At 45.4% G+C, this 144,179-nt stretch overlaps 1 protein-coding gene across 1 annotated transcript; it reads right to left on the bottom strand.

Annotated features, from left to right (window-relative positions):
• Positions 1–1,913: 1,913 nt before the first annotated feature.
• Positions 1,914–120,060, bottom strand: DPH7 (diphthamide biosynthesis 7). Its single transcript, XM_078642114.1, has 11 exons — positions 119,931–120,060; positions 84,738–84,902; positions 78,796–78,938; positions 74,328–74,415; positions 60,353–60,444; positions 42,034–42,200; positions 39,634–39,706; positions 31,242–31,307; positions 29,879–30,051; positions 2,907–4,699; positions 1,914–2,861 (listed from the first exon to the last, which is right to left on the bottom strand). Exons 2-10 carry the CDS (start codon positions 84,876–84,878, stop codon positions 4,242–4,244), a joined length of 1,401 nt encoding a protein of 466 aa, XP_078498240.1. The 5' UTR covers positions 84,879–84,902; positions 119,931–120,060; the 3' UTR covers positions 1,914–2,861; positions 2,907–4,241.
• Between the last annotated feature and the right edge of the window lie 24,119 nt (positions 120,061–144,179).

Genomic DNA, 144,179 nt, shown 5'->3' on the forward strand with positions numbered 1-144,179 from the left:
TGTGTCCATAAGGAAGTCTTCTTCTACTGGATCAGTCTGCAGATCTACCCCATGAAAGGTGGCTGCCCTATGAATGAGTAGCGTAAACCCTATAGTGTCATCTGGAGGAGATGGCCTAGAAGGGTATGCGTCATCTCGTGGACTGATCTGGGGCATCTGGCGCGTTATAATCTTCCCAGGGATCATCTGATGGACCAGGAATATCATCTGGGTCATCTATCCCCATCATCTTCTGCTGGTGCAGGGCTGTGTGTGGTGGATGGTGAGTGTGGAGGGGAAATATCTAAATCTGGTAGTACTAGCAATGGTGAAGGTATTCTTATAGGGCAAGTTTGAGCATGTTTAAGAGGAACTGGAGGTGTTTTGGGAGGGTCCAGCTTCCTTTTCTCAGGTACTGCAATGACATGTCCAGTTTTTGGATTGATAAGAAGAGTCTTTTGTTTTGGATCTGGCCTGAAAACCTCTTCTGTGGAAGTATCTTTCCTCGGCACCGACTTGTCTTGTTGCTTAGAAGGTTTAGCAGTGTCTATTACAGTCTTTGGGGTAGATTTTGGTTTTGGTGCCGAAGACTTGTGGTCAGAATCCTTCTTGGTGTCGTGTCTTTTGTTCGGATCGGATGTTTTCAGATCCGGAATTTTTGGTTCCGAAGCATGTTTCGGGTCGACAAGTGGACTTTGGGTCAACTTTTTTCGGTACCGGGTTTGGCTTTGGTTCGATATTTCTTGGTACTGAGCTTGTTTTCGGCTCGACTGATTTTGGTACCGAGGGTTGCTTTGGTGCCGGAGTTAGTTTCGGTTTAAGAACTTTTTGTTTGCCGGGACCGAGAGGCTGACTCAAGCTGGAGTCGCCTAGAGGCTTTTTGGTATTCTTCGTTGCTGAGCTGAAAGACGGGGCGTCTGAAGTTTTTGGTCTGTGTGCACCGGACCCTGAGGCGGGGGTGGAACCAAAGCCTGGCCCAATATGGGGGTGTGAACTGAGTCGACATTTGTACTCACGACCTGTTGACCATCTGGTAGAAGATCGTCATTGTCTGATTGTCCTTCGGCTCCGGAAGCTGAATCCTCTGTTTCGGGGACTACATCGCCCTTCTGTTGATCGATTGAAGCTTCATCTATGACAAGATCTGGTGGCGATGATGAGGACTGCGCCATGACTGCGCTCGACAGTCTCCGATAGTCTTCTTGGACCGGAACGAAGCACAGGCCTGGCAATCTCAGCTCTCGTGCTCTGGGGACAAGCACAGATTGCACACTTCATGTAGGTCAGTGTGGGGAAATTTGTGTCCACACTGAGGGCACTTCTTGAAGGGTGTTCTTTCCATGAGCCAAAGGCCCAGTTGGGCAGTTGGGCCCAACGGCCCCTACGAGCGCCGGAATCTAGAAGAGCAAAGTTTTTCGATGCGAGTAACAGGGAAATCGCGATCAAAGACGATACCAACGGTATGATGGAGGACTGGAAGTCGAAAGGAAAATCGGTAACCTGACGGAACGATAAGCACATCCGAGCCCGATGTCGGAAAAAACAATCTGAAGATGGAGTTAATGCCCATGCGCACTATGCTCCAAGGGAGGAGTCATCTACCAAACAAAGACTCTTCCAAGACAACAACAACGTGTAATCATTCAGGCCCACCACTAGATGGTAGTCTATGCACTAGTGTGTGATCTGCAGCCCATATGCCTCGAATATATATATCCTTTCACGACTAAGAAACCTCACTGTTAAAAGCACACTGTATTAAATGTAATCTACTGCATAGATATTAATACCAATAACAACTGCATTAACCACTAACATTGGGTTCCCGAATGGCGTCTTGCCCACCATTAGATTCTTAAACACCTTGTCAGGGTTAGAGTAAGCACTATATAAATGCAATGCAATTACACAACAATACAAAGTGGCAAAGACCGTTTCATGTTCAAATAGATTTATTGCTAGTAAAATATAACTTTTGGGATTTTCATGTAAACCAGTAAGCCTGTCAAGCTAAATATTTTTGTTAATCTACATATCCAACATTTTCCACTACAGAAATATAGTTATTGCTCACATTTTCCCTAAGTAATTTGGAAATGTAAAACCAGCACTGCTTTGCATCCTATTCTTTGCTACATTTGTAAAACAAAAAAACAGCACACCTAAAATTCATGTTTAGCCGTTTTGTGTTATATTAATTCATAGCTTTTAAATTGGCACAGAGTTTTTGGTGGAGGGTCACCTGAGACTTAAGACTTTTTCTGAAACATCTCTAATATCACTCAACCTTCCATCCATCATCAATAGCATATATATACCATATGATCAGAGAATAGCTTGGTGTCCTTTGTTGGTTTAAGGTAAAATTGTGGCATTTAAAAAAAAAACACACAAAAAAACTGTGGTAATCCAGCAAGATCACTGGGTTATATTTTGCATCAGGCTCAAAAACAATTAATATCCAATAGTGAAAACACTATGTGGCTTTTAAATTGGCATTTTACACCTACTCCGTATTAACTTAAAATGAGCAGTTTTCTTTTTAATTAGGAAGTTGGGTAAGGGTGCAAAAGTAATACAATTTGGCATGGAATTCAGAGCCGATGCACCAAACAGTCTTGGTATTTTGGCATAAATTAATGAAGAGTGGCTTTGACCATCTACTTTTTTTATAATCTGATGGCTTTGCAGTCGACTGCCTGATTCGTTATGCATGTTAATAGCTCTTGAAACAATTATTTTGCCACGTAACACAGTTAGTATTATACACCACTATGTTTCAAACAGAACAGAGATTTACCCTCCAATCTGCGTGGATCTGGGGTGTAAGCTTATACCCCAGATCCACGCAGGCGAACGGATAGATTGTAGAATGCACATTTCTTTTTTTTGTCCTCATTTGTGCGATCTTGTTGTGTAGAATGCACATTTCGATCTGACCTCGGAGAGGCGGACAGACTTTTTACAGGAAGATCTAATACAAGAGGATCTCCTGGAAGCCATGAACTTTTGGTCGAAGGTTTAAACAAAGTCAATTGAGAGCGGCTGGGAGTGTTTTTATCCGGTAGCAAGGAGAAGTTCAAAGATGGTGTAACAAATGTGGAGGTGCAATTACATTAGTGGGCGCCCTTTACAAAAGTCACAGTGTTGGATTAACGATTATTCACATGATTTTTAATGAGTCCATACAAGAGTGTAAATGGAGACTTTTTTGATTGTCACAAAGAGTAAATGATGGAGGAGTAAATTCCCGTAATTGAGTACTGAAGTAGGTGGCCGTTTATTCCTTTTTTTTTTTTTTAAACGACCGAAACGCGTCAATGCAAATTATTTCTAAGGAATCCAACAGGGAGGAACCTCAAGGATAAGTGCAGGGCTTATACCAGGTTTCCCCTCTAGTCGAACATTGTAGGATCCATTTAGACAACAGAATCCACATCTGTGTCTGCAGGGTTTCCTCTTATTAATCTATTTTTATGTTTGCTTGTTTGTTTCATGATATAAACTGTACACTTCTGCACTGAATATAATTGCATTAATATTATTGTATGCCTAATATGTTTTTTTAACTATTGTCCTATAAGGGTCTGAATTGGTGCTACATTTATTGTATTGAGAATTGTTTCTTGCTCATTTTAAATATTGACAATTGTAATTTTAATAAAACTATACATTTGTAAGCGCTATATCTGAATCCGAGGGGTTTATTTTTAGTGGGAGTCCCTTTCAGAATTATCAATGCTCCTATGTTATGATGAAAAATTGAATGTGAGATGTTTATCTGACGGGCGTATGAGTATGTTTGGGTAATGCTCTAGGGGAGTCTTTATGTTTTTTCACCATAATTTAAAATAGACATGCAGAGTGGCCAGCAGCTTTTGCTCCATTGGCTGCACAATAGTGCACATGAAGCTGGGCTTTCACTTGGCATTAGAAACCCACATGTTCCTGTAAATGGCAAAAGTAACAAAGTAACCCAATATGAAGGTCTTTTATTTGCAAAGAGGTTGGCAGTTTATTGTAACCTTCACGCATACTTCCAAAGGAAGCCCAAATAGCAGGATGATGATAAACAGACCACAATGGTACAAGAGAAAAATCCATTAATAGCCTGTATAAAGACCTATACTCTAAGATTTAACATAGCTTCTCTACAGTGCACATTTAACAAACACACAGACAGTAACCCTGTTTTTACCAAACCTCGACGTCTATGAAAGGTTCTTCTGTTAAAAAACAAACAATAACATTTACTAAGAATTTTAAGAAATATTTGCAGTAGACGACTCTGTTGTACTGGATTCCCATTTCCAGACATGTAAAACGTGGTCATAGAATGAGCAGGTTGCAAGTATGTTCTGCTCTTTTTGACTTGTCATGCATCCAGCCGGGTCACACTGGGAGGCATCCTCCATGCTGGCAATCTTATTTGCTCCAAAGTCAGCCTCTGGGACATAGACACCATCCTCATCCTCGACAATCAAGTCAAAGCTGCCGGTGGGGGATTCGTAGGAAATCTTCAGGTTCTGAACTTGCACCTCTAGTTTCCGATCACTACCTGCTATGGCATGACTCTCTGAGATACAGTAGTCAAGTGATGCAGTCTCTGGGTTAGAGGCAGGGAAATCTGCCAGAGAGATTTTAGACCAATCTGCTCCATATGCCAAGGAGTTGTGTAGGACATAAGATGACAAAATGGGACATTCATCGGCCACTTTAGCTGCAAGAAAGAATAAACGAAGAAGGGAAACGTTATCAAATGTTCTGTTGGAGTGGCCCAAGATTCAGACATACATCTGCTGCTCAACTGAAGTCCAGCTATATTTTACAATTTAATTGGTACAAAACTGTTCTCAATCCAGTATCATGCTAAGAAGAAAAAACTGACTATGTCAGACAGACAATCTTTATCCAATCAGTAAATCATAATCATAAAAAGCACAGCAATAACAACAGAGCTTAAATATTTAAAAGGCATATAAAAGATAAAGATACGCAATCATTTGGCAACGTAGGTAAGTCCAAAGACAAATTAAACAAGCATTGGAAATGCAATAGGTCTCGCAGCATTAGAGTTAGTGCTTTTAGAATTGTTTATGGGTTTTTTGTTGTAAATCTTTAGCATTTTTATTTCTTGTAGCCAATGCTAAAGAATTACAAATCAAAAAAGCCATAAACAATTGTAAAAGCTTTAACTAAAAATCCTCTGAGACCTATTGCACTGTGTGAGGGTGAGGTGTTGAGGGTGAGTGAGGGTGAGGGTGAGTGAGGGTGAGGGTGAGTGAGGGGTTGAGGGTGAGTGAGGGGTTGAGGGTGAGTGAGGGGTTGAGGGTGAGTGAGAGTGAGAGTGAGTGAGGGTGAGGGTGAGTGAGGGTGAGGTGTTGAGGGTGGGTGAGGGGTTGAGGGTGAGTGATGATGAGTGAGGGTGAGTGAGGGGTTGAGGGTGAGTGAGGGTGAGTGAGAGTGAGAGTGAGTGAGGGTGAGGGTGAGTGAGGGTGAGGTGTTGAGGGTGGGTGAGGGGTTGAGGGTGAGTGAGGGTGAGTGAGGGTGAGTGAGGGTGAGTGAGGGTGAGTGAGGGTGAGTGAGGGTGAGTGAGGGTGAGTGATGATGAGTGAGGGTGAGTGAGGGGTTGAGGGTGAGTGAGGGTGAGTGAGGGTGAGTGAGGGTGAGTGAGGGTGAGGTGTTGAGGGTGGGTGAGGGGTTGAGGGTGAGTGAGGGGTTGAGGGTGAGTGAGGGTGAGTGAGGGTGAGGTGTTGAGGGTGAGGTGTTGAGGGTGAGGTGTTGAGGGTGAGGTGTTGAGGGTGAGGTGTTGAGGGTGAGGTGTTGAGGGTGAGGTGTTGAGGGTGAGGTGTTGAGGGTGAGGTGTTGAGGGTGAGGTGTTGAGGGTGAGGTGTTGAGGGTGAGGTGTTGAGGGTGAGGTGTTGAGGGTGAGGTGTTGAGGGTGAGGTGTTGAGGGTGAGGTGTTGAGGGTGAGGTGTTGAGGGTGAGGTGTTGAGGGTGAGGTGTTGAGGGTGAGGTGTTGAGGGTGAGGTGTTGAGGGTGAGGTGTTGAGGGTGAGGTGTTGAGGGTGAGGTGTTGAGGGTGAGGTGTTGAGGGTGAGGTGTTGAGGGTGAGGTGTTGAGGGTGAGGTGTTGAGGGTGAGGTGTTGAGGGTGAGGTGTTGAGGGTGAGGTGTTGAGGGTGAGGTGTTGAGGGTGAGGTGTTGAGGGTGAGGTGTTGAGGGTGAGGTGTTGAGGGTGAGGTGTTGAGGGTGAGGTGTTGAGGGTGAGGTGTTGAGGGTGAGGTGTTGAGGGTGAGGTGTTGAGGGTGAGGTGTTGAGGGTGAGGTGTTGAGGGTGAGGTGTTGAGGGTGAGGTGTTGAGGGTGAGGTGTTGAGGGTGAGGTGTTGAGGGTGAGGTGTTGAGGGTGAGGTGTTGAGGGTGAGGTGTTGAGGGTGAGGTGTTGAGGGTGAGGTGTTGAGGGTGAGGTGTTGAGGGTGAGGTGTTGAGGGTGAGGTGTTGAGGTGAGGTGTTGAGGGTGAGGTGTTGAGGGTGAGGTGTTGAGGGTGAGGTGTTGAGGGTGAGGTGTTGAGGGTGAGGTGTTGAGGGTGAGGTGTTGAGGGTGAGGTGTTGAGGGTGAGGTGTTGAGGGTGAGGTGTTGAGGGTGAGGTGTTGAGGGTGAGGTGTTGAGGGTGAGGTGTTGAGGGTGAGGTGTTGAGGGTGAGGTGTTGAGGGTGAGGTGTTGAGGGTGAGGTGTTGAGGGTGAGGTGTTGAGGGTGAGGTGTTGAGGGTGAGGTGTTGAGGGTGAGGTGTTGAGGGTGAGGTGTTGAGGGTGAGGTGTTGAGGGTGAGGTGTTGAGGGTGAGGTGTTGAGGGTGAGGTGTTGAGGGTGAGGTGTTGAGGGTGAGGTGTTGAGGGTGAGGTGTTGAGGGTGAGGTGTTGAGGGTGAGGTGTTGAGGGTGAGGTGTTGAGGGTGAGGTGTTGAGGGTGAGGTGTTGAGGGTGAGGTGTTGAGGGTGAGGTGTTGAGGGTGAGGTGTTGAGGGTGAGGTGTTGAGGGTGAGGTGTTGAGGGTGAGGTGTTGAGGGTGAGGTGTTGAGGGTGAGGTGTTGAGGGTGAGGTGTTGAGGGTGAGGTGTTGAGGGTGAGGTGTTGAGGGTGAGGTGTTGAGGGTGAGGTGTTGAGGGTGAGGTGTTGAGGGTGAGGTGTTGAGGGTGAGGTGTTGAGGGTGAGGTGTTGAGGGTGAGGTGTTGAGGGTGAGGTGTTGAGGGTGAGGTGTTGAGGGTGAGGTGTTGAGGGTGAGGTGTTGAGGGTGAGGTGTTGAGGGTGAGGTGTTGAGGGTGAGGTGTTGAGGGTGAGGTGTTGAGGGTGAGGTGTTGAGGGTGAGGTGTTGAGGGTGAGGTGTTGAGGGTGAGGTGTTGAGGGTGAGGTGTTGAGGGTGAGGTGTTGAGGGTGAGGTGTTGAGGGTGAGGTGTTGAGGGTGAGGTGTTGAGGGTGAGGTGTTGAGGGTGAGGTGTTGAGGGTGAGGTGTTGAGGGTGAGGTGTTGAGGGTGAGGTGTTGAGGGTGAGGTGTTGAGGGTGAGGTGTTGAGGGTGAGGTGTTGAGGGTGAGGTGTTGAGGGTGAGGTGTTGAGGGTGAGGTGTTGAGGGTGAGGTGTTGAGGGTGAGGTGTTGAGGGTGAGGTGTTGAGGGTGAGGTGTTGAGGGTGAGGTGTTGAGGGTGAGGTGTTGAGGGTGAGGTGTTGAGGGTGAGGTGTTGAGGGTGAGGTGTTGAGGGTGAGGTGTTGAGGGTGAGGTGTTGAGGGTGAGGTGTTGAGGGTGAGGTGTTGAGGGTGAGGTGTTGAGGGTGAGGTGTTGAGGGTGAGGTGTTGAGGGTGAGGTGTTGAGGGTGAGGTGTTGAGGGTGAGGTGTTGAGGGTGAGGTGTTGAGGGTGAGGTGTTGAGGGTGAGGTGTTGAGGGTGAGGTGTTGAGGGTGAGGTGTTGAGGGTGAGGTGTTGAGGGTGAGGTGTTGAGGGTGAGGTGTTGAGGGTGAGGTGTTGAGGGTGAGGTGTTGAGGGTGAGGTGTTGAGGGTGAGGTGTTGAGGGTGAGGTGTTGAGGGTGAGGTGTTGAGGGTGAGGTGTTGAGGGTGAGGTGTTGAGGGTGAGGTGTTGAGGGTGAGGTGTTGAGGGTGAGGTGTTGAGGGTGAGGTGTTGAGGGTGAGGTGTTGAGGGTGAGGTGTTGAGGGTGAGGTGTTGAGGGTGAGGTGTTGAGGGTGAGGTGTTGAGGGTGAGGTGTTGAGGGTGAGGTGTTGAGGGTGAGGTGTTGAGGGTGAGGGGTTGAGGGTGAGTGAGTGTGAGTGAGTGAGGGTGAGGTGTTGAGGGTGAGTGAGTGAGGTTGAGGGGTTGAGAGTGAGTGAGGGTGAGGTGTTGAGGGTGAGGAGTTGAGGGTGAGGGGGTGAGGGGTTGAGGGTGAGGGGTTGAGGGTGAGGGCGAGTGAGGGTGAGGGGGTGAGGGGTTGAGGGGGTGAGGGTGAGTGAGGGTGAGGCTGAGGTGTAGAGTGTGAGTGAGAGTAAGAGTGAGGGTGATTGAGGGTTTCAGTGTTAGTGAGGGTGAGGGGTTGAGGGTGAGTGAGGGTGAGGGTGAGTGAGGGTGAGGGGTTGAGGGTGAGTGAGGGTGAGGGGTTGAGGGTGAGTGAGGGTGAGTGAGGGTGAGGGGTTGAGGGTGAGTGAGGGTGAGGGGTTGAGGGTGAGTGAGGGTGAGTGAGGGTGAGGGGTTGAGGGTGAGTGAGGGTGAGTGAGGGTGAGGGTGATTGAGGGTGAGTGAGGGTGAGGGTGGGTGAGGGTGAGTGAGGGTGAGGGTGAGTGAGTGGTGAGTGAGTGAGGGTGAGGGAGTGAGGGTGAGTGAGGGTGAGTGAGGGTGAGTGAGGGAGGGTGAGGGGTTGAGGGGGAGGGGTCGAGGGGAGGGGTCGAGGGGGAGTGAGGGTGAGGGGTTGAGGGTGAGTGAGGGTGAGGGGTAGAGGGTGAGTGAGGGTGAGGGGTTGAGGGTGAGTGAGGGTGAGGGTGGGTGAGGGTGGGTGAGGGTGAGTGAGGGTGAGGGGTTGAGGGTGAGTGAGGGTGAGTGAGGGTGAGGGGTTGAGGGTGAGTGAGGGTGAGGGTGAGTGAGGGTGAGGGGTTGAGGGTGAGTGAGGGTGAGGGGTTGAGGGTGGGTGAGGGTGAGTGAGGGTGAGGGGTTGAGGGTGAGTGAGGGTGAGTGAGGGTGAGGGGTTGAGGGTGAGTGAGGGTGAGGGTGAGTGAGGGTGAGGGTGAGTGAGGGTGAGTGAGGGTGAGGGGGTGAGGGTGAGTGAGGGTGAGTGAGGGAGGGTGAGGGGTTGAGGGGAGGGGTCGAGGGTGAGTGAGGGTGAGGGGTGAGGGGTTGAGGGTGAGGGGTTGAGGGTGAGTGAGGGTGAGGGGTTGAGGGTGAGTGAGGGTGAGGGGTTGAGGGTGAGTGAGGGTGAGGGGTTGAGGGTGAGTGAGGGGTTGAGGGTGAGTGAGGGTGAGGTGTTGAGGGTGAGTGAGGGTGAGGGTGAGTGAGGGTGAGGGGTTGAGGGTGAGTGAGGGTGAGGGTGAGTGAGGGTGAGGGGTTGAGGATGAGGGGTTGAGGATGAGGGGTTGAGGATGAGGGGTTGAGGATGAGGGGTGAGGGTGAGGGGTTGAGGGTGAGGGGTTGAGGGTGAGTGAGGGGTTGAGGGTCGCTGCATCCCATCTTCCGTATTGGGGAACAAAGGAACGATCCGAGCAAGCTCCCTGTCGGGTCATTCTTAAACGCCCCTTTGAAAGCACGTCAGCGGCAGTGTTGAGCGCCAGAAGGATTCGCTTCAGGGAAGAAGAGCTGGCCGCTTTGTTTCGGCGACTGCAATCCAGGAATGTGAAGTCAGGCGAACTTGAAAAATAAAAGTCTGGAAAAATGAAATCTTTCTGCCCTAATTTCCCCCCAAAAGAGCCTCCATTCGCCTTGGTCAGGTTTTACGTTGCACATCTGATAGAAATGCTGGATCGCCGTTTACAGGGGCACGTCCTGCCTCTCCGCAGAAAGTACGTTTCTATTTCCAGGAAGAAATGCGTTACTTACCTGTAACAGCAGTTATCCAGTATTGGTGTCTTTCATAGATTCACATGCCTGAATCATTCCCCGTCGTCGAGACGGGAGCCTCCGGTAAATAAAAAAGTAATGTCCTATAGACATACATAGAGAAAATAGGCCCAAGGGTCTCCCCTTAGTGGCCTTTCCTTGTCCTTATGTAAAAAGGACCAAACTCTTACAGTCAGCCAATCAGCTCCGACCTCCCTCTAGGACCTCCCTGGGAGGAGCCCCAGTCCCTCAGATTTTCGTACGCACCCAACTAGGTTGGCGTAATATTGTTAGAGAGGGATGTGAGACCTTCCAGGGGAGGCGGGAGGGTTGCATGTGAATCTATGAAAGACACCAATACTGGATAACTGCTGTTACAGGTAAGTAACGCATTTCTTATCCAGTATTTGGGTGCCTTTCATAGATTCACATGCCTGAATCAGAATAGCTAGCAATCAGATATGCACCTGCGTGATGGAAACGCTCTGTAGTCACAGTAGACAATGCATGTGTCGTCATACAACATGTGGACAGCATAACAGTAACATCACAATAGCAAGGAACGTGCATACCTGGATGGCGGGATGTAGGAAGGCTCACATCACTGAAAGAGATGGCGAAGCACTGCCTGGCCCACTGCCGCATCCTTCTGAAGTTCGATATCCAGGCAGTAATGTCTGGAGAAAGTGTGCGGTGACTTCCAAGTCGCCGCTCTGCAAATGTCCAAGATTGGCACCCCAGCGAACAATGCTGCGGACGTGGACATTGCCCTGGTGGAGTGAGCAGTAACATGTTCAGTTAAAGGCCGTCCGGCCTTGTCGTGGCAGAATGCAATCGCTGAGGATATCCACCTGGAGATGCTTTGCTTCGTGAGAGGCAGGCCCACTCTTGGTCTGCTGTATGCCACAAACAGCTGTGAAGATTTCCTGAGAGCCTTAGTTTTGTCCAGGTAGAATTTTAGGCACCTCTGAAGGTCCAGAGAATGCAGCGCTCTTTCCGCTGCTGTGGACGGATTTGCAAAGAAGGACCTCAGAACAATTGGCTCGTTGAGATGAAAGTCCGAAGGGACTTTAGGTATGAATTTAGGGTTTGGTCTCAGCACTACCCTGTCTTGTCTGAATTGCAGATATGGTTCTTGAATGGACAAAGCTTGCAGCTCGCTAACTCTCCTGGCTGATGTTAGAGCGAGCAAGAGTGCTGTTTTCCAGGAGATGTGTTTGATGGATGCTCGATGAATGGGTTCAAACGGACTTTTCATGAGTTGGTTGAGTACCAGATTCAGTTGCCATGTCGGAGGGACTTTCCGAGGCCTCGGAAAGGATCTGTAGAGTCCCTTCAGGAATTGTTTGACTAGTCTACTGGACCACAGAGAAGGTCCTGTGAAAGTCCTAGTGAATCTAGAGATAGCTGCGAGGTGAACCTTTATGGATGCATGTGCCAGGCCTGACTGTGCTAAATGCAGCAGGTACGGTAGTATTTGTTCAGGGGTGACTGAGAGTGGTCTTAGATCCCGATCCACACACCACATGCAGAACCGTTTCCACTTGAGAGAGTAGGCTTTGTTTGTACTATCCGCTCTCGCTTTCGACAAGATATCCCTGCAGTCCTGCGGGATATTTAGTCCACTGAACTCCCTGTGCTCAGGAGCCAGGCCGACAACTTGAGTGATTGGAGGTTCGGGTGTTGCACCTGACCGTTGGACATTGTTAAGAGGTTCGGGTGCTGCCTCAAACGGATCGGTGACCTGATGGAAAGTCGAAGTAGATCCGAGAACCAGTGTTGTCTCGGCCAGAACGGGGCAATCAGGATTAGGGTACATGGTTCCGCCTTCATCTTCCTGAGGAGCCTCGGGATCATTGGAAACGGAGGAAAGGCGTACGCAAACGCGCTGGACCATCCGATGGAGAATGCATTCCCCAGAGACCCTTGTTGGGGATGCCAGCTTGCGTAGTGCGGACATTTGGCGTTGTCTTTGGTGGCAAACAGGTCGATGTTCGGGACTCCCCATTGAGAGAAGACGTGCTCCAGGGCGTTGTCGCTCAGCTCCCACTCGTGGGAGAGGGATCTTTGCCTGCTCAGGGCATCCGCGATAGTATTGTCTTTTCCGGGGACATAGTCCGCCTTGAGTTGGATCCCGTGTAACACTAGCCAGTTCCAGATTTTCTGCGATTCGCGTGATAGAGAGAGCGAACGCGTTCCCCCCTGTTTGTTGAGGTAGTGCATCGTCGTGGCGTTGTCCGTTTTGACGAGCACTGGGGAGTTCTGGATGCGTGGCAGGAATGCCTGTAGAGCAAGATAGACCGCCCTCAGCTCCAAGAGATTTATGTGGAGCAGTTTTTCCTGAGGGTCCCACTTGCCGCTGATTCGAAGATCTTGTAGAACGGCGCCCCATCCTTCCAAGGAGGCGTCCGTGGTGACCACCAGAGGTGTCGCCGGAAGGAGAAACGGTAATCCTACATTCAGATTTTTTCGATTCCTCCACCAAGCTAGGCTTGTGGACATTTTTGGTGTGATTTGCACAATGTCCTCGAAAGAGCCAGTGCTTTGGGTCCATTGGGTTGCGAGAGCTTCCTGCAATGGGCGCATCCTGAGACGGCAGTGAGGGATAAGGAGGATGCACGAAGACATCATTCCCATGAGGGATGTGTAAGTGCGCACTTTGATGTATGGTTTTGTCGCCACAGCCGTGGCCAGAGATAGTATCTTGTCCGCCCTCTCTTTCGAGGGAAAGGCCTTCACGCACTTCGTGTCCAGGACAGCCCCTAGGAAGGTGATCCTTGTCGTAGGGGTGGTGCAGGATTTTATGAGATTGATGGTTAATCCTAGCCTCTGAAAAAGATTGGTGCAGGCGCAGGAGGACGCTGCCGCGTCCTCGGCTGAGGGTGCTTTCACCAGCCAGTCGTCTAGGTAAGGGAAGACTTGGTGACCCAATTGACGCAGATATGCCGCCACCGGAGCTAGGCACTTCGTGAAGATCCGCGGCGCGGACTTGAGGCCAAATGGTAGGACTCTGAACTGATAATGTCGGCCCGCCACCTCGAACCGCAGGAACTTTCTGTGACGCTTGAGGATGGGGACGTGGTAGTAGGCATCCTGGAGATCTAAGGATGTCATGAAATCTCCTTGTTCGAGAGTGCCCAGGATTTCTTGAATCGTCACCATTCTGAACGATTGGCTCCGTAGGAAGGCATTGAGTGCCCGAAGGTCTAGAATGGGCCTCCACTTGTCCTCTTTCTGTTTTACAAGAAAGAAGTGTGAATAAAACCCCTTCCCCTTCTGGGATGCTGGAACTCGTTCGATTGCTCTTTTTTGTAGCATTATAGCGAGTTCTAGGGTAAGGAGCCGTAGATGTTTGTGCGTCCGCCTTTTGGGAGGTGTGTTGGGAGGTCGGGACGTGAACTCGAGAGAGTGTCCGAATCTTATAATTTGGAGAACCCATCGGTCCGTGGTGATGTGTTGCCAATTGTCGAGGAAATGGGTCAGCTTTCCTCCAATTTGAAAGGATGTAGAGGGTGGTGGGACTGGCTGGAGTAATCGGTCACTGGCGTCCGCCAGTGCCCCTTTTGGAATTCCTGCCCCTGAAGGTAGATCGTCCGTATGAAGATTGACGGGCTTGTTGTTGTTTATGTTGGTACTGATTTTTGTTGGCAGAGGAATACGAGGACCGGTTCTGGTAGGAACCGCGATAAGAGGACTGACCTCTGGATCGGTTCCCTCGAAAGGACTGGTTCCGGGACTGTAACGTGCCTAGCGCCCTTGCAGTGTCGGTGTCCTTCTTGATAGTTTGCAGTGCCTCGTCGATCTTGTCCCCAAAGAGATGCTGGCCGTCGAAGGGCATGTCCAGCACCTTCAATTGCACTTCCTGGCGGAACGACGTCGCCTTCAGCCATCCTTGACGGCGTAGCACAGCCGCTCCGGCTAGTTGACGGAAGCCAGTCATGGCTGCATCTATCGCGCAGTCAATTATTTCCGCCGCCGAAGATTGACCTTCCGACAGGAGAGCCTTGACTTCCCCCTTTACGGCATCAGGCAGTTCCTTCAGGTATGGGGCTATGTCCTCCCAGAGTTGGCGATTGTAGCGCCCCAACAAGGCAATGGAGTTTGCGATCTTGATGTTCATGGCCGACGTGGACGTGAATCTCTTCCCTATCGTGTCCAGCTTCCTGCCTTCCTTGTCCGGAGGAGCGGACAGTGGGGAGGAAGGGTTGCGGGAGTGTTTCTGGGCCGCCTGCGTGACCACCGAGTCAGGTTTTGGGTGCCCGTTGAGGCAAGCCGCCGCCTTAAGTGGGGCTTTATATTTTTTGTCCAGGCGCGGAACAACCGCAGGCACGGAAGCGGGTGTCAGCATCAATTTCTTGCCCTGTTCCCACAAGAACTCTATGATTGGAATAGATTTGGTTGCCTTTTGTGTCTGCTCTTTGAAGTCATGCAGGAAGCAGTCCGTTTCCGTTGATTCCACTACCATATGGAATCTCTTCGCTGCCCGTTCCACAAGTTTGTGGAAGCCTGCTATGTCCACAGGTGGCGAATCCGCCTGTCGCGGTTCAGGTGAAGCCGGGGATGGCGCTACATACTCGTCATCTCCATATTCGTTATCTCCATCCTGGTCCGAGTGGACCGAGTGGACTTCCTGGACTTCTCCTTCCTCCAATTCTTCCTCCTCGTCGTCGTCGTCCGAGGAGTCCATCACCTGAGGCTGGGTCTCACGGTGGGGTTGGGGTTGAGTTTGAGACCGTTTTGGGGCAGACGCTGGTGTATGGTCTACCGGTGTCTGATGACCACTGTCCGCATCCGGGAATCTTTGCTTGTAGTCTTGCACAAGGAACCGCAGGTCATTGACCAGAGTTGCCGGCAGGCATATCATGGGGGTGACCTCCGTGCGGACACTAGTGTGGATGGAGTGTTCCTGAAAAGTTAGGTCCTCCTGCTCCTCATCTGTGCTTTGGCACTTGACGTTGAGGTCCGAGATGGAGGTAGCTGGACCCAAGTGGTCATCCTCTTCGGACTCCTCACTTTGGAAGATGTCGTGAGGTGGTTGCATCTCCACTTTGCTCGGAGACGTGGTTTCCGGGGTAATTTGCGTTTTTCTAGACTTGCTAGACGCAGCATGCGTTCCTGTCGACGTCGAGTGCGTCGTCGACGGCGGTGGCATGAGGGTCGGCATCTCTACTAGGTCGGATTTTTTCCATGGTTCCGATGCCATCTCCGACGACGAGTCTTCTTTCGTCGTCGACGACGACCCCTTCGTCGACGGTAACTTCGTCGACGACGACGGTTCCTTCGTCGACGGTTCCTTCGTCGACGGTTCCTTCGTCGACGGTTCCTTCGTCGACGGTTCCTTCGTCGACGACGACTGTTCCTTCGTCGACGGTCCCTTCGTCGACGGTGTCTTCGTCGACGGTGTCGGCGTCGACGGTGTCTTCGTCGACGGTGTCTTCGTCGACGGTGTCGTCGTCGACTGCGTGGACGACTGTACCTTGGTCGTCGACGACTTCGATGACGATGTTGTCGTCGTCGGTACCTTCGTCGACGGCGAGCCCGCCGTCGACGGTGTCTTTGTCTGTGAGTTCTTCGACGACGGTGGGCTCGTCAGTGACGATGCCGTCGTCGATGGTGTGGTTCTCGTCGTCGACAGGGTCTTCGTCGTCGACGACGATTGCAGTAATATAATAGAGGAAACAGGTCTACCTGATGATGTTGAGGAAGTAGTCGTCGTCGACGCTGAAGGCGATGACGCTGATGTCGTCGACACAGTGGTTGTGACAGAGGTTGTTTTGTGGGTCTGTCTGGTAGACGATGGAGCAGGTCTTTTGAAGGTGTGATCAGCCTGAACAGACACTGAAGATGACGTAGATCTCGCCTCTGAAGACTTTTTTGTCTTCTTAGGAGGAGTGTCTGAGGGGCCCGGGGAAGATACCCTAGGCCTCTTTTTAGAGACTTCTGAGCTTTTGGAAACACTGCTCTCAGAAGATTCAAGATTGTCTCTAACCTTCAGCCTGTCCAGCCAGATGAGAAGGCGTCCTTCCCTGTCTCTCACAGTCTTTTTAGGGAAAGACCTACAGATCCTGCAGTTGTCCGAGACATGATCTGGGTAAAGGCAGTACAAGCATAACTCATGCTTATCATCCACATGGATCCTCTTCTTCCCACAGGAAGAGCAGGCCCTGAACAGGGCTTTCTTCTGTGATTCCGACATGGAAGAAGTTTGTGGAAAGTAGCCACTTACTGCAAACAGTGTAGTGAAGAATCCTTGAAGGGTTGAGAGCGAGGAATCACTTTTGAAGAAAGTTTAGATGAGTATAAGTAATCTTGAGCAGAGCTCAAGCTGGAGACTCCCTAGCACAACGTGCGGTAGAAAATCTGAGGGACTGGGGCTCCTCCCAGGGAGGTCCTAGAGGGAGGTCGGAGCTGATTGGCTGACTGTAAGAGTTTGGTCCTTTTTACATAAGGACAAGGAAAGGCCACTAAGGGGAGACCCTTGGGCCTATTTTCTCTATGTATGTCTATAGGACATTACTTTTTTATTTACCGGAGGCTCCCGTCTCGACGACGGGGAATGATTCAGGCATGTGAATCTATGAAAGACACCCAAATACTGGATAAATAAGTGAGCGGCGCCAGACAGTGATGTCATCCAAGAAGTGCAACAGAGAAGCCACCACCACTGGATGCAGGACGCGTGCCTCGTAAAAGAAGCAACCTAACCCAAATCTGAGAGATCTAATACCGCATTAAACAAGCATTAGAAATGCAATAGGTCTCGGATTTTTTTGAGTTAGAGGTAATGGCATTGTAAATGGCAATGTTTTATCCATGTGTTCACCCTGCACACTCATACACTGCAGTCACTGTCACTCCGCAGTCAATATCACTCTGCAGTCACTCTGCACTGACAGTCACTCTGGCACTCACAGTCACTCTGGCACTCACAGTCACTCTGGCACTCACAGTCACTCTGGCACTCACAGTCACTCTCGCACTCACAGTCACTCGCACTCACTATCACTCTGCACTCACAGTCACTCTCGCATTCTCTGCACTCACTGTCACTCTCGCACTCACTGTCACTCTCGCACTCACGCTGCACTCACTCTGCACAGTCACTCTCGCATGCACTCTGCACTCACTCTGCACTCAGTCACTCTCGCACTCACTCTGCACTCACTGTCACTCTCGCACTCACTTTGCACTCACTGTCACTCTCGCACTCACTCTGCACTCACTGTCACTCTCGCATTCACTCTGCACTCACTGTAGAACAGTAATGGGGGGGTCATGGTTCCAACCAAATTAAGAAGAAAGATGTGACGGGGAATGGGGGAAAGGAGGCTAATAATTACATCATCGTTCTATTTTACAACACATCTATTTAAAAATTACAGCTATTTACTATACCGACAGAATGAGACATTCATTTGCTCACAATGTACAGCGCAGGTAAAGTAGCAGAGAGAAGCCAACTTTCTGCAGTTTTTTTTTTCTTCTTTCACGCAGAGATGGAGTGATTTCCCTCGAATCACAGGATTTTGAGCATCTCTGCTGAGACTCGAACCCGTTTCCCCAGCTTCGAGGTCAACGGGTCTGGCCGTTAGGCCACATCCTCCCAATTCACACCCCCAGTCACAGATCTAGGGTTAATCGGATATCCATCATTTGTGTTTTTTGCTCACCACGCTACTCCTAGTTTGGACCTAGCCATATTCAAATCAGTCTTGACCCTGCTCCCTATGGGAACAGCCCATGCCGAACTGCCAGGCCAGGTCCTCCCTGGACCGAAAACAAGCTGAAAACTTGAAAGCTATGGTGTTGTAACCAGGGAGCTCCAGACAATACACTATTGGATTACTTCCTGTATGCGGATTGAATTATTCACTAAACAAACAATAACCTGCCCCTCCTATTAATTAGTTGAGACGCCCGGACACTTAAAATAACACCAGCCCGCCGACCTTGCCTCGTACGTCCTCAGCTGGAGCCAGCGCTGCAGCCTCAGGCTTCCGAACACGGCACCCGCCACAAGTGCGCAACAGCTCCCTCAGGCGGCGTCAACGACACAAGAACGCCCGCGCGCACTGCGGAGGGATCCGGTGGAGAGCCGCTCACTACGAGTTGTGGGAGACATAAATAGTTCCGACCCGTGTGGACAACTTTCTTCTAATACAGGCTATTTTGTTGTACGTGTTGCAAAAAAACAGAAAAATATTACTTCATCTTAAACATAATCTCCGCTACTAACAAGAGCTTAGAGCCGTATTCGTTAAAACAAAAGGTTACGCGTAAGATTACACCGAGGGGTCGCATCTTCCTCAAATGAGGGTCTGAGATTTTTTAGGCGGATCAGTCTGTAAGTTTTGACAGATGTCGCCTTGACAAAAATAATAATTATAAGGGATTACAAGCACGAGCACGGAATCGAAACCGGCCGACGCGGGAATAGAAACCAGTGGTGCGCGCGCACCAGAGGAGCGGGGGCAAGGGAGCGCGATGACAAGCCGAGACGAGGTAGGAGATTTGTGTGTGTAAGGGGGGGTTCTGTGTGTGTATGCGCGGCGGGGGGGGCCTGTATGTGTGTATGCGCGGCGGGGGGGCTGTATGTGTGTGTGTGTGTGTGTGTGTGTGTGTGTGTGTGCGTGTGAGTCTGCTTCCAAGGAGCCATGGGAGACAGGAGGCGCGCGACCTGGTCCCAGTTCCAAGGTTGCGCGTGCACCGCAATTGTCTGTCTCCCTTGACTCCTTGAAACCGAGAATGATTACAATAGAGTCTCGGAACGACAGATTGCTTCGCAATCTGTTCGCAGTTCCGAGACCTAAAAACAATGGCAAGTAAAAAAAACAAGCCATAATTGCTGCAAAATACATGTCGGGCGCAACACTATGCTAAGCACAGATTTTTAGCTTAGGTGTGTTTAAGCAACGCACTTAATTACTTTGGCCATGGCCCTCTGTGAGACCACCACCCCTGTGTTTTCATCTCACTTAAAGCCCTGCTGGGGAAACACTTTGAACCTAGCCTGCCTCAGCTTTTAGCGTGTGCTCTGTGGCTGTTTTTCATAAACAATTTCATGTGTCACATCTTTATTGGCGTGTTAATTAAAAAGCATTGCAATTATAGAATAAAAGCAAAAGGGCACTGGCAGTTCAACAGAGCTTTCAGACATATGTATAACCATAGAAGGACATTAAAACGTTTGAGATGAAAAGTGACCATCATCTGCAAGGCTATTTTAGTGCAACTGAGAATGAAAGTGGAATTCGGCACCAGTTTTCAAAGCACCAAACCTTATGGAGATTGCATGCGCCGTGCGACATTCCCAAGAATAAGCATCAGCAGTCCGAAGTAGTAAAACATAAGAGTTCGCTGCACACAGATTCCTACCTTGAGTCGCAACAGCTCCGGCTCAACTAACAATGTAGAGGGGACACTTTGCCAATCAGCGCAGCTCTTCTCATCGGGCCGACCCACAGCGGGAGGCAGACTTGTGCAAACTAGGCACCGTCGAGCCCCTATTTCTCTTGTGAATCACACGTACATGCAAAGCACGCAAAAACTTCTTTGAAGGAACATGGTAGCGACCTATCGACTTTGTCAGTGACTAATTCAAGTTGTTCCGCTGTCTGGCACTTCAGAGCCATTTGGATAGGGCAAGTAGCATAGCGACGGACTTTAACAAAACGGAGGGAAGAGAGGGGAGGGGGGAGGAGAAATGCGACACGGCGGGAAGGGGAGGGGGCGGAGCGGGTCAAACAAACAAACAAGCCGGAGGGAAGAGAGGGGAGGGGGGAGGAGAAATGCGACACGGCGGGAAGGGGAGGGGGCGGAGCGGGTAAACAAAGACGGACGTGCACGCGCTTTTAAGCTCAATGCGCATGCGCATTGAGCTTAAAAGTCACGGGCACTGCAAGGAATCGCCACGATTCCTTGCAGTGTGGATAAAGAGTAGATAAGTCGCAATACTCTCGCCTTGCTCGATGCGCATGCGCATCGACAGGCGAGACCTAAAAACGACAGAGCCAAGTTAAAAAAGAATGTCTTACAAATTATTCTAAGAAACGGCTCACAGCTTTACATACAGGAGTGGAGAGCCAAAAGACCTTAAGAAGAACAACGCTGGTTAACATTTTACAAAGCCCTTGCCATTAAGCAAAAGATAACAAAAGGGTTTACTTAAATCCTTGTAAAATGTGCAAAAAAGACAAAATGCAGGATTGTTTGAGGGGAAGATTGATTAGACAAATTAGAATCGCTGCAGGGTCATATTGGCCCACAGGAAAGCTTAAACAGCTTCAAACAGAACCAGAGAGAAATCTGATGAGCAGAGATCATTCCTATGGATTAATAACATGATTCAAATGGGGCTCCGGGCCTGGTGTTTGAATAATTGCATATTCTTCTATAGAGATCTTCTTTAACTCCACCTCCTCTCTAGATAATGTAGCATGGGTTATACATTTGTCTGGCCTTCTGAGCAAGATGGCTACTTTTTTAATGTACTGTAGCCAAGGTACCAAAAGACCATAGTCGCATGCTAGGCAGTTTTCAATCATCGAGTGGTTCAATGGAGCCTGGTGATGACTCCTTACAGACAACCCTAATAGAAAGGGTGCTTATTTAAGAGGGGTTGGCCTAACGGCTAAGGCGCTCGACCTCGGGCCTGGGGATCTGGGTTCGAGTCTCGGTAACGACGCCAAAAAAACCTGTGATTCTGGGCAAATCACTTAATCTCCCCGTGCCTAAAATGAAAAGTGTGTCCTCATGTAACGTAACTGGTGCTATGTAAAGCGCTCTGATAACTGATTCGGTTCGGTTCTAGTTTGCGCTATATAAAACTCTGCAAAAAAAAAAAAAAAAAACTCTGTCCTCCACTAAACCCATCCCTAATTTCTCATGTAGGAATAAATGTGGGATGTTGGGTGGAAACACCAAGAGCCACCTTCAAAAACGAATTTCTTCTACCTCCAGATTCTGGGTGGGCTGTTCGCTCCAAATGGCCGCCCTGTAAATCAGAACTGAAATACATTTGCTATTATATTTTTCTAAAAGAGGGAGGATCAGTTTGTTTCCGATCTTCCAGGCAAAACTAAATAAATTATGTACAGCCTGATTAAACTGAATGCACCTGGTGGAAAGGCACTGTGCCTATCTTTTGGAGAAGTCAAAGTTAATACTCAAATATGGGAAATGCGCCACCTTACCCACATTCTTGCCTTTGATAGAAATAGCTCTGACTTTACTTTTGGTTCTAAAGTAAGTTTTACTGAAGTTAGTTTCCATATCTAAATTATCCAGGAACACCTCAAGAGAGTCGATCAACACTTTAATGCAGTTGGGTGTTCTAGTCCTTAACATAGCTTTGTTGGCATACATCAAATCAGGGACAGGTCTAGATTTCACCATCGGCATGTCCTTACAATATGCAAACAAAAAGCATTGAGCTTGTTAATATACAATAGAAATAGTACTAGGCCAAAAACACAACCCTGACAAAGCCCCCTCTCTAGATTACGATTACGCACTTGTCCACGACTACCCGTAGGCATCTAGGCGCTTTTACGAATACCGCAGAGGAACCCTTCCTGGCCTTTTCCTGTGAGGAGCCCACTCCTGGGCACCCCCAAGGTGAAGTCAGGCATCCTTAGCGTTGTTGAGGCAGTTGTAGAGATTAAGCAAGCTATTGCCCAGAAGTGCAGAGTGGGACTCATGATTAGAATAGGCACCGAGGCGAGAATTATCAGGTCCGAGGAAATCGAGCCTGAGACCCGCCGAGGCGGGAATTGAACCCTGGTCCCGACCAGACTACTGCATCAGGGTCTGCCGCTCTAACCATTGAGACACACTTCTCTCTAGTGCAAATGAGTCAGAACATTCACGCCCTGGGAAATATTTCATTGAAGCTGTGAGGTTTTTCTGCAGAAAATCGATTAAGGCCATGTCTGTTCTGATGCCGGATAAAATACCCCAGAGCTTTGATCGGTTCCCTCAGAATACTGTTGTGGTCTACCAAACTCTGAGTCCTTTGTACGTTGAGCCAGCCAACTACTTTAACCACAGAATCCAACAGAGAGATAAGTCTAGAACAGCGTGGTTCTTGCTTATTACCTTTTTTAAAATACCAGTAAGATTAAATCTGTATGCCAGGATGGTGTAATTATGGAGTTAAAAGCTGAGTTACCGGCATGGGTGATAACAAGGGCCCACAACTCCTGATTACTTTGCAGTGGCCCATAGGGACCTCATCTGGGCATGGGGAGTTGCCCAAAGGGCTCTCGAAGATCGCAGTAGTTACCTTTTGTAGTTCAAACTCAATGGAAATGGAATAAATATGTGTTGGTATGTCGCTATCCAGTACTAAGTGACCATCCAGATGGTAGATTGACTTGAAACGATGAACCTGCTCAGCGGCCTTAAAGTGAATGACAGGGCAGACATCCACCCCAGTGTTTAGTGACTGCGAGTTAGGAAAATGCTACTTACCAGTATGCATCTGTTCTTGGCATGTAGAGCTAGAGATTCGTACACTTTTGCAATACATCGCCACCTGGTGTTGGGCTCGGATGATTGCAGGTTGTTGTCTTCTTGGAAGAAGTCTTTGTAGTCACGAGATAGGTGACTCCTCCCTTGGACAATTCTGCGCATGGTCATCGACTCCATCCTCAGATTGTTTTTCGCTATGATGGGAAATGATGGAGTTAGTAGAAGTAAAGAGAAAGGATGTCCATGCGTGTGCATCTAAATAAGATGAGAACTGGAACGGATACAAGTCCCGGGGAGGCGGGAGGGCATGTACGAATCTGCAGCTCTACATGCCAAGAACAGATGCATACTGGTAAGTAGCATTTTCCGTTCGAGGCATACGAGCTGCAGATCGTACACTTTTGCATCGATTGTGCAGCAGTGTCTCTCCTAGCGGTGGTCGCTTGTATCCGCTGCAGTATTTTGAAACAGTGTTCTAAGGACAGCTTGGCCCACTGCAGCTTGCTGCATGGCTTGCACATCAACACAACAGTGTTTAGTGAAGGTGTGTAGTGTAGACCATGTTGCTGCCTTGCATATGTCCTCTAGTGGTATATTTCCTAAGAAAGCCATAGAGGCTCCTAGTTTGCGAGTGGAGTGTGCTCTATGAGGAACTGTAAGTGTACGTTTAGCTTTTTGATAGCTTATTTGTATACACTTTACAATCCACCTGGCGATTCCCCCCTTAGAGATGGGGTTGCCTTTGTGTGAGGGAGAGAAAGATACAAATAATTGTTTTGTCTTTCTAAAGGATTTGGTCCTATCTGTGTAGTATAACAGGGCTCTTCTAACATCTAAGGTGTGTAAAGCCCTTTCTGCCACAGAATCTGGGCTTTGGAAAAACACAGGTAACTCTGCTGCTTGGTTAAGATGAAAAGGAGTAATAACCTTTGGCAGAAATTTCGGATTAGGCCTAAGAACCACTTTATTAGGATGTATTTCAAAAAATGGTTCTTGTATTGTGAATGCTTGTATTTCACTAACTCTTCTGAGAGAGGTGATGGCAACAAGGAAAGCAGTTTTCGGAATTGCAATTCACACTTGTGTAAAGGCTTGAAAGGGGGTCCCATAAGTCTTGTAAGGATAATGTTTAGGTTCCATACCGGAGCAGGTGGTAACCTAGGTGGGATTATTCGTTTTAATCCTTCCATGAATGCTTTTATTGCAGGTACTCTGAAGAGAGATAGATGTTGCCTATTCTGTAAATAGGCTGCAATTGGTGCCAGTTGCAGGCATATGGAAGAATAAGCCAAATTGGACCTTTGTAGATGTAAAAGGTAACAAATTATATTTTGGATGGAAGCATCCAGTGGATCAATGTTATTATTGTTACAATATATTGCAAATCTTTTCCACTTAGCGGCATAACACGCTCTGGTAGTGGGTCTTCTAGCTTCTTTAATTATGTTCATACAGTCTGGTGGCAGGTTTAAGTAACCAAACTCTAAGACTTCAGGTTCCAGATCGCCAAATTCAGTTGGCTTGGTTCTGGGTGTCTTATTTATCCATGGTTCTGTGTTAACAGGGAGGGCGTGAGCTTTAACTTTTGATGTGGAGCCAGTGAGAGTTCTAGTAGTGTGGTGAACCATGACTGGCGTGCCCATGTGGGAGCTACTAGTATTAGCTTGAGAGACTGTTGTCTGAGCTTGCGCACTACTAGTGGCATGAGTGGGAGAGGCGGAAAAGCGTACGCAAATCTGCCTGACCAATTCATCCATATCGCATTCCCTTCCAACCGTGGGTGTGGAAACCTGGCGGCGAAGGTTGGGCATTTTGCGTTTTCATGGTTGGCAAACATCTATCTGTGGATGCCCCCACATTATGAAGAATGGTTGAAGCACTTGTGGATGTATTTCCCATTCGTGAATCTGTTGTGATTGTCGACTCAACAGATCTGCTATCTGATTGTGAATTCCTGGAAGGTGTTCTACTGTCAGGTGTATGTTTTGAGGAATGGCCCATCTCCAAATGTTCTGCGCGAGCTGGGACAGTTGTAGAGAGTGTGTCCCCCCCCTGTTTTTGTATATAGTACATGGCTGTCATATTGTCCGTACGGATTAAGACAGCTTTGTTTTGTACTTGCACTTGAAACGTTTTGAGTGCTAGGAACATTGGTAGCAGCTGTAGATGGTTGATATGGAACATTTTTTGTTGGTTGTTCCATTGGCCTTGTGTGGTATATTGTAAGAGATGGGCTCCCCATCCTGTAGGGATGCGTCTGTTGTGAGCACTATCTATGGAACAGGATCTAGGAACGGCCGTCCTCTTGTCAAGTTTTTGGTGCTCCACCATTGCAGAGAGCGATATGTACGGACATCTACCAACACCAGATCTGTGAGCTGACCTTGAGCCTGATTCCACTGTCGTGCTAGACATTCCTGTAACGGACGCATTTGCAGTCTTGCATGTGGAACTATGAAGATGCAAGATGCCATCATGCCTATCAGTCTCATGAACACTTTGGCTTGGAGAGACTGCTGGTGTTGAAAAATGGAGACTAAGTTCTGAATGCTCTGTATCCTGGCTGGACTGGGATACGCTAGAGCTGTAGATGTGTTTATGGTAGCTCCTAGATACTGATGAACGTGCGAAGGCTCTAGGTGAGACTTGGTGTAGTTTATGGTAAACCCTAAGTTGTGCAGTTTTCGAATTGTTTGCTTTGTGTGTTGGACACATTGACTGAATGATTTTGCTTTTATGAGCCAATCGTCTAGGTAAGGGAAGACATGTATCTGTTGTCTTCTGAGATGTGCTGCTACTACTGCTAAGCACTTTGTGAACACTTGTGGTGCTGTTGTGACCCTGAATGGAAGGACTTTGAATTGATAGTGTTGTCCTTGTATGACAAACCTTAAATACTTCCTGTGAGCAGGATATATGGGAATGTGAAAGTAGGCGTCCTTTAGGTCTAGTGTTGAAAGAAAATCACCTTGTTGTAGTAGTGGGAGTACTTGTTGTAAAGTGATCATGTGAAAATGATCTGATTGTCTGTAATGGTTGAGGGGCTTGAGGTCGAGAATTGGCCGTAGTGTCCCGTCCTTCTTGGGGATTAGAAAGTACAGGGAGTAAACTCCTGTTCCCTGTTCTTCTAAAGGAACTAATTGAATAGCATCCTTTTGTAGAAGTGCTAGAACTTCCTGTTGAAGCAGAGTCATATGGTCTGTAGACATTGGACGCTGCCTGGGTGGTATGTTTGGGGGGTTTGCTGTGAGTTCTAGGCAGTAGCCATGTTGGATAATTTGTCTCACCCACCTGTCTGTTGTGATGGAATTCCAGACAGGTAGGAACTATGATAATCTGCCCCCCACAGGAGTGGAATGCTGTAGGGGAGGCAGAGGGAAGTCACTGTTTGGGAGTGGAGGAGAAGCGGTTGTTACCTTTACCTCTACCTCTACCTCTTCCCTTATTATTATTGCCTCTGTATCCTCCTCTAAAGTAGCCTTTGTTGGAGGAGGTTTGTGTGTGTTTTGAAAGATGATGTCGTATCTGCGCCGGTTTGCTTAGTACCTCCTCTATAAAAGGAGCGGCGAAAAGAACTTCTAGTTTGTGCAGATTGTAATGCACCCATAGACTTAGCTGTGTCTGTCTTTTTTCATTTTTTCCAGTGTAGTGTCTACTTCCGGCCCAACCAATTGGTTTTGATTGAAGGGCTGGTTCAAGATGGTAGTCTGAACCTCCGTTTTAAACCCTGAAATGCGTAACCACGCGTGTCGTCTGAGTATAACACTAGTATTGACTGCTCTGGATGCTGTATCAGCTACGTCTAGTGCACATTTAATTGAGGCATTAGATATTAATTTGCCTTCTTGTATGAGCTCTGTTGCCTGATCTTTGTATTGATCTGGGAGGTGCTCTAGCAGTTTTTCTAATTGGTCGTAGTGAGCCCTGTCATATCGTGAGAGCAGGGCTTGTGTATTTGCTATGCGCCATACATTTGTAGCCTGCGCAGCAATCAGTTTCCCTGACGCATCAATAACTTTGGACTCCTTGTCAGGTGGGGGCGTGTCACCAGAAGTCTGGGAATTAGCCCTTTTCCGTGCATTGGACACTACTAAAGAGTCTAGTGGCAGATGCCCCTTAATGTAGACTGGATCAGATGGTGCTGGTCTATATTTCTTTTCTATTCTTAGATTTAACACTCTACAACGTACCGGGTCTTTAAATATTTCTGGAGCATGTTTAATGACTCCTTTGATCATGGGTAGTATTTGCGTAGACCTTTGTGACTGCTCAAATGTATCAAGTAAAAAATCCTCATCAATAGCATCAGAGTGCATTGAAACCCCGTGGTAAAGGGCAGCTCTATTTAAGAGATGATTAAACCCAATACTATCTTCTGGAGGGGAAGGTTTTGTTGGGTAGGATGGAGGATCAGGAATGTCGGGCCCATTGTGCGGTGGGAAGTCATATAAATTATCCTCTCTAGGATATGTATCTGCATTGATATCTTCATCTACAGGGTATGCATTTGGCTCTGGTATGTCATTCCCTCCACCTAGATCATACTCCTACAAGTGTGATGTGATGATGCAGGAGATTGAACAGGAGAAACTGCAGGTGAAAAGTAAGGAGGGATAGGAGAGGTGAAGGAGAGGAAGGGTGCATTGGAGAAGTTGCACAATCTTTCTTTTTGGCAGGGACCACAGGTAGAAGTGGTGTGTCTGCTGGTCTCTTCTTGTAAGGAATAGCTTCCACATGTCCAGTTTTTTGGTTGTTATGGACTCTCTTTTGTTTAAGATCTGGTCTAAACAGTTCTTCTTTCTCTGCAACTTTCTTCGGCGTCAATTTTTTCGGTGCCGATAGGGGTTGTTTTGTGTTTTTTGCTGTAGGAGGCGTTACAGAGTCCCGTGGCAAATTCTTTGGTGCCGAAGGTGGTTTTGGCTTGGTAGGCTTTTTAGAGGGTTTAGGTGTCTCTGAATCAGGCCTTGGAGTCTTTGGTACCGAGGTTGGAGTTTTTGGAATAGAGACAGGTCTTGTTGGCCTTGAGGCTTCGGACGCTGGCTTTCCATCCTTATTTTTGGAACCGGAAGGTTTTGGATCCGGAGCTTTTTGCGGATCCGGTACAGTTTTCGGCTTCGGCACCGGTGCATCTTTTGGTTTGGGTGCCGAAGGATCTTTGTCTTTGGGCACCGAAGGGCGTTTTGGCTTCGGTGTCGAAGAATCCTTCGGTGTCGAAGGATGTATATGTTTCGGTGCTGAAGGAAGAGGTGGAATTGGCACGTGTGGTTTTGTCGGTGCCGAGGCACTGGAAGGCGTAGTTGTTTTCCTCAGAGCCAAGCCCGAAGGCGGGGCGTTTGAGGGAATATTTCGGTCTCTACTGGGCCCCATTGGTGGAGTGCTGACCGTTGCCTTTGGCTTGGGTAGTGTCTGTTGTGCAGAGTACTCACGGGTTGACGATATGGGATCGAGTCATCTGAGTCCTCCGCCTCTGATATGATCTGGAGATCAGGCGAGTCTTCCTCGGCGGCGAGTGGAGCCTCGTCTTCGGAGATGTCCGCGCCCTCGGAGATGTCTTCTTCGACGATCTCCTCCTCGAAGATGGCCTCTGGTGCTGGGGCCGTTCTCCTCATTTCGTGTCGACGGGCCCTCCGATCCCGAATGGTCTTTTTCGATCGGAAGGATGCACAAGCTGTGCAGGTCGACTCGTCGTGTTCCGGCGATAGACAGAGGTTGCAGACCACGTGATGGTCGCTATGAGGGAATTTTGCTCGACATACCGGGCATCTCTTGAATGGAGTTCTGTCCAAGAGGCGCAGGCCGTACGGCGCCGATAGGCCCAACGGCCCGCTTCAACGCACCGGAATTTAGCTGGTGATGTCGAAAAGTCTATTCGATGTCGAAAATGTTTGTATAAAGTTTTTACGCTTCGAAGTTGCTGAAAAAGTTTTTTCTAGCCAGAGCGGAAAACTTTCATCCGAACCCAGTGGCGGAAAAAAACAACCTGAGGATGGAGTCGATGACCATGCGCAGTATTATCCAAGGGAGGAGTCACCTATCTCGTGACTACAAAGACTTCTTCCAAGAAGACAACAACCTGCAATCATCCGAGCCCAACACCAGGTGGCGATCTATTGCAAAAGTGTACGATCTGCAGCTCATATGCCTCGAACACAATTTTCCAAAATAAGCTTGTGTCTCTATGAGAACACAAACTAATTAACTTCTCCTAGGCTTCCCCTTTTAGTCTTAGCCTCCTGTCCCTTATGCCAATTTTATAAGTAGCTCTGCAACACCAGATACTCTCTTGGCCCCTGGGGGTGCTATTTAAAGCTGACCTCAGGCATCTATAAGCCATCCTGCAGTCCTTATTGAACCAGCTGGGTTGATAAGGGTTAGAATTTCTCAAGGGGCAAACAAGACTTTCTTAAAAATAAGGCAAATGTCGATAAAGCATTGATGATTGAGTGGTCGTATTTAATGTCATATGCTAAGCATTTATTTATTAAAACAATAGTGGCTCGATAATGTTGTTAAAAGGTTGTTATATCTACTGTCTTGGAGAGTAGCCGGAGTCCCAGGTGGCTCAGTGCCAAGCTACTATGGCCAGCATTGATACTTCTCTTAGAATTAATTGGTGAATTCAGCCTTATGACATTTGGATTATGGTCACTAAATCCACCGGCCATTGCACCCACAGACTGAACACAGGATGAGAGTGTACTGGTGAGAAAGATATAATCAATTGTAGTCCCACGATCCGATCCAGTTTGTTGGTGTTGGATTTCTAGTGTGTTAAAAATGTTCAGCTAAATGCCACAAATTATAATTGTTCGAGTACCTGTGTAATTTAACACCCCTGGTACCCAAGGGTGATTAGGAAGGAACCCCTGCTGAATAATCAAGAACTGTTGATCAAGAGCCAATTTTTGCACTGAAATCCCCCTGATAAGTAAATAAGAACAATTCAAACAGTCTAAAGTCTTTTCTCTAAGTACCCCAACAACACAGGAACACTACACTGCTTATTGTGAGAATATATATGTGTTGTTAAAGTTTAATTAAAAAAAGTTTATCTAGAGCAAACAAGCCAGAAAACCTGAATTCCTGAGTGTGGAGGGGGTGTTACAGTGACTTTACACTATAGAGATAAAAATGTTCTTGAGCTAGCTGCATGGTAATAAAGAACTACGGATTATCTCACAGGGTAGGTGATAGAAGCGGTCAACAAAACACTGCATTACAATTCTCTAGAGCTAAAAAGTATTGCGTTGTTCTCTAGAGCTAAAGTATCGCTTGGCCTTCAAGAGCTAAAGCATTGGTGATCCCTCCAAAGCTAAAGTAGCTGTGTGGCCTCCAAACCAAAAACACAAATAATAAATCAGGTTGTACTTACCCATGCTTGACTTGCAATCCAAGATATGGAAACCATTGTGCATACAAGCTGCCAGCAGTAGGTGAGCATGTGTGGGGTGCCACTTAAGCCTCCAGACTCCACCCTCGACATGGGTGTCACCCAAGGGACATTTCATTTGCCTTGTATCCCACAGGAGAACGTGCTCATCATAGCTAAAACATAAGCCAGGTTAAGTATTGCACACTTGAACACAAACTTCTGTTACACAGCCCTGATTAGACCATACATCCCATAACAACATTGTACTGCAATAATTTAAGGACCAATTTATAGCACACAGATAATATTGTGAACATATTTAAGTAGAACAGGAGAACGGATAGTTTGTCTTGGTACAAACTATAGCACTGCAGTGTTACTATGTGTCAATTACATAATTATCCTGCAGAGGCTATAAACATGTAGTTCTAACTAATCATGTAATCAAACAGCAATAGAGTGACCCAGTTTCCCATGTCACAGATTGCTCAGCTGTAATTCGGATGCCATGTTCGGATCTGTTCTCTTTCTTGATTTAAAGCAGTTCCGTAATCCACATCCCCTATCATTCGCCAGCATGATTTTTTAATGCACCTGTCCACTTCTCTCACTGATGGGTTAGTGTGCAAAGGATCATTAGGACACTGCCTCCTTCTTGAACTACCATGTGAGTGAGTGGTGGTCATTACCCGTCACTATCTTTCAAATGTCATGCGGACAGACATTAACCAATAGGACTTCCACCTCTTCCTATTCAGACATAAGGTGATAAAAATATATATTTTTTAAAAACTGGTGTGAAAACCACCTATATATGAGAAGATAGAAGTTGTTTTTTCAACTAACAACTGTTGGTTAAAAAACAGATACCACACCTTTATTTGTGTATCATATTCAATATAGCTAAATGCTTTAGGCAGAGCATGTTGAAGCCTTTTCTATTAAAACTGACATTTCCAGTAGCTAGCGGATAGGGAGTATCAATGTACGTGGAGGTAGCCTATAGCACGGAGCAGCAACAAGATCTGCCAGAAAATCACTAAAACAGGTAACACTTAGACTTTAACCACACAACACTCTTGCAGAATACTACATGGCTCCAGGAGCCATGAAGGTCCTATCCAAGCTAAAAATACAGAGGGTATGGAGATGCACTGGTAAGATACAGCTGCTCCATTCCCTTCCTGGCTAAGACTTTTTTTAAATATGGAAAACTGCAAAACAGACAAGGCTTTCGACCCCAACAAAAATGAAGCAGAAGGTTCGTACACAAGCATGAATGGATGCACACTACCTCTACGGGCCTTCTCCATGACAGATGACCCATTACAATATGGCTTAATTATACATAAACAATGTTTACCTCCCAGTTGCCAGTATATTCTCCATGTGAGGGTTGCTCTGGATGCTGCACACTCCCATTGTGTGTCTAAACAGGAAACACAACACAAAGTAACAATATTTGAAGACCAGCAGGCCACAGAAGAATGTAAAGACGGAAAAAATAATTATTTAGTGTCAAGTGCGATCTGTTGTGGATTCACATGCCTTTATCAGACTAAGAATCCCAATCTTTCTTTCGGTTTATCGATTAACACATAATAGTGCACACATGTATAAGACTTTCCTTTTCAAGCTTCACATCCTAGATAAAACACTACTATCTTTAACATTATTTTCAGATCAAGTTCTGCACACTACATTCCAATAACTGGAGTGTCAGTATAATTTACTTGGATTTTGAATCTCCTTGAAATTTTTGAGAGGTATATCCTTACATATAACGGGGATGATATAAACTGTGGTGTTATTGCTATGTTTGTTTCCCAGAACATCAGTTGCATTATGACAATATAAGGAGGTGGTGATACATTTCTCTGGCCTAGAACATTTACCATTCTTGGTAGATGGGACAGGTTTACAGGTGATTATTAGAAGACCACAACTAGTGGAGCGGTCCTTTCAACAGAGTTTGTGTCTTTGTCTCACTGTAGGGTTGTCCTTTTGAAGACCCGGATAAAATATGATACATAAAAGGGTGGAAACGTCGACCCTAAAGCATGTACATGTATTTTTATTGGCTTCTGCTTGGACCTGTTCTCCAAACTTGAGTCGGTTTTGTATAAAACACAGTGCAGACTTTTCTCCATGTTCATTATCTCTTTTTTGTTAACACTTATTGTGCACCTGATCTCACTTTTGATACGATTCACTGTGCTGTTCACTGGAACACCTTGATCATTAGGTTCATTTACATTATTGTGTTACGGGTATATGTGTAATTGCATTGAGTCATGTAATGGAAAATTACCTCCATATTTTTGATGACGTTTGCCTTACGGAATGCTAGCGTGGCTTCCTTGATGGAATCAGTATTTGTTTTATATGTTTAGTTATACAGCATATTAGCACAGAGCTTCTTGATGCTAAAGTAACACTGAACAGGTAAATATGAAAGGGCGAAGGGCAGAACAGACATAGCTATTATAATAGTGGGTACTTTCTCGTATAAGAATTCATGGACAACAGTGCTTTATAAGGCAGTCTGGAGAGGATAGGTAACCAATGTAAGGATCTGGGTTCAGGCATAATATGTGCTATTATTGTGGTGCCAATCACAATGCAATGCAAACGTTTGGTGTAATATATGCTCTTTTGGCAGATCCAATGACAATGCGATCCAAACATGTTGAATGACAGAAGCTGAACAGGACTGAAAGGTTTTCTGGTAAACTCGGCAACAGAGCTGGCAATAGCTTTCAAAATTCAGCTAAGAAAACATAGGGTGTTCAACCAAAGGTTGAGTTCACCAAAAAGGACAAAGTTACGCTCATCAATTGCATGCATTGGGATCTCCTCTATAAAAGAGAAGAGTTTTGCAAGAGCGAGATTAGGTGGTCTATAGGTAAGAATAGCATTGACAGTCAATGGGCCTTCAGTGAGACAAAAAGTGTCTCGATTTCATTATTAAACTGTGTCTGAATCATTTGAACCGGTATAGGCTGATGAGTGATGACAGCTTCTCAGCCCCTCACTCTGTCAGTCCTATCCTTCTCGTAGTTTTAAAGATATCAGGTACTAGGGCAACAAGTCAGGAAGCACTATTGTCGGTCATAAACAATAAATATCACAGAGGAAGAACAGGCCCGCAATTTTAAATCTATGTTCTATTGCAGACATAACTTGCACAAAATGGCATCAAGATAGTATTCATTTACTCCTGTACATAGAGCAAAGTACTCTCTACGAAGGATCAGTGTGATAAAGATTTTAGTTGTTGAGAGCGTGAATAGTGTGGGTTGAGAGTAAGGGAAGCAGCCGGTTGAGAGAATACCTCTTCGTAAACTCACCCGAGTTTGAGGAAGGTGCTGAGGTAATCTGGTCAGCACAGGTGGTGGTATGACAGCACGGACAAGCTTGCCAGTGGCCTCCCTGGTGCGGGGACAGAGTGCTGATGGGATTAAGTAGCATCCGGCCAGCTTGCATATTACCAAAGAAAAGGGAACCTTGACAGAAAACCAAGACGGCCACTAGACAATGCCACGACCTGGTCTTTTACCAAGATGACAGATGTATAATAGTATTAGTGAGTGTAGGTTCAGGCAGGATAAAATCACAAAATTACACAAGTGCCTGGATACCTTAAAATATAGTTGAAGTATGGCACCGGTTATTAGATACAAGAATCCGCCTTTCTGGAGATTGGGGAGGGTCTTATGAATCCATGAAAGATATCAATGCTGGAGCTCTACATCTAGAGATACATTAATTTCTTTTCCAGCACTAGTTTTTCCATAAAAGCACATTCATTCTTTGCTCACAAAGGAGCTATCCGTGGTAGGTGGAGTAGTGCCACAAATAAAACAATTTTTCACATTCAGTTGATTTGCAAAGCATAACTGTCAAAACGTGGTATTTCCTGATTCAAAACACAGAAGTGCGATTTGTGAACAAGTAGTTATATGATGGCTAGTGAGGGATCAAGTGCTATTTCAGTGCCAGCTGAAAATCAAAATGATTCTTAAACTTTGAAGTTATGAGGACTGTTCATCTCAGAACTTCATGAAGTCATGGAATGGATTTTCTAATATTGGGGGCATTCAGAGAGAGTGGGCTAAAGGAAGAGAAAACAATAAAAGACCTGTCAACAGTAACCCTATTTTGTGGTACCTAGCAAAGGCAGGGAATGTTCTTTTTTTGCAGTTGCTAAAAAAGTTGTTTCACAGGAGTTTCCTGTACTTGAAATAGGTTTTAAAGTACTGATGTATCCAGCTTTTATTCATGGAATATTACTCTGCCTCTTGAGATTTTCAGTCGTTTTATTTTCGACTTAAAGCTCCATCAGAAATCATTGTATTTGTTAAGTTGGGTGTTTTATCCATAAACAGATGGCACAATTACATTTTAGAATTCTCAAAAACATAATTGTTTGATGTTTTCTTTTCCCAGGATCGATATGCGCATGGCTTATTATGCCCCGACTGGGTACATCTATTTAAGGGAGACCAGAGGTGTCAGACATCTTTCCTTTACTGATCTAGCCATGATTGGGGTGCTCCTCTCCAAGCCCTTGTGGTCAACGAAATAACTTCTGATCCATAATAGGAATAGGCTGTTATGTGTAGAGCATATAGTACCTTTGCTGGCACAGCTTAAGAGCGCTTTACCTAAAGGCGGAAAAAGGCTAAATAAGGCCTTTTTAGGAGTAAGGAAGAGCAATATCCTTGTGGAATAGCATTCAGCCAGACAACAAGTTGCCTAGTGTTCATCTGAGATTACCAGGTGTGGGAACACCAGACCTGGTTTTAGCGGGTGTTAATTTGCACATAGTAAAACCACCGGGTACCTTGGGGCTAAGGTACATTGTAAAAAAAAAGAAGAAAAAATAAATAAAATCAAGCTCATATTATCAGTTTTTAATAAGGATGCCTAACTCTCCACCTGCTTCCATGACTGTATGCTTGCAATCAGTTAATGGATTAACATACACTGCCTAAAGTTCAAGTCAGGTAAAACTGAGGTGGTACTGTTTGGTAACCTCTCTCCAGCTTGGGCCCATTGCTGGTGGCTGGAAGAACTAGGCCTTCTTCCCTTCCCAAGTGTCCAAGGCCAAGAACCTAGGAGTTCAAATTGACAAGCTGAACTTTGAAAGCCAGGTTAATGCCACTGTCTCCTCCTGCTCCTATGCACTTAGGGTGATCCAAAAAATTATCCCTTTTATTCCAGCCAACACAAAAAAACCATCATCACTACCTTAGTCTTATAAATAAAATAAAAAAGACTACTGTAATGGCTTATATATGAACATGCACGAAAACCATCTGAACAGGAGTCTGATGGTGCAAACCGCAACTGCCAGGCTTCTCCTGGGAATTCCCATATGCCAATATCTTTCTCAGGAAATCCATAAGTTAAGCTGGCTTCCAGTAAGAAGTTGTATCAAGTTCAAAGCCCTCTGCATCACCCACAAGGCTTTGCACAATACTGGGCCGGAGTTTCTGAGGCACATCTTTGAGAGGTACAAACCTAGCAGACGTCTGAGTTCCTTAGGAGCCAAGACATTGGTGGTCCCTAGCTTTCAAAATGAAAAAATGAACTGGGAAGGAAGAAGCTTCATCACGGGAACAACAAAGCTCTGAAACCTCCTTACCCCCATATCAGGGCCTTGCCCACCCTGGTATCCTTTAGAATGGAGCTTAAAACAAGGCTTTTAAAATATGCGGGTCCTTTTCAATTGTGTTCAAGTGCAGTTAGCGCCAAGACACCTCAGGGTATACTGGCGCTCTATAAATCTTTTTAACATAACTATCTCCCTTGTGACTGGAGTGGAGTCCGTTGATGGGATGTCTTATCCTTTCAAGAAGGATGTATTCGTTTAGGATGTAGCAGCATACGACTTTCCAAGTAAAAGTGTCATACAGCAGGACAAGTTAATATTTAGAACATGAGACAGTAAACCGAATGGGTGGTATAACCAGAACCAGTGTGGTTGTAAATTGTACTTTTTGTTGTTGAGTGACCGAAAGAACAGGAAGGACATACAAACAATGCAAAGTATGTACAATTTGAGGAATATATATAACATTGACAGATTTATATTGTTAGTTTACTATGTGGGATAATTAATGTCACCTACAGGATACTGGATCACAAGCTCCTCCGATAAGGGCTCTGGCAATTCAAGAGGGTAAGAGAGGATTACAAGGTACCTATCCTCTTCCATGCCCTTAGTCTCAAAGCTGTAGAAGAGTGGACCCTTTACATTCAGGCCAAAGAAGAGGATTCCTAAAAGACAGTGAAGTTCTGAATGCTGGATTATAGAGCCTCTCAATGTTGAATGAGGATAACGAGGAGTCATCAGGAGACTCCATTGGCGATAACTCAGAGCTTTTTATGTCCAGTGCGAAAATCCTGTACGGGGCACAGGAAGAAAGGCTTCCCCTCACCATTCGTAGCAACAAATAAAAAAAACAAGGCAAATGGGTCTATCTTGCCAAGAACAGCATACCTAGCTCTGAGTCAAACATATTCCCTGTCCAACAGCCTCATAAATTACATTTCTTAAACGATCTAGGAATCCTTTAGTCAGTGAGCGAGGCAGTTAGTCTGGAACGCAGACCAAGCACACATGGTCGCCGTTTTTTTTCAAGATCTTTACAGCACATATAGGACTGGTTTCTGAGAGAGGTGGTTTGGTTGAAGAACCGGGAGAGGAGAGATAATACTTTACAGAAAACAATAAGAAGCAATCCTTTACAGAAAACAATAAGAAGCACTACTGGTGCACAATTAAACAACCATTAAAAATGCAATAGGTCTCGCCTTTTATTAAGTTAAAGCCATGTGCTTTGCTATACAATACCATTAGCAAAGCAAATGGCTTTAACTTAATCAAAGGCGAGACCAATTGCATTTTCAATGCTTGTTAGAACTGCCGGTGATAAAACCCTGACCCTGCTGCCTCCATCACGTCCATGGCAGGCAGGGGATAGGCAGGGCAGAAGGGGACAGGAACGAGCATACAGGGGCTATCAGTGGGCAGACAGGGGCAGTCACGAGCCAGCAGAGGACAAATGAACGGACAATCAGAGGACAGGCAGGTGAGGTAGCTGACGCGACCGGAGACCAGGCAGAGTACGAGCCATGGGGGTGAGGAACAGTCAAGGGAGGCAAAAGAGAGTTGGGGGAACCTAATCCCTATTAGGTTCCATGCTTTGAAACCCTGGAGATCACGTACCTGGGAGAGTGTGTTACTATGCCATAATGTTAATGTTAGTGAGATTTCTAAAGTGCACGAATAAACTGTGGTGTCTTGGCGCTGAACTGGAACGCAAACCCTGAGGAGAGTTGGATGGGGATGAGGATTAGTTTAAAAATAACCAAGTTTCCAAATCTTTTCTGAAGGAGAGGAGAGAGTTGGCCTCTCTCATATGTGGAGAGTGTATTCTATAACGTGGCCGCACAGTAGGCAATACTACGGCCTCCCCAACTCGCAGTTCGGATCCTTAGTACCAACATTAATGTGGCATTAGTAGATCTTAGCTGTCTGCCTGGGTGGTATCATGAGAAGAGGTTTTTCAAAAGGTACCTGTCCTATCCTATTCATTGCTTTATAGGCAAGGCAGAGTACCTTAAACCTAATACTTTGCGCCGCAGGCAACCAATGGAGCTTCTGGATCTCCCTCTTAAATTGATTGGTACTTGGGTATGTTCAGTAAAAGCCTGGCTGCAGCATTCTGCACCATCTGAAGTTTTTTCAGATGTTTCTGTAGCCCAAGGTATAGGCCATTACAATAATCTAATTTTGACAGCACCAAGGTTGTTACAACTGTTTTCCTGAGATCATTGGGAATGTAAGGCATTACCTTCTTAAGTTTCCTTAAGAGACAGAAGAGGCTGAGACTGTAGCGTTAGTTTGTTGGGAGTAGGGGAGTTTGCTGTCATATTAGTAAGGTTCCCCCTCCACCCCAAGAAGGATGTAGCGGTTCTCCATATTTGAGCTATTGTATATGTTTGTGGAAATATTATGCTGTGAAATCACGAATACACAACTGGTGATTATACAGCCATATTTGAATCCAATACCTCTATCACAATGCCAGTGCCAGCAGCAAGAAGCACCCAATGCTCTTCAATACACTGATGGTGACAAAGAGTACAATCTTCTCTTCCCCTCATTATATGGAGGGTTAATTTTATGGAAATTTACAAAATGCCAGTGGGCTAAACACGTATCATGAAACAAAGCAAGATTAGACACTTAGTACACCTATGGAAGAAAGCAAGTTTAGTTTGCTCATAAGTTCCAATATTTGTTGAGGAGATGACATTTCATGTCTCTTTTGAAACCAGGGAAGGAGGGGTTGCATAGTAGGTCCGGGGGGGGGGTTCCAAATGCATGTGTGGTGGAGCTTCTCAGAGGTCTAGTTCTTCCTGCTTTTGAGAGTTTGTGGTCTAAATAGTCAGGGGAATGTGAGTGGAGTGCTTTGTGGGTGATGCAGGCAGTCTTGAGAGTGGCAAAGTTTCCCATTGTTGTACTTCTGCCGCAAAGCTTTCCAGGAGGGGGGCTAAATTCAAGGAGTGAATACCTAGATATTTAAAATGCCAAGCTGACAGTTAGTAGCATTGGTTGATCAAACATAATGTTGCCTCTTCAGTCTGATTTTGTAGTTAAACTGTTTAAAACAATTACAAAACGTAGGCGTAATCTGCTTAACATAATTTGTTCTAGGATCCCACAATCAAAAGAATAAGGAAGAGACCTCTAGCTTTCTCGTTAAAGCAGAGACTGAGCACCTTTGTTTCTATGAGAACACAACACCCCACATGCTCTGTGAAACTGTAGAATTAAAACTGAAAACTAAAAGTTCCTAGAGCTGGCACGACGATGCATAGCCAATCACTGGGATAGCCCGACCTCTCAGACTATATTTAAATGACTGGCTGGCTTCCTGGAATAGGGAGGCTACTGAGAAGTGCCGGCTCCAGACGGTTCGCACTGATCTCGCAGAACTAGACCTTGAGCGTTGGGGTGCCATATTGGACAAGTTGGGTGATCACAAAACATTCCTGGGAGACGAGTCTGACTACCACACCGAATGGGGAAGACGCAGCCCCCACTGCGATCAGTAGTGGGACTGAGCTAGACAAGCCAATAAGCTCACACTTCCCTGCTCCCTCTACCGCTAGCGGGTCAACTTAAGAATCACAAACAACTCAACTGTACGCAGTGTTCCCTGATGTAATGCATGAATGTATAAGGATGCCTGATGTTGATCTGGCCCTCTTGTTTCTTTGCCCTTGCCAGGGAAGCTGCGGTTTTCACACCGTTCACATCAATAATGCGATGGTACTGGATAACAAAATGCTGCACTATTTTGTTTTGTATTGTACTGAACAGTGAATTAAAAGATTTTTTTAAAAAGAGTCAGAACCTTTATACAGTATAACAGGGTATATAGACCAGAGTACTCGCTCTCATTCTATCATCATTAGACATCTGTCCCTTTGTTACTGCAGAATGTGCATCTCAAATCGTGTGTTTTCTGCAGCTTTCTCTATCGATAATACTAGACTAAAACATTTCACAATTATATGTTTATAATAATATTTTACAAATGTAATGTGGACATGGGGTATATATATGACCTGGCATGTGTAAGTTATAAATGCCTTGCCTTCTGAAAGAGGCAATGCTTAGAATCAAAAGAAGCCTCGGACCTTAAAATGTTGTGTTGCTTGGCTGGACTCCTTACCTTTTGCTGGTAAACACAGGAGAGTCTGTCCCGGCTCTGAAATCCCACCCTCGGAGCATGCAGTCATCACCACCTACACAAACGGAGGTGAAATCTATCTTTAATCAACACAGGATTTACCAATATACAAGTTCTTCCATTTCAAAGTCAAACCTCTTATTGCTTTCCAACGTGTTTTCTTGCCAAAGCATCTGACTTACAGAAAATAGGTCATTCTCATCAGAGGCTGCTGCATGAGCCTGTGACCTCAGGGTAGTAGTGCACATTGCCCTAGTGATAATGCCCTGGCCCTAATTTCAGCAAAGATTCTACCTTGAAACTGATGTCATATATAGTGCTGTTGAATAGAAAATATATTGTTAAAATCTGACCACCGACACAAAATCTCAGGGAACAAATGTACCTATAGGCATATGAGAACATCGGAATGTTGAAAGCTCCTTTTAAGACAATGGAGTGGCTCTGGGCTTATAATGGCTGGTATTAGCCTTCTGCTTCAACATTCCAATGTTTGTCTTTCTGTTTCTCCCTTTTTAATTTAGTCAATTCTACACTTAGTGGGTGGAATGGTCCAATAGCCTAATAGCCCTTCGGCCTTGGCTATACCAATTTTTAAAGGCCCTCACCCTTGTTATAGGTCCTCGCCTGCGCTGTGGGCCTGTAACTCGGGTTCGGGGCTTGTAACAACCGGTATAGCCCTCGGAAGCGGGCTATAAGGCTATATTAAAAAACAGATGCTGCTAATGCGGAAATTGAAATGACAGTAACTAGCTCAGGCTTGCGATAAATCATTAACAAGTGTTGGATACTTCTGAACAGGTTCTACTTGGGCCAGGAGGCAATATATTTGGTGATCTCCTTAAGGGATAAAACTTGCAGCATAGCAGAAGTCTGCAGCACAGGCACATTTTGTGTTCACTTTTCTTTGAGATCTAGATGAACAACCAAAAATCCTGTGTATAGGCGTTACAGCCCATCTAAAGCAAGAAAAACGGACTTTGACTTAAACGGTGTGATTGTTCACTGTCCTTTCTCAATTTTCAAATGAACCTCAACTTAACTGGCATCTTCTGCATGACTCCTCTCTCGGATTATAGCCTGTAAAATACATGCCTGTCTGCCTTAATCTGTTACTCTACTTCTGCAAACTGGTCACACCTCATTTCATAGATCACAACCTCTCCTTCTTTGAAACTCTATCCCTCCAACCTAACAATACCAAACTCCTCTAACCTCTGTTCATCCCACCAACCACTTGCATTAACGCACATAGCCAGCACTAGTGATCACACTGACTCTTAATAATTAAATTTACCACAAACAAAATGTAGTGAGTTCCTTGAGAGCACAAGACTAACCCCAAAAACCAACAACAAACAATAACAGCTTGATTTACTAACCTTAGGTTATATGGAGCAAAGTGCAACTGGCCATAAAGGGCTTCAACAACTTGCCAAGTGTAGTAAGTACAATATAAACACAATTACAATATAATGCAACCAACCATTTGGAAGTGTGGGCTCGGGAGAAAAGACAAATATTTGAAAAATAAAACCAGCGAGTGAGCTGAAAATAGTCCAATAAACTTTTTAGCACCTTCAACAGAAATTTAGCATACTAAAGATCTGATGTCATGAAAACTGTGAGGGATTTTTTAAAATTAATTTGGAGCATCTCCTGGGAACACAGCTCAAAACTAGTGCTGAGATTTAAAAAAGAATTGCTCTGTGCAGGGCAGAAATCTAAAGAAGATGAAAATGGCATGGCAAGATCCAATTGTGTTTACCGAGATCTAAAATGTATTTGAGCTGCTGCATTCTAAATACATTTCAGTTAAAGGCTGGAAACACATTTTAGGAGACCTGTTACATTAGTTCATTTAAGGTAGAGCTGAAAAACAGTACAGTCATCCTTACATGGTACCATAGCATTCATTGTGGAACCGGGCCACACTCGCTAACCTGGCAGATACCTCAGAAATTATTAGAGTTTTCAACGACAGCTGTTTAGTAGTGGGGAGGAAATATGTTGGGTTATGTTAATTGTAATGCTTTGTCACACCATGTATCTCTTGCTGCTTCAATTGAAGGGGACTTTGGCCACAGCATCACCCATAAAAAACTGCAATATTTACCAGTAGTTTTGGTGCTGGAATAGTTATAGTGCACAGAACTGGTTCAATGTGTGAAACAGGTATTCAATCCAATGCAATAAATTATCACTACACTTCTCCATTTGCTCATTTCTTTGAGCTGACCATGGAAAGACTTGGCATGGAAAAAAGCATTAACATCAAATGACCAGCATAATCTGCAAACATTTTAAGATCGGCAATCACACAAACAGCCTGCTCGTCTACCTCCCCAGATATTACGTTACAAAACGTTATAGATTTCAGACCAGAATATACGATTTCTGTGTTCCAGTAGTCAAAAGCTGCAATCCATGCTTCATACTCGTGCCCCTTCCATTGTGAGAGGATGTCCATGGTTGGGGCTCCCTCATCGACCGACAGCAAGCTCAGCTGACCCTTGGAATCACTGCAGATCAGCTTCAGGGGATGACAGCTACAAAGGACAGAAATAACATCTTCAGACTAGAAAGGTGTGAGTTTAAAAATAGAAAATTGAACACCATTCACCACATTTTAATGGCTTTTAATATTTAAATGCATTATGTAGTGTATGGGATAAAGACATTGAGTTCAGACAATAAATACAAATACAGTTTGAAGCTGCAGAGTGTGCATTCTTGAGTTACTGCCTCACTACGGACACACTATGACTTGGCTAATGATATGCACTGCTGGTCCCAATAAAATACCCTTTTGCTGTTGCCAAAAAGCTCAAACAACTGACAAAAGGGACTAGAAGTAAACTATTACTTACCTGTTACTGAGGTTCTCCAGTATTTTTTATATTTTATTGATTCACATGCTCGAATCATCCCCATTGTCAAGCTGGGAGTCCCATGGTAGACATAGTAAGTAGTACACTGTTAAACATAGAGATAAAGGCTTTCATGTAATCACAACAGTAGCCTATTCAAGTCACTATAAAAGTTCCAAAACTCAACTAGAGTAATACACAGTCTTCACCACTCCTCACCCATGCCACCATTGTTAAGATTTCGAAGCACAAGTACTAAAGTAATTTCTTGCATACAAGAGTTGGAGAGGAAGGTGGGTTGCATATGAATCTAAGGAAGATACCAATACTGGAGAACTTTTGTTTACAGTTAAGAAACTTTTTTCTTCTCCAATACTGAATCTTTCATGAATTCACATGCTTGAATCAGAATACCAAAAAGTAACTAGAAACCGAGTATCATTTAGCAGCTGGAGGCTAAACAAGCTTACCTTACTGAAATAGATAATGTAGAACCGCTTGTTCTACTGCTGCATCCCTTTCTTTGGTCAAATCTAGACCTTAGAGCTGTATAGGTGTGTTTTTTCTTTTTGCTGGCCTGCATATGTTCACAATGGACACGTCGGCAAAGGGAGCTGTAGATGTACACCTCGAATGGAATGAGCTATCACTTTCCTTTGGAGAGGATAACCTACTCCTCTATGGCAAAACACTATGGCTGAAGAAACCAGCAACCTATACTTTGTTTTGACAATTGTCCTTTTCATGGATGACCATATGCCACAAGCATTTGCTTAGGCTTCCTAAATTGCTTGTCTGTGTCAATGTAAAACTTCACTAGGTCTAAAATAAACTCCCTTTGGGATACTTCAATTGCACACCACAATACTACCACACCACAAACAACAATCAACTATCACAGAATCAATATCACAGTAGTCAAAAACTCCAATATAAAAATATTTATTTGGTTGGTTAAAAAACCTTCTTTGTCTACTTATAAATAAAAGCTTTTGTTAATCATATGAATTGGTGTTGGACATATGAAAAAGACAAGATTCAAAGTTGAACTATGATTTACGATTGTGTTTGAAATTGCACTAATTGATTTGTATTTTTAACTATATATGTGATTTTATTGCTTGATATTTCTATGGGTCTTGTATTTTATACATTTTTAGAAAAAATCATAAAGAAGGAAGAAGATTTTTTTACCAACCAAATAAATATTTTCATATTGGAGTTTTTGGCTACTGTGATATTGATTCGGTGATAGTTGTTGTTTGTGGTGTGGTAGTATTATGATATGCAATTGAAGTATCCCAAAGGGAGTTTATTTTAGACCTAGTGTCATTATGGTGTCCTGTCCCTTTGGTGAGTTGGACACCTCTCTCTGTTTTAGAGAATGGAAAACTTCAACCATCTTTTAACATCTAAAGAATAAAGCGCTCTTTCTGCTGCTGTATTCAGGTTTGGTGAATAGGTTTTCAAAATCACTGTTTCATTTCAATGAAATTCAGATGGCACTTTAAGTATAAAATGCAGATTTGTCCTACACATGACTTGCATCTCTGAACTGGATGAACGGTTCTTTGATTGTTAAAATGCTTAATTACATCTTGCTGACTCTTTAAGCTGATGTTAGTGCTGCATGGTTGGTTCCATGCTCTTTTGAAACATGAAATGACTGTCAGATGAACTCTGACTGAAGTGTAACTCAGACCTGACCTTGTTAAGGCCAGAATATAGAGTAATATCTGCTGAGGTTTGCGGAGGATGAAGCCATGCAGGTGCTCCAATTATGCTCCATGGCAGTCGACTTCTGGGTGAAGGACGCACGGGGTGGCCGCATCCAGCACCCCCCAAACCACATGCCCTGTTTGCTTCAAGGGGACTAAAAACACTTACTGCTGCACTTAAGAGCGGCTGACCGGCGAGCAGCTTCGAATCCATAAAAATGGAGGAGCCGACAGCCATGCTATTCGGCTGATTTTGAGCCACAGCCTCAGAGCAGGAGAGACTGCATTGGCAGCCAGCAACTAACAGCCAGCAGACAGCAGAAATTCCAGGGCACTGTACTCCGCGTGCTCTCTCCCGTCCCGTTCTCACCAGGGGCAGCATAGGCACATTTTCCAGCTGCAGCAAGGAGTGGCTGAACCAGAGATCTCCCAATAGCAGCCAGCCTATAGTAACGAGGAGATGGTAGCTGTGTTCCACTGTGCTTTGTGCTCCGCCGATCGTGTGCTTCGTTCCCTGCTCGCATCACGAGCAGTAAAAACAATTTTCAGCTCAATCGAAGAGCTGCTGACTCGCTATGGAAATGAGAAACAGTGCAGTCTGCGAGCGACTGTGGCAGCAGCCTGCAGTAGGCATCCAGCAGCTGAAGGGGAAAGTTGATAGATTCCGAGGTGGTGCGCCTCCGAAAAAATACAAAGACCTCAGCAGATGCTCGGCGATCATATCACCCCATTAGATTACGGAGTACGGATGCTAGACCTGGGAAGGAGCTCGCAGTTAGTGACCTTTTCTTGTTGTGCTGTGCTAGCCAGATCTCTGGGCTTCTAAGGTTGAGGTGTTCTTCTTTGACTCTGGGGGGTGAGGCGAGGCTGGCTGGAGGCAGTGGCAAGGACGCAAAATAGGCAACAGACATTACATTAATATCAACAGTATTAGCATCCAGCCTTATTTCAAAGAACAGCAAAATCCGGAAAGACCCTTTACAAGACACCCCACAAGAATAATCAATAAGTACTATCTTGTGCCCTCTAAGGTGACAATCTCAGAGTCTTCCTCGGCGGAATAGTAACAAGGGGAGGCTGCAGAACCGGGTCTGTGTAGCACAGATGCGGCTTGTAGCCTCCACTTGAAAAATTGCCAGCACTATAGCACAATAATATACCATAGGGGCAAAACCTTTGAACAATAATCACTACGGAAAGCACCAATAAAACGTATTTCAAGAGATGCACTGGATACGTCAACGAAAACCTGTGCAGCAAAGAGGCTAAAGCCATTAAGAAACAGGGATCACTGGCTCAGGGCTTAGAGAGGTGCAACTCCCCCTTCATAGTTATGATCACTGAGGAACTCTCGCAATCTACGCTTATGCCTCTAAACTTCTTCTACTGAATAAATTGCAAGCCCAGACAGGAGGAATCACTCGCAAGCGCCAAAGGATATATGTAACATAAGCCTGTCATCATTATGGCATATAGGTCCAGTACCTCTAGCAGTAACCAAGAGAAAGCAGCAATTGAAGATCGAATGAAGCTGCCAAAATCGACTCTAATTGAAATACATCGTATGGAATTCTCAGCCGCCCTCATGAAAAAACAATGAATCTTATTTTGATCGAATTAAGGGAGATGAAACTAGCTCACAAGATGCCAGCGAAAATAACCTAACAATTGAGCCACATCTCTGATTCCTTAATGCAACTTACCGCCTGATGACTCCGGTTGGAGCAGCGGGTTGCTGCCCTCAAGAATTCAACAATCAAATGGAAATCAACATGAAAATCCAATCGGAATTAGAAGATCTACACCTTAAGCTGGACGATGCGGAGAACAAGTTCAGACGGACAAATTTAAGATTTGTTGGAATCCGGGAGGCTCTGGAGGCATACCAAACAGTCACCTCACTAGTCTCCGATTTGATATTCAAACATGTCCTTACAGAGAAAGAATACGAAGGGGAGGACTTAACCATTACACGTGCACACCGGCACAGTCGCTCGGCGAATGCCAAATATCCTAGAACGATTCTAGCAAACTTTTGATCCTTTCGTGTCTATCATGCGCTATAAGGCAGAAATCATTCCCTACGTTTGACAACTTCACGTTTGGAATGTTTTCGCACATGTCCATTGTAGAGGCTCGTCGCAAAGAGTTTATTGCTCTTATTGATGATTTTAAACGCCATTGGGCCCCAACGGGTATTGCGCAACAGTCAAAACTCGAGATACTTTATCAGGGGCGCTTTCAGATTTACCATTCTGTCGATTTAGATAGAAAGTTCTCATATTTGATCAAACAAAATCTGCCAGCCACAGGAGCAAGAAACAACAGCCATTAAGTAATGTAAGTGCCATTATAAATTAACTTTGTATTGATGATCATGAGGGGGTAGGGCTTAGAGATGGAAAGATGGAACGGCTCCTACCCCAAAATAGTAACTCCAAGCAAAGTTGACTTGCCTTGCCTTCAATAGCTATCAGAATATATCATATTCTATATGGCAAGAGGTTAGCTTTCTCTGTCATACGCCCAAAAGGGATTGGGTAGATAGCGACCATCCAGGGCATGTTCTTCTTGGTGGAGGGCTCGGTAGAGGGCTCAGAGTGCCATGACAAAGCACTCAGCTAGGATGTGGGGGGGCACAGGGGATTAGGGAAGGAGGGAGCTCAGCTCCATGGGGAGGTCAAGGATGGGTAGGGCCTCAGGAGTTGGTAGGGTGGGTATGGGAGGAGAGTGGGAAGGAGGGCACGAGGTGGGTAGGGATGAAACAGCAGGTAGAATATGTATTGTAGGAACTGTCCTTCAGCCGATCGAGCCACTATGTATACGCCGTCGCACAATAATCAAGGTCCATGCAATTCATATAATTGATGGGATTGAAAACCAATAAGATAGCATTATTTAATAGCAATGGCGCCAGCAACCAGGTTAAATTTATATCTACCATAGAATGGTTACTAGCAGCCAAAGTCCAAATTATTCTCTTACAAGAGACGCTTCTCAAGACCCAATGCAAGCCCCCTAGATTGCCAAAAGGGATATCACAAGCTTTTTATGCCTCATCGGGAGCAGCGATCAAAAGTGTGACATTCTTATTCGCTTTGACTTATAAAGGTGAAGTTATTGAGTTTTTAAGAGATCCTAACGCTAGATGGATTATCCTCAAGATGGTAATAGGAACGCAGCGGTTCTGTTTAGCTAGCTTTTATGGCCCAATACAAGATGATATAACAGCATTGAACGTGTTGTATGACGCACTCCGGGCTTCCTCAGGTTTGGTTCTGATAGAGGGAGGCTTCAATATCCTCCAGGATGTTGACCTGGACACATCCCGTTTGAATACGGCTCAGAACAAACCCAGGGCATTGAGGTTTTTAGCTACAATGACTGGGGAGCTAGCTTTAGTTAATCCATAGCGTTTGGAGAATCCTCACTCTCAGGCGTTTACCTATTTCTCGAAGAGATAATACTGCCTCCAGGATTGACTTTTCAAAAAATCTAGTTTCAATGGAGGAGTCGAAATTCTGGTATATGGTATAATCCCTTTTCTGATCATTCTGTTCATTGAACTGAATATTCATTTACTGTGACAAGAAAGATCGAGATGGTCACTTGATAAATCTTTGTTGACAAAGATTAACATGCATGGCGTGTACCCATCTTTTAAGAATTCCTTGAGAAAAATATTAGATCAGCTTCCTCATTTTCTGTCTGGGAAGCCTGCAAGGCCTTTAGTCCACAATGCACCAGGACAAAGACTCCACCTCAGATTTTCAGATCAGTGGGTGACAAGTGTAGTGCAAGTATGAAAAACAAGTGAATTATGTCTTCAAATTTGAACAGAAAGATCAAAAAACAACTGTGATCATCTCTGGCTTCTGGAGAGGACGCATGTGAATCTACAGCGCCACACGCTGCAAACAAATGATTATAGGGTAAGCAACATTTTCCATTTGAATGTGTGCCTGTAGATACCACATGCAGTGCATAGACTGTAAAGCAGTTTCTCCCCAAAATGATGGGTGGCGAACACATGATGCATGGAACAATATTTTCAACACAGTTGTCCAACTAAAGACATTTGATAGGCTTAACTTTGCACACAGTAGTGTTTAGTGAAAAAGTGTCATCTTGCCCAGGTGGTTGCTTTACAGATGTCTGCTAAAGGGATGCTACCCAAGAATGCCAGTGACCCATCCTTGTTCGTCGGATGTGCTCTAGTTCGCAGAGATAGACAGTGCAGTGTGCCAGGCCTTAGCAGAACAGGTTTTAGTGCACCCATTGTTGGGTGCATTAAAATCTTGCTTGAAAATGCCTTGCTTGAAAATGGGGTGTCCAATGTGAGGTCAAGCAAAGGCTGTGAAACGTTTTGGCTTATGAAAGGACTTGGCCGTATCGATGTGGTGTATAAGTGCCCTTTTGACATATAGGATGTGTAAAGTTCTTTTCGCTATGAATTCTGGGTGCAGAAAGAACATGGGCAGTGCAATGGTTTGATTAATGTGAACACGTGAAACTACATTGGCAGAAATTTGGGATTGAAAGGACCAATCTGTCCCCATGGACATGAATCCACGGTTCTTCTATCGTTAAAACGTGAAACTCACTGGATTGTTTTCAAGCATGCCTCCTTCTATGACAAGAAAAATAGGTCACAGGAGTGGAGGAGGTTGAAACCATGCACTGCCTCGAAACTACATTTGAGTTCCACATGGAAGCAGAAAGCATTTTGAGAGGTATAACGCTCTTGAGACACTCCAGGAAGGCATTAACAATAGGAATTTTGAAAAGGGACCTATGTTCCCTGTTGTGCAGGTATGCCACAACTGCAGTGAGAGATAGACAGATGGAAATGTATGCCTTTTGGAGATATAACAGTTAGACGATGATGTCTTGCAGATATGTTCTGGGGTCTATATGTTTAGTGATGCAGTAATGGACTAACCTTCTCCACTTTGCTGCACAGGAGCATGTAGTGAACTTGCAAGCCTCTCGCAGAATGAGCATACACTCCTATGGGATTTTGAGGTATCTGAATTTTAGGACCACAGATGCCAAATTGCTTGGTTGAACTGCTTGGGATCTGAGTGTCTGAGCTAACCCTGTTGCCGAGTGAGAAGGTCCAGCCTCCTCAGCAGTTTCTCTCATGGGCCGGCAGACATCTCCATGAGCATGAAGCGCTAGAAGAGCCTGGCCCTGGTTGATGACGCTTGGCGAGGGGCCCATGGACACTTGCTTTATTTTTTTCACCACGTATGCAATGAGGACAAGAGGAGTGCACTGCCAGTGGACTCTGGGTGCTCTGGATAGGACGTTTTAGCATTTTGCGTTTTGAGTGGTGACAAACAGATCGTTAAATTGGTTCAGCAACTTTAGGTCTACGATCAATTGGAGGGACCCATCCTTATTGGATATTAAGGAGGAGAAGGGGGACACTCCATCATGCCAGCGTGGGGGCACCCGCTTGATGGCATCTTCAGCTGGGAGCGCTTGCACTGCCTCTTTCAACAGTCGAAGATGGACTGGGCAGAGGACACAGTGTTTGGGCAGGATGTGTTATGGTGTGATGTAGAACTCTCAGAAGTACCCCATCTGTACTACTGACAGAACTCGTGTCAGAGAGAATTCTTTTCCACTGGGGGAGAACAACCTCAGTTGTCCCCAAATAGGTGCTGTATTTCTCGGAGGAAAGGATTGAGAGCCTCTGCTCTGAGGCTGAAGAGATATGGCTGAAGCCACCAAACCTCATGCCTCGGCTGTTGCATCTGTAACCACCTTGTGTGAAGGACTCAGAAGGGCTATGTGTCCTAAAAGGGACTGCTGCTGGTGCTTGTAGCCCTGCCATTGGGAGGATGCTGGCACTCTGGATTCATATTTGCCTAATGGTAGACCTTGTAATGGAAAACTGGAGGGCATTTACTGATCGGGCTATGTCCATGTCCTTTATGATTTATTCCAGCATCTCATCAGTCTGAGGGCTGAAGAGATGCTCCCCAATGAAAGGCATAAGAAGATGATGCTGCACTTCTGTCCGGAAACCAGAGATTCAGAGCCAAGTGTGGTGCCATAGGAGAATGCTACTATTTATGCTTCTGGAGGTGATATCTGTGGCATCCGACGTGCATTTAATATTAGCATTAATTATGACCTTGCATTCCCCCACTAGCTCTTCTCCCCTTTTGCTATGAGCCTCAGAGGTGCTTGGTCAGGTCTTCCATTTCTTCCCAGGGGTATCCCACTGCCATATGATTTCCATAAGGTTCAATATGTTCACTTCTTTGTTGGGTGGAGGTGCAGCGACCAGTGCATGCACCGAAGCATATTAGAGTGCAATATGTACAACCAGTGAGTCGGTTGGAACTTGACCTCTGATAAAATCTGGGTCATCTAGAATTGGTGTAGATTCCTTCTCTACCTGTGGTGCACAGACTTTACCCTCACTTGTTCCTGAACATTTTTGGTAGCAGATTTAATCACACTTTAAATCGAAGAAGGGGCTGTACTGATATTTAGGTCTTTGAGAGTGTCTACTAGGAAATCATCCTAGTTTTACCCCGCAAATATTTTTACTTTGGAATGGTGGGTGGCCCTTTGGATTACAGCATAATAAGCAGTAATGTTGGGTTTGGTGGGGTAAGTATCTAGTTTATCGTTAGAATCGAGTAGGATCTTCCCCTTAAAAGCATAGATGTGTATTATCTCCTGTTGAGGACTCGGACAGATGTAGCTGGATGTTGGGTCTCCGTGTATTGTGTTCGGTCAGTGACTATCTCAAGGCCAGTCTAGATGGGTCTTTCGCTGTCAACTTTGGCTATGAAGCTGGGTGTGGGTGGGTGCTGAGAGTGTGGTGTTGTTCGACAACCGTAGGTGGAGGCTTGCTCAGTGTCAAAAAAAGCATTTTGTGGTTGAGAGGTTCACGCTGGCGGAGCTGCATCTGGAAGGTCAGTCTCCATCTGGAGTAGTGCTTTGCCTGGGGACCCTTGGGAGGTTGCAAAGGCTGACCTTGTTGCATTTGTGGCAGGACTACAAATTTAGGCGTAGACCCAGTCTTCATTCCAGACTGCTTCCAGGCTGGACACTTGGCGCCTTCCTACTTGACCTTGGAGGCTTCAGAGGACACCACCTCCAGCCTTGCACCCCCTGTGTGGCTGGAAGGCCAGATGGGCATGCTTCTTCCTCCCGGCACTGAACCGATCCTTCTGGCACGAAGATGGTGGTGGTCTCAGGGGAGGTGTGAAGCTGAATTGTGTGATGTGCCCAACGCCTCTCTCTTCAAGACATGGAGCGGTTTGCTACAGCAGAATGCCTGGCATCGGTCACAAGAAGTATAGATGTGTTTCAGCGAAAGGTAGAAGTTACACACACCAAGTTGGACTAACCATGGTATATTCAAAAGGTGAGGAATGCACGGGTAAATATATCCATCAAAAAACCCAATTCAGCTTCTTGTGGAATTCAAGAGGGGGAAGGGGAGACTAATGTGTTGTGGGAGGTTGTTCCTGGCTTTAGGAGCCATGTATGAGAAGATGCGACCTCCGGATCTGCTTTTGCGTATGCATAGGGTGTGAGCCAGTGAGAGCCTGGCAGAACAGAGGTGTCTGGAAAGTTGGAGGAATGGACTGCGGCTGATCAAGTAGGCTGGTCCTATGTTGTGGAGTGCTTTGTAGATGTGGGAGAGGAGCTTGAATGGTGCACACTGAGTGTAAGGAGCCCATGGAGTTCCCGAAGGTATGTTGTGATGTGGGCCTGGAGTGGAAGATTGAGGACTAGTCTGGCTGCTGTGTTCTGAATGGTTTGAAGGCTATTTGTAACTAGTTGGTTATACTTGCGTACATAGTGTTCCCGTAGACCAGTTTGCTGGTGATAAGAATTTGGGTGACAATTTTCCTGGTGTTGTCATGTAGCCACATGAAGATCTTCAGCATCCCCAGGGTGTTGAAACAGGCCAATGCAACTGTGTTGACTTGGGCAGACATGTCCAGTTTTTTGTCTATAATGCTTTTGAGGTTTCCTGCTTGTGGGCTGGGTGTGAGGGTTGGTCCGAGGTCGGCAGGCCCCCAGGTCGATTTCCATAGCGAAACATCTTTGAAGAAAATCACCAATTCAGCTTAAGGCAGTTCGGTTGTGCATGCGGTGAAGTTGTTTCTGGTGTTGGGCGTTTGTCCTAATAGACAATATCAGTTGCATGTAGTCTGTGTCGGTAGGAGTGTTGATGCTGTGAGCTCGGATGAAATCTGCCAGAGGGGTGAAGTTCATGGTGAAGAGTGTTAGGCCGAGCAAGGAGACCTGGGGGACTCGTCAGAAGCACAGGAGCTCATCTGTGGAGTAGGGTAGCATGTTGATGGTCTGAGTTCTTCCGATGAGTTAACTCTAACTTGCACCCTTGCGATGCACTGGTTATGACCTCACATACTGCATCACTCATTACATGTCCTATGACATAATTGATAATATCATTGACAACATCTGAAATGACATCATTGATGACAACACCATGTATGGAGTGGATACAAGTTATAGTAATTTGAAATAAATATAATTGTTGAATTTCAGTCTGTTTTTTTAGTTTAAAATCTTACATTTCAACTGACATTTGACCATGACTATAACCGCATTTTAACCTTTGTTTTTGTAAGGGAATTTTAGCATTTTTTTTTTATACAAACTAAGATATTATTACCATACTTAACTATAACGTTACTTTAACCTTTTGTTTTTTTGAAGTTCTAGGGTTCTTGTACCGCAAAATAATATTTGACTACCATATGCAACAATTCCAGCCTGTGCTTGCAGCCAGGCCTTTTGCCCAACCCTCTGACAGCCTTTGCCCGTGCACAGCGTAGGGTTGGCTACAGGGCCCTGCACCCTACCCCTGTGGGCGGGCATCTTCTGATGCATGCTGTGTGTGGCGTAGTGTGGCATAGCAGGACCAACACAGTACAGATACGCCCCGCCCTCTACTATTTTTTCAATGGTTTTCCAATTCCTAGTGAGTCTTGCGGGGCCAGCAGGGGCCCTCTCTCCTGTGGAGTTCTTGCGGGAGTAGAGCAGTTCTGCTGCAACCCAAACCATACTAACAGAATATATATATATATATATATATATATATATATATATATATATATATATATATATATATATATATATATATATATATATATTATTTTTTAAATGTAGTTCCCCTTGCCTTCAAAAATGCTGTAGTCAACCAATTTCTCAGAGGACTTATGGGAGCATTATGGCCAACAGGAAAAGAGGTCCTTTTGGCCAATCAGACTGCTCTATTATTTAAAGTTGTGTGCTTGTGGGACTCATCTTAGAGTGCCACAAACACAACCGTCCAGATATATACATTTTGAACCTTAATTTCTCAAGGACTACTAAAAGGAATTACACCAAATCACAAAACATACTTTCAGGGTAAAGATCTAGTTTTCTGTCAAATAATTCCGCTCAGCTGTTGGGGTATAGTTCTGTTAAAAAATCCCTATAAAAACAGCATGTGTAAATTGTGTTTTGGAACATTACTTTTTTGCTCGCCCCTGCTTGACGGATTAGCCTGAAATTTTGAAGAAAGGAGCGCAGGTGGGTGAGCTTTTTGTTTTTTCAGAACATTTTGTGGAGAGTCTTCAAACGGCACCAAAATTATTAGTAAAGCAGAAAATGCTTTTCCTAAGGTAACTCGGTCCCAACTATAACTAGACAGTGGCAACCACACACACATATACACGCACATAATTACATACACACACACATATACATATATATATATATATATACACACACACACACACACACACACACACACACACATAATTCCTATTTTTTCTTCTAATGATGATAAACTCACTAACTTTTCTTTTTTTGTACACTGTCATGGGATCTAAACTTCTGTGCTCCTCTTTTCTTTTACTATATGCAACTGCACTCCTAATGCCCTGAGACCCTATATTCATATATAAACTGTTACAAACCTTAAACACACATTTTCTTTTCTCGTTTCCTTTTTATTATTTATTCCTTTAGCCATATTTATTTACATTTCACTTATTTTTTGTAATATGAATATACATTTAAATGTAAAATTATTACATTAGAATCCTATATTTTAATATTTTATGTACATTTTAAATGTGTAGTGTAGAATAAATGTACCTAATCTTCGCAATATAAACATCCTTGATAAATGTATGTCAATGTATACACACACATTATATATATATATATATATATATTTTTTTTTTACTGAAAAAAACAAAAAGGTTACAGGGACGTTATAGTTAGGTTCAGATTTTAAACCTAAAACCATAGAAATTTAGCAGTTATACTCCTAGTTATCTCGTGCCCCAAGGTAACTATAACTCGCACCACTGCGATGCACAATTGTCTCATGAATAATTGTATTGCAAATGTTGCAGTGATATTATCAATGATGCAATAGGAGATGTCATGACTGATGTAATATGTGGGGTAATTATCAGTGCATGGGAAGGGCGTGAGTTTGTTACCCTTTGGCTCCCTGCTTCCCAGGCCGATTTCGGTCCCAGGGACCCCAACCCTTGGGGTCTTGCCAGATTGCAATACCGGGAGGTGGGTACACAGCCCCCCGCCCCATGCCAATTATGGCCCTGGAAACCCCATCCCCCGGTCAACAAAGGATGGGTTCCTGGTGCCCACCCAGTGCACCCACCACAATATCGTTTGGGGGTCGCGGGGAGCCCCAAAGTCCCCATTACCCTAGCCGGGTCAGCTTCCTGCGGGAGCTGGCATTGCTCCAGTCTCATGGGGTACAGCTAAAATAGGCTACTCCCGGCGGGTGGGAACAATCTATTCATCTGTTTCCCTACCCGCTTCAGTGCAAGCAGGGAAACAGATGAAGTCTGCTCCCAGCAGGCGGGGGCATTTTTCATGCTGCTGCCCACTGGGAGGGGATTTGGTGTTTGCTCCGGCTTGGCCGGAGTTTTGAAATTGCTCCCACCAAGCGAGAGCAAAAACAAGTTTCCCTGCACGTGCCACAGTGGGTAGGGAAATTGCTATGTCCTAGGGGTAGGGACACAGCATGAGCCAGCCCTGGGAGATGGGGTTCCGAGTGACATTAATGGCTCAGGGAGGAGGGCCGCTTGGCCGGAGTTTTGAAATTGCCCCCACCAAGCGAGAGCAAACACAGGTTTCCCTGCCCGTGCCACAGCAGGCAGGGAAATTGCCCTGTCCCAGGTGTAGGCACCCCTGTGACACAGATTGAGCCTGACCTGGGAGATGTGGTCCCATTAATGGCTCAGGGAGTAGGGCCGCATGGCCGTCCTCCCATTTGTTGTTGTGGCTGGGCCTCAAGAATGGGGGTTGGGGGAGGGTGCATGTCATCGCGGCCCCTCTCCGCATTCTATATATGGACGCACCCTGGGGGATGGGGTACCTGGGGCCGAAGTCTGCCCATAGAGCGGGGCTGCTTGCCCATCTCACCCTTTTTGATTACGGCCTGGCTGGGGTTGGAATCGGCCCGGGAGGAGGGTTCACTTGTTTTTAAAAGGCTGTGCTCTGACGTCCCCAGGGCTAAAATTAGGCCTGGGGAGATGGGGCTGTGTGGCCCCCTTCCCCTTCTTACAAACTGCTGAACCCCGGTGGGATCAAAATAAGCATGGGGAGGGGGAGGCCATGTGCTGATTCTCTCCCTTGATGGTAAAGATGCAGTACTCAAATACAAGAGGTGAAGCTGTGCATATAATAGTAATACATGCATGTACTTCAAGCAGAGAACAAAACTATTTCATAAAAGGGTATTGGTCAAGGATGATCTACAGTCACTCAATTTACCAAAGAGAATGCTTGTACTGTGAATTCTCACCAAAGGTCGATGGCTTTCCAAAAATAGTTGTCTTCAGCAAAATGGAAGAGTTACTTACCTTCATTAACGATATATCTGGATATAGCTGGTAGAGACACAGTCTAGCCGTAGATTCCTCAACTTAGAATATCCCCCCAGGCATCAGATTGGATCTGGAAAATCTTTTTTCCCCAGCAATACCTCTGCACGCCGGGAGGCGGCGTCGCCCAGCTCCGTCCTGACGTCGTCCACGGAAGTGACGTCAATCGAGCCTTATAAGCACCTCCCGGCGTGCTGACGTCAGTTTTCTACAGGAAACTTTTCCGTGCCACAACGTGGAGCCGTGCAAAAAAACTGCAATAGCACAGGAACAGTATGTGTTAAAAAATAATAAAATCATGAAAAAGCACCCAGTACCCGGAGGGGCTGAAGGGAGCCCACAGAATACTTGCTGCGAGCAAGGGCCCAACAAATTGCCAAGCTGTCCCCCCCTCGAAGGGGCAACGACAGCGGCACAAAAGATATGACAAGCGAGGCACAGCTTGTCACCACAGAAGGGAAATTAAAAGAACCACAATATTGAAGCAACATGTTGCAAGACAAGGGACTAGAAGTGAACGACCACTAGAAAGTTCACCACACACACTCCAGAGATTGGAGAACTGTAGCACCAAGAGAACCCAACCCAACCGACTGCCAGAGAAAGGAGGAGGCATAGGTGTGGGCGGTGGGTGGGAATTAAAAACAGAATAACTCCAGGCATGAGTAGCACAGAAGGAAAACATGAGAAGGTAGTAAAAAAGTATAGACCTGAGTCACCTAAAAACATGGACGGAGTGGAGAACCAAAGGGCTCCAAAGCTGCCAAAGGAAGGTGCGAGAGAACGACACGAACCAAACTCTAGGACGGAGGGGTGTCCGAAGGGCCCCATATAGAACAACACACCCTACCCCAGACTGATGTGTGAGAGCACACCTCCGGAAGACAAAAGCCACCAGAAAGAGGGAGGCTAGGTGGAAAGACACCATATGAAAAGGTCTTCACATGGTGGGGAGGATGGGCGGGCGTTAAGCAACCTGTGGCTAGACTGTGTCTCTACCAGATATATCGTTACCGAAGGTTAGTAACTCTTCCATCTGATAGAGACATCTAGCCGCAGATTCCTTAACTTAGAATAGATACCAAAGCCCTACCCCATAGGAGGAGGGTCTGCGAAACAACCACCAAGTTCCAGGAGAACATATTTGTCAAGAGGCTGACGAAAAAACGGTGGAAACCGCAATGCCAGGACAACGGGCATTAGACCCATGACCCACCTTAAGGAGCATGAACAAGGGATGGTAAAGACACCAAATCCGACGAGGGACGGTGTGAGACCTCTATCGCCCAGACACAGACGAAATGAAAACAGAACTAGAAGTTCAGTGGCAACTTAAGAAACAATGCAGAGAGACCTTCAAAGAAGGATCCAGGCATCGGTCCCTATAACTCAAGAGGAACGAAGTATCAAGGGTCAAAACAACATGACAACGGTAGAGCATACTGCCTGAACACACACCACAGTGGAAGCCACAAGAAACAGGGGACAGTCGGAAGACTATCCACCTCAGAACAGGAGCCGCAGCATGAGGCCCGTGGGTGGAAGAAAAAACACCTTCATGTGTACTGCCTAGGACACGTGACAAAAGTGGCAGGGCTGAGCCCAGAGCCTAGTGCCAACAGAGACAGAGGAGCCACCATTTGAGCAAAAGCTCAGGAGGTAGGCATGCAGCCAAACGAATTGCAAGGCACCACTGTGATTGGATAACCTGCAAGGCTATGAACACACAGAGGACACTATCCCGAAGGAAAGAGAAAGCAAGAATGTCTGACACAAAGGCAAAAAAGACTTAGTTTGCGAGCACCCTAGTGACGTGTAGAATCCTCGATATACACACACGAGACAGGAATGTCAAAACACGTAGGTGGAGTGACTAAATCCTAAATAGGGGAGTAATGCAAGCGTCACCACGGCACCGGTGTGCTGCATAACAGTTAAGAATGCAGAAAAAATAACAGGTTCCCGAGGGGGGAAAATCCTGGTCTCCCGTGAGACAGCGGAAACATAGACTACAAGACTGCCCATAAAGGATAGAAAGAAGGCACAGACAGAAGCCTGGCGCCAAAAGCCTATACCGCCAAAGACCAACACACTCTACCAAAATGGAGAACGCCAAGAAGAATACACACACAGAGTAATGCCACCTAAAGAAGCACCTGTGCCATAATGGGAGCATGAACACACACCCAGAAAAATATCACGGGTGCAGGACAGGAAGGACAAACCGGACCCCATGTCCTGCAAGAAGCATGGAACCGGAGACCGTGCCAGGAAAGACCTGCCTCCGACCCCCTAGGGGCGCGTGTCCACGGATAGACAGGTAAGACGTGCACAGCGAGGTTGTAGGAACACGCCAGAGTGACAAAACCCCCTACAGAGGCAGGGATGTATTACGGACCAAACGTAGACAACCAATGGTAACCCTTGGAGAGAAACTAATCCTATGAAACTCACCAGAGGTGACATCCAACAACACTAGGAAGAGTCAGCTTGCGCCAAAATTCCTGAGCAAACAAGAGTAGCAATACGATTGCCAACAAATACCCCACATAGGGTAGGGCACAACCTTACAAAAGAAGGGCCCCTCTTGAGACAAGCTGGTAGGCAGAGGCTCAAAAGAAAGGTAAACACAGTTTAACCAGCTGTACCGGAATAAGTAAACAACACAGCTGAGCAGCCATATAACTTAAAACATCTGCGGCCCACAACGGGTAACAGAAAAGAGGTACATATACAGGAGGCGCCTGACCGCCGAATCAGCATGGGCGTCAAAAAGAGTGACCCCATTAAATGGTATATCTTTAAGCCGCTCCTGAACATGCTCTGGGATAAAGCCATCATGCAACCACGCGTGGCGGCGTATGGCAACCGTCCTGGCCATAGTACGACCCACAGTGTCCGCGGTGTCCATGACAGACCGAATTGAAAAGTGCACCATATCATGGCCATCATCGATTAAGCGGGCCGGATCGGCAAGGAGGGGAGGAGCCGGTCAACAGTGTCCCAAAGGACAAATGTAGCCCAAGCAAATACACACAACGTGATGAGGGACCGGAGTCCCGAGCTGGCGGATGCAAACACATCGCAGCCATATGACTCCAACCACCGAGACTCCAGAATGGGAGGATGCAACGGAACAGAAGTCACAGGGAGAGCTTCCTGAAGCACACGTCCCCCAGCTCCAGAATGGAGGGTCAAATAGGTGGGGTCAGTGGGAGCCGGCCGATGTGCCACAGCACGATCCACGGGTTCCCCGGAGGAGGGCCGTGCCACGTTCTGAGAAGGATGTCAAACAACGACTCAGCAAAAGGTAACAATGGTACCATGTTCCCCGCGCCGTGGTGGAGAATATCCAGCAAAGGCTCCGAAGGACTAGAGACTGAGGGCGGCTCCATCCTTAAGAACGTCCCACTAGCCTCTGTGGCCCGCGAGGCTGTGAAAGAAAGTCATCAGTAGGTGATGGACGCAAGCTAAACCGCCCAATTAATAGAGGCTCAGCAGCAAGATGAGTAGGCCAGTGCTCCACTGGCGTCTGCTCTGGAGAGGAGTCAAATGACTCAGGGGGTGGAGAACCCATCGGGACCACATCCTCCACCACTAAAGCTGGAGACGGTACCGGCGTCGAGGCGACATCGAGCCGGCGCCAGAGACCTCTGAAGAGACCCTGACTGGTGGAGTGGAGCAAGCGTCGGCGACCTCCGAAAATGCCTAAACCGGCCTAGTCAAGCCGGCAACCTTCGAAAAGTTCTCGACCCCTCGAAGGGAGCAGGTGAGCTCGAAGAGGTCTCGACTCCTCGAGTCAGCGAGGTATTACTTTCCGGATCCGCGTTATGACGCGGAAAAGAAGAAAAACTGACGTCAGCACGCCGGCTCCATTGATGTCACTTTCGTGGATGAAGTTAGGACGGAGCCGGGGGACGCCGCCTCCTGGCGTGCAGAGGTATTGCTGGGTAAAAAAGATTTTCCGGACCCAGTCTGACGCCTGGGGTGGGGGGGGGGAGGGGGGATATTCTAAGTTAAGGAATCTGCGGCTATATGTCTCTATCAGATAACCTGAATTCTTCAAGATAACCTGTTTACATAAAGCTAGTGAAATTGTGCTTTTTCCCAATGCACATCTATACTAAACCTGCAATTCAGAGTTCAAAGCCAGAAAAAGTGATGGTTAAATGTATTCCCCGTCTCCTCAACTTACCTTTGCCCTAAGCCGGTTGACCAATCAAGAGACAAAGCCAGACAATCGGGGCCCAGTTCCACGCTGCACATCGCATCCAGCCGACAGCTCTCCTACTGAGGAGAAGAGTAATTTATCAGAAAAACTGTAATTAGCCTGCAATGCAAACAATACGAATGTCATACAAATCCCTTCTCCCATCACCTAGATTACTAGGTTGATAATACGGCCACTCCATTGTTACACTGGTGAAAAATACCAGTGATTTGTGTATGGATTTGCATTTTCTTGCTCTCCAAGACTCAAGAACAAAACAAACAAAGGCCATTTATCAAAGGAAACCAATATGTGTAAAAACATCTTAATGGAAACGATCCATGAATTTGTCATGTAATATCTTTGGGCACGTCATATTATGTTGCATATTCCTATAATCCCACAAGCAGTGAGTTCTATTTACATATATTCAAAACCCAAGACAAACAGTGATTACTTAAAGTAGTATTTCTGATATGCTCTCTATTCTGCAAGTGAGTTCAAATATAAAGTTCATGGAGTTCTAATAAGATTCATGTTCCATAAGTCCAACAACTGTGAATTAAGAGGAAGCCTAAGTACTGATTGAAAAAAAGATGTTTTCCCTTTGTAACACTGTCAATCCAAAAGGCTCTTGCTGACGGCTAATGGTTCTTTTTAATGCCATTCGATAACTAATATACTCTCATTCATGTAATACCCAACGCATACAAACAGCTCTTTCGGGTGAGTTTGTATACACACCTACATACACACACATATATGCATTACTATAATGGTATGCATGCAAATGTACAGATTGTTTTAAGTGGGCAGAAAAGCTGCTCTTTCGTTTTTTTCTTAAATTGCTTAATGGATTTGCGGAGCCTCGTGGGTGACTGTGTGCTTCACAAATACACAGGACATAACAAAATTTGGATACCCAGTACCAAACACAAGCTTCTCAGTGTGATACAGCAAGTCAAAGGCACCCTTCACAGCCCAGTGCAAGAACCGTAAATACTGATCCAGACACAAACAAACCACCACACACACACCCTCACACCCACCCACCCCTTTCAATAAAAAACGAAAATTGAATTTCAACCCCTAGACCAGCCCTGATCTCTTGCAGGGAAACAAAAGGCAGACTTTGACCTATAGCTCCACCTAGTGGCTAAATGATTTATTGTCGCCCCCTCTATAAACTTTGGAAAGCTCCTGTGTTAAGAGATATTTGGAAAAGTCCTGCAGCCACCACTAAGCTATGAATGATTAATTTAGACACACACAACATATAACCAAGCTTCATCAGGGTCGATCATCCTCATTTCTTCAAGTAAATGTCCTCCCACTCCGCCATTAGGATTCTATTTCACAATTATTTTAGCTTGCTACCTTTCTTCAAAACCATCAAATAACACTACATTCCGGATGCATGTGCTTTAAGTAAGGATTTATCAAACTACTCCCTCAGCCACATTTTAAGGCAAAGCACACCCGTACGTGCCCAACAGCCCTTGCTGCCTGCCCCTCTGCTGGCTACTTCCTCACCCAACACAACTCCACTTATTCCTGCGACAAACCTACGAGTCTGTTCCCATCTACCGCATTGCCTCCATCGTTTTCTAGTATAATGCCATGTCTATGTCTGTCATGTTTTTTACGAGTTTCTATGATGCTGTTATGTAAATAGTGGATCACTCCCAAAAAAGTCAAAAGTAATGTTTATGATCTTTATCCAAAAGTCTATGCAAAAAATAAGTATTTGATTAATAAAATTCAAAGTAATTCTTTACCAATTCTGTCATAAGTCCCTTTTATGTGGGCTCTCTTTATTGCTTACTCACCTAGCTTAATTATTGTTGTTCTTTGTCTAACTTAGCTATAGACCTTTTCCAAATTTACAAACCTATGAGTTGGTCATCCCCATCATTATGCTCTACCTTTGCCTGTCACTTGCGCTCCTCAACAGCTACACCTTCTAGCCCTTATTTGTACATCCCCTGTGCCCGCTGCACAATTCCTCCACACTCCTCTGCCATCCATGATCACCTAGCCTGTGTCATGGATCCACAAACAACCACCAAACCACTCTGGAGCCAGCTGGACGTTACGCTTATAAAATTACCTACCCCCTGAACTTATTAAAACAACAACCAAATCCCTAAAACACAGACTCTTCAAATCTCATCCGGAAACGCTCGTCTCTGACCCAGATTTTTGAACAAATACAGGAGCTATATTTAGGGACCCCATTTTTTACACAAAAAGATGGGCACAATGAAGAAAAGCTCTCCTCTCTCTGCTAGTGATCTCCACAAACAGAAAAATGCCCCATGGTCTCAAACGGTTGGTATCCCCTTCTGCGTCATGCAGAGCCGCTGCCACCATCACCATCTACAACAACGGTATTCTCCTCATCCAGTCGTCAGATCACCACCTTAAACTATTGGAGGTCTGATTCCTCCTCCGTTCTACCAAACACTGTAGACCTCACTAATTCACCTACTTCACCTGGGGATAGACACCACTGCCACCCACACTAGATTGCAGCCTGACCCCACAGCCAGTGCTATTACTTCAGATTTACATAACCAAGTTACCAACTCCCTCGCCCTGACGACACAGCTTACCTCCCACCTGACTCAACCAATGTCTCCTCAGAATGCTGATCCCCCAACAACATTTAATAGCTCAGCATTATCACGCCCGCTCACCCATATAGTGGGTTCTCCCTCCAATGTCATTCTTACTTCTACCGACAGCCCACCCTCCCCTATGCGCTCTCCCTATACTTCAGCACCCGATCCACATCTACCCTATACTCTCTCCCCCAATACATCAGAACTCTATCCCCAACAAATTCATAACCCCCTTGCCCCTGTCCTCTGCCTCAAGACCCGACAGCCCACCCCCATACCTTATTAGATTCCAAACTGGATGCGATTACAAAAAACCTGCTAGAGCTCTAAGCAGACTTATATAGACTCATTCACGTCACTCCAGATCTCCAACACCCATCCTTTCCAAACTGACCTTTCCTACCAAGACTTGTATGCAATTGAGTTGGGAAACTAACCGCTATCACAATGCACTCACGCGACCGATTAGACAGAAAATCCCTTTGTCCAACAATGATATCCAAACCCTCTTCTTGTCATATAACTCTGCACTCCTGGATATAATGGACAATCAGGGTATAATCCATCCCATCCCGACAAACTCATGGTGCTCATGGGCTCAACGATAGAGAGGTCAACAAGGGCAAATTACCCTCACACACTCCATCCTAGCATGTCAAAATCCGAACTGAAATGCATGTTAATCAACTGCAGATCTGCTTCAAGACATGAGGGAGATATTGCTGACCCTATTCTCACACATGATCTTGACCTGCTAATCCTGACTGAAACTTGGCTACATGACTCCTCTGCTCCTATCCTTGACATACTAGTCCCGCCTAACTATGGCATTACTAGATTAGCTAGACCCAGAAGACCAGGCGGAGGCATCGTCTGCATCCACAATATCAGCTTATCAGTTAAACATGCACAAACCCCCGTTCTATCAACCTGTGAATACCTTTGCCTCGATATTTCTTGCAATAGCAGACAATTATGCAAACTACACCCGAACTAACCCCCCCCCCCACCAAACCCCTCCCAGGAGACCACAGTACATATGTAGAGACAAATGGAAAAGTGCCTAACTAGGTAATAGAACTCTTCCCAGAGGTGGACATGTTGGGCCCCAGAGGAGTCTAGCTACTTCTATAAATTGATATGTCTATGGTAATACCTACTGGAAGTTTGCTTCATTACCTGAAATTCAGAGATTGTGCAGTGTTGTAAACCAGATAAAAGATTCGCCAGGCAGATCTCTGAACAATAAGCTTTCTATGACTGAGTAAGGGAAGTGCTGTAACCCTTGAAAGCAGTGATGGATGGCCACGCCTACGAAACCTTTATGTTCCATTATGGGAGCAGAGTTTAGGCTAAAGCATAATACTTTCCTCCAATGGAAAACATCCAGTATAGACTTTGACTGGTAGATGTATGCAAGCATCTTGGAGGTTACCAGGTGCCACCCACCCTGTTTCTTGTATGGATTGTCAAGATTTGAATCAATTTAACTGTGAGGCATACCACTATGTAAGTCTGGTTTAAGTCAAAGAACTGGAACTGGACTGCTCAGTCTTCTTGGGTACAATAAACTACTTGGAATAAAATCAGATATTGACAGGTTTTTTTAGGGTCAATAGCTTAAAAAGATGACTTTTAATTTCCATCAGCGGCTTTTGTGAACAAATTTGAAATACAGAGGATATGAAGGAAGAAGTAAAGGAATATTAAGTTCATAATATTCATTTTTATTATGTTGCGCACCTATGAGTCCTCAATATGGAGATTATACTGTAAGCCAACACTCTCCCTCCTATTAGAGATGCATGCTTCCGGATGCATAAATGTGCTTCTTCCTTCCTCAAGTGAAGTCAGACTTACTTTTTTGGCATCTGGAGTTGCAGGAGCAGATATTGTACAGATTTGCATTGATGATGAAATCTGCATCATTGTATTTGTTGTAGATTGTTTCCCATTGAAGAGCTGTATCACTTTGAAACCCTTAAAGCTCTGGGGAGGCTGGTAAGATCCTTGTTTCTGTGGCGCTAAAGAAATAATACGTAAAAAACATCTTTACTGTAGAACCAGCCAAGTCTGTGACTTTTTCCCATATGTGACAGGGTGGAAATTGGTTACACACACAACTGTTCACGGCAGAATCTGTAGTGTCGTGCATGTCTGTTTAATGGAATCTGTGGTAAAAGTCCCTTTCAGCCTTATGTTTGAATTTTTTTTTAATTGTAGAATGCTATAACCTTTATGTAGCTTAAGGAAAGAAAGAGTTTCTACTAAGACAGCATTACCGTGGATTCCTGAGGATTTTGCCTACTTCTCTAGAATAGAAGAACGAGCAGCTGGCCTTCTCCCTTACTCCACTGCTCCTGTGATCACAGAATAAGTATGCAAATTTCTCAAAACAATGAACGTATAGTCTTTATAAGTCTAGGATTTGGAGATTCGTGCTTTGATCGGCTGCTTGGAGTTTCGTGCAAGTCATGTGAGGAAGTTATGTTTTGATGTCACATGTAGGAGGAGAAATGCGGCTCCTGGCCCCTTCTCTGCGACCCCCCCAGTTCAGTGTCCTGACCAGCTTTCAGGAGTCGGCTGTCCTGTAGCGGACGGGGCCAGCGGGGCTGCAGAGGAGCAGAGTGGGGCAACGAGGTGGCAGTGGGCGGCTCAGTAGAGAGGAGCCCCACCGGTGTGCGTTGCCATGTTGGGATGTGCCAAGGAGCTCCAAGCCACTTGTCTTGTTTTTGCAACCCGGGAATCCCACTTTTAAAAAACATGTATAAAACTGGCCCCTTGCTTACACTGCTCCTACTGCCAGCCTGCTTTATCATCCTGCTCACTATCTGCTCGCCAAACCCCCACTGTTGCATCATGAACCGGCCAACGACCCAGCCTAGGACTAGGGACAGTACTTGGTACGGGGGGTGAGTGATGATGTCCTTCGTTCCTCCCCCTTGCAGTGTGGCAGGTGCCAACAGTAGCCTGCCTCAACCTGAGGTAAGCCGAGGTAGGCACTTGACGTGTCAAGTCACAGGCACTGCAGTGCAGAGGCGACCAGCGTTTGGTGGACACAGCTTGCACATGGTACCGACCTGCTACTGCATGGGCACATATTCAAGCATGCTGTGGCAGCAAGACTACAACACAAGTCTGCTTCAAAGCCAAAGCAGCTGGAAACCAGATCCAGGACTGCTATTTCCAGAGGCCCGCTCGAACACCAGTCACAATCAAGTAGCTGCTGGGAGGCAGTACCGAGCTCCCTTGTTTGTGCCCAGTCGTCTAAGTACCGGTATGAGCCCTTCTCCCTTATTTTCCCCCATCCACATTTGACAAGACATTTCAACACTGCCCCCAAGACAGCGTGCTCATGACCCTCCCTCATTTCCAGCCAAAGGTCATCAGTCAGGGGAGGTGAGGCGGCACTGTAGAGGTCTCATTGACCTCTGGAGAAGTCCCTGAGGGAGGTTCCCCGTGGGATGGCTATGAGGTTGGGTAGGATGAGGAAGGAGCACCCTACTGCGCAGGAAGAACAAGTCAGGCTGTGTGGTAGCCCCCCCAAAAGAGGGGACCCCCCCCCCAGCCTCGCAGCCCTGCCAGCAATGCTTATCATCCCCCTCCACCATGGTTTCCACATGGTACCCTGTTTTTAAGTCAAAAATCAAACAGTGCCTGCGATCATCTTTTTGCTGCCTCTCCAGGCACCAGGAGAATGGCTGGCCCTTTAGGCCCTCGTCGGACATCTTTTCTGAGGTTTTCCAAAAAGCAGTCCACAGCAGACAGAATAGGTGCCCCACAGGAAGATGGGGTGCCCCCACTAAAAGCATCATTAGCGCAAACGAGGAAAGGGCACCCACAATTCAAGATTCAGGCCGTAGTGTACCCAGCTCGGACCACAGCCCACTCCAGACTGTAACGGAGCCACAAGCTGCCCAGTGGCGGACATGTCGAGGTGGAGACAGCAGAGTCCAAGAAGTTGGCTCCAGCAGGTCTAACTGCTCCAAACCAGCTGCCCGGCAACCAGCCTCCCCCCTCGGATGGCCACACATCCCCACACCCATTGTTTCATCAAGTGACTCCCCCCCTCGAACTCCCAGAAGCTGTCCCTTTCCTCAAAGGTCCATCGCAATAAATACCCACATTATTACCCCACTGGGACATACAAGACCCCTAAATCAGAGTCCACCAAAGGCTCAATGGATCCGGGACCAAACTAGGAACATACTACTACTCTCCCCAATGAAATCCTCCCATTCAGAAGGTCCAGGAAATAAGGATCAAAGTCCCAGTGGTATGGAATTAAATAATCAATCTCTTCTAGAACTGTCTCTCTTTCTTGCAGAGCCCACCTGCAGTCCTGGCCTGCAAAGAAGAGCCACCCCAGAATCGACCACGGCCCTGTCCAGTACAATCTGGTCACAGCTTCTGCAGACACTCCAATCTACTGTTTCGGCCCTAAGCTATCACTCTGACAAATTAGACATTCAAGTCAACCTTACTGTACTCGCGAGCTGACTTCACCTCAGGGATTGACAAGAATCTAAATAAATTGATTTCTAGAGCACAATCCACGACAAACTTCTCGCAGTCCATTAGCTGCTGCTCTCCCGTTATAGATAGTCTGTTTTCACTTCCTCTTTTCCAAAACACCGTCCTGTCTGAAATTAAGGAACTCACTGGTGGATCTGGACAACGCCAACAAGCTGCATGTGCACCCCCCTACAAGACCCTGCAGCCTGCAACATCCAACCCCCCCCAACAAGCCCCTGCAGCCTGCAACATCCAAACCACAGACACTCATTGTGTGCATCAGCTCCAATCTGGAACTTGAAGATGCTCCGCCAGCGACCAGTCCCCCTGAGTCCACCAATGCCGTTAGCACCTGGGCCCATGAATGCCCTGACTGTCACCCAAACAACACATACTCTCAACCAACATGCTTAAGAGTTGAGCAGGCAGGGGTCCTGTCCCTTCCGCTCCAGATGGATCCCAATCATCCTGCCCTCAGAAGTCATCCTTGCAACCTTTGCCTCACCCACTCTTGCCCAGTCAATTTTATCCAGATTGGAGGCATTTAATGCTTGGGGCATCAAGATCAGTCCCCTTAAAGCGACAGACTACCCAGACATTCTGGCAAAATCCCAAGCATCTACAGAGAGGTCCAGGAAGGAGCTCCTCTCAATTCTTAAAAATCTGCTTGGTCTCACCAATCTAACCAGCAGTGAGGTAAGAGTTGCAACTACCGATCCCTCAAGAAACGATTGAAGTGGCTGCCTTCAGCCCTGTCCTGTCGACGCCCTGACTGAATCAATCGCCCGGCGCTCATGCGCCCAAGCTGCTCCAGTTATCTGTTTGCTCCTGGAACATAATCTGTCTCACAGAAATTACGGGCCCCTGACCAAACAGCTTTCTTAAACAGGTACGACATCATAGCCCTGCAGGAAACATTGGCTGAGCTGAGGTGTCCAATAACAGGTTTCATAGAGTATAGGAAGCCGACCCTTCGAGAGCACAGCAGATCAATGATGGTCTGTCAAAATACACCTCAGTAAAACTGCAAGTGAACACTGATCCATTATTATTCCAAGAGATTTGGTGGCAAGGAATCAACATCAGCAACAGGAGATCACAGCGCCCCTCTTGTTGATCACGGTCTACATCAACCCAAACGCAAGGGAGAAGAGGTCAAAATTTAATCACCTTATACTTATTCTGTGTGCCTTAATCAAGGATCATGCTCAAGCAGACTGTATGGCAACTAGGGATTTCAATACAAATCTCTTTCAAAATCATCATAATGATCCCTCTAGGAAGCCCAAAGAACATCGCAGAACAATCCAGGCTAAGGGGCTGCTTATTTAGCCCACTAGGAGAACTCCTGGTTTCGCAACGCAACAGTCTGGGCTTCAAAGTACTGATACACCACCTTACTGGTCAAGAACCGATGGAAAAACATCCTCTCTAGATTATACTAATTGTAACACGGAAATGCTACACTTGGTAGAAAGCTACTGCATTGTTCCGCGTACTGTGAACGATCACTGTTTTCAGGTTAGCATAAAAAATTTAACTGGTCTTATCATGCTGCATCCAGTATTTAGAGTAAAGGTAAAAAGACCGAGAACCTTAAGTGTCTCAAATGGAGCAGCACCGGTAGTGGAAACATCAAGGCTGAATCCCCAAAACCCACAGAGGTGGGCCTAGGTGCAGTTTCGCCGATCATTGAATGGACAATTCGTACTACCCGGCTCCTGGCAGAATTTCCATTATCAGTCCGACTGCATGGTCCCCACCATGCTAGCTATTCTCTCAACAACGATTCAGCGACTAAAGGAAGCCCCGATAAAGGCCTTGATGGCGTTCAAAATAACCCCAATCACAGTAGCTAATCGACACATTCAAGTTAGTGCAGAAAACCTTCAGACTGCCAATTTTTGCAGAGAAACAGACATTAACACCACTTCTGGGTGACTCCTATGCGAGAATAAGACACCCAATTACAGGAACTTTTGGGTCTTGGTGAACAGACAAATAAACAGAGACAGTAGGTCCGGTTGGGGGAACATTACCAAACCAGAATGGGTAGCCTTCCTCTCCAAACATTTTTTGGCAAATGAGAGTCCAGACATACTTCGGACGAGGGGACCCAAAAGCTCAGGGGCAATAGTCACCCTGCCCAGTCTCATGATGAGGATTGTTTGCTCTGTTCTTCGATGGATACGCCTCTCCTGATAAACCGGCTAGACCACGTAATTTCCAAGGAAAGAGCAGATTGGGCCCCAGGGCCAATGGCCCTCCCCCTCGCCTCCCCCCAGGCACTCTTCAAATGGGACATCATGTTTTGGGCAGGTAGTCTCATCACTCTTCGACCACTGCCTGAGGAGCTCAACAATACCTGAATAATGGAGAGGGGCCATAATACATCCCATTTACAAAGAGGGCACCAGATGAGAGCAGATCCGAGCAATGACAGATTAATTATGCTTGACAAGGAAGCTAAATTCGACACCAGCCTGCTCCTGGAGGATTTACAGCTATGGGTGCTAAAACAGATAGGTAATCAGGAACCATGTCTTGTATGCTTTTGCACACATGACTGAATAATGCAAAGTGGGCATGACATTTGGCAAATAGCGACCCTACATGGTGCCAGGGTAGCAGGACAGGTTGAATATTATTTTGGTAGCAAAACTGATAATTCTGTCCAGGGGTGATGGTCAACTGTTAGGAGGCTAAAGCAGTAGTCTATATCAGGTGGGAAAGGGCATGGGAAGGGCGGGGGAACTAAAAACATTTGTGAAAACGGTGTGGGAAGTAGACTTTTTCTGTTTTTGAGAAGGAAAATATGAGTAAGCAGAGGGGTGAGCAAAGGGCCATTGTGTCTGACGGCTGAAAAATAATCTGATACTCTGTACAGTATGGGAGTGAGAGCCATAGAGGGAAAGAAAATGTTTGCATCATCGGCGTATAATTGAAAAAAACTGAAGGCAAAGAAAGTGAATATGTAGTGATGTAAAGATGAGATCAAAAGACAGGCTTGTGGGATCCAAGAGAAGAGTCAGCAGTGGATCCCCAAGAACCAGCAAAAGGGCAGTTGGGGTGAAAGTAGGAGAAGGTTTACAAGGCTTCAATTGTGATGCCTAGTAGGTCAGTGAGTTTCAACAGCTACTAAAAGTTGAGGAGGAATAGCAGTGTTACAGCAGTTACAGGTGGGACATTTTGAGATCTGCATGGGGCATGTTTCTGTAGAATGCAGTGTTCAAAAGCTAGATTATAGTGGATTGAGTAAGCAATAGGATGAAAGCTATTAAGAAACCTGATTGAGTACTAGCAGTTGTAAAGTTCTGTGGAAAGAAGGGAGCTGTAAGACCATTACAGGGAAGTGAACAAATGTACACTCAAACAGGAGCACACTACTTCCTTGTTCAGCAATCCCGTACCAAATTAAAAACTAAATTACATGGCAGGACGCTACATAGAAATTATATTTTGAGAAGATTAAATTTTTCTTTTCAATTCCCAGCAGACCGTCCACAAAATTCATTCTAGTTTAAACCAATTGATTCTAAAACAACAGAACAAAACAACAAAAGACGCCTGCAGTTTCATGAACTTTAAACCAGAGAATAAGACAGAATATTTCCAAAAAGCAAAAGTAAAAAACGCCACTGCCTCAAAGACAAAACACAGCATTACTAATAAAGCAATCAACCTCACTATGGACAGCATTACCAGGTCACATATTTTCAAAGTAAATATCTACCCCAAAAAAGAAAAAAACTCATGGATGATACCCAGTGTAGCACATATAAAATGGTGGAGGCAGCTAGGAAATTACTCGCATACAGCATTATACCACCTTAAAACAGGTGTGCCTTTGCAACATCAAGAGACACAAAAAAGGAAAACAGGGCAAAGACAACATCCGTCCTACAGGGACTAGCAAAGTTCATACAAACAAATCTCCTGCATTACTGAAGAATTCCCCATACCGAAATGTAACCAGAGGCTCTCTCAACACACACAGGTCTAATAGCCAAATTAATCAAATGCTACTTATGACCACACAAACCCTCTCTATTAACCATGAGGAAAATATTAAAATGTTTTCCTAGCATTCATTCCCATCACGTACCCTCCTCAATCATCTCTGGTATCATCCTAGTCTTAAAATAGCCGATATTATTGCAAAAGATATAAGACAACTACTGACCGGTATCAATCGCAAATTCTCTGCAAAACTCATGAAAACAGCAGCAGCACAGGTCTGTATCCCCTAAAAACTCACAACATCCTCAGTGGTTTGGTATCAGATTCTGATCTGTAAGTACCATTCAATGAGGTCTAATCTCAATTATGGATGGCTTACTCAAAGTCGCAGAGAAATGGAAGTCCTCTCTGCCTGAAAGCTTGTGGACTTTTTTTTTATTTCAGCATGGTGTCCAGAAGTCTACAGGTAAGGACATTACACTAGATACAGCCAAAGTAGTTCATAAAGATGAGATCCTGGAGAACAGATCGTCACATTTTTCCTGCTTTTGAGCCCTTCTTGCATTTATTTATTATTAGAAATACATGGTTTTGCTCTTAATTTCAATGCTAGTATTCATTATGAAGTGTGATGCTTTGATATAGGTCGGTAGTGCATCAATAGCTAATGTTATGTTTCAATAGAGTGATTTTTAAAGTGCGGTACATTTAACAAATGTGCAGGGGAAATTCACATGTTTCTTTTTCGCAAGTTACATTACAAATCACAAGACCTATTTTTCTCATAATAATACTGTGAAAAATGTTACAATTTGTACGATTAAGAGGGAGAATAAAAGCTGCAAACAATATGCTTGAAGGTCACATACTGGCATGGTCTGGTGCCACTTATTGCATTCTCCAAGTACAGTTTAGCAAACTAAAGACAGAAACTGACCTTACTCACTGCAGAATGAGAAAGAACAAAAGGGAGGAGTGAAAGGTGTGTGTGTTAAACCATCTAGGAAACTTTATATAGCATTTGTGCGCCAATCTAGACATTGGCTCGAGGCTAGGAAGGGAGGAGCTACAAATCGGTTCCATCAATGATCTGACTTAATCACTATCTGGTAGGTTACATTTGCCCTCGGACTTCCATGTATCTAATTTTTACATTTCATCATTACCTTTATTGCTGCAAAAACGTTAATTCATGCAATCTGCACTTAAAGTGAGATTTAAACTTTAATAAAGTCTTTTGAATATACGTAGTGTAGATTTCTTGTGTAAGCCCACCTTTTGGGAACATGGGCCCCCTAACTTACTAATAAATAAATAAATATAAAAGGCTAAAACCTGTCTGTCGCCTTCTTGAGACCAGAGTCTATGCCCCAGCATTAAGAATTTTACAATCTGACCCTAACACAGTACTGGCGTGCGGGGTAGCCAAATTCCTTAGTTGGGCGTGGGTGATCAGATGTAAAGCTATGTGACGAATCCTCTTCTAGGCAATTCTTGGTTCCCTATTTCTCTTACACTCAAAGCTGTAAATTGTTTAATACTGTTTTAAACTGTCTTTTTAACTATTTATTGAGTGTTTTTTAATAATATGAATTGTATTTTAATTGTCATGTGCTTTTAAGATATTATATCGAAATAAAACTTTGTACCACTAATAAATATAATCTTGCAGTTTGTGACAGGAATAAACATTGCTTAATACACATTATCTCCAGGTAAGTCGTGGTAAATATGTAAGTCACAGCCTGTGTGTGTGTCTTTTCTGGTCATGTTGGTCAGTTGACTTGTAAAATGTATCACAATAACTTGATGAAGACCACCTCAGTGAGTAGAGGCTCAAATAAGCAGCCACCTTGATCTTTAAACTTCACTCAAAAACAATCAGCTTTGGCTCAGGTCAATCCTTAAGTGATTCCACCATCAAAGCTCTTAAAGTGTTTTAGCTAGTAATTGCGGAGACACATGCAATCAGATCTACAACTGCAGCACGAGCACAAAAAGCTGGAGCAACTAGTGCTGAACAGCCAGCTGGAGAGTTGCATTAAATATTCATTTGCCCCAGACATTTTAAATGTTATATTTGAACTTTAGAGTGATGAAAATAATGTCTCCCACTGTATATAGAAGGCTTTGCACCGTTGTTTTGGAAAAGCCTTAAGCTACATTACATACTTTTGATGCATTGTTAGACATCCATTCCACTAAACAAGTGACACAAGCTTTGTAAATCTGTATCAGCACTAGGTGGATTTTAAAATAATTGATCCAAATAAATGCACCAAGAAGATTGGTAGACTTTATGGAAGAGGTGATCCACAAATCAAGCCTCAGAGGGCAATATGTTGAAAACTAGAAATATCAAAACGACCATAAAAACATGTACACACAGTCACAGAATTTAGCATGGGGCAGGAAGGGAATCTTTGAGAGAACTACTACTTGGATCAAGCTCTTTAGCATCTTCTGTGACAAAGTAACATGTGACCCTTCCACATTGAACATGTCAGAGACTAGCAAGAAGTGAGAAAGAAGATGGTTTTATCAGGTGTTACCTTTAAGCTGGTAAAGTATGGAAAAGAAACACAAGGTTCACAGGTAAAAAATTACCCAATGTTCCAAAAGCAAATGTTATATGGAACTTCACTTTACAAAAGAATACACAACACATGTACAGAAATTCACTTTCTCTTTCACGAGCGTAGGTTTTATATACAGGTGTCAGGCTATTTTTCTTAACAGAATAAACACGATTTCCGTTCTCACAAACCGCTGCTAGTAAGTGCACAATTTGAATGCTGCCAAATGCATTTTTAATAAAGTAACACTGGTTACCTTGATATATAGGTAATGTTAAGGTTTACCTCACTTCCACTGAGGCGGCATAGTTCAACAGCTCCCTTGGCATTTGCAAAACCCAGTGTTGGACATTCAAATATTGGAACATGGCACCTAAAAGGAAAAACATGTATCGTTAGTATTTATATGATTAGGGACTACACTGTGTTATCCTTTTTAATCATCCTCTGGTCTTAAAGTTGTCACTGTAATGAGGCAATGTTCCTTCAAAAAGTTGGCCGCAAAAACAGAGGCACCTGCAACTTGGAATATTACACCATCATTATTAAGTAGGATGTTTAAAAAGCATCATTTAAGTAGCCTACAACAAGATTTTCGTATAGGTAAGTGATGGATAACTGTTCAAGCAAGCCCAGTTTACAATCACTACAAATAGCTCTGCTTCCAATCAGTGAATAAGTGATAAAACATACTGTGCAAGGGAAATTTAAGGCATGTTTCTGGATCAAGAAAGTTGTAATTTATTCACCATTTGCATATATGGTTTGCTTTTTAACTTCAGCTACCTGCCCTTCACGCTTTTACAAACTGTAAGTTATAGGAAACCATAAGTCATGGCAGACTTCTGTATTGGTGATTTATATGAAGAGTTGTGCATTTCTTATTTGAATATTCTTAGTTACGCACCCCAAATAAACTAGTATGGGCAGCATTGGCATTAAAGGGATAACAGTTGCTGTAAACCTAGGTCAGGGGGACATACGTCTGAAGTGCATGTAGGCCATCTTTTAATTTGTGTCCCCACACTGGCCTAAGCAGAGAACTCACACTTAGACGACATGCAGTAACAAACTGTCCCAGGTCATACAGAAGAATTTCACTCCTATCCCTTAAGCAGACTAATGTCGATACCACCAATACTCACACAAGCTCATATAGGACCTGCACACCCCACCAACAAGACATATAAGAGTACCCCCATTATATCTGGGAACTCTCAAAGTTTGCCTAGAAGGTCATTAAGTATTTCTGATGGCCTAGGACTTTGGAGACGAGTCATTTGGTCACAATCACTGAAATTTCCAAATACGTGTTACCCACTATATTTCAGGTTCAATTTATTCTTTGCAGCTCTATAAACTACCGAAAAGAATTCCCTTATATAGAAAATACATATTTTTAAGCTTTATTTATGCATATTTTTAAGCTTTATTTATAGTTCAATAAACACAACTAGAAAACGAAAGATTGGTGACAATACAATCTACAGGGTTATAACACATTGTATGAGCTCTGGCAACAGTTCAACATCAAGCAAAACACATGTAAGTTTGCCCATATGGTCATGAGCCCCCCTAAATGATGTACATTGGAGTTACCCTACACTCAAGTCACAAAACAACCCTCCTCTGCAGTCATACTTAACACCACCCACTCACGTCTCCAAAATAACTGCCCCTGCATGAAATACCTTAAGAAATAAGGCCCATTACTCTTCCGCAACATACAAACTTTACAGCCCATAAACCAAATTTCTAGCTTTTATCACGCACCCTATCCTGTATGATAATACTCTTCAACTATTAGCTGACTTACATTCTTGCATCAATTCGTTACATCAGCTATTGCTCTGCCGCAATTGAAGAAACCCACAGCTGACCCTGCCAATCTAGTGAACCACTGTCCTGTATCAACTCTTTTCTAAAATTGAGGATTGCCTTGCTTTTAATCACCTCACTGCATTTCTTACTTCCTATATCTTAATTAACTCATTTCAATCTGGCTTTATAATCCTACCTTCCACTGAAACTGCACTTTTTTAAGTGTCCAACGTCACCAAATCTCCACAACTTAAGAAACTGCTATGCACACTAAAGTTCCTTGAGCTCTTGGACACTTTTTAAACAATCAATCGTACTACTGTTTCTACACTAACACACTAGGGATAATTAACCAAGCAATCAACTGGTTTCCTCCACCAAGCTTTCTGACCGATCCTTTTAGGTCTCTTGGTGGTCATCAATATACATCTGCATTCTTCTGCCAGTTGGTGCTTCTCAAAGTTCGGTCTGTGTACTTTAGTCGGCTCTCTTTACAACAGAATCCAAGGAGACATTATCCTGTCATTTGGCTTCTCAAATCTTGTATATGTCAATGCGACACACATTTTCTTATCTAATACAAACTCTTCAACTGCCTCACAGGCATTTGCGTCTGGATGACTATCCGCTCACTTAAGCTATGCTATTCCAAGACAGAAATTATTTACTTTGCTACAGAATCAGAAACCTCCAATCTGCCAATTCCCATTTGTTCCCCTGTGCACTTTTACTCCTACACCTTCGGCCAGACACCATCGTGAATTTTTCAGTATTGCCATTTTCACAGCCACCACTGTCTGATATCACGTGATTGATATCCACAAACTCCTTCCCCGTATTCTCTTTCAAGTAGCTAAAACCCTACACTTCAATTACTTTAAAAAGTTAACTTGCACTACCAATACCCAAATCTCCTGTCAACAGTTTCAGTTTCAGTTTCTGCTCTTCAATGATTTGCAATTGCATTTCTATCAATGGTGATTTCATGCGGATTATAGATTGCCGCTGTGAAGTACCAAATAAAGCATGGTGCATCTCACTTGTTCTTACAACAAAATTTGACATCCGTCCTGCTCAGAAAGACCTTTACTAATATATCACAGTGTATGAGTCACACACTAATATGTTGCACCAGTCCTCCTCCGATGCGTTATGGCAAATGTTCTTCTGCTGAATTAAAACCGATTTATTTTTGCAGCTGAAATTGCAAACATTTCGAATGTGAATGTCATGGTTTTTGCAATATATCAAATACTTAGGCTCTCTCTACAATTCAAACAGTTTATGGCCTAATTCTGAATACCCAACACAAATTCTACACAGATAGAGGTGCGCCTATTTTTGAATAAACAATCTAAATATGCTATCAAATCCATGGCTCGCAAAGGATTTCTACAAAGGCTTATGATCTGGATAGACTTTAAAATTGAAACGTCATAGAAAACTCTAGAATTTCATCAGAAGCCTCATAACTACCACATATTTCTTATCAATGACCGAATATTTTAAATGTGTTTGCATCCATGCAATGGCCATTTCAAGACTTCCCTATGTAAGTAGCCCATTACACCGCTATAGTTCTGCCCTCAATACAGCTAATTTACAAGTCAACCTACATTTTTGCATTTCCAATATCAGGCCAATTTTTCGGCAAGATTCTTTTTAAAATCTCCCAACATTCCGCCCAAAATCATAACTTATGGTCCTGCACGTCTATTCCAACAACAAAATGCTTCAAAAGGCTGACCTGAACTATACTTCCCGGATTTTGCCTACTTCTGTTTGAAAGGCAGATTTATAGTATAGCTTGTCAGAGCAGTGTGCCCATTTTCAAAGTTGTGTTGTTTTGGGGAGGGGTCTGCAACCACAGAGACTATCTAGACTCAAATGTGTAGTCCAGAAATTCAAGAGACAAACAATTGACAGTGTTTCTCTTCCATTATGTAATCCTATTGCACGCCTATGTTGAAAATAAACCTATTGTTTTAACAGGCAAAAATAACGTATTTGGATGTGAACCTTTGAGTAGGGATCAAATTTCATAAAATATTTTTATATGATTTGATTGTTGGCAAAGGAGCAAGCAGTGTTAATTTCACGAGTGTGTACTTTTACGTTGGTATCTATATTGCCAGGCAAGGGGAAACAAACAAAATCGACCTAGAGGTTTCTAATCAGGGACATAGCGTGTAATCTCCCCACTGGTCTTGGATGGAGCTGGGAAAGACAAGAGGTGCTCATGGAGTGGAGATAAATGCTGCAGAAGCAGGAAAGGGAGAGGACGGCTTAGAAGGGCAAGAGAGGATAGCGTATAAAGGAGAGAACGGAAAGTATGCACAACCAGGAGGGCTTGGTGATGGAGGAGAAGAAACACTATAGAGACTAATGAGGCAGTGCTGCACGCAGATGAGGATATGAGGTGGTGTCACACACGGTCACCTGCTCCTTCCACAGACTTGCAGAGCAAGCACTGAGCAAAGTAAACGATTGGACATGTCAGATTACTGTATGAATTGACATAACTCCATGCAGTTATTGATATTCCTGCTCCTTTACTTGGAATGCCAGTACTCTTTCTTTCCTTCCTTGTGCCATCACATGTCCATTTGAGAAGGATTGAAAGCCTTTAATTCAGGATATGTAAAAATACACAAAAAGATTAGGACCTCAAAAACTAGTTCTTTAACAGGGGGCACGGAGCGAATGTTTGACATTTTATTGCTACAAGTTTTATTCAATGCATTTGCATTTTAAAATGTACAACACTTTATAACATTTCCTTTTATCCCCATTCAAACTGTAACATTGGTTGGACTAATTTTGGTTAGTTTTAAAGGACATTTGGAATGGGTTTGGCTAGTTAAAATAACTAACTGACACCACGGGCCGGCTTGGGTGTACACCGCAAAACAATCATTAGTCAATGCCTTACCATTTGATGTCTAAAATTGCTGCTGTTTCTATCCTCTGTAGCTCCTTCAATGGCATGAACATCTGGTCTGGTGTGAAGTGATAGATGTAGAGACGCCCCAACCTTGTGTGAGGTTCATCAATCCCATCATTCTCTCCACTGTGCTGAAATGACATTAAACACATTAGGGATTGTTGGTCTGTTACATGTCAGATCTAAGTTTTTATAATCAATAAATAGCTAACAAACATGCTAAAGCCACACATCTCTCACTGAGCCATATCCAGGTCATGCATCTGCCAAACGTTCGGCACATGATGGGACGAGGATTTGACTGGACATGGCCTGGTGGATATAAAGGACTAGGAACACTACACCCAAGTCTGTCTCATATGAAACGCTGTAAATACTCTGAAGCGTCAGCTAAACTTATTATACAACCAGTGGCATCACTTTCTGGTCTCACAACTGAGAAGGCTGCTTGGAACCAATTAACAGGGACAATCTGTAAGCAGTTGGTTACATCTGAATGGCCTAGAAGGGATTTAGTTTGACTTGTGGTGGTTACAAGCACTTACAAATGTGGAACATGTTACTTTGAATTGGTCACTCTGTACAGAGTTTTTGTCCTTGTCAAATATGTAGTGCATTGCTGCCACTAGCATGGCCCCGAGGAGAGGCACCTTGCACAGGGAGACATGAAGGTGAATGAATGTAAAAGTGTTGGTTAGTGTTACCTTTGTTTAGAGAGGATGTTGTTGATCAGCTGGTTACTGGAGATGTACATTGGACATATTGCTGATTTTGTGTGGCAGCATTAAGGAGAAGATGCATCCAAAGCAAAGAAGATATTGTCAAGAAAGCATTGGCATATTCACAGAATATTTGGAGGCCCATAGCTTCAGTGTTCAGGAGTATGGAGTGGAGGTGGGCTAGATGTTGGGGGCAGAGTGCGAGTTCCACAGATGTGGCTGTATCTTCATCCCAGCAAACAGTATACACTTGTAAGAAGGCAAGCTGGTAAGAGATTTGGAAGTGGTGCCATAGTCTCAGCTCTACAAAGAGACAGGACTAGCCAGTCATTCAGGCAAACGTGGTACTCTAGACACTTTATCTGAACTGCTCCCAAAGCACAGTATTAAAGGAACATTCGGGGCGCCGATCTTGATAGGAACTGAAACACCATATGAATGAATCAATCAATAATGGATTTGTAGAGCGTGAACTTACCCCAAGGGCGTCAAGGCGCTTTATGCGGAACCGGAGGGTGCAGACAAAGAGACATGCTCACAACGAAGTCTGTGAGAAAAGCCAGGTCTTTAAGGCTTTACGGAAAAGCGAATGGGACACCTGACTCGAAAGCTCTTCCGGGAGGGAGTTCCACAGTTTAGCAGTAGCAATAGAGAAAGCTCTACCTCCCCATTTGACCTTCTGAAACCTCGGTACTGTTAGCAGATTTTTATCTGAGGACAGGAGCAGCCTGCTAGGAACATAGCGATGGACGATAGCCTTAATCCCCTCTGGACCCGAGGCATAGTAGGCATCATGAGTCAGGCACAAAGTCTTGAAGAGGATCCTACGGTCCAAAGGTAGCCAGTGCAGCAGCTTAATAGAGGCTGTGACTGAATGATATTTTGGTAGGTTCAGCACCAACCTGGCCGCAGCATTCTGCACCATCTGCAGGTGTCGCACTAGCCCTCTGTTAATGCCCAAATAAAGGGCATTACAATAGTCCAATCTGGACGTTACCAAGGCAATGACGGCCTGCTTACGTGCATCAAAGGAGAGGAAATGGGAGATTTTTCTGAGGATCCTAATGATCCCATAACAAGTGGAGACTGTCCTGTTGAACTGCAAGTTGAGGGACAGTGAATTGTCCACCATAACCCCTAGGTTCTTCTCATGGGATACCGGACAGGGACAGACGCCAAGCACGTCCGCCCACCAGTCACTGGACCAGATCTCCCATTTACTACCAAAAATTAAGACCTCAGTCTTCTCTCCATTCAATTTCAGAAAATGTTCCACCATCCAGGAGGAGGCTGCCTGCATACAACTCCTAAAGTTAAGAGCCGAATCCCTTACACTATGCGAGATAGACACCATTATTTCGGTGTCGTCCGCACAGGACAGCACCTCTAGCCCATGGGATCTCACAACCTTAGCAAGTGGAGCAACATAGATATTAAAGAGTGTTGGGCTCAGGGAGGAGCCCTGAGGAACACCACACAACAAGGGTTTGGGGGCCGAGTAGAATTGGCCAAGCTTCACCGTCTGTGCCCACTCACTAAGAAAGGAAGCAAGAAGCCCCAAGGCCGAGCCCCCGATACCTATCTCTCTGAGGCGTTCAACCAGCCTGTGAGGAGACAGGGTATCAAAGGCTGCGGTGAGGTCAAGTAGAACAAGCAGAGTGGTGTGCCCTGCATCCACTGGAGTACGGATGTTGTTAAAAACAGCCATCAGTGCTGTCTCCGTACTGTGGTGGCTTCTTAATCCAGGTTGTGAACCATCGAGTAGATGGTGATCTTTTAGGTAGGTGCTGAGATGAGAGTTTAAATAGGTTTCCAGAATCTTGGCTGGAACAGGAAGTAAGGAAATTGGCCGGTAATTCTTCAGTTCTCCAGGGTCCAGTGAAGGTTTCTTCAAAAGAGGCTTCACTACAGCCATCTTCCACAGGGTGGGATACAGTCCCTCGGAGATGGCAACATTCAGAACAGCAGTGAGATGAGGGATAATGATCTCACGGCCAGTTTTTAGCACCTATGGGCGCAGGGATCGAATGGGGAGCCCGATTTGACTTGTTCTAGGAGCCGATCAGTCACCTCTAACGACATGCAAGGGAACATAAGAAGCCTGGGAGTCTTCTCCATGGGCGAGGCCTCACTTGGAAGAGGAATAGGTTGAGCAAGCGACCCAGTGTTGGAGTTGGATGCTTCCAGCAAGGAGTAAATGTCTGTGATTTTAGTTTGAAAGAAGTCATATTTTGTCACAGAGCTCCTGGGAAAATTCTGAGAGGTCAGTGACATGGGGGGGGGGGAAGTAAGAGTTAATGACCTTAAGAAGATCCCTAGAGGATTTCATAGACTCAGCAATGTTTGAAAAGTATAATCTCTTTTCCTACATGATGGCTGCTTATTGAGTGCCCACCGCAATAAGCAGGAATCGCGTATGTGCTGCTCTCAAATGCATATTAAAGAAGAAATGGTGAAGTCACCATGTAATCTCCTTGGGTGTAAGGTCAGAGGCATTTTCCAGTAAAAACAAATATCTTAACTTTTATCATGCACGTTTAGAATGGCAACTTCTTTCCACAAACTCTCTCACTTTGCTTTCATTGTTCTACTTCCTGGGAAATGTATTTTAGCAGCAAAACATGCACTCCTTGTTGTACCGGAGTGAGTTCTCCTTCTGAAGAATGCTCCCCTTCAGAGCTTAAATGTGTAGATTTTTGGGGGAATTACATTTTATTACTGAGACACATTCACCAAGATCCCCTCTTCTGAGGATTTTGGCACTGTGCTTACCACCAGAATGCTGGGACTGAGGTTGGAGTAAGCGACTGGAGGGATCAAGGTTTCTCAACCTTCCTTGCATTGGAAAGACCATATTTCAGCTCAATGTGCTTCCAGGGCTTGATTCCACTGCAAAGATATGCCTCTGAAAGGACGAGAGATTCCTGTGTTCCAAGCCTATAGGCCAGATGACATAAGTTTTATGCAATGAATTCCATAATCTGACATTGAACCAAACATGATTGTGACTACTGTATATGGTAGGATGTCAAGCTTGGGACCTCTTGCAATACCAAGGCAGTTATATATATACTGAAGCTCTTATGAGTTTGCAGGAGATGGTCTGTCCTAAACACTATATATTTTTTCTACATCCACTCACTGGTCACCAGAAATTCAATTACCTTCGGCATTCTATTCATGTTACCAGTGTCCATAACTCTGAGGAAGGCTATAGCCTCTCCCACTTGCAGGGTTACCACAGAAGTGATCTAATCCAATTAGAAAACCTCAAGTCTATAATTATAAATGTTTAATAGTGGCCTTGTGTGAAGAACAACCTTTGCTTACCTCCAACACCACCAGGAGGTCTGTAAAAGACTACTTTTCAAGGAAAAATAGGCTTGATTACAGAGTACTAGATGTATATTCAATGTTTATTGAAAACTTCATATTAGAGTCAAAAGAGGTTTCTTGATCTAGAAATCCAGCAAAAGTGAGATCTCTCCAGAGTACCAAAAAAGCACCATTTTAAATTCTCAATTTCCAAAATGAAATTCAGAAATCAACGGCTTTACACCTGCGTTCTATGTCTGAGCAACATGGCATGTAAGAGCTGCACTTCTGAAGGTTAAGAACAACAATTTCAAAATGACCTGCAGTCCCTTCTGAATAATTTTAGTATCCAACCTTTGTATGATCTGCTAGTAGAAGTGATCTACACTCCTGCATCAAAAATATGATCTTGGAACAAGCCATGTCGTTTATCGTTTGAACTTGCATCTACCCTGCCTATCATTTTTTGTTTTAATTTATAACAATTTTTAGTAGAAACAAGACAGCAGCGATAATGACAGTACATTGACATCTCAGCTGGAGGTATATGCATTTGAATTGTGCAAAATAGCATACAATCTATCGGGGGCCCAAAGATAACACAGAGCGTAAGGCTGGTCAGTGTAAAGAGGGTTACATATAAAGTTTTCAGTTTGGGAACACCACTCATCCCCACTGTTCGTGTTGGCTCAGGGACTTATGTAAGCCTGTCCTTGCCTACCTCCTCCAATAGTGCCTGTATCTCCCGTCTAAGTTCCACCGAGGGAGAAATACAGATGTCCCCCCTATATTTATTCCAGTTTCTGCACTTTTGATCCTATTTTCGTGGGCAACCCCTACCTTTATATACAGTTTTTTCCGCTACCATAGCGTGGTCCATATCTGTAGCCCAGTCACGCAAATGAGGTTTAGAGTCAACCCCCCACTTCTGGGCAATGTTTCTTTTAGCTATGTTCCACCCCATGGTGGCCCATGATTGCTCAACTTGGGTGAGGTCCGTTGCTTCCCAGATATTATGGAGGCATAGTTGGGGAGATGGATGGCCTATCATTATTTTTGGTCAAACTTGGAAAAGTCTACTCAAAAAGGGTGAAAGTTCATCCAAATGCACACTGGCCAGGCAGATTACAGATTAGGGTGCATTCAGGCCTTTGCATGGCAAAGACAGAAAGATCACACATAAACCTTATAAAGGTTTCAAAGATTCCAAGAGCTAGCTTTTCATAATTCCAAAAGAAGTAGGCTTTTCATGCATGCACATACTTGGATTAAAACCAGCTGGCTCTGCATAGTTACCAATAAGGCTAAACCCTATTCTAAAGTAGACAGATGCGGTGTTGCAATTCTCTAGGTAGCCCCAACTAATCCCTCTAATTTCTGTAATGTCAAAGTGAAAATTGTTGATCCAGTTGGACTCTCAAATATTACTCATTCGCCAAGATATGACATCAGTTGAGGCAGCTCATTTTATGGTTTAAATTTCTATATTGCATTTCAATAATGACAATCCAGAAACAAAAAGAAAGCAGGAGGTATAACCTCTAGTGGTGATAACAACAGCATTTGTTAATTGTTACTTCACCCTTTACATTCTGGTTAAATCAATGCAGCTCAGGACAACACACCAGTGAAAGGTTGGCTGTAACAGAAGGCTCACCACATGTAAAGAAGCACAGCCATGAGCCTTCTACCTGCTTTTCTTCTTACTAGGGGCACTGCATTGATCCATAAAGTGACCAAAGACATTTAGTTTGTCAGATGTGAATGAGAGCTTTCCAGTGGTCAGGGCTCTTCTCATGAGACCAGCTAAGGCTAGATTACTCAATTTAAAGATAAAAATTGGTACGCAATGCTTCAAAATTATCCAATCTATCCTAATGATATTTTATTGCTTACTTTGCCTTCAGGCTTTTTTAGCTGGTAAGTGCCGCATGCCAGAATATTTTGCCAGGCAGCCACTGGGCACCACTCCACAGCATCCGCACTGTATTCTGTGTCTATAACTTGCAGGATCTGAGTCTTGTAACGGGGGGCCATGTCAGATATGGCTCTTCTCACCACCTGCACACAGAAACACACAAGATTCATAAAAGGCTAATCAAAATTAAAACGTGTAAGCAGAATAAAGAAAACTATTTCAATGCATGTTATCATCTTCCACAATGCAGGCCACTTTTTGCAATAACAAACAAATCACCATCGACCAAGCAAAGTATGGGCCCATTGGTATTGTCCGTTTGAAAGAGACAGTCCATGTCTTCGTCTTTCACTTGTGTGGCTAGGAGCTGCTTAGAACCATAGTTGCTATACAAGCACATCCTGAAATATTTGCAAACAATATTGGAGATCACTCAACAGCCAAGTGTGTTTCAAATCAAAAGAAAAGAAAGCAAATTGTTTTGATTTTTCTTGGCTTCAACATATTATCCATCTAGCAAATCATCAGTTTAAAAAAACGTAGATGAAGAGGAGCCTTTGAGCATTACATTTCAACCTCTGCCGTTGAACCCCCTGGGTAAAGTTTGGAAAAAAGTACCAGTGGGTTTTCAAACATAAGACCTCACAAGTTGGCAGCATACCAGCAAACTATGAAGTAACTAAACCCAGAGATTCTTCTAGAGAAACAATTGTACAGCTTCCTAATTTGAGTAACACTCTCTTTAATGCAAGTTACTAAAGTAAAGGGTGCAGGCAACAGAGGGAGGACGTGGATGCTGTTAAAAAGGGAAAAGGAACTACAATACAGGAGGACACTAGCACTTTTATCCAGGAATATGAATGGTCTGAGGATACAACAAAAGAAGAATAATATTATAAATGCTGTATAGTCAAAGATAAGACCTGGTTTCTGTAACGTATTTGACAGGCAAAATGTGCCACCTTTATGAGAGACGTAAATGCAGTTTGCTGATAAGTGTCTCTTTTATGTCAGACTCTAGAGGTGTTGCTATGGTACTTGCAAAATTGGCCCCATTTGTGGAAAACAAAATATGGAGGTCCCCTCCTGGATGCCATATAGCAAATTCTGGTGTGTCTAGTGGGAATACTGTAACAATCATTTATCCATCATCATCAAAAAGCTTTATTCGATTTTTTACAATCATAAAAGCATATACTAACAGCAGTACATCAGAATTACACAGATGTCTGGCATAAATTCATATAAAACCCAATAACAAAAACAAGATTTAAGATCAATAAAACCAGAAGTTAAAAAGAATAAAACATTGGATTTATCGACTATATATATGTACAGTATAAAAATAGTTAAATCAAGTCAAGGACAATATGCAATTTGACGTGCCCTCAAGATCCATGCCCAGCCTAGGAATTTCACCATAGCCAGTGCCCAGAAGCTTTCTGATGGGTAACAGTCAGGCCCGCCTTGGGGCAGCATAGGTATCACAAACCCAGAGGATATGTGCTGTTGTCTCGTTATTGGCAGTACATCCTGGGCACCCAGCTGACGTATGTGATGACCATTTCAGGGTGAAGGATCTTACAGGGAGAGACCCCACCCTGAACTGAAAATACAATTTACGATCCATGGGTTTCGTAATTGCATCCCAGTATAATTCCATCCTAGGGACCAATTTATGGTCCATAAAGCGGCTAGTAAGGGAAGAAGACACTTGTGGTCTTGCATTATTCAATGAAAACAGTTTCCAGTACTTAGCCTTTAACAAAGATTTAGATGGAAAAATGGAGTTTGCATGATCGGTCCACAGCACTATCAGTCCTAACTCCCCTAAAAGATTTCGGACTGATCTGAGCCACTTAATGTGATGTAATGTGTCTGACTTAATAATATCTAGAAAACCCTGGGCATAGCCAATAAGTTCAGGAGTGGTCCACAATCTCCTCCAATAGAGGAGGGGGCGCAGTTTGGCTATAGCTGCAATGGGTTTCTTACCTAGATCTAACAGCAATGGACACATAGGAGAGCTCTGGGGAAGTCCGGTTATATTTCTTAGAAACCTATTCTCTGCTGAGGTAAAAGCTACAAGGTTCTCACAGCCCGACACCGCTGAACCATACAAAGCTGAACTAACAGCCTTCAGATTATAGATTTCAAGGGCAGGACTGATAGGCTTAGATAAGGTGCGATTGTACTCCTGACAAAGCGCCCCAGATATCTGTCTGAGTTTAAGTGAGGCTATGTTGATTTGCCGGCCCCACTTCATACTACCTTGGAAGTTAACTCCCAGATAGGTGAACTTGTTAACTATTTCAAGAGGGCCCTCTTTCATTGCAAATCCTCTCGTGTTTGCCTTGCGTGCATTAAACGTCATTAACTTTGTTTTAGACACGTTGACCTCCAATCCCCTCTCACAGCAGAAATCCTCAAAAATTTGAAGAGCTTTCTTTAGTCCGCTCGGGGTCTTGGCGAGAATCAACGAGTCGTCAGCAAACATCAGGATGGGTACCTTTTCACCAGCTAGTATGGGGGCATCAGTCGAAATTCTGCTCATGCAATCAGCTATTCCATTAATATAAAGCGTGAACAGCGTGGGGGCCATCACACAGCCCTGCCTAACACCACGTTCCACTGGAAATGATTCAGTGACTTCCCCCTGTCCCCTCCATCTAATTTGGGCCTTATTATCTTCGTGTAGTCTGCTCATCAGGGATAAAAGATCCAGTGGTAGGCCTAGTTCTTTGAGGACAAGCCATCATTTCCAGCGGGGGACTAAATCAAATGCCGTCCTAAGATCTACAAAGGTGGCATAAAGGCTGCCTTTGCCCAATGTAAATCGAAACACTTGGTCGATGGTGCGTGTGGCTGCTCTGAATCCGGCTTGTAAAGGTGACAAGATTCCGAACTCCTTGATCCACTCCTGGAGTCTATTGAGCACCATCCTTCCAACTAGTTTCTGGGAGCAGTCAATAAGGCTAATTGGCCTATAGTTCCCCGGGTGGTCTTTGTCCCATTTTTTGAAGACAGGGATGATTTCTGCGTTTTTCCAGGAAGTAGGGATTGACGCCCCTTGTGCAATTGCATTGGAAAGCAGAAAGATACATCGGCACCAACTTGGTTTATCATGTAGCCAGGTGTCGCCCGTTATGCCATCAGTCCCCGGCGCTTTCCCAGGTAAGATAGAGTTCAGAGCTGTCTCGACTTCCCTCATGGTGAAGGTTTCCCTCGGGTATATCACATTCATAACTTCGACTTCCTCCTCCGAGGGGGTAGCGGAGTATTGGGGCTTAAAGTGATTAACCCAGGCTGTAACTGAAACATGATTCTGGGGGCGCTCAGCTTGACACCTATTGGGCCAGTAGTAGGTGTTCCAAAACAGCTTAGGGACCTTAGAAGCACACGCCATCCTCAGATCTTGGCGTCTGTGGTCTTCCCAGGCTTTCTTGGCCTTAAGTTGTACTTCCTTATAAAGAGCTCTTGTTTCACGAACTTTATGTGGAATACCTCCCTTGATCTAGTGGGAATACTGGAACGATCATTATATCATATCTTCCACTGAGTCAGTTACACTTCTGTAGTTAGGGACCATGTTGCTTCAACTGCTATGAGCTACCATCATTCTTGAAGGAAACTTTAATTACAGATGGAAGGAGGCAGGAGGGAAAATATACATGTGAGCAATCTTTGAAACAACTCAGATGCCTGGGAGTGAAACACATTGAATACAATCAATCAAACAGAATTTATATAGTGCAGCTTATCACCCTGGGGAGGGGAGAGGGGGTTATCCAGGCGCTGAGGTATGGAGAGCCTCGATACAAATATCAGCCAGATACACGCTACAGAGACCCCCGTTTTACCAGCGGCCCTGACCTCACAGGCTTTGCTGCTATGGCGGTTTTCGTGTGTCTCCATGGAAGTGGATGCTTGGGGCCCGCCATGGACTTTGGGGTAATATTGAAGCGGTTTTGAGGTTATTAACCTCATGCTGGGCGATGTGGACTGCCGCTGCTGCCCCCGCAGAATGAATCCCTGGAGTTCCGAGGCTGAAACGGTTTGGGGACCCGAGGAGGCGCTTTTGGCTCTTCACAAGCAGGAACTTGGCAAGAACTTACGAATTATACTGCCATTACCGCAAGAATTTCTGGTGATATACTCCCCCTGCAACACTTACCTGGGCTTGACACCATGCATTCTGGGTGTTGTGGTCCTAACACACTGAGTGATTTTGACAACAGGTGAGATAACAACGCCAGGGGGAGGAGCGGGCCCTCGACCAATAAGAGGGCGGAAAGACGGACCTTCGTAATTTTGGAAGCCTCCTGGATACTTGGGCGCTGACGAAGGCTTACACATAGCCGAAATGCATTCGCCATATGAGAAATAAAAGCTGCTTCCAAAGTCTTCGCCTTGTGGTCTCAGCTCTCTCGTAAGAAGGAGTTTCTTTGTGTATATATATATATATATATATATATATATATATATATATATATTCACTGAAAAACCATAGGTTATAGACCATATATAGTTAGGAATTAGCATTTAAAAAACCTTATTTTACTCACACAAAACCATTGAAATTCCATATATAGTTAGTTGCACTAACCATATATCGCGCACCCGCAATTCACTGCTGATGATGTCACATATTACATCATTCATGACATGGTCAGTGACATCACTGATGACATCACTGATGACATCTCAAATGACATCACTGATGACAACATCCAGTGACTGTATGTTTCTGTAAAGTTAAAATAGGTCTTACATATTGAAGAATGAGTAGATGTATAAGTGTCTGGACGAAGGATTTAGTAGGTGCATGACTGAATGTATGAGTGAGTGATTAAATGTGTCTCACTGAGTGCATGGGTTAGTGACTAAACTGTCTTAATTTGTGCATCATTATGTCTTTTGTTCTGTAAACTGCTGCATGTGTTGATCAGTAGCTATATGAGTAACTATATGGGTTATTGATTGATTGCCCAAGTATTTGTATGGGAGACTGAGTGTGTGTGTGGCTGGCTGGGAGGTGTGTGACTCTGTGCAGATCAATGTGTACTTGTATCAATGATTGTATAAGAGAGTAAGTATGTGTTAGTATATGTTTGAAAATGTAAGGTGCTCTATGTTTAACTGTATAGATTAGAAAATGGAAGTGTGATTGATTCTTTACAGGACTGACTAGGTGTGTGAGTAACTCCATGGATGAGTGGCAGAGTGTGAGTGTCTGTATAGGTGTATGAGTGCATATGATAGTGTTGTAAAGATGAGTGATTGTATGTATGAATGATTGTATGGGTGAATGAGTGAGTGTTTGTGTAAACATAGGAATCAGTGAGTGCGTATGTAGTAACTAGTATTGGTGTGTCAATGGTTTAAAAAATTATACTCTGTATTTAACACTGGGTGTAACAGAGGTTATATGAAAGTGTGAGGAGATGCATTGTATTGTCACATGAATGATATCATCAGTGATGTGACCAATGATGTCAAATGAGATGTCATCAGTGATGTCATTTGAGATGTCATCAGTGATGTCATTTGAGATGTCATCAGTGATGTCATTTGAGATGTCATCAGTGATGTCATCAGTGATGTCATCAGTGATGTCATCAGTGATGTCATCAGTGATGTCATTTGAGATGTCATCAGTGATGTCATCAGTGATGTCACTGACCATGTCATGAATGATGTAATATGTGACATCATCAGCAGTGAATTGCGGGTGCGCGATATATAGTTAGTGCAACTAACTATATATGGAATTTCAATGGTTTTGTGTGAGTAAAATAAGGTTTTTTAAATGCTAATTCCTAACTATATATGGTCTATAACCTATGGTTTTTTCAGTGAATTTTCAAGGTTTTTTAAATGCTAATTCCTAACTATATATGGTCTCTTACCTATGGTTTTTTCAGTGAATTTCAATGGTTTTTTAATAGCAAATATCATAAGCTGTCGAATGTCAAGTACATGGTAAGTAAAAACATTTTCGTGTTTATGCACACTGATCTGCTTTGAATGCTGCCCCCCCCTCCCCCTCATTTCTATTAGGAGTACTCTCTCTTTGCAGATAGTGAAGGGTAGTTAACGCAGGCCTTTGCCCCCGTTGTAATCCGTCGTGCCTGCTTCTCTCTCCATTTGATTGATTGTTATCCAAGCATTTACTGTTTTAGAATTAATCCTCTTTGGTTCATTCTCTATTTACAAACAAGCACAGAGTCGCAATACTCTGTTTAGTCTTTGCAGATAGTGAAAAATCGTGTAAAAAAACAAAAGGAATCGAGCAAAATCAGTAGGCCACTAATGGGATCTCTTTTTGACCTCGCTAAAATAGAAACATTAGGAACAACCCCTCATGAGAAATACGAAACTAGTGAGATGAACTGAGCTGCACACCATGATGGCTGCAAGACAGCTCGGCTCCGCCACCCACCCCGCCCAAAATAACGATAAACTCTATGCAAATATTACAAATATATACAACACACCAGCAAAGTAACAGGGTAAAACATTTTATTAAATAACTATTTACATAACTATTTTATACTTTTTGGTGCCCGATCCGGCTAGCTCAATCGATCGAGCATGAACTCATGCACTCTGATAGTTCAAAGTTTTGAGGAGTGCTTGTAACACTGTCTGAAGCTTATTTGCACTTGCTACAGCTTCACTATTCTCAATGTAAGTGGGGGCTGTTTGAGGACGTGACTGCATTTGAAAACAATGTGATGCGGTGCCACCCTGAACCGCTTGACGGAGGCCCCCGAGGGACGGTGTGATGGCGCGGACTCGGAGGGGGCGCTTGGCTCCGGCCCCCTCCCCAAATCGTGTTGTCCTGGTGTGGCCTGAGATCGCCCCCGACATAGGTGGCCGGCTCCCGGGGTCAAGCGGAACTTTTTGCCTTTTGGTGACTCTTCCATTCTTGACCTTGTCCCACAATCCGTTTCACCTAAAGACACGCTGTAGTGGGGCGCCCCTTTACCGTTTCAGTTGACATTCCGCCCGCTTTTGCTACACTGTGCCTCTTCCGCTATTCAGCTGTTTACCGCCCGCTCTTTCGACTACAGCGTCTCGCTCACCATGTAGTTGAGTTGCTCCCGCTCTTGCGGTGCAGCGATAGGCGGCTGCCACAGGACTCTCAAAATGGCGTCCGGCTCTTCAGATTTGGGCGTGGTCCACTAAAATGGCCCTGCGACACCTTGGAACTCGGACGCTTGTCTGCTAGGGCTTGGGCTCCATTCTCGAAAGCGTCCCCTCAGCCTTGAAGATTCTACAAAAGTGTTGGGGGCCCCCCCGACTCCCGCAGGCTTCTGGTGGGGAGCGGCTGCCATGATTGCTCGTGGAATGGCCACGACGGAGCTACGAGATGGTGGTGCTCTCATGCTGACGCCAGCTTCAGTCTGAAACATCCAGAAACACTGTAGACTACCAATTCGATCAGTTCCGGTAGCGCCCCAACGTGACCCGGTAGAGAAGAACTTGCCCTCCCCTCTTTGACTGATGGTTCTTGTTGCCTGTCCCTTCTGTTGTCATTTAACAGAACTATTTAGCCTGCTGAAAGGGGTTGTGTTCCGACCGCTGGTTGGTGGAGACATTTTGACTATATTCTGGACCTGCGTTGTCGCGTAATGAGTCATATGACGTGCCGCGTTAGCGCATCCGGAAGTGCTCCGGTGCGCGAAGCGCAGCTTCCCGGAAGCGATCCGGGGCGCGGCGCGCAGCGCGTAACGTAAGCATAACAGGTCATGTGACTTGTTAATAAAACTTTTCACTGGTTCATTTACTTTTCTTATTATAATGATGAAAGGCTTGGTCATATGACCTAAAAATTACGCTTTTTATTACTTTCGAACATTATTTTTTCTTAAACATATGTTATAATGTTCCAGGCTAATGTACTTTCCCGGAAAATTTACAACTGTTCTGCAAGTAAAATATATACCTTTTTCGAGAAAAAGGGCGTTTCTTCGTCCCATGACGGAGCCGTTGAGCAAAAGAGGCTCGGCCTGCTGTCTTAGTCGCCGATACGCCTGAATATCAGATTCTTATCGATCACTTTATGTTGCAGGAGTAGAAAACACAACAGCCCTTGACCATTTATCTTTACTGCGTTCCTGCGTATTATACCTTTTACCCTTCATGTAATTGGACTGCTTTATTTCACTTGCCTTTTACTGATTCTAAAACAGTGACTATTATTAAAAACTTTACCAATGTAAATACTACTACCATGTTTTCTTTTAAAAACCTTTATTGTGAAAATGTCAGTATACAAATACGGGCCTATAACCACGCGGGCCGGCCACGGAGCAAACTAATCGTATATGATGAGTAGACATTTACACTGTAGAGGAACGTAACGGGCGGGCCATTAGGTTGCAAGAACTAAGGTGTCTAACAGTTGCGGAATCGGTGGACGTACATTTTATAATTAAAATACGACAGGGCCAGTTACAATAAAATTATCTAGATATACATTTGCGGGCAAGTACCATGGGTGACGTTAATTCGAACTTTCAATAGTACAGTAATCAATAACACATCAGAACTTAATATCAATAGGGATGTCGAAATATTCAATCAATTCTCGTCCCCGCCCGCCATGTGCTTCAAAACTGCATACGTATCTCGTGATATCAAGGTTGTGCAACCAGTACACAACAAGGAGTTACGAGTCCCATTTATTCCGGCGCCATTTTGGGCGAGGACGGGCAGGTCCAGGATATAGTCAAAATGTCTCCACCAACCATCGACTATGATGATGTTCATATGCTGTATTTATTAGAGTAACACTCATCTGTCCACATGAAATTAATTTGCCACAATCTAAACATGTCATTTTAATCTTTCCAAAGTTCTTCTAAATATTTGGGACCGTTTCCCTTGCCTCTGATGCTGTCAGTGCCACTTCTTTGGTGAATGTACTGGCAGATCGGGGGTTCTCCTCCAAATCTCTCTTTTGTGCAGCACTATAATTAATTGGTGCCACCTCTCCATATGACGATGCATGGTATAATTACCATAACTATATTTTTTTCGGTTCCTCTGGAGAGTACATCGTGGCAGATGAGGCAGGTAACGTACCGGGCATTTACCTTTTTTGCATGTAGAGGAAAGGAAATAAAATTCGAGCGTCCGAGTTCTAAGGTGTCCCAGGGCCATTTTAGTGGACCAGGCCCAAATCCAAAGAACAGGCCGCCATTTTGAGAGTCCTGTTGCAGCCGCCTGTCGCTGTAGCAGCAAGAGCAGGCTAAACTCAGCTAGACGGCGCTCCATTGAAGTAACATAGACTTGCTGAGGATCTTTCATCTTTTCAACACACACCAGTGCGGCAACTTGCTCGACACCACCTCGGTGCCATCCTGATCTCGGCGCCCCACTGCAGAACCTTCATCTTGGGGGTGACGCACAGCATCACATTGCTTTCCAATGCAGTCAGATCCTCAAACAGCCCCCACTGACTGACGCTGCCTCACAGGCCAACGGGGCGCCCCACGCCGACTTTCGGCGCAGCATTGTAGGATGGCCACACCAGTGCGGCAACTTGCTGGACCCCACCTCGGTGCCATCCGGATCTTGGCGCGTTGTGCTGCCTTCGGCCTATTCGCACATCGGTCCGCTACTGACGCGAACTCACAGGCCAACGGGGCGCCCCACGCCGACTTTCAGCGCAGCATTGTAGGATGGCCACACCAGTGCGGCAACTTGCTGGACCCCACCTCGGTGCCATCCGGATCTTGCCGCGTTGTGCTGCCTTCGGCCTATTCGCACATCGGTCCGCTACTGACGCCGCCTCACAGGCCAACGGGGCACCCCACGCCGACTTTCGGCGCAGCATTGTAGGATGGCCACACCAGTGCGGCAACTTGGTGGACACCACCTCGGTGCCATCCGGATCTGGGCGCGTTGTGCTGCCTTCGGCCTATTCGCACATCGGTCCGCTACTGACGCCGCCTCACGTGCCAACGGATTTTCTACGCTTTTTATACCCTATGCCGCATAACAGGTCATGTGACTTGTTTATAAAACTTTTCATTGGTTCATTTTACTTTTGGTTTCCTAATGATGGAAGGCTTGATCATATGACCTAAAAACAACACTTTTCATTGGATGAAAACTTTTTTTTTTTCCCAAACGATGAAAGCCCCACCTTGTTTCTGGATGTTTCAGACTGAAGCTGGCGTCAGCATGAAAGCACCACCATCTCGTGGCTCCGTCGTGGTCAGTCCGAATCATGGCAGCCGCTCCCCACCGGAAGCCTGCAGGAGTCGGGGGCCCCCAAGACTTTTGTAGAATCTTCAAGGCTGAGGGGACGCTTTCGAGAATGGGGTCCAAGACCTAGCAGACAAGCGTCCGATTTCCAAGGTGTCCCAGGGCCATTTCAGTGGACCAGGCCCAAAAAGGAAAGAGCCTGCCGCCATTTTGAGAGTCCTGTGGCAGCCGCCTATCGCTGCACCACAAGAGTGGGCGCAACTCAGCTGAATGGCGGATTTTGGCACAGTGTACCAAAAGCGGGCGGAATGGCAACTGAAACGGTAAAGGGGCGCCCCACTACAGCAGACGAGCCTCCACCTGGGGAGGCCCGTTCACGCCGCCTCACCCCCCCCCCCCCCCCCCCCGGGGCGCCCCACGCCGTTATTCGGAGCAGCATTGTAGGATACCAAAACCAGTGCGGCAACTTACTTGACATCACCTGGGTGCCATCCACATCTCAGCGCGTTCTGCTGCCTTGGGACTATTCGCACAACAGACCGCTACTGACGAGCCACCCGCCGGGACGCCCCACGCCGTTATTCGGAGCAGCATTGTAGGATACCAAAACCAGTGCGGCAACTTACTGGACATCACCTGGGTGTAATCCACATCTCAGCGCGTTCTGCTGCCTTGGGACTATTCGCACAACAGACCGCTACTGACGAGGCCACCCCCCGGGACGCCCCACGCCGTTTTTCGGAGCTGCATTGTAGGATACCCAAAACCAGTGCGGCACCCAGGCAACATCACCTGGGTGCCGTCCAGAACTCAGCACGTTGTGCTGCCTTGGGACTATTCGCACAAAACACAGCTACTGACCATTGTTGCTTCTTTTTTCCTAAAAATGTTTAAATGTTTTTACTGTTTTTGTTGCGTTGTATACATTTATAAGTTATTAAAGTTTTATAATCCTACTACTTTGTTGGAGTGCTATATATTTTTAATGTGACACATAATTGTAAAAACTTTGATGTACAAAGAGGCATCCCTCGAATCTTCCGCTTCAGGCTTGGTCCCCTCCCCAATCACAATACAGGATGGTTTTCAGATAGTAGGAACGCGTGTGGTGTGACGGATCTCATCGGGTGGGGGCCTTGATCTACTGTAACTCCTTTGAAGAGGGGTGATTCTTTACAGCTGGGGCCATAAACTACATCTGCAGGGCTAGGTGATAGCCTGGGACCGGCCTGGACAATCGGACACACAGGAAGAGGAGTTTCAGAGGGTGCGGTAGTGAATAGGGCGAAAGGGAGGTGTCGGGCGGGCACAGGGTGTGATTCTCAGGGAAGAGCAGCGCAGATGGGGGGAGGTTTATTGCCCATGCATAAGACAGAGAGCGGGGGTGACCAGTGCCTGGGGAAGATGCTTGCGAGGGTGGGGAGCCATGCTAAGGATCGACAGCGTGCAGAGAGTGGGTCTGGTCAAGGCATCTAAAATGGCTGCCGTGCACGACAAAAGTGTGGCATTTGAAAAAAGGCAAGATGGCGCAGACAATGTTTATCAACACTTCCTGATTTCCTTCGAATCGAACGTTAACAGACGTTATCTCTCCCAGACTACCGGTCCCCCTCGGCTTAAACGCCGAGATGGTAGGGACTGCATCCCGTGGAGATAGGCCGAGACGTCACTCAGCAGAAAAAAAAGAAAAAAAAAAGTCTATAAACATACAATAAGTTAAAAGTCAATCATTCTTGTTTCCTTGTAGTACGCTCCCCAGTCCGCTTCCCGTTACGCGAACCGGGCGCACCCCACGAAAAAAAACGAGTTTTTTTTTGTTGCCCCGCGGAGCCCTTTTAAAGCCTCCACATCAAACCTAGGGGGTCAGGGAGGATCTACTATGCCCCCTTATGATCATTTGCCCCTCCGCTTTGGCCTCCTCTTGTCTCTCGATCCTACCGAGAGACAAGATGGCGGCCGCTCCGTACTGTTTGGAATGTTTACAGACACCGGAGAGCCAATCAGCTTCGCTTCGCAAAGCTCCGTAACGCGAAAAGTACGCGAAACGGAGCGCTACCCGGGACGCTGTCACAGATATATATCTTTTTTTAAACGTTAATTTCTCAAAATCCACTGGAGCACATATATTGAGACCCAGCAAAGGCACATCGGGCTACCGGTCCCTACAATTTTGCCAAGTTTCATGCAAATCCATTCAGCCGTTCGATTTTGATTTTTTTTTTTTTTTTTGCCCCGCGGGGCCCTTTTAAAGCCTCCACATCAAACCTAGGGTGTCAGGGAGGATCTACTATGCCCCCTTATGGTCATTTGCCCCTTCGCTTTGGCCTCCTCTTGTCTCTCGATCCTACCGAGAGACAAGATGGCGGCCGCTCCGTACTGTTTGGAATGTTTACAGACACCGGAGAGCCAATCAGCTTCGCTTCGCAAAGCTCCGTAACGCGAAAAGTACGCGAAACGGAGCGCTACCCGGGACGCTGTCACAGATATATATATTTTTTTGAACGTTAATTTCTCAAAATCCACTGGAGCACATATATTGAGACCTAGCAAAGGCACATCGGGCTACCAGTCCCTACAATTTTGCCAAGTTTCGTGCAAATCCATTCAGCCGTTCGGGCTAAAAGTGAGGCCAACCGCCCTATGGAAATTAACATGGGAAAAACGCGTTTTGGACCCCCCTTTTTTCTCGGCCCCCCCTTGACGAACCCCCCCCTAAATTTTCAGGGGCTGCTCAGAAACAAAATGTTCCATTTTCCTGAAAATTTCAGCCAATTCCGTCCACAAAGGCCAAAGTTATTAGACATAGAATTTTCAAAAATCCCATAGAGAAAAAATCCTAACTATATATACCTACTGGCGACCGCCAGTAGGTAATATATATATATATATATATATATATATATACACATACATACATACACACACACATATATTTCATATATTTATATTTTAATAAGCTACTGGCCAGGCTAGACAGGAGACGAGGGTGAGAATTGGATCCATAGGCTAGCAGAAGGATGGGAAGGGGATCGGGGTATACAGATCTCGATTGCAATATATATATATCTTGATATTTATTGTTGCATTGTTATATTTTATGTGCTTTAGGACTTATTGGCGAATAAATCATAACGAACTTAACTGTAAAACGTACAGGGGCCATAGAATGGTTTAGGGCATGTCTTTCTGGGTACTATATGAATCCTTTCTCCACACAGATGAATTGCTGAGTACATTATTATGGACAAGCGAGCACTGTGGGTATCCCTGTCAAAACTATACGAAGGTGTACATGACGGAGGTGTAAGACTACGAAATATTCAAAAATACTACTGGGTGAAGATGGCAACATTAAATGACTGGGTATTAACTCCCAAACAACAGCCAGCATCCAGACTAAACCTAAATCAATGGGAAAATGGAGGGCGGGGGGAATGTTACCACACAAGTTCTATGGTAGCGACCCATTACACACATGGCGAGAACCAGGAGAGCTGGTTGGACTAGCATGAAGATCAGTCACACAACCATGGTGTAGACGAGGGTCTTTACTAGGGAAATTCCAGTATGGGACAGCCACGATGTAAAGGAGAACAGTGCACCAATGGGCTTTTGGAAATTGAACTACATTAGGGATTTTAAAAGCAATTGCTGCTATGAAATCATTTGAAAATCTGAAGGTAGAGATTACCGTACATGACGCACAACAATTCGAATAGGTACCACTGTAAAATGCGCTGGGAATTACAAGGTGCAATTGAAAGAGGTACAGGAGACATCTCAATAAAAAAATAGTGTCCCGACTGAGTCCCTTAAGAAATTCACAGATCTACAAAATCTACAAAACACTGTTGAATAACTCGTCAGACGATTTAACACAGATAAAAGGGAAGTGAGAAAACTATCTATGCCAACCACATGACGAGGTGTGGGAAGAGGCCATGGTGGCACCAAGATCAGGAACAATTAGGGTGGGGTTCTGCTTAATACCGGTGTAGACTGTGTCACTGAACATACTACATCAGTGTGCGGCTAAAAACTATAGGGTACATACAGTCAGACATCTGCCTTAGGGGATATTGGAAGGCCAGTACTTTCTTTCATACATGGCGGCAGTTTTCCAGATTGAATGGTACACTAAAAGTATGCTACTGTGAATAAGGCATGACCAATCAGCACCAAAATACAAACAATTACTATACGATACTGGATTCTCGGTTGCTAGATGAAACACTGCTAGGCTAGAGGGAGGGAAAGTAATACTAATCTACAACAAGTAGCTCACATATATTGACTGGTGCATGTTGGTGGAGAACGAAATTTACAAGTAAGAGCTGTCCATGTGAACAACACAAAATGTGTGGAAATGGCGCGAAACATTTGATCAGAATAACTCATCTATATAAGTGATGAGACAAGGAAAACAATAGAAATTGAAGGGAGGATATGAGAAACAAAACAATTACTACTGCTAAGGAGATTAAAAACATGGATTCTAGGTGAGGAATAGTTAATTGATCTCCTATTTACTAGTTTCACATACACAAATACACTGAATAAGAAACAAGCATTGGCATAGCCAATAGGTCTCGCTTTTGGGACCTTATAAGTATTTAGTTATTCAGCACAATATCCTTGGTGCAACAACATCAATTGTTGCATGGCTAAGCACTTATTAGGTCCCAAAGGCAAAACCTATTGGCTATGCCAATGCTTGTTATCCTAGCTGCAGGTATGTGTCAAAAAGGAGGAGACTCCAAATATTCTTCAAAACCCCACCCCCGTGTCTGATAATCACGCTATGGAAACTTTTGCACATTAGGCCTGGCTGAGCAAAATAGTAGTATGTTTGGCAAGCATGTATTTGATTGCATTTTTAAAAGTTTGCAATGTTTAATTAAGATTAGACATTTAAACAATGACAATTTAAAGGAGTATTTGTGAAAACATTTTTTGTTTACACTGGAGGGGCACGGGATTACAAATTTTGAAGACCACTATCAGGACACTATTAACCTGCAAGTTTTCTCGTTAATCTTGAATCTCCTGTTTTTCCCTCTATAAGCCATACTATCAGCAACACCTTTCAGTCCTTTTGGCCAAGTAAAACAAACTCGCCTATGTGTAGCAAAGGTAGCCTAACAAATCGTGGAATAGGGCGGTAGTGTGTATTGTAACATAGCTTATAGTGAAGTGACATGACGGCGCAATATTAAAACTTCATATGTAATGTAGGAAACAGCCTGAAAAGAAATCCAATTAAAATCTACAATAAATCAGAGACCAGTATGTACAAAAACTATAACTCGTGGTTCAGGGAGAAAGTCAGCCCTGCATTGATGTTCTTTGCATAACGTCATTTTAAAAGCATCAACTAGACATTTTCCAGAGTTTTTAAAATAAATAGATTTTAAAAGGAACTTAGCTGGCTTGCAGACTCTTGCATTGATCTAATGTTTAGGCATATGCATCCGGGCCAGATCGATGTAATTTTTTTTTGTAAACTGCGCCATCACTCGCAAAGGCGAAGGTCGCTGTCCCATTTTATCCGTTGGGTGGCATTGACAGGGGGGCAGGTGGCCCTTTTACACAATAGTGCTTCCTTAATACATCTAAAACGGAGCCACAGGTGGTCGGGGCTCGAGAGCACCCATTTGGCGTGGAATGTTCACAAAGGCTGCGCCCCCGCTGTTGAATACTGCTATCCCAGCAGGGCTCGGCTACTTGAGACAGCATCAGAAGCCGAGCCTTAACATCATGATTAATAGAGGAGAGGAGACTGAACATACCGGGAACAGGCAGCAAGCCTCCCTGACGCGCATTGCAGTACTTTTGAAGGATGCTTTTAAATGAAGTGCCACGACTGAATAAATAAACAGGTAGAAACTGGATTCCGCCATTTTCCAGAGTACGTGGTTGAATAAGTTTTTCAATATTTTAGCAGGTGATTGATTATCCCTAATGTGGGTGCAACAGACGGCTTCTGCATATCTAAACTGGGGGACTGCCTCTGCACCACAGACACTAGGATGACAAGCATTGGAAATGCAATAGGTCTCGCATTAGAAAAGTTGGAGCTATTGGTCTTGTAAATGACAAATATTTTATTTATGTGTTGGTTTTTAAAATAGCTAAATTGATAGCTGTCATTTACAATGCCAATAGTTACAACTTTCGCGAATGTGACACCTATAGCATTTGTAATGCAAGGAGCAGGGGAGCGGCGACGGATTAACAAGTTAAACAAGTTAAATGGCGTGAAACTGAAAGCACGGCCGGCCGGCCGTGAAAGCTTTTGATCAGGCAGGGGGTGGAGCGGCACCAAGCTGGGCAACAGATGGCTGGCGATTTGATGCTGTGCACGCGCATTTTAGGTCAATGCGCTTGCGCATTGACCTAAAAGCGCACGGGCACAGCATCAAATCGCCAGTCTAGGTAAGTGTTTAAGCCCCTATAGTCTCGCTCCGCTCAATGCGCATGCGCATTGAGAGGCGAGACCTAAAAAGGAATGCTTATTTTATGATTTGTACGCATACAGTTATCAAAGAATGCCGAAAATATACATTCTTGGTTGTAATCAATTTAATGGAGAACAAGAATTTTTTTCCCCCAAAAGTATGGATAGTACTATGGCAGATCCGGTGTACTGCCTGTGGCTGAGGGTTGCCAGACAAAATTGGGAGGCTTTGGTGAAGTTCTGGCTTTAAAAAGACATTTGGAGGTTTATCTACAGATGAGATCGACTTTTTTTTTATTCCTTGCTCCCAACTCCTTCTCCGTGCTAAATACTTACTGGCCTGTGGCACTCAATATACACATATTTAAAGACACGTATCTTCCTCTGACTGTTCTGGAATCTAGGCAAATTAGAACGACTGATGTATGGCAACTTCACGACTAGAACCAGCAGGACTGGGATGTGGGGAGCCATTTCTTATAATCAATGACGATTTACCAGCATGAAAAAATTGGGACGTGAATTTTGCTGCTACATTGTGGATAACAGACAGTGGGGAGAGGTCAAATGATATTTTGAGTTGATGCATACTGGGGGCTCAACTAGAGAAAGGTAAGAAAACTGATGGTAAACTCATACCACAGTGGTCAAAGTTCATATACAGCAGCATGATCTACCATAAGGTGTCTGGCAAGTAAAACGAAGGACTATAGCGCAATGCTGAAACTTGATGTTAATGCTCAACACAGGAGTTTGTAAATTTGATTTAACACAGCTGTCAAACAGATCACTTGGCTTAGTAACCAAGAAGGACACAGGTGGGTTCATAAGCCTCAGGACATGGCTGAAAATTAGGTGACAGGCGATATGGTTATTGCCGAAACATTTGTAGGATACTCACAGGCTCTTTGTAACTCCCGGTCATTGAATCGATGGGAACACAATGACTGTAGCTAGTCTTTCTGCAGTTGTCCTGGGCTGTGATGATAGAGTGATGCTGAAGCAGGACATGACAGACGAGGAGATTGCTACACAATTTCTCAACTACAAAACAGGAAAGGTCTGGGCCCAAATGGCCTTCCGGATAACTCATTTAAGAGGCCTTATAGCAAGATATTGAGGCACAAGATTCACATGTTTAAGGGAGCAACGCAATAGGGGTATCTAGTGGTTGAACTGTGCATCTCCATGATGACGCTCATGTATAACAATTGTGAACCTGACAATGAGTGCGTCACTTCTATACTAATTTCCTTGTTATATATTGAGAAAAAGATTTCAGCCAGAACTTAGCCAAATACTTACTTGGAACAGCTGAAACATTGGTACACTTTGAGAAATCCGTTTTTATAATGAAAAGGTTGAGGAGATTTAATCTCAGATGCCTCCATAAGTAGGCTATGTCAGAGAATTTAGCAGTTATGTCTTTGGAAAATGTAAAGGTGTATAACTCATTCAGTACCTCCCTGTCTAAGTGGCAATGGCTTCCCATAAGAAACGTCTTCACTCGGCACAGAGTATTCAATAACAAGGGCCCAAGACTGTTGTAATAATTGCTACAGCCTTATTCACAAGGTAGTTCTTTAACATAACATGTGTATTTGTATAGCGCATGTTCCCCGAAGGGCATCTTGGCGCTGAATAACAGATGTTTATTGGTACCAAACTCAGTGGTACTCATTTTATCGACCTCAGAAGGATGAAAGGCGGAATGGCCCTGCCGGGATTAGAACCTGTGACCATGAGGTTGAACACAGGCACGTACAGTGGACGCATCAGTCCACTAAGCCATTAGACCCGGCGTTTCTTCTTTCAGATTTTCGAGATCTTCTTCATCCAAATGGACCGTGATGCCCAGAGTTTGGAGAAGTTGGAGTGCCAGTCCCGCCTTCTCTTTTTTGGCTTCCAAACTTTAGAACGGGATGCCTCCCACTATGTGGAGGGTTGCCGATGAGCTAACATTTGGGAAAGGTCTCAAGACGTGGCTTTTTAGTTGAATTTGTTGAAAGTTTTTCTCTGGCTTACTTGGTCTGACATGATTTAGCGCCCTGGGAGGCACTGTCCGGGTAACCATGCGCTTTGCAAGTTCAGCTAGAATAGAATAGAAAAGAATCCTGGCAAAAATTAATATTCAAACCTTTTATCTTTCATGGGTTATATGTTGCTCTATGCCAAGCTATAGTGGTTGTTAATGGAGTCCCCAGAGATGCACTTAGACTCTCTCCCCTGCTGTTTGCTGTCACCCAGAACCACTGGCCTGGTGGGTAGAGGGGAGTCCTCTTGTCAAGGGGTTTGAAGACAGTCAGGTTAAACTAGGTTTGTATGGAGTTGGCATGTTACTGAACAAGAATGCACTACAGACAAGCTTTTATTTGTCTTCAGGTTCTGTGGCAGTATTTGGATCAGCTGGATTTAGCACTACGGATAAAACCACTCTACTTCTCCTTGTTGTTTGTTCTTCTTAGCTTCATTTTTGGCCCCTTCCAAATAGGCCGACATGGCTACATGCTCTTGGAAATGCAGACGACAATGGACAGAGATATTAAAAGAGCTTCAGCATATGCTGTTACAGTGCAAAAGCGACATGGCACAGTGATGAAAGCTCCCACTGTCCCTTTCAGGATGTGCTGCAATATATACAACATAAAATAATCACAACTCTGAAACTTATCTATGTTTATTGGCACACACTTCCATGCATCACACAAACGTTTCTGGATTAGATTCAATACTAGGCAGCTTTTTAGGGCTCGCCTAGGCAGCGCGCATGCGCTGATCTAGGAGAGGGCCTTTAGCAATCGGTCTTCACATTTCAAGCACTGCACTAGTCCTTGTGGCGCCATCCATCTTGCGGGAGCGAGCAGCAGCACGGCCACTTTAATTACAAACATATGGCCCCTGCGCACCGTTGCTCGCTCCGGATGACACCACAAGCACAGGTGCTTGAAAAGTGAAGACCGTTTGTTTAATTTTCTGATGGGCCAGTACTTTGAACATAATCCTTCTCTGAGCCCATGCATTAGTGATTCTATGTCATATTAACTTCGAGCTGTCCGATGCTGGTCTACCGGTAGCAGGAGCAAGATGAACACAGCACTTTTTCCCTGTGATTTAATAGGCTGGCGATAGGCGTTGCTGCGCACTGTTTATCCAGCATCATCGCCTGCAGAGTTACCGAAGCAGGCTGTGGCATCTCCCTTGCCGAAGGGCCTCGATTTCCATAGGCTCGACAATGCACCTTGTTTTAGAGGCTGTTCTCACTCTGATGCCTTGAGTAGTTGTTTTCATGCTCTTATGAAATGGGTCAAACCTTTGAGTAGTGCGGGGTAAATATCCACATAGATGGCCATTAACGCAAATCACACGCTATAATGCTGCATTAATTTTTAATACACTGCCTTTTCATCAGCCCTCCACTCACAAAACATAATTTAAAAGTTAATGTTTTTTCCACATTCTAGCCAAGTATGTATTCTTGTCCTTTTTATTGTTTAGCTTAGTTCCTGGTGAATTTGCACGGCCAGATGTACATATAGTTTTGTTTGTTGAAACCCTCACCATAGCTCGATTTCATATGCCTATATACGTATATTAAAGATTGCACACAAATTTAGCAAGAGCGCATGCTACTTTTTGGCTGCGTTTAATGTGTTAATGAGGCAAGTCTACTTTAATTGTTTGAACATTTTCTTTAGTATTATGACACACATTCTTAAGCTAGTAAAGAGGTGCCACCGGTTCTGTTCCAGTGATAGTCAGTGCCTTTCTGCAGCACTCGTTGTCTAAGTGACTGATTCTGTTCTTTACTGTCCATCCTAGCAGGCAAAGGACATCGCATACTTTATACTGGATTTTAAAGTCGCCAAGCTGTAATCTAAGCCACTCTTAACCCATGGTGGTCATTAAATTGTAAATCCTCATTGTTGACCCACCGGAATGTACTTAATATTTGGACTTAATATCCATGCCCTTCCAGTCAACACTCATCTGCTTCTCGCAAAACAACCCATTGCCTCCTACTACCAGAATCAAAACTGTTTTCCTTGAAGATATTTAACCTGTCCATAGGAATTGTTATTCAGACCGTTTAAACTGAACGCGGACTGCCTCGGTTCCTATGACTGCTTGGTACAGAGGAGTCATATCACAATGAGAATTTATTAGACCGATTACGCCACCATTTTATAATGTCTTACTCCACCACTGAAAATCGAGAGCTGTATATCTGTTAATGATTTTCTCTACCAAGCAAGGTTTCCTGTACATGTTACTTTGTACAGTTGTTTATTAGTCACCACTTTTGGAGTGTGACTCATGGTTCATAATAGATGTGAAAGCACTTCACACTTAAGTACATTGTCTGATTTTCCTCTATATTGAACAAGCAGAACATAGGCTGGTTGTAACAAACATATGTCTGCCAGAAGTATGAATTGAGGGCTAGTAGCATCAGATTTGGACTGATTTTAAAACCTATATCCTTGGTGCAACAACAGCAACTGTTACATGGCTAAACACTTATAAGGTCCCATTGGCTATGCCAATGCTTGTTAATGAAGGTATAGCTCTGTCGAATGTGCAAAGATCTCAGTGGGTTCCAGCTTGTTGTTGTGAATGACGGGGCACCTACAATGCTGCATGAACCAACAGTCTCTTAGCATGGACTGCCACACTCCAGATGAGATGGGGTATACTCATGGAGAAAAGACACCAGCTAGATTGCCCGAACCCACAAAAATGAATGATATAAGCCTGGATGACCTGAAGGGTGACAGTAGGATGGGGTAAAGTTTTGACCTATGAAACACCGGGTGGGCCAGATATATCCTATTAGACCCTAAACAACTGAAATGGCTTAGAAGCAGGAAGTTCAAAGCAAACGCGAAACTGAGTGGCAAAGGGATTCGTAAGAATGAAGTCACTGAGCAACTACATAATGAATTTGCACGAGTAAATACAGGTACTTTCCGCCATCTAAAAAATAAGACATACTCCAATTAAAAATGTCCAAAGTAATAGTGACATACTGGCCGCACCTAAAGTTGAAAATAGGTATGATGAACAGCACAAGCTAACAGTTTTTATGACATACAAATCATTGCTCAGCAAACTCCCCAATTTTGCTTGGTGATTTGAGGTTCAGATTGTAAGAGGATCTAGGAATATTAGGTGACAAAGAATATAAACAAGCATTTGCAATGCAATAGGTCTCGCATTAGGAAAGTTTGAGCTATTGGTCTTGTAAATGACAAATATTTTATTTATGTGTTGGTTTTGAAAATAGCTAAATTAATAGCTTTGTCATTTACAATGTCAATAGTTAGAACTTTCACAAATGTGACACCTGTAGCATTTGTAATGCAACATGTTTTGTATTTACGTGACTTAGATGTATTGATATTACAAATAACAATGGCTTTTAATTTTTTTAAATAATTAATACTTAAATAAAAGTGATTGTAATTTATAATGGCAATAGCTTAAACTTTTGTAAATAACTTTTGTGAAGATTATGTTCAGTGTATTTTATTGTGACGAAAATCAAAGAACAGAAGTGGAATATTAACATCTTTTTGTGACATTTTTTATTTACTAAAGTTACAAAAATATCGTGCACACTGTTAAAGAGGCTCCTCCCTAGTTTCACTAACTAACAACTTTGCTTGCTTTGCCTTACACACTGAGGGGTCGAGTCCAGACGGGGTGGATGTGCCGATAGACATAAGTGAAGACAGGGTGAGGTGACGATAGAAGTTATTTAATTAGCAGCACTAAAACTCCCGTAGGGTGAACACTTCATTTAAAAACACGAGCAGAAAAACACAGGCAGACAAGCTCTTGGCATTGCTGTGGGGAGGACAAATGCGAGACACGGCCTGGCGGCCGTGAAAAGTGTGCTTACACCATCGTCCATGGTGTTTGGGAGAGGAGGGTGGAGGGCGCAGGACGAAGGGGGAGAGGTATGAATGAGCTCAAGAACGCGGCCGCGAAATGAAAGTAAATAAACGAGGCCGCGAAATGAAAGCCTTTGATGCAGCAGGGTGCGGAGCGGATCCCTTTGAAGTGAAGCTGCTGACGGCACCACGCTGGGGAAGCAACAGATGGCTGGCCTTGATGTGGTGATGCGAGGCAGGCAGGCGGATAGAAGTGCGTGCACGGGACACATGCACTTCTGGAAATCCGCATTATTTGAGAGCTTAGTTTAGCTCTTAGTTTAACCCCAATAGTCTCGTCCTATCCATTCCTTGCGGAATGGGATAGGCGAGACCTTAAAATCTCAAATATACTCCTGAAAGATTCTAATAAGATCAGGAATTCGACCAGTTCAACTGAAAATTCTATATGTGGAAATAATGTAGAAAAATTGACAGTGTGATTGATGACCTATGCTGAAGAGGGTGGTCACAAGGTACTGTTTTCTTACATAACCTGGTACTGTGATAGATCCAGGACTGTTGTGAGGAAGCCGAGATGTTGTTTCTAGTGTTGGGGATAACATTAGACAAAACAGCTAAGGTAATGTAACTGAGTATATGGATCGAGCCCATTCAAAATATACAAGCTCATTAGTGATATGTGTTTGGATGTGGCTAGGTGAGTCAGTGTACACCTTTGAAGCAGCCTTCCTGTACTGGGGGTTGCTGCCTGCTGTTCTAAGATGGACTGTGGAAAGATTGATAAAAACTAGTCAGGTAGCCAATGAAAAGTTGATGAAGTGTGGGAGCCTGAGGAAAGAGCACTTCCAACTTGACTGAAATTATGAGAAAGTACTAAAGGCATATATATAGAACCTTGGTTGATTTGTAATGTGTGTGGGGTGTCCATGTTCATGTCATTGGTTAAGTAAGTGGTACATCATCATCAGCCTGGTTATAGAGCCTTACATTGAAGCTCCATATCAGTTTAAAGAGGAGAAGTGTACAGATGTTAAACAAAATTTTCGATTTACGTCTTTAGCTCATAGGCTTTTTCCCCACAATATACACTGTGTTTTGCATATAGTATTACACAATCAGTTGTTGTTGTCAAAATACATGAATCCCAAGTGCTGAATGGGTGCTGCGTGAAGAAGGGTTCCATGTAGGTAGACTCTTGACTTTTGCCAAGTACTTTTTTGGCTCCGTTTTTAATTTGTGTTTTAATTATGCCAATACATATCATACCTTGCCAAATGAAATGAGACTGCAATTTATAGAGCACGAAACATTCACCCGAGGGTGTCAAGGCGCTTGCTCATTGAGACAGGATTTAGGCTAGGGGGTTTCGCAGGCACTTTAAAGACTGAACAGCCAAGTCTTTAGCGCTTTCCTGAAAGCTACCAGATGTGTCTCCTGTTTCAATTTTATTGGGAGAGAGTTCCACAACCTAGTTGCACCCACCAGAAAGCCTTAGACAAATTTTTTGCCGTTAGTATAGCCGTGGTGAAATAGCTAGTTTTTTCTTTACAAATGAGTTTTTTATACTCAAGTAAGGCTGATTTATAGTTTGCTTTATCCTCCAGAGCGAGTGATAATCTCCACCTCCTTCCAGACTACGACATTTTTGTTTTTGTATCCTAAGCTGCTCAGAATACCAGGTTCACCGCCTCCTTCAATTTAAATACCTACATAGGGAATACTTCACCCGAACTCGCTTGTGGAATGCGGGTTTGATTGCCTCTCCGGAGTGTCTTCGGTGTGTGGCAGGGAGGAAGGCACGTTTCTACATACTGTCAGGCAGTGCTTATCCCTTGATCGATTTTGGAGGGGAGTGTTTTCCTGTCTGTCTGAGGTGATGGGGTGGGACCTCCCGCGCACTCCACAGTTTGCCTTGCTGCACGTAATGGAGGGTACGGGAGGCAATATCTACAAAAGGCACCTTATGTTATTGGGTCTCACTCTGGCAAAACGAGACATAGCCAGGGCGTTGAAGGACCCACGGCCCCCTTCATTGGCGGGGTGGAAGAATGGCCTTGACTTTTGTATGGGGTTGGAACAGTCAATCTTTGTTGCCAAGGGTTGTGCACGTAAGCAGTACAAAATTTGGAAACGTTTGGCGGAATATAGGGGCCTGTGGCTGGAGCACCCCGGTGACTTGGAAGATCTTCCGGTGTAATGATTATAGGCTCACATGGTCTTGAATTAGTGCGGGGAGGGGTCGGGGAGTGTGTATTTATGCCAATATCTCTTTGTTTCCTATGTAAGAAGCGTGGACTGAACTGTGTGGACAATGTGCGACTCGGGGGGGGGGGGCGAGGGGGGAGTTTGTGCTCCGGATAGGATCCTCAGACATGTACCTTAGTAGCAATGTATGAAAATTTGATTGCTTTCCTATTGTTGTAAAGTGATACTGCAGTTGTCTCTGGGGTACAGAGCCCTGCAATGTATGTGCAATCCGATAATAAAATATGTTTATGAAAAATATATATATCTGTATGTCATTTTTTTTTAATTCTTGAAATTGCATTTTGTAATGTATTGCTTTTAAGATATTTACGTATCAAAATAAAGCCTTTTTCACTCAAAATACAAAAATAAAAAAAATTAAAAAAAAAGAATACCAAGGTTCAGTGGGTCTGGTCCTATTGTTAGATTGTTAGTGATGCATTTAGTTGGTAGTACTTTGTCTATTGATTTGCTCAGCCAGCCATCAAAAAGCAGCAACGGCTTTATTTGAGTCTTCTAAGGATGGTGGAGGGTTTTGGGCTAATGCAGCTTCAACCACGCCCACTTCCAACTTATTCCAGGGTCGGACCATTTTCCGCTGCCTGTTTATTGATTTCACTGTCTGGGGGTTTTGTACCAGAAATGAAAACATAACAGCTTTATGGTCCGACCGTACAATTGGCATTGGTGGATGGCATTGTAGATGGTTATTACTAGAGAATATTCCATCCAGTAAATGACCCCCAGTGTGTGTGCTACCAATCACCTGCTGAGTAAGGCCCATGCTGTTAGCGATATCAAGAAGATGTACTGCATCGCTATCCAGCGGATCCTCCAAGTGGACATTAAAGTCACCCAGGAGTGTAAAGTCTGGTGACAGGGATAGGACATCCAGGGAAGTACCAATAACCTTCAAAAAGTTGGCCGGGGGCCGATAGCATAGCAAGCCATTAAAAGTGTGTTGATTACCTATCTTTAATTTAAAGAGTAAGGATTCCAAGGAGGGACCATTATGTTGAGAGGTAAAGACCCCTTTCCATGTACTTGGAAACAGGATGGCCAGTCCTTCTCCTCTTTTGCCAACTCGGTCTTGCCTAAATAGTGTAAACCCTGAGGGAGCGGCCATCGCTAAATCAGGATCAGCTGAGGCGTCTACCCAGGTTTCTGTAATAAAGGCTACATCAATGCCATGTGTTTCAATGAGCAAAGCGAACTCAGACGCGTGTTTGCATAGTGACCGTGCATTAATAAGGCAGCCTAACATGGACTTTGTTTCGTTCTTCCCAGCGGGTAGTTGTTTCTGACTTAGTAATAACTGGGGCGATTCCGATAGAAGGTATGAAAACCCACAGGCTTTACATTTAAGAGGAGTCATACATGGATCGGTGTTGGTGCCAGTTTTTACATCGCACCTACCATGTCTGTTAAGGGCTCGCAGTTGTTTCCCCGTATAGGTGAGTATGGAGGCAGAATCAGAACAGAGCCTTAAACCGGCAACATCCCTGGCCCTAGGCACGGGCTAGGCGCGGACGGGCGCAGTGGGCTTGCCTTTGGCACGCCGGCTGCGCACGTCCGCTGTGCGGCCGTGCTTAAATCCCCCTCGGTGAAACATCTCGGGCAAGAAGGCGCCCTGCGTGCTTCCAGGCCAGGCAAATGTTCTAATGGACAGGCGGAAGGGCAGGCACCGTGTTGTCCATCCCCGTTACCAGCCCAGTGAGGTGCAAGCTCACTGAGGCTGAGTATGGGCAGATTTAATAGCAACCAACAGGTAAATTAATTTTAAAAGGAATAATAATAATATATTACTGTAGTGAACCTTCCATTAGCGGACGTTTGCATTAGGCCTGAAAATACGTTTGTTCTTGAATTGTGTATTCAGAGTCTGTACAATACTGTATTATTTTTGTGTGCGCAAATTGCCTAATCATTACGCTCCACAATGCATCATTTCAAAGGGATCTTTCTATTTCTGCGCTGTTCTGTGTTGAGAGTAGCTAGGAAGTAAAACTTTTCCAGAAAAATTGACATTGCCAAAGCTCTAGTTTCTACACTAACGGGATTCTGAATGTGAGATGCACTGATACTTCCACTGATTCAATGCTTTAGGTGAAAGCATTCAGTTCAGCTAAATGTTGCTACTTGCACTAAACAAGAGCAAAGTGGAAGGGGCTCGCACCAGTTTGACAGAAATGCTATGGGCGTTTGGAGTTGTCCTAAATTAGCTAAGGGGAGAGAGATCAGATTCTTGGGGACATACTGCTCATCAGAGCACTATCCTCAAGACTGTCAGGACCAAAGTAGATGTGTGAAGAAGAGAGGTACTACATGGCTCAGCAGGCAGCATAATAAAATGTCCAAAGGCAAGAGTTTTCAGACTAATAAATTCCACATCTAAAGCAAGAGGAGCAAATCATACCACTGTAGCACATGCTATTATGCACAGAGAACAAAAAGGTGCTGGCGAGTGTAATAAAAACCCAGAATCAGAAAATCGTATAAAATTGTAGTTTGCAGCAGCAAATTTGTAATATTAGAGCTGAGGCTGGACAGGGGTAGGATGGCAAATTTCAAGCAAAATAACGCAAAACAATGAACAGTCTAACACTAGCTCGGCTCATATTTTCACACTGAAAAAAATTCCCTGAGGCAACTTTGGCTTGTACAAGGTAAACGTAGTGGAGTTATGAGTGCCATACAGATTGCAATTTAAAACTGAACTCTTGTATCACTAAAATCACTCATCTCAGAAATATCGTTGCAAGCGTGCCACATAAAGAGGACGATTATAGACCAGGAAATACACAGGAATGTCCACACAAAGGCATGGTAGAGTCAAGCTAGGATACAGAAGATTATGGGATGGGGCTATCAAGGAACGACACACCATAGTAAAAGGATCCAGGAGAACACAGATAGTACCACTGGTAATACAGAATGTTTGGAAAAAGAGAAGGAGGAAACTACAGGCAGTGCTGCAGGGAGTAAAGCCAAATGAAAGGGGCAGTGGATACAGGTGAATATAATGCAGCCACAGTTATTGGAGAATATGAAGAAAGAAACATCATATTATTCACAGGGATAAACAATTAGGGCAAATGGGCTACTGATAGAAGGAACTAGACTAAATGTTAGCAAGGAAAGTGGTATTGGAAACATTAATAAATGTTAGAGAAGTCAACCAACAAAGGTATATCCGACAGGAGTCCCAGGAGTGATCGAGGCAAGTTATGAAGGGTCAACTGAGTTAAAGAAAAAAAACATTCATTGTATTACAGACCTGAGAGGCTATAAACCTAGAATTAGAAGTGATACCTTTGTTACTAAGCAATGTTCATCTGCTAACTATGAAGAGGAGACCTCCAGGGGCACTATAGACGTAAAAGTGTGCAATATTACCAGTATTTAGTTTAATATTGAGGCACAAAGTGCACACCCACCTCACCAGAATACAGGAGTTGCGATTTGGTGTCTGACGTACATAGACGGGAAAAGATTAACAAGAGAATATATTGAGAGTGAAAACGTACTCATAAACAGTAAATCTTATGTGTACCAAGGGACCCAATGAGAGTTAGCGAACCTGTAGAATCAAAAGCAAAGTTTGAGGGCACAACTGGAAAAATAAAGGGGACAAATAAAACGAATTAGAGAATACCAGAGCAGAGGTAAGCAGAGAAACTGCAGGCTTCAGACCTTTAGAAAAACACATCAGAGTAAGCCTCCCTAAAAATCAGATATTGGAAGGACACATAAAAAATAAGCATGGACATAGCTAATAGGTCTCGCTTTTGGGACCTTATAAGTATTTAGTTATGCAGCACCTTAGTGCAACAACATCAACTGTTGCATGGCTAAACACTTATAAGGTCCCAAAGGCAAGACTTATTTTCTACGCCAATGCTTGTTTCTATTGCTGGAGGTCACGCACCATGGTGAACCGTGAGGGCTTTTACTTCCGGGGCAAGAGCGAGGGAGCAGCCAATGGAGTTGCTGTAACACCAGTGGCAGGGACAAAGTACTTCTAACGTGAGGTGCTGTGGGCTTCCTTACCTCACTCCCACCCCTCGCCTGGGCTCCAAACTCTGTCACTTTGTACCAACCGGAGGGCCCCAACTTGATGTGACCTCAAAGATACCTCTGCAACTCACACGCACCTGTTTAGAGCAACTAACCAGCATACTGGGCCCAGAGTGAGTGAGTGATGTTGTGTGGGTGTGGTGATGGGGGGGTGTGGTGTGGTGTGTGTGTGTGTGACTCTCGAAACAAAAAGCACTCTTCTGCTCAGCGACACGAGAACGCAGTGGGTTGCACAGACGAGCTCCAAATTACTAATTCAGCACAAAGCACACCATCTCCATCCAGGGTTTTGAATTATGAACGATGTTGACGCCAAAACGGAGCCAGGTGCCCGAAAGATGTTAAGTCACATCTGGGAGATGCAAGTGTATCATGTATCAGATGGTCGGTTATTTCACTGTAGACATCGGAAAGCATCTTTTTTTTCCCCGCCCATCTGCAGCTATGAAGTGAAAGCTGCATTTCAAACTGCAAATTATGGATTTAACACCTTTTATATATAGTTTAAGGAGCTGCATTACACATCCTGGGAAAACTATTCTACAGTTATTCAAATCAGATTCAGGATAAGGTACTAACATCACCCGCACTTTCTTGTGGGATTTGAGCCTGTATCTCGGATGCGTTTTGTGTTTGTTATAATTAATATTACTCTGAAAGCGCTTTACTTATTTATGCGAAAAGCGCCTACATAGACCAACTGTATCATACTGGGCACTATACAAATAAAAATAATACATTGGCTGACTGGGTTAGTTACCTTCATCGTGCGTATAAGGGAGAAAGCTAGGTTTAAGAATAGTCACATTTCTGTAGATGTCTGTTTCTGTGCGTACTTCTTGGATAACGCCACGGGTGTTCCTTGTTCTCCCTCTTACACGTGCAGTGTGTGAAAGTGCAATAAGTGATTCAGGTTGATGGGAACCAAGGCAGTTTCTGACTCGAGAAGGGGCATGTATATTTGCTGCTGTGAGTTTGATTCAACAGAAAAGGAGGCAGGGGATGAAAGGATGAGATCGGCAGGAGTCAGGTGTCTGAACCCGACATGGTTTTTCACAATCCATTTCAGGTACACCTTTTGCAGTTTCTCCGTTATTTTGTGTGTGGGACTGATACATGACTCAATAGTTAAATGCCTGTTTATGGACACAGTGCAGAATGTTAGCTCATTTCTTGTTTTTTTTTCATTGTTACAAGGGAAAAGTCCAGAGCAACTGACAACAAACGGAAGTGTCCAGGGATATACAATTTGGTTACATGGGGAAGACGGGATCAGAGTTCTGGGGAGCCGCAGACCACCAAATGTAAACAAGCAAGCGAGGCCACACTAATTAGAAACCGATGGCCCCTGCTCGCTCCCGCAAGGTGGATGCCGCCACACGCACGAGTGTTAGAAAAGTGCAGACCGATTCCAAAAGGTCATCTCCTAGAGCAGCGCTTGGGGCTGCGCTAAGCTCGACCTAAAAATCAAGTCAAAATAAGTAGGTAATATACCTACCTAATTGAAACATAGCAAGCTGCTTATGAAACAAAAAGATAACAAAGTAGAATTTGTTAAACAATTCCATTTGTGGTGTTTAAAAAAACCGATACTAAAATGCCATTTTGCACGTTTGCGATCAAAGCAGGGAAGGATTTGAAGCAAAGACCACACAGGTGGCCTTGACAGTATCGGGTACAAAGGAATATTAGAGAACGTACATCCAAAGCATGAGAGCCCAATATACTCTTGTTTTGAAGGTAGGGCAGGGAACACTTTTAATCTGCCAAAATCAAGAACACCAACACTGATAAAGAAGGTACCTTGGATACGCTTTGTAGCCTTGTTGATATTGTTGATGGGTTACAACTGGAGTTGCTACAAGCAGGGAAAAACACTTAGTGATTGGTTGGGACTTCAATGCTTTACTATTTCAACTAGAACGATGAAGTTACCAACACCCCTTGCTCCCTGCTGTTGTTCCCCTGAGGTACGAGTATTCGCCAGCGCCAGGAAACCTGCAAGGTGTCAGCCGCGCTTTACAAATGGAGAAAATAAATAAATAACCCAGGACGATGTGGGGATTCAAAAATGTAACTATATACATAGGAAGGGAAATAAAGCAGGGAAGAGGTTAAATGTAATGGGTAAGGCAAGTTCCCCCAGGATAATTAATGGGATAGCAGACTGAGATGCTCCATCTCAGAATAGCAGGAGCAGCTGGATGGATTTCTACATTGAGAACATAGAGGTCTGGCATCTAATTAATGATCTATCAGTTCACAAGAGGACAAACAGTCACTAACAGTCACTGATTTTAACCTTAAATGTAACATAGCATTGGTCGGAGCATGCAGGTAAACAGGTCGTAACCAAAGAGCGATCTGTATATCTTCATTAATAGGTAGATCAGGGAAGTAATACAGTAAATAACAGACTACGCTGTCTGTATACGTCCCTAATCCCCAAAAGACAAGATTTTCACAACTGATATATCAACTGGCCAATTAAATGGGAAAAATGCAGGCAAATCTTTGCAGGATAGTGAATTAGTATCGCACAAGAAATGCTTCACTAAGCTTTTTCCTCCTCTCAGTAGCAGGTAGAATGTGTCCCAAAGCAAATGTTACTATTGTTTTCTCCTGACCTGAAAAAACCAGAGCAAAAACTTACTTTCCCACTTGCGAATTAAAGTACCCAAAAACGAAAAGTAAGTGGTGAAAACATTAAACAGGAAATGGTTTCACTCAGTTATCATCAGTATGTTTTTTTAACAACCAAGGATAAAAACATTAATAATCATTTGAAATTTAGGAAGACTGGTGGCTTGGCTTTTCCAAAGGCAACTTGACAACGCATGAGTAAACTTAGACAAGGCATGAAAAAAATGCACCTCTATACTGCACTGCCCAGACACTGAAAAAGAGATATTTCTGCTGCACTTTGGACTCCTCCCGAGGCCCGGCCGGCTCCCCGGCCGGGTACTTCGATGCCCACGTGGGGCACCGACATGTCTGCATACACGGGGAAGGGCTGGAGAAGGCCAAAGTGGGTGCTCTGATTCCCACCCGGGCACCCACATGTTATGTTATGTTATTTTTTTCTTATAAAGCGCTAACAATCATCCTAAATAGGATATCACAGCGCTGCGATAACTATGATGAGTGGTGGATGGACCTAAGTCCTACAATTTTAATCTGGTTTAGGGAAAAGGAAGGTTTTCAGTTGTTTCCTAAATGAAAGGTGGCAGTCCATAAGTCTGAGAGCCACGGGCAACTCATTCCATTTGGTAGCGGCTATGTGGGAGAAGGCTCGCTCTCCCATCCTGGCTCTCTTCACTCGAGTAGTTCTTGCTCTTGCTGTGAATTGAGAGCGGAGATTTCTAGATGGTGCATAAAACTGAATCCTATTTCTTAGGATAATTGGGCCTGTGTTGTGCAGTGCTCTGTGTGTTATACACAGCATTTTGAAGGTTGCTCTCTGCCTCATTGGCAGCCAATGGAGCTCTCTTAAGCAGCTCTTGGCTGAGTCAAATTTTCTTTTCTTACAAGTTGCCTTGGCCGCCGCGTTCTGCACTATTTGTAGTTTGGTAAAGAGGTAGTCTGCCATGCCTACAAACAGGGAGTTTCCGTAATCCAGCCTGCTCATCAGTAGTGACTGAACCAGGATCCTTCTACACTCTAAGGGAATCCAGGGGAAGACTCTTCTGAGCATCTTTAACAAGGGAAAGCCTTTGCCGCATATTGTTGACACGTGAGATTTCATAGTCAGGGTGGTATCGATCGTTACTCCCAGATTCCTTGCTGTCAGTGTCGGAATTGGGGGGGTCCCCAGGGACGCTGGCCACCAGCTGTTATTCCACAGTTGAGTATGTCCACCGAACATCAATATCTCTGATTTGTCTGCGTTCAGTTTTAGGCAATGGCTATACATCCAGTCAGACAGTTCGGTGAGACAGTTTAGTAACCTGTCCTTGGGGTCATCATTCTCATCCAGGATAACAGATAGTTGGGTGTCATCTGCGTAAGAACAGATTTCGACACCCCAATTTCTTCCTATCGCTGCCAGGGAGGACACAAACACGTTAAACAACGATGGGCTCAGTGAGGCCCCCTGTGGGACCCCATATTTGATGTTCCGATGCGGGGAAGAAAAGTTACCCATGCGCACGGATTGTGTTCTGTCCAACAAAAATGATTTCAACCACCCCAATGCTCTGTCCTGGATACCTTTTGCTGCAAGAGTTCTTAATAGCAGATTGTGTGGTACGGTATCAAACGCCGCCGAGAGATGTCCTTATACACTGGGGCACGGGAGAAGTCTTGAGGCCCCCACAGCCCATTTGGCTCCACAGTCAGCACCCATAGACCTGATTACAAGCTGCTCATTAAATTCAGACACATACGTAAACCCCTGTTTAAGCATGGGTTGGAATTACTAGTTTGAAGTTATTTAACGCATCCGATAATTATAGGATGCATTCAATAGCTCAACATTTGTTAAATTTTGGCAGGTTAAACCTGCCAATACCTCAACATTTGTTACATTTCATCAGGTTAAACCTGCAAAAATGTAAGAGGGAAAAGCATAAGGTATTTACTGTACCATGCGAAGTTTGGTGCGTTAAACACCAAAACCTGCTTGTTATTCTCCAGAAACTCGTAAAACCCCATGGAACCGTTATTAACCAGGGGCGATAAATTGCACCTATACTTGTAATCAAGCCCACAGGGATGCTGGCAGGAGCCGGCTCACTCACTTTGCCTGTTTCACTGTTCCCGCCACGGTCAGACTAAGGTTGTGTTTTCTACCCAGAGAGAAGGGGCAGGATATGCCTGCACTCTCCCAGGCAATAGATAGCAGTGTCCCTGGGGATGGGGGTCCCTGGGACACTGCTTGGATCTGGACTTGGGGGATGGATCTCCGGGGTCTATTGTGGCTCAGGGAGGGGGGACAGCAAACCCCACTCCTGACAAAGGTACTGGGAGTGTGGCGGCGAACAAGTTTTGAGATTTGAAAAAAGAAGCAAACACACAGCCATTGTAGTCCCCCGTACTGAAAAGAACTACTTTGAGTACCAATGCGCTTCTTGTGAAAGAACAGAATGCTGCCACTCTCTGCAACGGCTAAAGTGTGCAGAAAAATCAGGTAGTGAATGACATAACACTCCTACAGATGAAGCGGACAAGCTTAAAGATACATTAAGGGACTACGTGTGTGCATATAAATGTTACTACAATCAAAAGGGCTAACCCCAGACTCTTAAATGCCGGAGGGAAATTATACAACGATTTCTCCCATTTTAGGCTACCAGCAGCAGACAAGAAAACACCAGCAAAGTGTCTTGAGAATCACCCCTTCCCTACACTACCCTTGAATTAAATCGTACTCTCAAGTTTTGTTTAAAGTGCAGGGCGTTTAGTGGGATGAAAAATCTGGGGGGCGGGGGTCTCTCAAAGAGGCGTAGCTTAAAACACGTAAGCTAAAAATCTGAGCTTAGGGTAGTGTGCCACCTGATTGGTAATTTGCTGCTTCCAGTCATTGCATCCAAATATATAATACAACAAGTAACATTAAGTTCCTGTCATTAAGTGTCATTCAAAAGTCATTCCTGTCAATTAAGTTCCTGTCATAAGCGCTACGAGGCCTCCGGGCAGATAGCGCTATACAAGTGTTGTTTCATTCATTCATTCATTCATTACACCTACAACAAGCCAGGACTATTGGCGTTGCCAATGGTTGTTAGTTGCATGAGATAAATAAGCACCAACTATGGCTTTGTTTTATAGAATATTGAGAATGCTTAAATTCTGAAATTATGAGACTGTAAAGAACTATAACAAGTCGCTTAGAAGTTGCATCAAATGCAGTGAAGGGTGGTACTGCTGCAGAGTTAAGATTTTTTTTCTTCATCCTGAGGGTGAGGACGAAAAGGGAGAGCCAGGTAGGGACCAGTCTCAGCACCTGCTTTTTAGAACTGCAGGTGCTGAGCACCGTCTGAACCCGACCCACTTAAAGTCCTACTGAAGTGTAAAGACTACTGCATGTACTCAATCTCCCTGTGCACATGGTTGCTACTTTGCTACCGGTGAATTACCGGTACCATCTCCCTGAAATACTATAAACCTTGCCAGAAGATAACTGCACCTACTCTCCGGAAAATAAAAAATCCTCTGGCTGAGCCTCTATGCTTTCCGGTCTCTGTGGAACTCATGGTACTAACACCAAGCATGTCCTACCTAATTTGTGGAGTATGGCATATCTGTCCTGGAAAAGTAGAGTCTAGTCCTACCTGCTACTCGCCGGCTATAGGTGCTCCAGTAAGTGACAGGCTCTCCTGAAGAGTGTGGCAGCAAGCATCGTTGTTGTTTTCCTCTTAATATGGGAGGGACAGCGGGAGTCTAAATCTGGTGCGCATGCGCTGATTGAGCCTCAGTTTCCGTCGCATCTCCCGACTTGATAGCCTGGCCTCAATTAGAGGAATACTCCTTAGCAAAGATAAAATCACGTACACAGACGTCAACTCGTTCTTCCATGGGTCACATCCGTTGCATTGCTTAGGCAGGAGCTATCCCAAAGCGGGAGTTAATCGATCGATAGTTTTGTGAAGTTCCTGTATCTGACATCCGTAAAGCGGTTAAGGGCCTTTGTTCACGGGGGTAATTGTGCATGAGATAAGTGGCTGCACGGAGGTTGGGAAGTTTAAAATAAGCTGCCGACGATGAAGAGAGTGACAAAACTGTTTATCCAAACCTATAATAAACATGCAGGGTCAGATCACAATTACGCCGGGGCACTCCCCCAAAGAGTGTCCCAAATAACCAAAACAATCGATCTTGTTTTTGTTAAGCACTACTACTCACCCGTAAGGGTCTCCAGGCGCTGGGGAGGAGAGGAGGTGCAGGGTCCAGTCCATCAAGGAGGTCTTTCGCAGAGCCAAGTTTTTAGGTTTCTCGTGAAGGTGGGGAGAGATTGGTCTGTCTGAGGTGGAGCGGAAGGACGTTCCAGGCTCTGGCCGCAAGGAAGGAGAAGGAGCGGCCTCCTGATCTGGTCTTTCTGGTGTGGGCAGGGTCGGATTGGGATCACAATTCGGCCCGGGCACTGACGAAAAAAGTGCATTTACAATGCAATGGTTTCGCCTTTGGAAAAAGTTAGAGCTATTGGCATTGTAAATGACAAATGTTGTATTTATGTGTTGGTTTTGAAAACAGATAAATAAATGGCATTGTCATTTACATTGCCATTAGCTTAATCTCTTGCAAATGTGAGACCTATTGTACCCTACGGACGAGCTCAGCAGACAGCAATTACTACCACACACACACACCCAGAGCCACACACACACACACACCCATAGCCACACACACACACCCAGAGCCACACTAACACACACATCCAGAGCCACACACACACCCAGAGCCACACACCCAGAGCTATACACACACCCAGAGCTACACGCACACCCACACACCCAGAGTCATACACACACCCACACACCCAGAGCCACACACACATTTAGAGCCACACACCCAGAGCCAAACACACGCAACCACCCAGAGCCACACACACACACCCACACATTCAGAGCCACACACCCACCCACACACTCAGAGCAACACACACACCCAGAGCCACACACACACACACACCCACCCACCCAGAGCCACACACACCCAGAGCCACACACACACTTCGTAATTGAAGTTCAGAGGCCAGGGGGTCATCGGTTACTTGGGTAACAGTGGTTTGCAGACAGTATGGGGCTGTACCGTGCTGTTTTGAAGTTTATGTACATTTTTACAGTTCATTATAAAAGGGGTGGAGCTCGATCTCTGACACTTCCTATTCTTTTGAAGCACCTATGGGTAAGGCTCGAGGCAGCCTGCACTTCTTTGGCAGGGCTTTGACTAACAGGAAATGCCCACCCTTTCCTTCTTAGTGCGCCAATCACTGCTCTGATGTGAGGCTGTGACGGTTCCAGCCCTGTGCTCCAGTCCGTGCTACTCGGGCAGCACAGCGCGTGCTCATATCCTCAAGGTCAACTCTATTTCTAATGTGCAAAGTTAATTAAAAAAAGTTACACAGCACCATCAATACATCGGGACAATAATAACATTGTGGAAGTACAGTGATAAATATACAAATATACTGAGTTACTAAAATCAAATGCATTATAAATTCTCGTTCATTTAGATTAAAATGCATTTTAAAGTACAGCGTGAACTAATTGAATTATAAATCATGAGCTTAACTGTGCAAATAATATCAAGGACATGAGCGGGCAAACTTGATTTACCCATGTCCTTTCTTCTAGCTTCGACTATTTCTGAGCCTTTCCCACCCGGATACTGAAAGCGACGAATCCCGTCTGGGTTGAGCGCGGTCATAGGATCTTCTCTGCTTGTTCGAACGGCTGCTTGATTAAAGGCGCCCCCAACATCCTTCTGCGGTCTGAACATCTGCTCACTTTTTTCAGTATTTTATAGTTCGAATTTTGAATAATATCATAGAAGGGCAAATGTTATTGCCTGTATATTAATTAATACATTGATATACTGGTTATTAATGTGGCACACAGCTCAAAATAAATGACTGCATCTGAAATAAAGGGTGTCGATATTATCCACACACTGGAGCTCACTGCAGCGACTTCAGAAGGATGAAAGCATAATCAGCCCCGCCAGCACTGGAACGTGTAACCTGCAGTTCATGCTCCATTCTCTGCTATTCTCTCCCCTCTCTTGAAGACCAGGCATGAAGGGATCACACCCCCATATTTCTAAAATGCAGTGTTTTGTTGAGCTGCGACCCATGCCTTTAAAGGCACCAGAACTCTCTACCCAGGTTTACCTCCCCGAACGAGGCAACAGAGATGTCTTTCATGCGATCAGCAATGCGGTGACATTGATTAATAAGGTTTGTCCACTATACCGGAAATGCATTGAAGGCTCGTGCTTTTTTTTTTTTTATTTATTGCGATTTTATATAGAGCAAACATTACCTGAAGGCGTCAGAGCGCTTTACAAAAGAACCAGTTGCGTTACATAAGGACTGGGGTATTCATCAGGGCAATGGGAGCACCTATGAGCAATAAAATCGTGAGTGAGGGTGAGTATTCAAACCGTGTGTATGCTACTAATGAAAGAGGTGAAAATAAGCGTGAAAATACCGTGTGTATGACACAACCCGACTGTTAATCACACTCCCTAGTAGGATCCTCCTTAGGTGAGACACATCCAAGAATGGTTCATAAGGCATTTTCTGCCACTTAGACCATTTCCATGGCACCTTGCTTTGTTTCCCAATGCGATAATAAACACTCAGGGAACCGTCCGATAATGTTTTTTAACTTGTGCTGACTCTTCTGACAACATGACGCAGCACGTACAGGATGACTATACTGTACACTTGTACTGCCTTTGCCACATTCCTGCAATGTGACGTTGCACTCTGTAACCCTGCTGCTGTCCCGCCGCCATTGATTCACCCACCACCATTAAGACAGAGACCAGACTACTACTAGTAGTAGTAGTAGTCACACACCGTGTCACCCGGCCGGGGCCCGCCTACCCATTTGTATCAATTTCCAGGGGCCCCGGCAGGGACGGACCCCACACGCACCTCGCACCATAACCATTCATCCTCAGGCTGCAGTGTCATGGCTCGCTCAACAACACTTAAAGAGGCAGAGTGCCACCTTGCACTTTCAGGTCCAGAGTGAGGTCTGTTGAATGAACTTTAAGAGGCAGAGATTGTGGAGAGAGTGACAAGCTGTCAGTGAGTCCTGGTGGCCGGGGTGTAGGTTGAGCAGGCTTCTCCCCAGCCCCAGAGTCCTTCGTACCGAGTCTGGGGTCTCCCCAGGACCCTCGTGCACACGTCACTGCGTCCAGGCGGCACAGACCCCACGCTTTAGGAGGGAGGTGGGTGACATCCGAAGATGACCAGGTGCGAGCAGGCCTGAAATGGGACCAACACGAGAAAACTGTGAATATTGTAGATACAGGAGTAAAGGCGCAGATCCGAGCAAATGATGAGATTGTGAGGGGTTGGACATGACGTGCAAACACAAGCCTCCTGAGAGAAGCGCCCTGAAGGCTTCATGTGTGAGGCAGGGGTGTGAGGAAGAGGAGGCGGACGGACACCCTCGCTATGACTTCTAAGAAAGGGGAGGCCCCCCACGGCACGCGGCTCCCACTCCAGACAAGTCCTGGGATGTCCTGGTGACTCACCCCCAGCACCCTTGGGGCATGGGCATGGTGTCAGCAGCGCTGTCCGGGGTGAAGGCAACTGCCTGGATGTCAGGTGCAATGCGTTGCACTAGTGCAAGGCGACCTAAGTGTGCCAGGTCAGGGGGGTGGACAGAGCCCCGTGTCTTCGAGGCTGAGGCGCTGTCCTGCGCTCTCCCTGCAGCACGGCGGCTCTGGTGACTGCTGTGCAGGACTTTTCAGTACATTTGCCCCAAGGCTTCCCCTAGAGTTGCCCCTGCAGGTGGTACCGGGCCAGCCACCAGTGCTTCATTAGTAAAAAGTGCCGGCCGGGGCCCCGCACCATCCACTGATTCCTGCAAATAATTGTCATACACACTCTGGGCCCGGCCGGGGCCCCGCACCAGTCAGTCCAGGCACTGAAGCAGAGAGCAGAGCCCACCGCTCAGCCTCAGCCGCTGCCAGCCTCACGTCACGGTCCCCGGCCGGGGCCCCGGCCCGCACCATTCATTTCCTGCAGGCTGCAGCTACCAGCCCAGCCCAGTGCAGTGCAGTGAGTGCTGCTGCTGCCAGCCTCGGCCCGGGCCCCGCACCCCATTCCTGCAGTGCTGCGGCTGCCAGTCAGTGGCAGTGTGCCAGCCTCGGCTCACTCATGGGCCACGGCAGGGGCCCCGCACCATTCCTGCAGCAGCAACTGCAGTGCTGCCAGTCAGTGAGGGGCAGTGCCAGCAGCTGAGCCAGCCTTCCTGCAGTGAGTGCAGTGCTGTGCTGCTGCCTCACTCACCGGCCCCGGCCGGGGCCCCGCACCAGTCAGTCCAGGCACTGAAGCAGAGAGCAGAGCCCACCGCTCACCCTCAGCCGCTGCCAGCCTCACTCACCGGCCCCGGCCGGGGCCCCCACACCCATTCTCAGTGCGCACCGGCACCAGTAGCCACTAGCAGCCACTAGCTCAACAGACTCAGTCTCAGCCGCTCACGGGGGCCCCGCTGCCCGCACCGCACCATTCCTGCCTGGAGTGCCACTGCCTGCTGCAGTAGTGCTGCCAGTGCCAGCCCACCCAGGACTGAGTCTGCCCCCCCCCCCCCACCATTCCAGTCAGGCTGCAGGCAGGATCAAGAGGCAGAGAGCAGCAGTTAGTGTCAGAGCCGCTCAGCCTCAGCCACACGGGCCCCGGCCGGGGCCCGCACCATTCCTGCTGCCAGCCACGCGGGTCCCGGCTGGGGCCCCGCACCATTCTGCTGCCCGAACTGCATCAGGCTCACATGGGCCCCGGCAGGGGGGGTGGGGGGCGCACCATTCCTGCTGCTGCCAGGCTCACGGGGCACCGGCCGGGTCCGTTCATAATTTTAAAATAATTCTTGATACATTACGTCATCAGACTCGTCATCAATGTACAGTGAGGGGCCCCGGCGGGGCCCCCTGGAGCACTCAGCAACACGGGAGGGGGCGGAGATGTTCCTAATGCCGTGGTTGAACCCGGGAGGGTGTGGGAGAGGGGCGGGAGAGTACACGAACGGCGGGAGGGGGGCGGGAGAGAACGAGGGAGGCGAGAGAGTACACGAACGGCGGGAGGGGGGCGGGAGAGGACGAGGGAGGCGGGAGAGTACACGAACGGCGGGAAGGGGGCGGGAGAAGACGAGGGGGGCGGGAAACGTGCACAGGACAGCGAGGGGAGGGGGGACGGCGGGAGGAAGGCAGGACAGCAGCAAGCACGGCCCGGCCGGACCAGATTCAGGGGCGTTCCCGGCTTTCGGCTGACGTCACGTGACGTCGGCAAAAGCCAAAGAATCTCGGGAACGCCCCCGAATCTGGTCCGGCATTGACGGACAGGCCCCTCGTCCAATGGCTATGCTCCATTTATGGAGCCAGCCAATGAATGACGAGGGCCGACCCAAAGCCACACTACAGTTCTCATAAGATTTCTCCTGCGCAAAAGCTGCTTGCGCAGCTTTTTGCAGTCGAAACCTAAAAAGTGGCCCACATTCAAGAGGCGTGGCCTATATTTAAGGGGGCGTGGCCCACATTCAAGGGGCGTGCCCTTTCATGAAACACCATTTGCACAGACAAGGAATTAAAGTGGTAGGATACTGTTCTTGCACAGGAGACAGGGCCAAGGTGACAATGGCCTACATGCTGAGCAACTAAAAAAAATAGCAAGGCCCCTTTCTGTCACAAAATTATTCCAGCCCTCCAGCACAGGAGCACCTGAAAAGCAGCAAAGCCCCTGCTATTACTAACCTACTTAGCCCTCCCCAGACCTTCAGCTCAGGAGCACATGAACAGAGGTAAGGCCCCTGCAATTAGTAAATTAATCAGCACTCCAGGCCTTGGGAAAATGTCCTGGCAGGGGAGCACAAAACACAGCTTTCTGGGTCATCCCAGGTAGCCAGGGGGGAGGCTGAGGTGAAGCTGGAGCATGGGAAGTGCCTTCCCAGTGTGTTCTGGCAGTTTGAGTGTTTATCATTTACTGTAGTATTACCCTTGTACCTGTGTATGGTACCCTTTTGTAACTTGCACACGTCAATTTTCTCTGGTATCACACTGAATGCTACCTCTCACTTTTGTTTGCTTTAGATACTTGCACAAGTGTCACCATTGCCTACGTAACGTTTGTTCTTGTGCTGGAGTGTCTGCCATTTATTGCAGTATTATACCTCTACTTGTACTTTGTACGCTTTTGTAACCTGCACACATATCACTTTTTCCTCCTGTAATGTACCGATTGCTACCTCATGTATTTTGGTTGCTCACTATTGTCACTTTTGATTCATGTAACTTAACGTTTGCTTTTGTAATTTGTCCAATTGTAATTTTTCTCCTCATGTATTATTGCTGTTCCTAGTGTGAAGCGCTCTGACACCTTCGGGTAAAGTCTGCGCTATATAAAATCGCATAAATAAATAAATAAAATAAAAAAATTCCAAACATCACCTGGCCCCCACAGCAAGACCCATTCTTCCTCGCCCACTATGCCCTGAATGTGAAGGGCTGTGGGCGAGGTGTTAAGACTAACACCGTTTCTGGGCTGCATGGGCCCCAGGGGGGCCGAGGTGAAAATGGCTCAAAGGCCTGAGAAACACCTGGCCCCCAGGGAGGCCGATTCTTGCAAACAATCACCACTCCCCAGCCCAGCCTCAGCTTGATTGCTTGGCAGGGCAGGGGTGAAGGAGAGGCCACAGCTGACAGTCGCTGTCCGGCCGCACAGCGAGGCTGCTTGCATTTTCTCTGTCTGTCTCCGTGCACTCTGTGGGACGTTTTTTTTCTCCCCTTTCCTAGTCCACTCTCTGTGGACTGGGACAGGGGAGAAAAAAAACGGCCCACAGAGGGCACTGGGGCACCGGCCCTTCGGCCCATGCGCGAATGCCCGCCTTGCCAATCCGCCCCTGGGTGTGGGGGACCATGGCGTAGGAGCTGGGTTCGTTGTAGGGTTCTTTGGGGTGCATGGAGTTTGAGTCGGCTGTTCAGGTCTGCTGGTCTGGTGTTGTGGAGGGCTTTGTGTGCGTGGGTGAGAATCTTGATGGTGTTTCTGGCCTCGATGGGGAGCCAGTGGAGTGTGCGCCGGTGCTGGGAGATATGGCAGTGTCTTGGCAGGTTGAGGACCATTCTTGCGGCGGCGTTTTGGATGTTTTGTAGCTTGCAGGTGAGGTTTTTGTTTATTCAGGCGTAGAGTGCGTTGCCGTTGTCTAGTCTGCTGGTGACAAGGGCGTGAGTGACGGTCTTTCTGTGCTCGAGGGGGATCCATTTGAAGGTCTTATGTAGGAGGCGGAGAGTGTGGAAGCAGGAGGACGCGACGGAGTTGATCTGGCAGTCCATTTTGAGCTCGGAGTCCAGGATGATTCCAAGGTTACGTGCGTGGTCCGTGTGGGTGGGTGGGCGTCTGAGGGTGGGGGGCCACCAGATGTCGTTCCAGGCGTCAGGTGTAGGCCCATGATAAGCACTTCTGTCTTGTCAGTGTTGAGTTGTAAGCAGCTGCTTTTCATCCATTTGGCGACAGCTTCCATGCCTTCTTGAAAGTTGTGTTCGGCTGCGTTGGGCTCGTTGGATAGGGAGAGGATGAGTTGGGTGTCGTCTGCGTATGAAATGATGTTGAGTCTGTGGGTTCTGACGATGGGGGCGAATGGAGCCGTGTAGACGTCGAAGAGCGTGGGGCTGAAGGAGAATCCCTGGGGGACTCCGCAGGTGGTTGGTGTAGGGTCCGAGAGGAAAGGAGGAAGTCTGATATGATGCGTTCTGCCGGAGAGGAAAGAGTGGATCCCGTCGAGGGCCTTGTCCCGGATCCCTGCGTCGTGGAGTCTGCGTGTTAGGGTGCGGTGAGAGACTGTGTCGAAGGCCACTGAGAGGTCGAGGAGGAGGAGGGCTACTGTTTCTTCTCTGTCCAGGAGGGAGTGGATGTCGTCTGCTGCGGCGAGGAGGGCGTTTTTTGTGCTGTGTTTTTTTCTGAAGCTGGATTGGGAGGAGTTGAGGATGTTGTGCTCGATGAAGGTGGCGAGTTGGTTGTTGATGGCTTTCTCGATGACTTTCGCTGGGAACGGGAGCAGGGAGATGGGTCTGTAGTTTTTTAGGTCGTGGGGTCCGCCGAGGGCTTCTTCAGGAGTGGGTTGATCTCAGCGTGTTTCCAGTCATCGGGAAAGGAGGCATTCGCCAGGGAGCAGTTGATGGTGTGGCGAAGTATGGGTGCGATGGTGTCAGAGGCTCTGCTGAAGATGTGATGGGGCAGGTATGCGTGGGTGCCCCGTAGTGGATTGACTTAATCGTCTTCAGTGTGTCTTCAGTGGTGAGAGCTGTCCAGCTGTCAGTCGTTGGCTTTAGGGTGTCGGGGTGGCTGGTGAGGGTTCAGTGTGTTGGTTGTCTTCGTCAAAGTTGTCGTAAATGCTCTTGATTTTGTGGTGGAAGAAGGTACTGAGTTAGTAAATCTCTAGGATTTTTTATTTTTTCTTGTTTTTGATAGCCTGAATTCTCCCCAAAAATCATTGGTGCAATTACCATGAACACCAGCAGCACTGCACAAGATCAAATCCACTTTTATTTTAGGTAGGGAGATTAAGTGATTTGCCCAGAATCACTGGATGTTGAGCTGATATCAGAACTCAAACGTACTCCCCCAGTTGCAAGGTCAGAAGCTCTGAAGCCATAAAGTTACATTAAATGTTTCTTTTCTCTGGCAAATGTGACCTCACGGAGGCCTATGCATACACTCCCCCACTCCTCCACCAAGGCCTAAAAGACACTTAGACTGAGGTGAAAGCACCTGGCACATAACACTTTCACTTCTCTTATTCACCCCTTCCCCAGCCCACTATAGCGGCAGGGTCAGATTGGTAAGGCGGGCAGTCACACAATGGCTGAGGGGGCGGTATCCGAGTTCCAGCTGTGGGCTGCTTTTTTGGGCAGCATGGGGTCCGATTTGGGTGGTGTCTGTGCTGTTCAGATGCCATAAACAGACCAGTGGATGCCTGAGTGGCTTATATGGAGACAGATGGGCCTCTGTTACCTCCCTTTTACCAACGGGGTGTAGGTGTCATTCCCTTTCTCTCACCAGGCCGCCCATTAATGTATGCAGATTGAGGGGAGGTGTAGGGGGCTGAGCAGAAGTGGCCTCGCTTGTATTCAGATGTGGTTAACCAGTGTGAACTAATCAGTGATTTTTAAAAAATCTAAGTGAAGTTTAAATAAACATGCCTCTGTCAGGGACCCGCCCCCCCTTCTTTTTATAATACTTCACCGAAGCAGTGTATTGCGGAATGGCAATCCGCAAATGTGGGCCACCTCTTTGTCGCGTGCCCGGGCCTATTATGGAACCCATTCCAATCCTGGTGGCAGGGGAGGGGGACATGAAAAGCACACTGCTGCTGCTACTCCAGGTGCGCTTACGTGATAATGGCCCCCCTGTGAGACCCCTGCATACATACTTCCACCCTCCCTATGCCCACTATGGCCTGAAAGTGATGGTCCAGCAGGGGAATGACACTGCTTCTGGGCGGCACTTGCCACACTAGGCAGGGGGCAAATGTGTGAATTCCCTAGGGGCCAGAACAACGCCTGGCCACAGCCTCAGTTTGACAGCATGGCAGGGGAGTGCCCATTATACTGGCAACATATTACAGTGGTCTGGCGGGGACCAGGGAAGGCAGTAAGTCTATGCCTGACTGCCCACCTTCTCAATCCTACCCTATAAATATAGATGTGGGACTAGAAAGGCAGAGAAGTGCCAAAATGACCGTTCTTACCTACATAGAATAATCACTGGCGAAGCCAGTAGGTTTATCCTATTCGAGAGCTATTGGCTTTGTAAGTGTGTTTGTAGCCATTTTGTACAGCAGTGAGTTATGCCTATGAAGTGATGGAGATGCAGCATTAGTCCTTCTTCAACATTGTTGAGGGGCGTATTTGATGTCAAATCTGTAATTTGAATTCCTTGGCTTCTCCTTTTGATCTGCAGCTAGAATTTGGGTTACCCTCTACAGTTGTGCTTGATATGGCAGCAGTTCTGAGGTGGAGGAATCAGTTTGTTAGGAAGAGAAATGGGGTCTATCTGTGCCAAATAAAAGAACAACCTTTTCCACACTTCGAGAGAGAGAGAGAAGTGCACTTTATTCTTCCTACTCAAAAGCAATGTAAATATTTGAGATTGTTCATAATGAGGATTCCTCGTTTCCAAAACATGAAAAAAAAAATCATTGTATATACTGAGTAGGAAAAGGGATAATTTACTCTTCTCTCAGCAGGTGAGGAATACGTTCGTAATAGAAGGTATTATCTGTAAAAAACCCTAACCTTACCTCCTATTGATTCTTCCACATGGTGTTAGGAGAACTATCTTGCTTTTAAGGATAAACTTGCTTTCTTTACGGATAAATACAGGAATATGGGAAGTTATTCCAAAGGCTGAGAGGTTTTGTGGCATATTCAAGACCTAAATCGTGGTTTTCATATGTCCATATCTTCACTCTGCACGTCGCCACTTTTTGAGACTGATGTCTCTGAAACCCAATATAATTTGGGCAGCTGAGGCTTGACTATGTTTATTTGTTCTCCCAACTGAAATGGCTTGTGAAAAAATCTTATATTTTGTAAAAGGTTTGTAAATGTGTTGTAATCGTTACATGTGTTTGTGTACTGACACCTTGCACTTTATAAATGATTTGCAATGAGTCGCAAACTTTATTACACTGTCATACACTTTGTTTGCACTATATATGCTGTGACGTATGTTGGTTGGTTGTTGTGTATATTTGTATAATTATACTACAGAGTGGACTGAACTGTAGATTCCATCTCTGCAGTGATATGTTCAGTTGTATTTTATTTGCTTTTATTAGATTGCTTTGCGTATTTGCACTTTGTAGGCCCCTAGCGCTCTATTTTGGAGTGTATTGTACTATGTTTTGCTTCGCGCATTTGCACACTTTAGGGTTCTAGCACTTTATTGTGGAGTGTATTGTACCGTACATTTTATTCATGCATTTTTATGTGCTAGATATGTTCCACATTTATTGTACTCCTATAGAATGCATATGTATTCTTGCACTTTATTAGTGAGTGCATGGAATAGAACATCTTACTTATGCAATGTATTTCAAAGGGAACAGGCAAAGGCAAAGTTAATAGGTCTCGCCTATGCAAGAGCCATTGGCTTTGCCAATGTGTTTTATCCTAGAAGTGGCTAAGTGAACCAAAGAATGATGATGGATTAAACCCAGATCTGTTACTGGGGGTGAGCGTCTGAAAAGTTTCAGTGCTCCGTCCATCATCTCCATGTGTTTGCTTTGTTCGCCCTAAGTTGGCAGGGTATGCCCAGATGTGGGTCCCTTGCTCACTTTACCACTGGATTCAAACTAGCCTGGCTGATGAGGGCGTGGTACCCCGAAACCGGTCCGAGGATGCTTGTTCCCGATTCAGGAAAGATCTGGCTTGGCAGTTCGGGCTGGACTGTTCCCATGCGGCACAGGGTCAAGACTGATTTGCATATGGCTGGGTCCGAACTGAGGTGCCGAAGTGAGCTAAAGAATGATGATGGATTAAACCCAGATCTATGACTGGGGGTAAGTGTCTGAAAAGTTTCAGTGCTCCATCCATCATCTCCTTGTGTTTGCTTTGTTTGCCCTAAGTTGGCAGGGTATGCCCAGATGTGGGTCTCTTGCTTACATTGCCACTGGATTCAAGCTAGCCTGGCTGATGAGGGGTGTTATCCCCCAAAACTGGTCCCAGGATGCTTGTTTACAATCCAGGGAATATCTGGCTTGGCAGTCGGGCTAGACTGTTCCCATGAGACACAGGGTCAAGACTGATTTGCATATGGCTGGGTCTGAACTGAGGTGGCGAAGTGAGCTAAAGAATAATGATGGGTCGTGTAGATTGGCGTACAGTATAGTGGACTGGTATAGAGTTCTTTGGCGTAGTGTTGCAGAGTGTAATGGCACAGATTGCAAGGCCATAGAATTCAACGATGTACAATGCAATGTCAGAGAATGCAGTGGCATAGGTTAGTGTTGTATAATAGAGTGCAGTGGTGCAGAGTAGAGTGGAATAGAGTGGAGTGACGTTGAGTGCGGTGGAGCAGAGTAGAGTGCAGCGGTGTAGAGTAGAGTGCAGTGGTGTTGAGTGCTGTGACATAGAGTACAGTGGCGTAGTGTGCATCGGCATGGAGTGGAGTGGCATACAGTAGAGTAGAGTGAACTGGTTTAGATTGCATTGGTGTAGAGTGTTGTAGAGCATATTGGCTTAGAGTGCAGTGGCATAAAAGTCAGTGGCTTACAGTGCAGCATCGTAGAATGAAGTGGCAAAGATTAGGGTGGTGCATAGTAGAGTGCAGTTGTGCAGAGTAGCGTGGTGCTGACTTGAGTGGCATAGAGTACAGTGGTGTAGAGTGTAGTGGTGCACAGTGAAGTGGCGTAGAGTACAGTGGCATAGAGTGCACTGACGTAACGTGGTGCAGAGTAGAGCAGCATAGTGTGCAGTGGTCCTGAGTAGAGTACAGTGACGTAGAGTGCAGTGGCATAGAGCGGAATGCTGCAGAGTGCTGTGGTGTAGATTGCAGTGATGCAGAGTAGAGTGGGATAGAGTATAATATTGTAAAGTGGTGTACAGTGCAGTGGTATAGAGTGCAGTGGTGCAGAATAGATTATAGTGGCGTACAGTGCATTGTTGTAAAGTGAAGGGGCGTAGAGTGATGCAGAGTAAAATATAATGAGGTAGCGTGGCGTAGAGTGCAGTGGCGCGGAGTGGAGAATCGTAACCTCCTCTGCCATGTCCAGGATCTTGGCGAGGGGACCCACCACATCAGGGAGATTGTCCTGTCAGGCCCACCAGAAACATTTAATCACCTTCCTGGGGTCCCCGAAACATTTTGCCACTAATGTAAACATTTAATCTTCAAAAGTAAGAGTGTCTTTACCCTCCAGAGAGGCACATTCTTCACAAACCTCTTTATCGAATGACTGCTTGATTTTTTCGGCTACATAGGCTGCCAACTTGGGAGCAGGTACACATTCTGAGAACCTGTGTTGATACATTTGGTCTTATTAAAACATATCTGAGTGCCCTTGCCTGCCTTGTTTTGAGGTGAGGGAGCTGGGCAACAGGTTCAGCTCCCTTCTGACCTCGTCCTCAGAAGTATTCCCATCACCTGTCCCACCTTCCAGACCCAGGGGATTCACCATCAAGGGAAAAAAATCAGAGAAAACAATGTTGTGATCTTCACTGGGGTTATCCGGCTCTCTGGAGGAGGGTAGAGTTTGCAGCGTGTTAATGAAAGTCTTCCGTAGTTTAACGTATGCTACCAAGTTCCCTGCATCATGCTTCCTGAGAGTCTTCACTCTAGATCCCACGGGACTGGAGTCTCATGGCCTGGATATACTTCTTCCTTTCAAGATGAGGCTCGGGCGATGTGATGCCAGGAGCATGAGTTGATTGTTCAGGGGTCTAAGGGCATCCCTCTCTAATCTAGACACCAAAATGTGAATGGCCTTGGGAAGGCCAAGGCCTATAGAGGTAAATTCTGCTTCTTCCGACTCTCTGCATCGGGACCATTGATGATCACATATGGCGGTCATACTGCACTGAAATGATTGGGCGCAATTCGTACAAAATAAGATTCGTAGGGAAAAGCGCTCAACACTCATTGTGTGAATTTGTTATTTCACTGGTCTGGTGTTGTCTACAACCTATCATCGAAATGCCTGTGGGCAGTGGGGGTCACCCCCTCTCGTACAAAGAAAACAAGCATTGGCATAGCCAATAGGTCTCGCCTTTTGGACCTTATAATTATTTAGTTATGCAGCACAATATCCTTGGTGCAACAACATCAACTGTTGTATGGGTAAACATATATAAGGTCCCAAAGGCGAGACCTATTGGCTATTCCAATGCTTTTTGGAATTTTTACTAATAAGACGCTTATACAGTTGCAAGCATGATTCTTACAGTAAATTTATTTTTGAGTAATTTTCCTGAATTTTGAACCATTCTGTGGACGATTTAAAGTATACGCACCCTGCCATGTATTTGATTCGCTTTTTAGTTCTCTTTGGCAAGCGGTACTTTATCCATTATATCAGGTCACAAAGGCCAAATCCACATTCAAATGAAGACTGCCAATGGAAGCCATGCTACTAATATCAGATGCTGGGATCAAAATCCCTCGCTGGGTGATGTTAAGCTCCCCTGCCCGTATGGAAGCAAATCAGAGAGGGCAGACAAGGGGATGGGCGAAGCAGACCCCACCACACTTCAATTCACATGACCCATTACTGAGGCTCATACACACCCTCACAAGATCCTGCCAAACCCTTTTTGAAGGAAATCTCATATTCGCTCCTCAAATCTAGGCCCGATGAAGGGTTTCAGGACGCAACTCTTTGCGTTCTGTAGAATGTTGTGCTCCTACACACTGGTCATCAGGTACAGAGGAGGAAATGAGGAGGAAATGACTGCAGCCAGGCGCGCAACACCCATTGGAATCAAAGAGCTTCAGCCCACCACCACCCCCCCCCTCGTGTGGCAGCCCAGGCTCAGACGGCTCCCGGGCACACACACAGCCGCACCCGAGCACTTCACAGGTCTTTAAAAGACCATGTGCATGTTAATGGGGCTTTGATGTTGTGTCACCCCTTCCAAGAGCCCTGCAGCTTCACTCTGCCTATTGCTTAAAGTTTCAGCCCCCCCCACCGAAAAATTTTCTTAGCCCCCCCGAAATGTGGCTCTAGTTGCGAGTCGCGACTCTGACTGCAGCCGCACACCACACTCACCATCACTTCAAGCACATCCTGAAAACAGATGGGATGCGCCTTTTAAACGAGGCTGGTGAATCCTAGCACGTGTCTGAACTCCTACAAGCACGACCACGTGAGGCCACCCTTGGAAACTCCTGGCTGGATTCCGGCGGAGTCCCGGATCACATTTAAAACACTGCGCATCGAGCACAAGCCCTAAGGATAAAACCTCTGCATAACTGAAGAGGGCCCCAACAGCTGGAACGCTCTAGCTCGTCCTGAGACACTTTTCAAAACACTGCTGTCCAGACGGTGTTATTTGATGGAAGGGACGAGCAAGGGATGTCGACAGATGACGTCAGTATCACCCGCCTGGAAGTCAGCTGCCCTCGGCCAAAGTGCTGCCTAACTTTTTTCTAAGGACATCTGAATGCATTGAAGTGGCCACAACTTGGACGCGCAAAGGCTTACAAAGCACCAAGACAGATAAATAAATTAACATTGTTAAACTGGGACCACTAAAGAAGTTTGATGAGCTCTGCTCTAGACCCGTTCTAAGGTGCTCACGGTAGCACATTTATCAAGAACAGACCACATCCCAGAGCGTCATCATCTGGTGAACTCCACGGCGTTCAGCCAGTCCTAAGCAGTGAGAGCCGCTGCATTCCCTTCTCCTTTCCGTGAACGTTTCTCACCATGACCAGAATTTTAAACGCGGCAGTAAAAATATGATGAACTGCAAATAACCAGTTACTTAAACAGACACTTCTCCTTTGTGTAGTGCTGCGTGCTGCGTGTGAGAAGTTGGCCTGATATATGATGCTCACTAGTTCTAGTGATCACCTTGTATCAGTCCAAACAACCCTTATGGTGATTGGTTGTAAGTCAACCTTATAGACCAGCTATCCTAATGGTAGCATGGACAAAGCAGTCCTAGGCTAAACTCTTTTGGCATGTGAAGCCAGCTGTTTTACTACAATATAACCCCTTGAATACCAGATGAAAGGACACCACACAGGTTGTTATGAAAATAAACAGTATATTTATTAATAACAACACCTGAACTCTTTATGAGGTCAGAGGGCTAAGCACATGACAATCTCTTACGAAAAACACTACAAGTTGCACAAAATTACAATGGTGCCCTAGGGGCACGACAAACTATATACTAAGTAAGTGGAATGTGAGAGTCGATAATAGAAATGGAGCTGTCCAGAGGCTGTAGGATCGATGGGACCATGCTACACTAACTTCAGGTAAGTAATAGGAGGCCCACGGAACGCGTGTGCAGAGTGTGAACTCACACGCGAGATGCGTAACAACGTCTATGGACAGTACAGTTCAAGAAAAAGGTAAGTACGGACAATCCTGACTAGGTAGGACAACAACGACTGTGGAATTGGACACTAGGACAGTTAGACTACCCTTGAGCACCGAAATGCTCTCGTTACCTCACCCACGGGCTGCGGGTGCATAGGTGCCAAAGTGTGTCGGGTTCTCGCGTTGAAGTCAATGGAGCCTGAAAGAAAAGATGCTGCAGGCGACCAGGAGGAAGATGTCCGGTGCGATCCAAGGGTGGATCTGCGAAGAAGAGGACCTGAAAGCAGAGGGGACAGTGTTCAAAGTCACTAGCCAGTGACCGGTGTGGAACCAGGAAGGAACCAGGTGCTGTCGTCGCGATCAGGTGAAGAGTGGACGCTTGACTCTGCAGCCACGTGGACCAGGAGGTGTCTTCGACGACCAGGATGGAGGCACGAGCTGTCCCACGCAGGCTCTCGCTGTCGGCGGTGTCGGATCCGGGATTGGAGTCAACAGGCCTTGGCAAAGGCAACCCACGCGGTGAAGGGAAAAGACGTCTGGTGCGGACTAGGAGAGTCCGGGGTGCCCCTCTTTGGGAAGGGAACAAGGGCCAGTCTGGAGCAACCAGACCAGCAGCAAAGATGCAAAGGTTCGTCGTCTAGGAGGTCACTAGCCAGCCGGCAAGTGATCAGACAACGCGTCGAGCAGCAAACAAGCAGAAGGGCCCCACGCAGATCTCGTGGATGCTGGAGGGCTGATCTTCGGTGCAGGGGCTGCTCGGGGCTGGGCCTTCTCAGTCCCCAAAGCACTTGGTCGAGTTTACCTCGGGAGTCGTGCTGGAAGCGAAGTGCAGGTTCGTTCAAGATGGCCGGTCCCACGTGTCTCGTCGCACCCACGGGTCTCAGCTTTGCTGCAGATGTGAGTTGAGGTCGGAGAGGTCTGGGAATCCGGGTCTCGTCGGGCTCTGAAGTCTGGATCCTCGAGGGAAGACGACAAAGTGAAGCCGCTGGACGCTTGATGGTGCCTGCAGTTGCAGGGTGGACACTCCTTGCCCACAAGGGAGATTCTTCAGTCTTCTGTGGAGCATAACGTCGAAGGCCAGAGTTTCTTCTTGTTGAATAGTTCAGGATAATCTAATTTGGAATGGGACCAGCTCCTACCTTTATTCTCCTAAAGGGGGCTGCACTACTGACTAGGTCCCTCCCCTGGGTGGGACCAGGAAGGGGGGTGGTTACACCCCCTATCCTTTGTCCGGTTTCCCGCCAGAGCTGGGGCAGGGATGCCCCAGCAACTGGTTTGAACCGGTGTATGCAAAGGACACCTTGTGTGCCCCAGTCATGTCTCATTCCTTTCAGGCCTATCCACCCCAATACACAAAATCCTGTCTGGGGTGGTGCTAGCACCTCCCAAGGCAGGAAACCCTTTGTCCAAGCCATGCTCGCTGGAAGGACTCCCAGCAGCAGGAGGTCAGACTTGTGTCTGTGGTGGCAGCATCCATTTTGTGATGCTGAGGCTCGAGTTAACTTTAACCGGGGTTCACAGTTACATACATGTCGTGTCCCTCTAGAAGGGTGGAATGCTACCCCCGTCGCCAGAATTGGCGAGGGGGTAGTATTCCAAATCGTAAGACACCTTACTCGACATGTTTTGATAATGTTATACCAGAGTTAGCATTTAACCGCGAGGTTGATAATGCACTTAAGAGTATATGGTATAGCGTTATCATGGAACAGCTATTTGGACTTGGTTCCGCAAGCTGCAAACGGGCTCAGCTCATGCCAGAGCACCATCTCACATAATTCCAAGCACTCTGCCTTCAGGATTGATAAGTAGTATAAACAAAGTGGTCCCAGATATACAGGATTGATAAGGCCTTCCATAGGAGTGACTGATAGGAATATATGTGTCCATTTTAGGGTTAGATATAGGTATACTATATCTACAGCAAAGGGTAATTACACCACCTTGCCCCAGCTGTCGTGCAGCCAGTTGTGTCAGTTTTGGATGGCCGGCCAGGGGTGGCATAATACATGCTTCAGCCCCTGGTAGGCCCGGGGTACACCTATGCCCTGGGTACAGGGACTGATGAGGTTGCCCGGTACCAATTAGTAAATGCACCTAAAGTACATGGTTGTCAATTTAGAGAGAGAACAGCTAGGCTGTGGGTCTGATTAGCAGGCCCACAGCCAGGGAAAGTCGTAAACCAGTGAAGCAAAAAGCAAAAATCTGGGGTGACCATAGGATTGCAGACCCCACTCTCCTACACTGCGCGGCTCGTCTTGAGGCGCCCCCAGCGCGTCGGGACTGAGGACAACAGCCCTCTTCAAATGACCGGCCTGGGACAGCACTGGTTTCACAGCTAGAGTAGGACATCTCTTAGTCTGAGTAAGAGAAGTGTCTAGGAGCAAAGGCGCGCTAGCCTGGTCCGTGCAGCGAACAGACCCTACAAGTTCAACATCTGGTGAACATGCAGTAGTAAGGAGCCACACCCATGTCAACCTACACCCACACTGCCCCCTGCAGCCCTACGTTGAGGTATGTCACCCACAATCCAAACACCAGCAGAACATCTGTGCAAAGAAACATCCAACCTCGCCCCGAGAACGGTCCAGGCTGGAGGCCAACTTGCGAGCCCTAGGCCTGGTTTTATTTGTTTTTTTGTTTTTGTTGCTATTATAAGAAATCAGTTTTTTTCATTGGACCGGTCAAAGTTCCTTCACTAGTAGGGGCTGTCTGTAGTTTCCGGTTGGTAATGTGATCTAGAGGCTACTCTGGAATCATGCGACCTTATTTACAATCCTACCTTTTCCCTGTAAAATACTGTGCGATTTCGGACAAATAACTTTGGCTGACACTTCCTTGTTTACCTTACCTGCCAAAATGTGGGAGCATGAAGAAAAAGAGCCAGGCCTTGTATTAAGTATTGTAGCTATATTTATTTAAAAGTATGTTTTTTGTGCTCAATTTGAGGCATTTTTTTAGGTGAGCGGAAAAGCGGATGGCAGTGCAGGAAACGCCTGGCTTGTCCAAGTAGACGGACACAAAGCTTCGAGTTGAGAGAGCAGGCGGGCATTGCAGAGCCCACCACCATCTGTTTCCAAATAACGCGACTGCGAGACAGGTAAATGTAAACAAGCGCGGGCACGATAATTAGAAAAAGATGGTGCAGCTTTTTGCTCCCGCAAGGTAAACACCATACATGCATGATTGCTCCTTGGAAACAGTGCAGTACATGCACAAGTTTCCCAAAAAGTCCTGAGTGATTCCAAAAGGTCACTCCTAAGCAGCTCTTGCGTGCTGTCGAGGCGAGAACTATAAACGGCAAAAAGAGTGAGCACACACCGGCGTCAAGAGTTGTCCGTGTTGGTCCTGCGGTGAAATGTCTGCAAATTGAAAGAAAGTACCCTGAGCTCTGTGTGCAATGTGCTTGAACGATCTGCAAGATGGGTCATCTACTGCACAAGCTCGCCTGAAACCTATGCATCCGCACAGTGAGCACACTGAAAAGCAAATATTGTCAACCCAATAATGTTATTACAGTAAGTCAATGAGAAAAGGAAAATAGGTCACTTATCTCAGCTATTGAGCAGCAAAACAGAGAGAAGGAGAAAGAAGTACCCCAGGAGTGCGTGGACTATGGTGGATAGTGATTACTGGACTGTTATGTTTTGTAATGTTCCCTTAAATTTACAGGGAAATTAAGTCAGTGTTTCTGTTACTCTTTTGATTTGGTGACAAGCTGCTGAGCAATAAAATGGGAGAAAGAGATGCATAATCCTTTTGTCCAGTCCTGACATAGAATCCACATTCTTTGGGTATACGAATGGCTGATGTTTTATGTACTTTACTTCCTTTCAGTACATTTCCACTAATTTAGAGCTCTCAAGTTACTCCTTGTCAGCCATGAGTAATGTACAGAATCATAGTTTGTATATTGTATTTTGGTATGTGCATTTTAAATCCCATCATCAATGGAAGATGCAAAAGAAAACACATGGTGTGGACGAGGTGCTCAAGCCTAGCTGGGGGGCAAATGAGGTGAAATACAAAGCCTGATTCATGCTGAAGATTTGTCATTTTTTAAAGGCAAAGAATGGTGTTACTTACCTGTCAACCCAAGCATAACGTTTGATATTCTCTTTACATTAGCAGTGGGATACTGACAAATCCTTTGACTTTTTTTTAAAATAAAATCAATCTTTGCAAATGTAATTGTTATTTAATTTGCAACATGTATGAAGCATTGACTTAACATTAGCAATGAGATGCCAACAAAATCCATTGACTTAAAAAGATAATATAACATTAATTTGAGCAATGAGTTGGCAACAAAATTCATTGACTTAAAAAAATAATATAACATTAATTTATACAAAGTTGCACATTTATATAATTATTTATGTGTATGGTATCTGTATAGCGCAAACCTAGCCACAAACATGCTAAGGGTTTTTGGGACAAGTCAAGGGCTAGTAGAAGGGTCTGACAAACTTGAAGCACTGGCAAAGGGAGTCTGTTAAGGGGACTGAGAACTAGTTTATGATTGACTGAGAGCCAGCTCGAGACCTCTTGGGGCTAACTGGAAGGGCTGGTTGAAGTAATGTTAGACTCAGCACAAAAAGACTAAGGGCCCACAGAGTGGGTTGAGAGCCGTGAGAGGGGATATGTCGGCCAAAGATGACCAAAGGGTCTGCAAGGACAGCATCTGTTAGAGCAGCCTAAGGTTTTACTGACGGGATGTGACAGCTGATTTAGGCCCCAGGTAGTGGGGCGATGCTCCTCTGCCTTAGCGGAAGAGCTGCCACTGCCTCGGAGCAGCAAAAGAAAGAAAAAAATAAAATGATAACAACTAATGTTATTATCATTTTATTTTGCCTTCCTGCTGAAGAGCAGGGGAGGAGTGGTACAACCCTCCAAGTGCGCAATAACTGTTTGGTCGGCCCTCTCTAGCCACCCAAACCAGTCATGCGCACTTTCCCCCTTCTCCATGCATGCCCACCCCTACAGCCCCTGGCTGAGTGCTGTGTCACGGCGCTCTGACCAATCGCAACGCTGCTTTGCAGCATTGTGATTGGCTGCAGGGAGCGCACAAGACACAGTGTTTCCTTTTTTCCACAAAAAGCCAGGAAAAGGACGCCTTAGAGGCAGCGACGGCCAGCCGGGAGGTAAGTGATTATTTTTTGTATAGTGATCCCCCCATACCCTGCAACTTCCCCCAACCTGCCCCACTACTGCTTCCAGGCAGCAGCCGCGACTGGCCTGAGGTTCATCAAAATGCATCTCAGGCCCACTTGGGGGCCCACTTGGGGGCTCTTCAAGTCCAATAGAGAGAGTTAAAGAGTCTTTGAGCACCTACATGAGAAACCAATGGAAAAGGGCTGAAGGGTTCTTAGGATCAGGCTAAAGGTTTTAACAGGCTTGTTGAATTTGTTTGAGAATTGGCAGCAGAGGTCTGAAATCCATCCGAGAAGGTCTGATGTACTTGGAGGACTAATTAACAAACAGAGGGGGGAGAGAGAGAAAAAGAAATCAGAATGGATTCATTCTCCCTGGTCATAGATAAATAAACAATTAGAATCCACTCCTTGAGGTTAAGAGTGTGTACTCCACCGTGGGGAACACCCTTATTGTGTTTAGGTCCCCTCACACACCAACAGGCCCCTTAGTGTCATGCTTCATCATCGGGGTCATCGTACCCCTCTACGGGGTATGGCGTGCTGCAACCTACGGATATGCGGGAGCACTTGATAGACTATGTGTGGTGTTGGTGAGGGGGTTGTTATTATATGTGAGTGTAAATGTGGGGTTTGGAAAATAGTGAAAGTTTAAAAAGAACCTGGCTCGTGGGGTGACTAAAAAATGTTTAATAAGCCCCCGGGCTGGTGCTGTTAAAAAATGAGGGTGGGAGGTCACTATGCTAACAATGTGCGTTACCTCCTTTTGGTGTGCGTCGACATGTTTCGGTGCCAAAAGCACCTTCTTCAGGACGGGGTGCACAAATCCCCAGCTTACTCACGTTTCTCTAACTGATACTAGAACTTTCTAATAAAAGTGAGGAAAAAATATAGTGCAGGTAAAAACAAATGTACCTAGCAAAAAAAGACGTTTGTCTGTTGATCAACCTGTAAAGGAAATAAGACAAATTTTTTTTTCTGGTAGTCTATGTTTCCATATCCATAGGTAAAATGTCCAGTGGTTACAGGTGATATACTATAGCTACATTCCAGTGCTTATAGTGGGATAAAAAGTTACATATAACACACTAGACTTACTAACACATAACATAGAACACACACTTAATAAAGAAATTTTAGTTTTGGTGTTTTCAAATTATTTTCTGGTCGTGACACCGTTGTTGGTAAAGAGGGAAAGGACAAAGATGTGTTATATCTCTGTAAAGTGAAGAGGAAAAATGTTATGCCAATACATATTCACAACATACTGTTTTGGAGTTGGAGGAAATGCCTCATGAGCCAAACGTCAGGATCTGGTGTGCTAATTAGCACCTGTTTGGAAAAGAAAGGCATATTCAGGTCCTAGTTCTACTTACATTGACGTAGTGGTGGCAGTGCTCGCGGTCATCAGACCTTTTTACTCACGATTTCTGTGAGGAAATACCTCCCGATCGATCCCTTCGTGGCTCCGGTGGTAATGCCCGAAGGATTCTCGAAAACAGGGTTTTATACCTTTTCCCGGGTTAAAATCAATTAGTTAATTGCATAATTGAGGCTTCCTTATGGTCATATAAGGTCTTTTGTCGGTTTTAGCTCGTGGTTGCTGTTTGGATGCGTCTTTTTTTCGCGCATGCGCGTCTGGTCCTTCTGTTGCGCATGCGCTGTCTTAGTTTCATGTTATGCGCATGCGCTATCCTGCGCGTGTATCATTTCTCATGACGGTTTTTTGTAGCAATGTGAATGAAATCTTTCCTCATATATAAGGCACTATGGACAGTGTTTTATAGGAATAAGTGCCTATTTTGTTCTTAATAAAGCTTCTTATTGTTTGCTAGTTTTCTCATTTCACGGTTCATTTTCTTTTTCAAACAAACAGAAAGATACCCATTCTAAAGGATGAGTGGTCAAAGCAGGACCCCGGGCATGTTGTAGTTCCCCTGATAGATGCATCATGTGGGGAAAATATGGAAATCTTCATGGGATACTAGGTTTCTATAGATTGTTTTTACCTCGTGGAAGAGGTCATTCAGCAGGACACCAGCTATATTAACTGACCCCAGGGGATAGTATGGAAAACTTCATGGGATACCCAGTTTATATAGATTGTTCTTACGGCGTGGAAGAGGTCCTTCAGAAGGACACCATTTATGTTAACTGACCCCAGGGGATATCGTCATTCAGACCTGTGGTGTTAGTCCCCAGTCTAAAGACCCATCTCTGCTCCTTCTCAAAGAGTCCTTGTTCCGATAGGAGTTGTTCAACTACTGTCCACCTGATGTCATTTACACAGTGTCCATTCTCAATGAAATGTGTGGCCATTTTCGTCGTCGTCTTCTTGCATCGGATATTGCTTTTATGCTCCCCGATTCGTATTTTCACTGGTCTCTTTGTCATGCCAATGTACTCCAAGCTGCAAGGGCAGGTTATCATATAAATTACGTTTTTGCTGTTGCAATTGGTTAGCTTCCGTTGCTCCCATTTCGTGCCATTTGCAAAAGTCAGATCTTTACTCTTCTGAGTCAGGTGACAACTCGCACAATTACCACATGGGTAGTGGCCTCCCAGTCCTTGAAGACTGAGTTGTGACATTTGTTGTAGTTTTGGGCGTTTGTGCACTAGCATGTCTTTGAGATTTTTGCCTCGTTTGTGGGCA

Source organism: Lissotriton helveticus, chromosome 5_1, assembly GCF_964261635.1.
Source record: "Lissotriton helveticus chromosome 5_1, aLisHel1.1, whole genome shotgun sequence".
Taxonomy (NCBI): domain Eukaryota; kingdom Metazoa; phylum Chordata; class Amphibia; order Caudata; family Salamandridae; genus Lissotriton; species Lissotriton helveticus.

Bases quoted from the DNA above. Each gene is read 5' to 3' on its own strand.
- DPH7 (XM_078642114.1), bottom strand. From the start codon at position 84,878: ATGGCCCCCCGTTACAAGACTCAGATCCTGCAAGTTATAGACACAGAA. The intron at 74,416-78,795 runs GTAAGGCATTGA...TTTTCCTTTTAG, and splicing joins GCAATTTTAGACATCAAATG to GTGCCATGTTCCAATATTTG. The intron at 30,052-31,241 runs GTAAACATTGTT...CTTATGTTTTAG, and splicing joins AATATACTGGCAACTGGGAG to CTATGATGAGCACGTTCTCC.